General features: G+C 46.6%; 2 protein-coding genes and 1 pseudogene across 10 annotated transcripts; 1 reads left to right on the forward strand and 2 right to left on the reverse strand.

The window, feature by feature from the left end:
* Window positions 1–9,915: 9,915 nt before the first annotated feature.
* NEUROD2 (neuronal differentiation 2) lies at window positions 9,916–12,576 on the forward strand. Its single transcript, XM_036338794.1, has 2 exons — window positions 9,916–10,230; window positions 11,293–12,576. Exon 2 carries the CDS (start codon window positions 11,298–11,300, stop codon window positions 12,441–12,443), a length of 1,146 nt encoding a protein of 381 aa, XP_036194687.1. The 5' UTR covers window positions 9,916–10,230; window positions 11,293–11,297; the 3' UTR covers window positions 12,444–12,576.
* Window positions 12,577–26,021: 13,445 nt separating this feature from the next.
* Window positions 26,022–28,818, reverse strand: LOC118672423 (annotated as a pseudogene).
* Window positions 28,819–39,933: 11,115 nt separating this feature from the next.
* On the reverse strand, window positions 39,934–121,090 carry CDK12 (cyclin dependent kinase 12). 9 transcript variants are annotated; one of them, XM_036339119.1, is made up of 19 exons: window positions 119,456–121,090; window positions 112,845–113,729; window positions 103,843–104,019; window positions 102,889–103,028; window positions 102,178–102,348; window positions 97,618–97,807; window positions 92,489–92,545; window positions 92,069–92,170; window positions 86,109–86,186; window positions 84,757–84,873; window positions 83,690–83,821; window positions 81,800–82,011; window positions 79,651–80,103; window positions 74,653–75,486; window positions 62,167–62,275; window positions 55,214–55,373; window positions 44,802–44,896; window positions 42,951–43,066; window positions 39,934–39,990 (listed from the first exon to the last, which is right to left on the reverse strand). In XM_036339119.1, exons 1-14 carry the CDS (start codon window positions 120,502–120,504, stop codon window positions 74,744–74,746), a joined length of 4,506 nt encoding a protein of 1,501 aa, XP_036195012.1. In that variant the 5' UTR covers window positions 120,505–121,090; the 3' UTR covers window positions 39,934–39,990; window positions 42,951–43,066; window positions 44,802–44,896; window positions 55,214–55,373; window positions 62,167–62,275; window positions 74,653–74,743. The 9 variants fall into 9 exon arrangements, with proteins under 9 accessions (XP_036195012.1, XP_036195017.1, XP_036195021.1 ...); XM_036339124.1 differs by having other exon boundaries at window positions 75,039–75,486; window positions 119,456–121,089; XM_036339128.1 differs by lacking the exon at window positions 74,653–75,486 and adding an exon at window positions 58,275–58,406 and having other exon boundaries at window positions 39,950–39,990; window positions 119,456–120,575.
* Between the last annotated feature and the right edge of the window lie 806 nt (window positions 121,091–121,896).

Here is a 121,896-nt window from a genome sequence, read left to right on the forward strand (position 1 = left end):
GCCTCCTCCCTCTGCCCAGGTCCTGACTACCTCCTGGAAATAAAGCGGGGTCCCGGGGGCCCACTCAAGCCTAGGACTGCTCTGCCAGGGTGCCAGCTGGTGCCCATGGGGGCGGGGCGGCAGTTTGATCATGTGGAAAGGGAAAGCTGGAGGCACCCCGAGCCGTGGAGCACCCCCCCCCCGCCCCCCCCCCGAGACAGAAAGGACTGGGGCATCCAGGACACCTAGGAACTTCCTTCCCCTGCGGACGCACAGGGCGAGAGCGAAGCTGGGCCTGCCCAGCGCCCGGTTTCCCCGCCATCCTGCAGGTGGCGTCTTCCCTCTGTTCCCCTCCCCCTCTCCCTCGCCCCTGCCCCAAGGCCTTGGCTTTGGCCTCTCGCAGCTCCTTGCCCTCTTTCTTTTCTTAAAGAAACCGAGCTTAGCCTCCTCCTCCCCACCGGGTTCTCTCCTCGGAAGCCGCACAGAGGACACTAAGCCCAGGGGGGGCGGGGGAAAAGCTAACCCCTCGCTGGAGACCCGCCTCTGCCAGGTCTGGGGCCGCGTGCCCAGCCCGCCCAGGGCGCCGACCCCGGCGTCGCCCCGCGCCCCCGCCCCCGCCCCTTCCCGCCGCCACTGGCCCTTTAAGAGCCTCTCTGCGCGCCGCCGTCCCGGATCAGCCAGAGAGACCATTAAAATTTTATGCAGAATGAAAATGGGCCAGGTCTCCAGCTTCCTCGCTCCCATCCAATGATTTATTACTCGCAAATACCACAGAACTAATTAGTATAGTAATTAATTAATACGCATTTGCATATTTGCATGTGCAATTAGTGCAGTGGAGTGATTACTGGGAGAATGAGGGGCCCCGGATTGTCAGATGTGAGGGGGAAGTGGCCTGGAAAAGAGTTAGTGGGAATGAACTTTGTAGGGAGCGCGAGGGCGGGGAGGCGGGGGAGGCGGGCAGGCGCGGGGCGCGGGCTCGGGGCGCGGGGGCGCTGGGCCGGGCGCAGAGCCGCCCGCAGGGAGCGCCCGGTCGGGCCGGACCGGACCGGACCGCCCCGAGATGCCCGTCGGAGGTCGCGACCCCGGCGCCCCCGCCCCGCCCGCCCCGCGCGTGGCAAGGCTCCAAGCGAGCGCCTGATTGTTATGCATTGTGTTTCTCGTTGCGAGCGGAGCCGGCGGAACGGGGCTGGCACAAGCTGTTTCCCTGCCACGCGGCGGTGGCACCTTAAAGGGGCAGCGCTCCCTTCCCGCCGCCGCCGGCCCCCCGACCCCACCTCTGAGCCGTCCGCTGGGCCCGTTTCCGAGAGGCGACCCGGGGCTCAGGCCGGGCTCCGGGCGAGAGGGCGCGCGGCGGCCGGCCAGGAGGCGGCGTGGCCCCCGGGGCGCGGGGCACGTGCGGAGGGAGCCGGGCGGGCAGGAAGTCAGGCTGCGCGCTGGGCTCGGTGCCAGGCGCGCGGCGGGGGTGGGGAGGAGAGAACAGGGAGGCAGCCGGGAGGAGAAGGGGCGCGGGGCAGGGTCCCACTTGGTGCCAGGTGCTTCCTCACAGGACAACGACTCGCTTGGAATCCTCGCAACGATTCTGTGAGGCCCCAGGGCTCCTTCTGCCCATTCGACAGGCAGAGCAGAGCCGTGTGGCGGGCGGCTAGTGGTCAAGCGGTGAAGCTGGGGTTCCAGCTGGCCTGGCTTGGCCAGGCCAGCCCCGGGTGCTCAACATGGTGCCCAGGGCCAGAGGAGAAAGTGGCATTTCCTTAGGAGACACCAGGGAGGACTTCCTGGTGGAGGAAGCACCTCACTGAGCCTGCTAGGCAGAGGAGGACACCTGAAGAAGCGGAGGGAGGAGGGATGCAGAACAGAGAAACCCCATGTTTAGTGTGACCGCCCCTCCCTGTGAATACAGGGATCCCCCACCCATCCATCGATAGAACCGCAGAGACTGCGGGGCACTGGCTCCTGTGACGTGGGGACTGGTACAGACAGAGGACGGGCCTTATACACCAGTCCTTCCCAGGGCGCACTCCGTCCCTCTCTTTTGCGGAGTGTGCTGGTCCCACAGTGTAGACATCAGGGGGGTTTTGGAGGAAGGAGCACCATTTGTAATAAGGAATAAGAGCATATAGACTCAGAGTCAGAGCTTGGTTCAGGGCAGGCTCTGCCATTTACTAGCTGTGTGAGGTTGGCCTTAACCTTAACCTCACCCTCTCCCAGCTTCAATGTCCTTGTCTTTAGGTGGAGGAAATAGCAACCCCACCTTCAAGGTTGTGGTGAGACTGAAGTGAGGTGATGCCTGGCACAGATGATGCTCACCATTGTCATCATGGATTACAGACTACATTGGTACAGAGAGCTCTGCAGCCCCAGGGACAGCAAGACCCCAAAGTAGGACTCAGGTCCTAATTTCTAGTCCCAGCTCAGTTGTTGTGTGACCCCAGGCCAGTTGCCCGTCTCTGTGCTCTGGTTTCTCTAAAACGGGGCACCGGTCGCCGATGCTCCCGCCTGCCCCTAGACTGTTCCTTCCCTCCCCATACCCACCTTGGCCCCTGGTGAAGCAGGGAAGTGATGGCTAAGTCTCATTCACACTGTCCTGGGCTCCAACCTCCCAGGGGCTGAGCCAAGAGGTCTCTGGGTAAATTGTGACCTCCTGTCCTGATTGGTCACTTCCTGCATGACCCCCACTGGGGACGGAGCCCAGGCCTGTGTCCTGACTGGGAATCCAACTGTGATCTTCTGGTTCCTAGGTTGATGCTCAACCACTGAGCCACGCCGGCTGGGCCTGGCTGTCCTTTTGGTCCTCCTGTCAGTGCCGAGGGAGATGAGCAGGTGGGCAGGTGTCACTGTTCCCATTTTACAGATGAGGAAGCGTGGGATCACGTGATCAGACCCAGGTGGAGACCCTGCTAAGTCCAGAACTCCCTCTTGGTGTGACTGCCTTCTGGGGTGGACCCTGGGAGGGACAGGGGCAGCACATCCTGACTGCTCACTTGGAAAACTGCCAAGAAAGGCAGAACCAAGAGGTGGCAATGAACAGAACTCTGGCCACACATTTTAAAGCATAAAGCCAATCAGGAACATTGGGCGAAATCAGCCATATCTGGACAGGGCCGTGGGCTGAGGCAGCACCTTCACACCTGTTGGTTCCTTGAACACAATGGCCCATTTTACAGAAGGGAAGCCTGACTCCCACATCAGTGCTGGGATTGCGGGGGGGGGGGGGGGGGGGGTAGGGGAGGGAGGCTGAGGGCAGAGGAGGGGCTTGCTGTGGGTGGGTGTCCTGCCCTGGCTGCGGCCTCCCATTTCTGGGGTAGAACTGGCACCTCCTCACACAGTGGCAGGAGATGCCTTGGTCCCACAGCCACTTGTTGAAGATACTCTACGTGCCGGGCCCGGGCCTAGTTCCTGCCTTCCAGGAATAGGCTGTCAGGTTGGGTCAGATGTCATGACCTTTGCCTCTACAGAGGTGTGCAAAGGAGGGGCACCTAATCCAGAGAGACTTCCTAGAGGAGGTGATGCTTCAGCTTAAAAGGTGGGAAAAGGGGGGAGGCACAGCTCAGGCAGAGGGGACAACCTGAACAAAGGCTCACAGGCGTGAGGCTGTGGAAGTGGACGCAGTGTAGAGCAGCTGAGGGCAGAGTTCAAGACAGGGGTAACTGTCCAGGGACAGTCGGACAGCAGCCAGATCTGGGGTGCCCTAAGGAGCATGGCTTGATCCTAGGGGTTATGGGGAGCCTTTAAAGGTGCCTTTCCCCAGGAGGAGGGTGAGCTAGGCTCATAAGACGGGGGGTTCTGAGCTACTGGAGGGTAGCTTTGGGGAGAAGCATCAGCAAAGAAAAGCAGCTGGAGTGAGACTCAGCCTTGGACCTGGACCTCACCTCCCTACCCCGCAGGGAGTTCTCTTACCCCATGCAGGGTAGGAGCAGGGTGGGGTGGGGTAGGAAGGAGAGGGGCTCCAAGTCTACTGAGAGGTCTGGGCCCAAATGGTTCAGCAGAGGCGACCCCTGCCTCGCCCCCAGGCCCCCAGCTGGGCAGGAACCACCTGGTGAGGGAGACACCATGGTGCCTCATGTGGCCTCAGAACGAGAGCTTGAGCACTCTGGGCTCAGCCTCCATGCCCCAGCCCTTCCTCTGACGGCCACCTTGGGAGGAATCTGTGACCCACCCCCCATCCAAGTCCACCTCCCCAAACTGAAATTTATGCAAAAGACGGGGGGGGGGGGGGGCTCTGGGCCGTACTGCTGTAGGAGCTTCTCCAGAGGAGCAGCCCAAACCCTCTAAACCAGCCGGGCATGAACACAATAAGCATTTATTGAGCACCAACTCAATACGGCCTGTGCAACACTGGACTAGTGAGAGATATTCACCACCCTGGTCACGTCAGGGAGGCAGATGGGTGAATGGATCCTCTTCACACAGGGTGGCAGTGCTGGAGCTGCCCTGCCTGGGGCGGTCAGGGAAGGCTCCCAGGAGGCGGTGTCCATCCAGGAACCATTTGACAAAAGGGAGACTCCGGGACCAGCACCCATCAGGAAGGGAACTTCTAACAGAAAAAATAAGTCTCAGAAGCCAGAAGGCAAAGGTTTTGAGGCAAAGGTCACTCTGCTTTGGGAGCAAGGGAATAATCCTGAGGGGGCTGGCTTTGCCCAAACACCAGGAGGTCTACGCCGGCTCCCTTTGTCCTGGGTTGGGGGGAAGAAGGTCAAGGGTGCGGCAGGAGTTTGACCAGGAATCTCCCCGCCACACCTGACCCCATGGGCATGAGCCCACCCACCTTTGGGCGGGGCCTAGGCCCAGAGTGAGAACCCGAGAAAGGGCCCAGGAAGTCCAGGAGAGTCCTGGTCGAGGGCTGGAGGTCAGGACCGGAGGTCGCAGGGAGGAGGGGGACGGCACCTCGCTGGTCCTCCCCTCCCCCTCCCTCGTGGCACCACAAGGCACGCAGCCGCACATCGCTCGTGCCAGCCCTCACCTCCCGGCAACGTCGCCGCATTCTCAGCCACGCCATCTGGCATGCCCGCCGCTCCCAGAACACTGCAGCGGGCGGGGGAGGGGGCAGCGGGCAGGTGCCCACCCGGAGCCAGGGAGGAGCGGCAGGTCCCCCTCCCCCAAGGTCCTGGAGGACTGGAGGTGGGGCACGGGGCTGGGGGGGGGGGGCAGGTGCTCCTACCCCGCAGGAGGAAGCTTCGAGCATCCCCAGCGGATGGAGCAGGCACCAGCACCGTCTGGGTAGTGCCAGCCTGCTCCCCCCTCCCCCCACAGCACAGCTACTGCCAGGAGCACGGGCTCCGAGGGGCTCCCCATCCCCGTCCTGCCCCTCAAGTCGCCTCCGCCCGCATCACCTGCCCGCCCACCGCGCGGGAGGCCCGGGAGACGGGCTGGCGGCCGCGGCCAGGCCAGGGCACCTGGCGTCTCACCACCCGCCCCGCGTCGGGCGCTGGGGCGGGGGGCACCGAGGCTCCTTCCCGGCCCGCGGCCCGCATATCCTCTCCGGGGCGGCGGCAGCGAGGTGTCCCCTGGGCGCCGGTGGAGGAGCCGCTGCAGAGGTGGGCGGCGTGTGTGTATATTGATGGAGCCGGAGGGTCATGAGCGCGCTTTACCGAACATCAGCCCGTGCCCTGAGCGAGATTCCCCTGGACTGCGGAGGAATGCCGCCCTCCCGCCCCGCCCTCCCCCCAGCACCGGCCCCCCAGCACCCCGCCCCTCCCCCCAGCACCGGCCCCCCAGCACCCCGCTCCTCCCCCACAACCCTTACCCCCTGCACCCACCCCCTCCTGGCCCCTCCCCCAGCACTCCACCCCTCCCCCAACCCTTACTCCCTGCATCCACCCCCTCCTGGTCCCTCCCCCCAGCACTCCACCCCTCCCCCATCCCTTCCCCCCCTACACCCACCCCTCTATACCCCACCCCCTGCACCCGGCCCCTGCCCCTGCCCCAGCCCCGTCAAGCCTGAGCCTGCCCCACAACCCCTTAACCCCGCCCCTAACCCGCCCCGCCCCGCCCCAACCCGCCAAGCCCCGCCCCTAGCCCTCCAAAGCCCCGCCCCTAGCCCTCCCCCTCCAGGCCCTCCCCCAGCCCCGCCCCTAACCCTCCCCATCCCCTAACCCTCCCCGCCCCGCCCCTAACCCGCCCAGCCCCGCCCCTAGCCCTCCCAGGCCCCTGCCCTACCCCCCCAGGCTCTCCCCCACTCCCCGCCCCCTAACCCTCCAAGCCCCGCCCCTAGCCCTCCCCCTCCCAGGCCTCTGCCCTACCCCCCCAGGTCCGCCCCCAGCCCCGCCCCTAACCCTCCCAGCCCCTGCCCCGCCCCCAGGACCCGGCTGCACAAAATGGCCGCCGCCCCCCCAGGCGCCATCTTAGGTGCCCAGACTGTGGCCTCCCCAGGGACGCGCTGTGTCTCCATGGGAACCTCAGACCCTGGCTCCCAGCGCCCTCCTGGGGTCTCCCCGCCTGGCCCAGGTGCCCGCAGGCCCCCTTCCCTCCCCGAGGCCGGACAGGCCCAGGCCCCTCACCACTCCCCTCCCCGTGCGGGGGAGGAACAGATGGCCTCCGCCGCTGGGTGTCCCCCCGTCTCCCCTCCACCCCCGTCCCGTCCCGTCCCGTCCAGTCCCGTCCGTCTCGGGCGCAGAGGGCGCAGGTCCCGGCTCGCGGCGCACGTGCGCGCGTGTGCTGCCTCCTTCCCGCCCGTCTGAGCGCCTCCCACACGTCCCTCTGCCCCACTTTCCCGGGTTTTTATTGTCTCTCCCAAAAAAGAGTGGGAATGTGTGGAGTGAGAAACACTTGTTCCATTTTCCTGAAGGAAGAAAAGACAGGAAGCAGCCGGCAGGGACGAAGGTCCCCGGCACCCTGCCCACTGCCCCCTTCCCGCTGCCCCCTGCCCCCTGCCCGCTGCCCCCTTCCCGCTGCCCCCTGCCCGCTGCCCCTGCCCGCTGCCCCTGCCCACTGCCCCCTACCCGCTGCCCCTGCCCCCTGCCCGCTGCCCCTGCCCCCTGCCTGCTGCCCCTGCCTCCTGCCTGCTGCCCCTGCCTCCTTCCTGGAGCTGGGAGGGGCCTGGGAGGGAGACCCCACCTCAGTGTCCAGGGGCACTGGATATCTTTTTACCCCAAGAAAGCATTCATTCGCTTACTCATCCATTCATTCACCCATTAACTCAACAAGAACCCATTCCTATGTGGCCATTCTAAACGCATCCTATGAAAAAGCACCCTACAAAGCATTCCGTGGGGGGGGTGGGCAGGGGGGTATGTGCACGAAACTAACATTGTACAGCATTTACCGATTACAAGGTGCTCTAATAAACATGAGCGCGGGCACTTCCTGAAGGCTCACGGCATTGCTGGCCCTGTGCTAACCTCATTACGTGCATCATCCCATTTAATGCTAACCAAGCTCTAGCAGGTGTAGCATCATTAGCCCCATTTTATAGACGGGGAAATCAAGGCTGTGAGATGTTATGGAACTTGCTCAAGGCACTCAGCCTTCTTTAAAGCTGGGAAAAGTGGGGTTGGCCAGGAATCCGAGCCCAAAGCATGTGCAGGTAACCAAAATGCCATACAACTGTGCCCCCCCCCCCCCCCAAGGGCCACGTGTCAGGACTGGAGACTCCGCCCTCAGTAAAGGGGCCGGAAAGCTCTTGAGGCTGTTCCCAAACTTGGACAGGGTCCTGGCCAGCATACTGAGCCTCTGCCCCTCCTGAGGCCCGTCCTAGTTCCAGACCCACAACCCATGAACGGAGGAAGCTCACCATCAGCTTCTCACGCAGGAGACCACGGAGGCAGAGTGCGGGGATGTAGAAGGAGCAGGGCTGGGAGTCCAGCCCCCAGCTTCTCTCCACCTGTGTGCTCCTAGACAGGTCAGCTCCCCCTCGATGGGCCTCTGGAAGGAGGAGTTGGGACTTGTTTATTGTTATTATTCAATTGGGATTTAATTTTTTTTTTTTTATTGATTTCAGAAAGGAAGGGAGAGGAAGAGAAAGAGGAAACATCAATGATGGGCCCTAGCCAGTTTGGCTTGCGGACTGAAGGGTCCCAGGTTCGATTTCGGTCAAGGGCACATGTCCAGGTTGTGGGCTTGATTCCCAGTAGGGAGTGTGCAGGAGCATGTTTCTATCTCTCTCTCCCTCTCCCTTTCTCTCTGAAATCAATAAAAATATTAAAAAAAAAAAAAAAGAAACATCAATGATGGGAGAGAATCATTGATCGGCTGCCTCCTGTATGCCCCACACTGGGGATTAAGCCCACAGCCCGGACATGTGCCCTGATGGGGAACTGAACTGAATTGTGACCTCCTGGTTCATAGGTCAATGCTCAGCCACTGAGCCACACCAGCTGAGCAGGCTCCTTGTGGTTCCCACCAAGTGCCTAGAGAGCCTCGGACAGCACCCCCCCTCCTCCTTCTCCAAGGCCTCCTTCCCCAATGTGTGTGCCTCTTTTTAGAACCAAACTCATTCTACCAAACATCAGATCAGTGTCCTAGCAGCCCAAGAGCCCCTCCGGGGGCTCCTAGAGGGAGGAAATGAAATCTGTCCAATTGAGGGTGAAGTCCCATCTTTGCACCACACAGTGCCAGGCACATGGTTGCTTAATGTAGAACTGAAATCGCCTGGGAGTGTGTAGCCTGGAGGGTAGGGAGAGGGACAGGAAATGTGGGGCTGAAACACACAAATGCCTGAACCGAGCGTGGGCAAGGGCCTCTCCACACCTGGCTCTGATTGCCTGCTCACACACAGGGGTGTGTATCCATCTTCTGCACCACAGAGAGAGGAACAGGTGTGTGTGTGTGTGTGTGTGTGTGTGTGTGTGTGTGTGTGTGTGTCTAAAGTTCCCTCCCTCAACCCATGCCATTTGCATCTGTGTCTGGCCCAGTGCGAGCCAGTGAGAGGGTTGGGTGAAAGGTGAGCTGTAAGATAAAACAGCAATTTCCTACCTTTCTCATCAAGACACCTACCTGTCTGACCCACCTGTCCTTGGTCACTCAGAGCTGCTGGACTTGGCTTCTGTACTTGCAGTATGTTTTTATTTTTTACTTTCTGCAGGGGGAGGAGAAGGCCTGAGTCTCCTCCAAGAACTTTAGGCAATCCCCAGGCCAGCCCCCTCCCCCTCTCCAATGAGGGAGTCAGAAGGCCAGGAGAGGAAGAGCTGGTGGGATGGCGCTTGTCTAGCCGGGGGAGGGGCTGTTGGCGGGTGAGGAGGGAGGGGTTTCTGGGTTAGGAATCCAGACCGAGACCCTCTCCCCCACCCCCAGATGGTGGGTGCAGAGGCTCATCCAGGGAATCCTTGCTACTCCACCCCAACAGAATATGCCCCCAGACACACAAGGAAACCTCTCCATCAGCTGACTCCACAGCTATATACACATGTCCCCACAGACACACACGCCCATGCAGCGGCTCAGACATCCAGGCAAGTCTTCCCTTTTCTCTGTCTTTCCCTTGGTTTGAATTTCGTTCAGCCACATATGTTGTGTGTGCGTGAGGGTGGGTGGGGGAGGGGCAGACAGGGATGAGGGATGGCTTGGTGCCAACATCTACCTATGGGGCTTGGGCCAGGGACGCCCCCCACAGCCACCCTGGGAGGGGCCTCAGCTGTCCCTTTGTAGCCAAAGGGGTTCTCCTGGGGGTGGCGAGCACAGAAGTCCCTTCTCGGGACTTAGGGGTCTGGTCCCTGACCCACCTTTGGGGGCTGCAAGGGAAAAAATGGGCAGAGCTGGACCCCGGAGGGAGCATGGAATTTGGGGCGACCACAACCCCCCAATGTCCAGTCTTGCCACCCCATTGTTCCCATGTGGGGGCTCTATATGGGGGGGGGCAATTCCTCCCCCTCCCTCTCAATCCCTGCTTTCCCGGCTTTGGGCGGAGAGGGGAGGGCAGCAGAGATATTTATTTATTTCCTTTATTTATTTAATTTTTTTTTTTTTTTTTTTTTTTGGAGTAGAGAGTGACAGATGGCGGCGGGTCCCGGGGGAGCCGGCTCTCCCCCAATGCAGACGCATGCCAATCACCGTCTCTCATGTGATAGCTGCTGCCCGTGACGTGCCAAGCCCATATGGCCTGGCATAGAGGCTGGTACCCCGCCTGGTAGAGATGCCACACTCGCTCCGCGGCTCGCATGGCGCTCTGAAGACGCCGGTGCCCGCCGCCTGGAGGAGCCGCTGCCCCCGCTCCCTGAAGATGGGGGAACAATGAAATAGGCGAGAAGATCCCGGTCTCCCCCTCTCTCTCTTGCCCCCTCCCCCTCCCCTCCCCTCTCCCCCGGACTCCTCTCCGAGGTAAGTTGTCCGAAAGAGCTGGATGTGACCCGCCGGCGGAGGGGGGGCGGCCCCAGCCATCAGAGGGTCCCCAAATCCCCCTTCCTGGGGGTGCCCCCTCAGGGGGTGGGCCGCGGAGGCGCCCCGGGGTCCCGCGCCCCCAGGGCTGCAGCTGGGGGGCTTCGGAGGGAGGCGCCAGCCTGCGAGGGGCTGTGTGGGAGCAGGATCACCGAGCGGCCGTGCGGGGGCTGGGACGGGGCCACCCCGTGGTCGTCCCGGAGGAACCTGCGACCTTCCCCGTTAGAGAGAGAGAGCGCGAGAGCGAGAGAGAGAAACAAATTTGGATTTTCCCCCATCGATCCCGAAAATACAACGAGATCAGGACAGCGATGTGGGAGGGAGGCCGTCTGGCGGGGGGCAGGGGGTCCCCGACCGCAGGGGAGACGGCGGGCTGGTTTCCCGGTCTCCTCCCCACGCCGGGTCCCTGGGTCCTCGCCGCCCGGAGCTGGGGACGCGCGGCCCGAGGAGCCTGCGCTCCCGCCTCGGAGCCGGGGCTGCGGGGGTGGGGGCCCGGCTGGGGGCGGCGCGCGGCCAAGTCGCAAATTGGATTAGGGAGCCGAGGGGTGAGAGCCGCGGCGGCGGGGGGCCGCGGGGGCCGGGGCCGGAGCGGGCAGCTGGCCCCACCGGCGGCCGCCAGCCCTCCGCCCCGCCGGGAGCGAGGAGGCTTTCGGGGCCGGTGCGCCGCCTCCCCCGGCGAGACATCCCTTCCCCGGAGCCCCTGCCCGGCCCCCGGCCGGCCCCCGAGAAGACCCCGGCGCGGGGTGCGGCCCCGGTTCAGGCGCGGGGCGCAGCCGGGGCCCAGCGCCGGGAACCGGGCCTGAGCCGGGATCGGAGCGGGCGGGCGGGCGGCCGGGCCGGGGTTGGGCCGGCTCCGGGCGGGGCGGGCGGAGGAGGTGGGCGTCCTGGGCCCCGGAAGGAACCCGCACGGGACTGGGGGGCAGGGGGGCTGCGGGAAGGCGCTCTGACCCCGGCGTGCCCCTCACTTTGCGCTCTGTCTCCCCTTCGCCCGCGGGGCGCCCTCAGGCACCATGCTGACCCGCCTGTTCAGCGAACCCAGTCTCCTCTCGGACGTGCCCAAGTTCGCCAGCTGGGGCGACGGCGACGACGACGAGCCGAGGAGCGACAAGGGCGACGCGCCGCCGCCCCCGCCGCCGCCGGGGCCGGGGGCTCCGGGGCCCGCGCGAGCCGCCAAGCCGGTCCCTCTCCGAGCAGAAGAGGTGCCGGAAGCCGCGCTGGCCGAGGTCAAAGAGGAAGGCGAGCTGGGGGGCGAGGAGGAGGAGGAAGAGGAGGAGGAGGAAGGGCTGGAGGAGGCCGAGGGCGAGCGGCCCAAGAAGCGCGGGCCCAAGAAGCGCAAGATGACCAAGGCGCGCCTGGAGCGCTCCAAGCTGCGGCGGCAGAAGGCGAACGCGCGGGAGCGGAACCGCATGCACGACCTGAACGCGGCGCTGGACAACCTGCGGAAGGTGGTGCCCTGCTACTCCAAGACGCAGAAGCTGTCCAAGATCGAGACGCTGCGCCTCGCCAAGAACTACATCTGGGCGCTCTCGGAGATCCTGCGCTCGGGCAAGCGCCCCGACCTGGTGTCCTACGTGCAGACGCTGTGCAAGGGCCTGTCGCAGCCCACCACCAACCTGGTGGCCGGCTGCCTGCAGCTCAACTCGCGCAACTTCCTCACGGAGCAGGGCGCGGACGGCACGGGCCGCTTCCACGGCTCCGGGGGCCCGTTCGCCATGCACCCGTACCCGTACCCCTGCTCGCGCTTGGCCGGCGCGCAGTGCCAGGCGGCGGGCGGCCTGGGCGGCGGCGCGGCGCACGCCCTGCGGACCCACGGCTACTGCGCCGCCTACGAGACGCTGTACGCGGCGGCGGGCGGCGGCGGGGCGAGCCCGGACTACAACAGCTCCGAGTACGAGGGCCCGCTCAGCCCCCCGCTCTGTCTCAACGGCAACTTCTCGCTCAAGCAGGACTCGTCGCCCGACCACGAGAAGAGCTACCACTACTCTATGCACTACTCCGCGCTGCCCGGTTCGCGGCCCGCGGGCCACGGACTGGTCTTCGGCTCGTCCGCGGTGCGCGGGGGCGTCCACTCCGAGAATCTCTTGTCTTACGATATGCACCTTCACCACGACCGGGGCCCCATGTACGAGGAGCTCAACGCGTTTTTCCATAACTGAGACCTCGAGGCCGCCCCTTCCTTTTTCTTTTGCCTTTGCCCGCACCCCTGTCCCCAGCCCCTGAGCGCAGGGGCACCCCCGTGGCGCCGGGCGCGGGGTGCGGGCCTCCGGTCCCGCGGCTCTCTGGGCAGCACGGTCCTCTTAACAGTGGGGGGCCCTCCCAGGGGCCTCGCTTTCCCCAGGGGACTCGCCTTCTCTCTCCCCAAGGGGCTCCCTCCTCCTCTTACCCAGGGAGTCTTCGCCAAGGATCCCCTTAGGGCACTTCCCTGGAGACCCCCCCCCCTTACTCCTTACTCTTAGGTTTCCGTCTCCCTTTTCCCTGCAGACCCCAAGGGGTTCGTAAGGGGGCAGCTGAGCTGTGGGATAGTCCCCCCTCCCATTATTATTATTACGTTTAAAACAGACACAGAGCTGCCGAGGCAGGAAAGAGCCAGGCGCCCCTTCCTAACGAGGGCAGAAGCCAGGCTGCCCAGGCCTGAACCCCGATCGCCCTCACCCCAACCCTTAGTCTCAGCGTTTTGTGATTTTAATTTTGGCGGGAGGGAATGTGGACTGAGAGGAAAGAGCGAAGCCAAGACAATTTGTAACTAGAATCCATTTTCCCCTTTCCCTTTTTTAAAACAAACAAACAAACAAACATACAAAAAAAAAAAAAAAAAAAAAAAAAAAAGCTAAGAGGCGACGGAGGCCGAACGCAAAGTCCGGATCGGAGAGAAAACGCAGTAAGAACTTTTAGAAGCAATAAAAGGCAAAAAATACTACTACCAATAATAAAAAGACACAAATATCTATGCAAGGAGGTTCTGACTGAGCCTAGCGGCCCGGCCCGGCCCCGGGATGCCCCTCCCGGCCCGCGGGCTGCGCCGCCCCAGCGCGGATCTGTGCACTTTGGTGAAGTGGGGGCCGGCGCCCGCCAGCTCCTCCTCCCCAGGTTCTTACAATCAGTGACTCGGAGATTTGGGGCCCCAGTGCCACTGCCCTCCCCCCGCCCCGTCCCCGTCGTGCGTCATGCTGTTTTTTAAAAATCTGTTTCCAAATTTGTATGGAATGGCAAACTGTTGGGGGGGTCGGTTTGGGGAGGGAGGGTTTGCATGAGAGACGTACACACGCACACCACACCTCACGCACACACGGGCCGGGCGCGGGCGTCCGGGGGCAGGGGGAGGAGAGCTCCGTGGCGTCCCTCCCCTCAGGCACCTGTACCCCTTCCTGTGGTGAGAGTGGAGGCCAGGATCTGGGGGGCAGCCCCGCCCCGCCCGACTGTGCTCCGGTGGGCGCCAGCGCCCAGCGATTTCCGGTGGCTGGAGAAGGGGTTTTTGTCCGAGTTGTCCTCTCGGCTCAGGCTGGCAGGTGGGCAGGGAGAGGGCTGAGGGCTCCTTCTGGAGTCTCCCCCAAAAAAGGGGCTAAAGAAGACCCTCTCCCCACCGGAGGCAGGAGATGAGGCATCCAAACACACGGTGCAAAATGCAAACCCACAGGCGACACCCACTCATTCACCCATACACTCACACGCAATTTTACCTTCCTCTTGTAGCGAAGATTAAACTCCCGTCGGACACCCGAAGTGCATTGCGTGTTTCTGTTCAGTTTAATGACGATTAATAAATATTTATGTAAATGAGATGCAAAGCCGGATCCGTTTCTCACGGTGGCCTCGTTTCATTCCAGGGACTGAGCTGGGGCTCGGGGTGATGGCGACAGTCAAGTGACTGTGCAGAGGCCAGGGACAGGGACCCTGGCCATCCTGGGTAGGATTCCCACCCTCAAGATCCCTCACACCCATCCATCCACTGGGCACCCAAACGGCTACAGCCACTGTGCCTCCCAGACCTTACACAGACACACACGCCCCCAGCACAAAGCATCGCACTAATCTCCTGACACTCCTTCAGCTCCCAAACATGCACGCGCAACTCCATTGGAAACAAAATATCTTTTCATCACCGAAAAATGACCGAGTTGGGAGCAGCCAGTTATTTGACAGCCCTCTGCCCACTGTTGCAACAAAAACAAGCGTGCAGGGATACACAGACAACCATTTAAGCCAGACATGGCTATTCTTAATTTTAAAAAAATTATAAGGTCATGAGGATGGGATATTAATGGAGGGAATCTTTTCGGTCTTAAATTTGTGTTCCGTGGACTCCGGGGAATGGGTCATCTTTAGCCTCAGGAATGTTGAAATCTGTAGGGGTGCTGATGAGCTTGACGGAACACTCCAGAACTCTATGAGGATGCCTAAGCCTAGGCACCCACCAGGTAGAGTGGAGCTCGACCTAGCCCTGAGCTTCCCCGTGGCAGGGCAGTGGGAACCCCGCTGGTACACAGCCTCCTTCCTGCCTGAGGAGGCTCCTCACACTGGCAAGTCCTCAACCTAGGGAGGCGGAGGAGGGGCACCTCAGAGGAGGCTGTCCTGCCCACCGCTTCCCCATCCAGACAAGGTAGCCTTACGTTCTCTTTCTCTGAGCCTCAGGGGCTGAGGAATCTCTGAATTGACTTCCCTGAACGGATTCTCCACCCAAAACACACCAGTGCCCACTGGACCCCTGGGATATGTGGAAAGGGGGCTCAGTCCTAAAGACCTCATCCCAGAGCCTGAGTCCACTTAGGAGTACTGCACCCAGCTGTTTCTAACGCTGCTTACTTCAATTATCTTTAAAAAAAACAACACATCGTTTCTTGTTTTAGAACTGCAGTGGGGGCTGTAGTGTGTGTGGGTTTGGGGCTTGAGGTCAGGCGTGCTAAGGCTTTTAAAGGCTGGATCCCAGATCCCAAAATGACAGCGCCCTGACACAAGTGGGAAAAGGAAAGGTAGTTGGAGAAGAAAACCCTAAATGCAAACGGGTGGATCGTATTATACTGACCTTCAGCTGGGCGTCTCCCCTATGTGACCACCCCCAAACCCTCTCAGTAGAGACAGGCCCGCCCTCCTCCACCTCCAGGCGGTTGCTGAAGAAGCCGCGCCCCAACAGGGAGCTGTCCGATCTCCGGTGCTGACTGTCCTGCAGCCTCGTGCCTTCCCTCCGCAGTGGGAGGTCGCGCTGGCCGAACCCCAGGGAGCACCGAACCGGCAGAGGCCCTTCCCAACGATCTGCCGGAATTCTTCCCATTTTCCGGAGAATTTCACGGTCCTTTAAAAAATCCACTGCCTTCTCTGGAATTCTCATAAGATCCCCTCTCTGGAGTGAGAGTAAGAACTGGCCCTCATCTCCAGAATCTGCCCCTGTTGGTAGTCAGAGGGACTCTTATCGACCTCTGAGTCACCCCTATTATTGGGAGAAAGGAGTTGACCCACCTTCATTCTCCCCGACATTTTGCGTGGAATATGGAGCAAGGAGCACATCCTAGACCCAAATCTGCTCAGCTCATGGCTGGGGCAAGGCCTGGCAGGGGCAACTGGCGAAAAAAGCAACTCAGCATCCATCCCGAGCCCTGAGTCTTCACCTGCCCTGGGAGCAAGGTTAATGAGCTCCTCTCCCGCTCAGCCGGTTTCCCATAACCCTCCAGCACCCAGGTGGCTTGGGGCTGGAAGTAACGGTCCCTCCATGTGGTCCCCCTGGTCAGACCACAGACTCCTAAGCTTCGCTCTTCAGGCTACTCCACACAGCTCAGTTCCATGTCCAAAGCCCGATTCCAGCGCCTTTTCAAGAGATGTTGATGACTCTTGGGCCATTGTGTCTGTGGTCACCTCGGATGGGTGGGGGCGCCTGGACCCCTTTTGGGGTGGGGATCCTGAGTGCCCGGGCCTTTCCTCCAATTCCTGACCCTCCCCCACACTCCCTGCACTCTGGCTGCCCTCTACCCTCCCCTTGCCCTCCTCACCAGCGCCCAGCTTCCCTGGCGAGAGGGCGAGATGAGCACGAGAAGAAGATGTGTGCGGACACAAGGCCCCAAACTCCCCCTCGCAGGCCCTTTTCTCTTGCTTGCCTGTGCGCACACACAGGGAGAAGCTCCAGGAACAGAAGGGGAGGATGGTGAAAAGGGGCCGGCCGGAGTGGTGGAAGGGAGGGGACTCGGGGAGAAGTCGCAGCAAGGACGCCCTCCTGGCCCCAGCCCGAGCAGCAGGGGTCTCCAGGCGCACACCAACTGGTGCAGCTCCCACCCCTGGGCTGCCCAACTCGAAGGCTGGAGCCCAGATCCGCCAGGAGGGCCTCTGTCCTTGGTTTCCCCGCCCCCACCTAAAGCTCAGCATTTGGAAATGACAGGGAAACAGAGACATCTCTGAGTCCAAGCCATTTGTCCATCCAGAAGAAAGGGAGGAAGCGCCATACTGCTTCTCCCCTGTCCCCTTCACTCCTTTCCAGCGGTGAATACCACCACAGGCCCCTGACTCCCAACGAACCCCCCCCCCCTGGTTTCATCACCCAGAGGGACAGCCCAATCAATGACCCAGGTATCCTGAGCCCCATTGGAGTCAGCAGCACGGAGCCCTGGAACTCCCTATACTCTGCTGGGTTGTGTTTGCTTCTCTCTCTCTTATTTTTCCTTTTCCGGGAAAGCCCACAAGCCTGTGGGTGCAAGGTCAGAGATTTGGTTCTCTCTTGGGTGACCTTTGTTTTCTTCTTTCCCCCAGAATCTAAAAGTTGCCTGTTGATTTGAGGGGACATTGAAACTGAAGGCTAGTTCTAGATTCTGTGTTTAGTTCTCAAGGAAAGTGGGAAGACCGTGCAGGCCAGGCCTGACCAGCCTTGGCCTCGAGCTCCACTCCCAGGTTCTCTGTGTACCACAGCGGTCAGCCAGGCCTCCTCACCTGGCCTGCTCCTACCTGGCCAAAGGAGGAAGCTGCTTCTCCTCCCGGTGTGGGAAGGGGCATTGAGGCCTCGGCTGTCCTAACAGGCTTCCCAGATCACTGTAGCTTTTCTTTCTTTCTGCTGGGTCACCCAGGCACTGGCCACAGGCTCAGAGGGGAGGGGACCACCTGGGCTGTGAGAAATCTTAAAACCCTGCTCCCCTTCCAAATGCTGAAGCGGCTTCTTTAAAAATTCGGGACCGTTTTCCTGGGTGAGAAGTGGTCAGAAAGGGCGCAGGCACCCAGGGGGCTTGCTGCTCCTGTAAACTTTCTCCATCCTGAAGCGCTGGACGGATAGGAGCCCTGCCCACCTGGGAGCAGCAGGAGAAAACCCAGATAAGCCACGGTTTCTGGGGGTGGGGGTGGAGGTGGGGAGAAATGCCAAGGGCTGGGGCCTCAGCCCCCCCCAAAGTGTGGGCTGGGAAAACTGGGGAGCTGGTGGGAGAGGGTGAGGAAACCCCTAGTCACCAGTCGCCGGCTGTGCCACTGGAGCTGGGCATTGCACTGGGCGGAGAAGTGCCCAGATGCGCGCCCCGGTGTGGTCCTGGCGCTGCCAACTCCTCTGCCAGCGCCAGCAGAAGCGCAGCTCGGTCTCCCCGGACAGCCTGGGGCTTCGGGTTCAGACCGGGGCTGGGGGGAAGGATGCGCCTGGTGTCCGGTTAGTCGAACCTTTCTCTCGGCCTCTTTCTATCCCTGTGGGTGTCTCCTTCCTCTTTTGGGAATGAACTGAATTAGGGACGCGTCTTGCGAGACGAGGCGGCCTCCCGCCTGAGGCCGCGACTGCGAGGTCAGGTCCCGCCAGTGCCGGGAGCGCCCCAGTCCTTTTGGGGACCCGCATGCCAGTTCCTCCCCTTAGCCAAGTCTTCGCCAAGGGCACAGCTGGGCGGGGTCTGGGCAGCCCGCCCGGCTTGGGACATCTGTTCTCGCCAGAGTGGCATTAAAGGCGAGGGATGGGGGTGGGGGCTCAGAACCAGCCCCTCCATCCCCGGCGGGGCCGCCCTCCGGACCGGCGGCCAGGCGCCAGGACCGGCGGATTCGGACAGTTTTTCTCTCCCCTGGGGAACAGAGGGAAGAGGTGTGGGCCAGGGTGTTCTCTCTCGCCTTCATCCCTCTCGCTCCCCCGTCAGATGCCACCCGGGACGTCGCTCCTGGAGGGCAGCGGGCACCCCGCCCCGCGGGAGCGCCCCGGGCCCCGGAGGGAAGCGCCTGCCTCGCGGAGGCCGCGGGCCGCGGGGCGGAGGGACGGATCCCGCGTGCTGCGAACTCGCGCCGCTGGGCTCCGGAGCCGAGGCCTGGGCGCCGCGCAGGGGGAGGGTTAAAAACAACTCAATTAAAACATCGAAACCATTTGGGTTTACATTGGGGGGAGGGCGGTGCTTAAAAAAAAAATTCGAGAAGAGCCACAAAATCCCGAAGCAAAACCGAACCCAAACCCTTCTTCCTTGCTGATCATTTTGTTGGAAATCAGGAAAATCTCTCAGACAGTTCTCCCTGGGCGCCGCCGCCAAGCAGCTCCCCTGGCCGGCCCGGCCCGGACACCCCTTCCCCACCTCAGCGCCCTGGCGCCCAGCCCAGGTCGCCCTTCGCCCGTGCCTTGGTGCCAGTCTGTGCCACTCAGCCGGTGCCCGGTGCCCGGTGCCAGGCGCGGGGGGAGGCGGGGAGGAGCCGAAGCTCCAGCTTAAATTCCATGGCATCTGTTCATTATTATACAGTGAGGATTTTTATATGGACAGCTAAATTAAAGACAGATTTTTGCCAGAATTGCAGATCCCATAAAAATGATGACACAGGATGGGGGCTTTTTTCTTTAAAAAAAGAGAAAGATTTAAAAACTCAGCCCAGCCATCCACAACCCAAACCCCTCTGTGCCCTTCCCGCCGCCGTGAGCGAGTGAGCCTGCCCTTTGCCCGCCTCGCCTCTCCCACCAGCAGCGCTGCCCGGGGAGGACCCAGCCCGGCGGCTCTTCGTGCCCAGCGGCTCACAGATGCCCAGTGGCCAACCAGCTTGCTCCGCAGCCTGGGGCGGGCAGAGGCTGAAGGCGCGGTGGGGGGTGGGGGGAGGCTCAGGGTGGGAGCTGCAGCTGGGAGGAAGCGGAAAGGGCCAGGGGTCAGGCGGCGTGACCTCTTCGCATTCCGCATCCAAAGGGGGTGGCTGTGTTTTTGGCGGGTTGCCAGCCTGGGGCCGGCGGGTGAGGATCCGGCAGGTGGGGCGCTCCGTGCTGGGAACCCGACAGCACCCACTCTCCCCTCTAACGGAGAGGGCGCTGCAAGGATGGGCCCGGCGGGGCACCACTTGCTCAGGTGGGAGAGTGTGGAATTGGGGGATTCCAGAGCCAGGACCCCGCGCCTCGGCGGCACTGTGCAGGGACTTGGGGATGCAGACCCCCAGACTTGGGTCAGCCAGGACTCGCGCGGGAAGTTCAGGGGTGATGTTGTAGGGCTGCGGGGGAGACTGGAAAAGTCTGGGCAGGCAACCAGGGGGAGGTGGAAGCGCAAGGGCCACTCTTGGGGTGCAGACATGTCCCCCCAATTAGTGGCAGCCTTTCGTATTTTTCTTTACATTTTTTCCCCCGGGGAAGAAATATCCGTGTTTTGCGTCCTGCAGCCCATCGCCCTGTCGGTGTCAGTCTGTCTGCAGCTCGGTCTGTGTGGCTGTCTGCTCCTCGCCCTCAGACTCGGAGCTGACAGAATTCAGATCAGAAGCGCGAGCGCAGGGACATCTGTGCTGGGAATGACTGTGCCTACTCGAACCTGCCAATCGCTCCTGGCACGCCGGGTAGCAAATGCCTGTTACCTCGGAATGCGGGCGGGCGGGCGGGGCGGGGGAGGGCGCCTGGCACCGCCCCGCGGCCAGGCCTGCCAACCCCCCCCTCCCCCCCCGCCCAGCCCTCCTCCCCGGGCCGGGGGTCCGCGGGCTGGGATTGTTCATTAATTAGCAGCGATTAGGAAATGTGGGTGCCGCTCAGCCCGGGGGACCCGGTGTCCGCGGCCTCCCTAATCTCTCCCCTCCTGCCCCCCTCGTTTTCCGGATTAACTCGGGGCTTCTACACGCAGAGCGAAGGCAGGCGGCCAGGGTGGGGGCGGGGGCTCCCTGGATTCAGGAGACGGGTCTCTGGGGGGAAGATTCCGTCCAAGTTGCCAGGAGGAGTTTCCGCGGCGAAGCGCGAGGGTCGGCGCGGAGGGTTTGCGTAGACTCGGGCGGCGGGCCGGGCTGTGGGGTGGGGCAGGGCCGGGCTGTGGGGTGGGGCAGGGCCGGGGAGGGACCGGGACCCGAGATCCCGGACCCGGGCGCCAGGCAGAGGTGCGGGGAGGCGGCAGAAGGCAGGGGAGGAGAGCGGAGGCCGGCGGCCGGGCCGCGCCACCCGCTTCGCTGGGCACCGGAGCCTCCGGGACGGGACGCGGCCCCCCGCGCGGGCCTCCCCGCCTCGGCCCAGGCGCGCTCCCCGCTCCATCAGCCGGTCCGCTGCGGAGCTGGCGAGGGGAGGGCGCCGTGCCACCGCCAGTGCCAGCTGGGGGGGAGGGGGTTATGGCGAGGAGGGGCGGGGAGCACATCTAAAATTCCGAGACATCTGTTCACCCGGGGAGGAGATGCCGGGCGCAGGAAGGCTGGGCGCCCCCACCCCGCTGCTGCCCGCAGTTCCAGGGACGGGACTCCCGCCCCCGGCGCCCCCGCCCCCTTCCCCGCCGCCGAGGCTGGCGGCAGAGCCCGGAGGAGGGGACGCCCCGCGTGGGGTCGGGATGGGGTGTGGAATTCAGGAGAGAACCTGGGCTCAGGGGAGGGGTGTGTGGAGCAGAGACCCTAAAAGGAGGATGTGAGGGATGTGTGTCAGACTAGACCTTCCTGGGCACCACAGACAACCCCCTAGGTGCACACACACCGATCCACGGTCCCGCGCGCTCAGACACAAACCCTGCCAGTCCAGAGACCAGAACACAGACCTGGCCCTTTGGCACTCAGTCACTTCCTCATTCCCCGGCTTTACGGGCTGCTGGGCCTGTTCTGGGCCTGAGCTGTGTGGGGAGACTCTTCCCTGCCCACCAGGAGCCCCCAGCACATCCAGGGGCCCAAGCACAGGGCACTCAGCCTGCCTCAGGGCCACAGCCTCTGTCCTTAATGGGAGGGGGCCTCAGGGGGTGTCAGTAGCAGCACTCACCCCCCTCATCTGCAAGCAGCTTTCCCCCGGAAATGGACAGGGTCTAGGGGCCTCAACAGGGGGCCCTGACCCCACTGCCAGCCACTTGCCACCTTCTTACCTGTCCCCTATTGGCAGGAGCCCCCCTCCCGGGTTTGGCCAGAATAAGACCCAACGCTCGTTCCCACCAAGCCTTGATGACCATGTCTCTTTCCTGTGCCCTGGTTGGCACCTGCACCACCACCAGGGCTGCCCTAGCTGGGCCGGCAGAGGCCAGGTCTCTCAGCTGGGAAATGTCCATGTGGTTGCTACTTAAAACCTGATTTATGAGGCCGTGGCGGCTGCGGAGGCTTGGCCTGCGGTCCTGGTAGTAATCAGGGGCATATGCCCATCTCGCCTGGCACTGCCCAGCTTGTGAGCCCAGCCCTGGCCTCTGCTCTCCTGCTGGGAAGTGGGAGGCAGAAAAGGTACCAAGTCTTTCTCTTCAAGCCATTTTTCTCTTCCTCCACTGGCTTCCTTTTCCTCCTCCTCCTCTCTGTCCCTTTCCTCTCTCCCTCCTCCCTTCATTCCTCCTCCTTCCCTCCTCCCTCCCTTTCTCTTCCTTCTCTCCCAAGTGGCACGGACCAGCCTGTGTGCCGGGCTGGCGCTCACAGCTGCAGCCCATCTGCTATGATTGAATGGTGACAGTGATGAGACAGGAGCTGGGGGGAATGGGAGGACACGGGGGCTGCCCTGCACCCCTCACCTTCCTGTGCCAGCCCCCACATGCTTCCTTGACCTCCAGACTGAGACCATCCCTTATGCCTGTGCAGGGTGGGGCGGTCCCACCTCTAAGCAGTGAGGGAATTCCTTCCCTCCCAACTAGATTCCTGAGAAGGAAGAGGAGGAGAAAGGAGGACAGGTAGAAAGGGGGAAGGGACTGTGGTTGAGAGAACAGTCGAGAAGGAATGGACCACATGTCCACACCGCACTGACTAGGGTGGAGGAGTGAGGCTCCAGGCAGGCAGGGAGGCACGGGTGTAGGTCCAGGTCCAGCTTTTTCAGGAATCCAGGACAACACCCCCGGCAGCCCCTGGTGGGGACCTTGTTCTACTAGACCCTGTTGCATTCCTTAGCATGTGCTTCCCCTCTGCACTCCAGAAAAGGAGGTCTAGTTAAACATGAAGGAATAGTTCCTAACTAATTCCAGTCAAGACCAAGATACAACAACCTGGAAGCAAACATATCTTTGGAACTTACTATACATCGGTAACTGACGTAAGCATTTTACATAAGTTAATAATCATCTCGACCACCCTATGAAATTGGAACTTTCATTACACTACAGACAAGGACACTGGGATATATATACCCAGCTTGTATCCTAGGCTTGGCTTCTTCCCTCTTGGTAGAAAAAAAGAGCGAGAATAATTAGGAGGCCTCAGAATTTTTTTGAATTTTTATTTATTGATTGAGAGAAACATTGATTTGTTGTTCCACTTGTTTATGCACTCGTAGGTTGATTTTTGTTTGTGCCCTGACCGGGGAAACTTGCAACCTTGGCATATCGGGATGATGCTCTAACAACTGGGCTACCCAGCCAGGACAGAGCCAGTATTCTTTCTTTTGTACTTACTCCACTCCTTCTGCCTTTCTTCTTCCTATGCCTGCTCCTCACTCTCAGTCAACCCAATATCTACTCTCCATTGAACACCCACAGATGTGCCTTTCTCTTCCTGCCACTGCCCACATACAAGCAGGTGGAAACATCCCCAAAGGCACCCACTCTTCCCATCCCACCCAAGAGGAAAGCACATACACAGATTTGACTACATCTGACCACCCCCTTCTTTGCTAGGGCAGCTGCCGGCCCATAGGGTCTTTCTGTCCGAAGCTCTGGGTGGAGGGGGTGATTTTGAGCAGCTGCAGGACCAGGGTGGTCTTCCAGTCTCATCTGGGCCCCTAAAAATCAAGGGAAGCAATTTGCTCCACCTGGCATATTTCCCGACCTTTCCCTGGACACTGGAGTCTGTCTGGATCACTCATGCCCTCTCTTGCTCCTGCCATCTGCATCTCCACTCTCCTCCTTCCTCTTTCTCCAAATTTCCTCTTCCCTTCCTTCTTTCATCCATCTTCACAATTCTTTCTCCTCCCCTTTTGTCTTTTTGTCCCCCCTCATCTTCCTCTGTATCCCCTCTTGCCTAGTTAGATGATAAACCCTTTGGTCCTTGTTACCCACCCTTCCCCAAGTCAGGAATGTAGGCATTACTCATGTTCCATAAATATCACAACTAAGGGGCTGATGGTGGGAGAGCCATTCCTACTAGGCAACCCCACCTGAGGGAAGTTTAATCTCAAGAGAGGGAGATAGGAACCCATAATCCAATCTTGTGGATAAGCGTTAAGCAGTCACTAAATCCTTGCAATCCCCAGAACAAATCCAGATCAACATTGATGAACACTTGTCCAACACAAATTGGGATAAGAAATCAGATGGGGAGCGATTTGCAGGGTCATGACAGGGTTTTCTTGGTGTCTGTCTCCTTCCCCTACTATTGTAAGGCCCTCTAGGACAAGGAGGTACCTGAAAGGGATGACTGGAAGCCAACGAGAACCACACATCCAGGGTCCCTCACTTGCCATGGCACGCTTGCCAAACTCTTCCAATTTTTGGCCTTGAAGGGCAAAGATGGATAAATCCTTGAGCCTGTTCTTTGTTCAGGCATTCCTTAGTTCCCCTTGGTATCTTGGTATCCTCTTTCTCTCTCTCTCTCTCTCTCTCTCTCTCTCTCTCTCTCTCTCTCTCTCTCTCTCTCTCTCATTTGCCTATAAATTTCTCCCTCCCTTCTATTCTCTCTCCTCCATTCCTTCTTACTTATCCATCACCTGTCCCAGGTCTCAATCTTCTATAAGGAGTACAGTCTGGTTTCAGCACCATGAACAGGTACACATGGTGGGTTTGCCTAACCGACCGGTGGGAGCCTAACATCTCTACTTCTGCTGGGCTCTGTGCAAGTGGTGGCTGCCCCTGGCTTCCTTTGGGTGTGTAATATTTGGGTGAGTGTATGTGAGTGTACCAGAGCCTGCGTGAATGCCTATGTCTGTGTCTCTCTGGGGCACAGCCTGTGGGCGTCTCTGGTTGCATCTGTGTGTTTGTATCTGTCTGTGCCGTGTCCCTGCCTGCTCCCTGTGTCCCTGGCTGAGAAAGGGGACAGGATGGGGACGCTCCGTTCTGGAGGTGGGGGAGGCAGCGGGTGGCTTAGTGTCCCCGCCGGGCCTGGGGGCATCATCCTTGCCCAGACGCACCAGGCACCATGTGGCATGTGTGCCAGCCGGCACAGGCTGAGGGCATTCTGCCCGGCATGGGAGGAGGTGGGGGGATGCAGGGAGCTGGAGACAGGCAAGGAGAGGTGGGGAGCTGAGCTCAGAATTCAACTCTGGGGCCAGGCCCTTTCCATCCCGCGAGAGCTCCTCTTACAGGCACATGCGTGAAGAAATGTACAAGTCACTTGCCTTTGTGAGGCCCAGACAACCAAATAACCATCACCTCCTGAGGGAAACGCACGGAGGCAGGCCTGTTCTGGCTTGCACACGGGTACAAATCACCCTTTGCACACCAGTCCCTGCACAAATGCACACACATACACGCAAACACCTAAGGCATTCTTAGAGGATGGGGGAGGCAAGAATCGCCCCATTGTGTCACAGAACAGGACCCTCACTCATTCCGTGGGTGGGCACTTCCCTCCTGTGATACCAGGCAACCAGTCTGAGGGACTGGGAGCTTCTGTGACAACTGTTCCCTCCCCAGCAAGTGGGCAGGTTGCCCCAGCACTTGCAGGCCCTGCGGCTGCCATCAGGAGTCTGCCCTCCACACCCAGGGAAGTCTGGGAAGAGGACGCAGCCTCTGTGCTTCATCTGGGAAGGACCCGGTGAGGGGGAGGGGAAAGGCATCCGCATGGCTCCTCCCTCCAACACCCAGGCAGTCCTCTTCCCCCAGAGAGGCTCCTACTGGAGAAATCCTAGATTTCTCATCCCCCTCTCAATACCAACTGGCTCTGTGACCATGGGCAGGTTATTTCTCAGTGAGACTTAAACGTGACAATTTATGTAAAGGGCCTGGCTGAAGAGAGTGGTCACTATTAGTATTACTATTTTACTAACATGGAAAGAGCGATGGTCAGGATCTGATGAAATAACATCGCCAAAGTGTCTAGCACAGGGTCTGACCCATAGTGGGTGCTCAGTGAATGTGAGCACAGTCTGAATGCCGTGGTAGAATTTCAGGATTTAGACAGAATTCTCTCTCCAAATTCAAGAGGCACACACTCCTAAGTGCAGCAGGAGGAATGGAAGTCAGACATGTAAAAAAGCTCAAGGACAAACTGGGAAGCAAGAGTGGGGTGGTGAGAGGGCACCCTCTTGTGGCGGGACATCCAGATGGCCATCCTTCAGGGCCAGGGAAGCCCCTAGAGCAGCGGTTCTCAACCTTCCTAATGCTGCGACCCTTTAATACAGTTCCTCATGTTGTGGTGACCCCCAACCATAAAGTTATTTTCGTTGCTACTTCATAACTGTAATTTTGCTACTGTTATGAATCGTAATGTAAATATCTGATATGCAGGATGTATTTTCATTGTTACAAATTGAACATAATTAAAGTGTAGTGATTCATCACAACAACAATATGTAATTACATATGTGTTTCCCGATGGTCTTAGGCAACCCCTGTGAAAGGGTTGTTTGACCCCCAAAGGGGTCGCGACCCACAGGTTGAGAACCACTGCCCTATAGGGTCTCCATTCCAAGTCTGACCTCCTTTTATTTCAGCATCCAAACATTTTTAATAACAAGGTAGGATCTGGGATTGGTTTTTGTAGCCTTGGTTCACCCCCTGGCCTCTCACATGCTCGAAGTTCTGGCCCTTGGAACTTTCATAGGGTTTGGTGCGGCTGTGAGGGTTTCCAGGGACCTTGCCAAAATGCGTGTACCCCTCTCAGCCCTTTTGAGGACCAGCAAGCAGGACAGTGGCACAGCCCTTAGGGGAGTCCAGGGCCAGCTGGTCGAAGGTGAGGGCCCTGGCCTTGAGGATGCGGCTGGGGGTGGCTCCGGGACACGCACATCATCTGTTACAGTCCCTACAATCACAGCAGTTTTGCCTTCCCGGCCACGAAGCTTTGTTTTCTAGGAAAGGGACAGAGGCAGCCAGTTGGTGCCACTCATGAGCAACCTCTCCAGCACCACTTGGTTGAAGGTGGGGTTGGTTCCTTTGGCCAGAAACCTGTACAGCTTGGCCAACAGCCTCAGGTAGTCATCTGGCTCTTGGGCTCCTTGCGCTGAACCTTTTGGTCTTTCTTGTGTAGGATGTGGACTCCCATGATGGTGCCTCCTGGTCCACAAGTCCAGAAAGGGCCCAAGTCTGAACACCTTCTCCACATGTCTTCCCACCTATTTCTTCCCTTGGCTCCCCCCGTTTCAATAGATAGCAGCACCAGGTTAGCTTCTCATGCCCCAAAGCTGGGCATCGGCCTTCAGTTCTCCCTCTCTCTCCATAACGACTCGACTCTCTCACCAAGAACCACTGGTTCTCTCTCCAGTATGTACCCCAAGTCCAGGCCCTTCTCTCCTTTCTCAGTGCTTCCCCCCAAGCCAGGTCAAATCACCTCTCATCTGAGTCTCTGCTCTAACCTCCTGATTCATTCTCCCATAGCATCTAGGTAAGTTTTTAAATGTATAAGCCAAAAAAACAAAACAAAACAAAACAACCAAAAACGTATAAGCCAGGCCTTTCACTACCTGGTTTAAACTCTGTACTGGCTTCCTTAGCACATAGAATAAAACCCAAACTCCTTACCAGCTGGATCTGGTCCCTGACTCCCTCCTGCTGGTCTGTAAGCTCTCTGAGGGTGGGGAACGCAGTATTTGTTCGGTTCCCATAGAAAAGGCTGGGCCCAGGATGGAGCAGCTACTTCCTCCATGTGTTTGAATGGCTAATTGATGAGTGCTTTGACATCTTCCAAGGGGGGTGGGGTAAGCTGGTCCCGTAGCCTGGGCTCCAACCTGCCCCATTAGGGGTCTGTCTCATCTCTCTTTCTTCCTCTCAGGAGGCCTGTCTGCTGGCAGCCTCCTAATTATATTTTACTTGACTATAAATCTTTCCGTTAAATGTAATTGAAAAACATACCTTTCGAATCATCGCATTAACCTAGCATCCACTCTGAGGCAGTAATTAAAGACTTCCTAGAATCTCCCACTGGTTTGGGGAGGACTGGCTCAGAGACCATCCTCTGCTAACCCCAAATGTGGAGGCATCAGTCCTCCTGCCCCCAGAGAAGGTAGAGGCACAAACCCAGGCTGCCCACAGGTCAGGCTCGGGAGCTTAGCATGTCCCCGTCTTCTCCCCCCACTGCAGGTCTAAGACGCTGGGAGCAATGCCCAGCCCCAGCCCAGCACTCCTTCCACAACAGTCCCCTCTCCTGGGCTCCTGGCTCAGAGCCGCCTCAGGTGGAAGGTCAGGAAGGAAGAGGAAAGAGAAGGATCAAATGCTTTCCCAGCACCCAGCACCGTGAGTCAGGTCTGTTCCAATCAGTCTTCGCTCGCAGCTCCCCAGAGACAGGCTGAGGAGACCTACGCTGTGAGAAGTCTGCAACATGGGAGGGTTAGAATTCAAATCAAAAGGCCAATGTGTTAGAACCTGCAGAATAACAGCGCCTCCTTTCGGAGTCCCAGTGCTGCCTGTGGTGACAGGAGCCCTCAGGCCCGTGCCTCTCCCGCTCCAGGACTCCAGCCCCTCAACTCTACTGGTTTCCTAAGCCCAAAACTCGGGGTCATCCTTGGCAATGCTCTTGTACACCCCGCACCGGATTCAAAAGCAAAGCTACCTGCTCTGCCTTCAAAATGAATCCATCCTCATGGGTGCCTGGGTTTCTCTCTCTCTTTTCCCTCTTGGTCTTCTGTTCTTTCCTGCGTAAGACACATGGTTCACTCACCTCTATCTCTTGGGCACCCTCATCACCATCTCCCTAACCTGTACACTTATCCCTCCTCCTTCTCTCCTGCTTTGCCCTGACCAGCCCCTGACTCTTCCCCACTCTTAGTTTTCACACTCAACCCTGGAGAATATCAAATGGATGGTCTTTGCAGGCTCCTGGAAGAATAATCAGTCTCACCACCTGTCTTCCAAGAACGATGGTGTTCACTTACGGTACGACTTGGGCCAGGCTCTGAGTTGAGTGCTTTAGACCAGCAGTCACCAACTGGTGGTCCGTGAGGTCCAAAAGGTTGGCGACCGCTGCTTTAGACCAACACTGTCAGAACTTTCTACAATGACAGAAATGTTCTAGTTCTGTCCTCATCAATATGGAGTCACTAGCCAATGTGAGGGGTTTTTTTTTATTTCTTTATTGTTTAAAGTATTACATATGTCTTCTTTTTCCCCCATTGACATCTCCCCGGCCGTTTCTACCCCCCAGCACATGCCCTCACTCTCCCCCCACACACAGTTGGCGTCCATGGGTTATACTTATATGCATGCATACAAGTCCTTTGGTTGCTCTCTTACCCCCACTCTCACCCCTGCCTTCCCTTAGAGGTTGGACTGTCTGTTTGATGCTTCTATGTCTCTGGATCTATTTTTGTTCATCTGTTTATGTTGTTCATTATATTCCATAAATGAGTGAGATCATGTGATATTTATCTTTCTCCGACTGGCTTATTTCACTTAGCATAATGCTCTCCAGGTCCATCCATGCTGTTGCAAATGGTAAGAGTTCCTTCTTTTTTACAGTAGTTTAGTATTCCATTGTGTAAGATGTACCCAATGTGAGGTTATTAAGCATTTAAAAGGTGGCTAAAAGTGACTGAGGAAATGGATTTTAAATTTAAATTAATTTAAATGTGGCTAGTAGCTTCCACTTTGTTGGGGGGAGTGCAGGTTTAGACACATTATTTAATCTTTATAATTCTCTTGGGAGTAGGTATGACTATCCCCATTTTACAGGTGAAGAAGAGTAGCTAACCAGAATGGTCCTTGAAGGCAAGGATCTTTGAATATCCCAGTGCCTGGCACATAGTAGGATATCAATGAAAATACGTGGAATAAAGGAACAAACCTGCCCCAGGTACTTCTGCCTTTGCTACAGAGGGCTCAGATTCTAATTTGAGTGTTTGCTTCCAGAGCCCAACTTCATCCCATCCAAGGTATTTTCTCTTAAATATTCTCTCCAGTCCTTCCCCCAAGTTCTCTCCCTTAGGGTGACCCTGGGCTGACCCAGGAGTTCCCTATCCCTGAAATGTTTAGCTCAGGCAGGGATATGGGTTCCTTTATATACCCTCAGCTCTGATGCCAAAGACTTTAACCAAAACTCCGATCCTCCTCCCTTCAAGGCAGGAGCCCTGTGGCCCAGTTAGGTCTCCTCCCTCCCCCTCCCTGCTCATGGCTATTCCTCTTCCTCTGCTGGGGAGGGGCTGGGCTGAGGAGCCTGGTTATTTCCTCCTTTCAGTGGAATAGTCTGGAAACCGCCCCCCTTTCCCCGCACTTCTGGGTGTGCAGTGACTTAAAGGCAAGTAGGTGGGATACCACCCCCCCCCCCCCACACACACACCTCATCACCTGAGGAAGGAGACTGAGATATATCCTGTTGGTGGGATGCAAGGGCAGGGGCTCTTCCTTGAAACTGGCAACTGGGTTGTTCATGACTAGACTAGGAGGGATGGGAGTTAGCTAGCAGGAAGGACTTCCCAAAAGTCAGGAAATAAAGTAAAGGTATGAGGCCTCTTCCCCACTTAAGGGCTAAGAGTTAAATTCACTCACCTTCCTGAATGCCTTGTCCTGGACACCTTCTTGAATGGTCTAAGTAACATGTAAAAGTGACTGCTGGCTCAGAACTCCAGAGCTCATCCCTCTCCAACTTCTCCTCTCTTCCTCCTCACCCCCTTTTCCACCTCCTTCAGTTCAAGGCCCCGTGCTGGGGTCCAAACGGGGACCAGCTCCATAATACGTAGGCCAGGCGATATTAAGCCATGTCAAGAGGGAAGAGCTGACCTCTGATGGGTGGTCCAACCGCCTTCTGGCTATGAGGTGAGAGAAAAGGTTAGGGCTTCAGTCCAGTCCCAGCTCTGCTGGATCACAGCTGTGTAGTCCAGAGAAGTTGATCAACCTTTCTGAACCTCAGCTTTCTCATCTGTAAAATGGGGCTAACAACATCTGCCCTACAGCATTGTATAATTTGGAGATGGCTCAGGGGAAGTTCCTGACACAGGGTAGGCACTTAATAGTTTGTACTATTGCCCTAGCCAGTTTGGCTCAGTGGATAGAGCATCGGCTTGTGGGCTGAAGGCTCCTGAGTTCAATTCTAGTCAAGGGCACGTGCCTGGGTTGCAGGCTCGGTTCCCAGAATGGGGCGTGTGGGAGGCAGCTGATCAATGAGTCTCTCTCATCATTGATGTTTCTCTCTCTCTCTCTCTTACTACCTCTCTGAAATCAATATATACAAAAATATATGTAAGTAGTTTGTATTATTCTGACGATTATTTATTATTATTATTTTGCTAATCCTCACCAGAGGATATTTTTTCCATTGAATTATTTTTTCTTTTAGAGAGAGAGTGGGAGGGTGGGAAAGAGAGAGAGAAACACTGATGTGAGAGAGACACATTGGTTGGTTGCCTTCCACACACACCTGCAACCCAGGTGCAGGTCCTAGACCAGGAATCGAACCCATGACCCCTTGGTGTGCCAGCAAATGATTTAACCACTGAGCAACACTGGCCAGGAGTTATTATGACTATTATTGCTTAGGCTCCTGGAGGCCCTTTCTTTCATCCCCATGGATAAGAGGGGGCCTTCCCCTATTATTCTCCAGTTGGAACTTTCATCTGGACCAGAGCAATGGTTTCCTTACTGGCTTCCCTGCCTCCAGCCTCACTCTGCTCTGACCTCTACACCCTGTCAAAATTATTTTCCTAAAACTCAATCCAAACCCACCACCTCCTGCTGAAAATTCCTCCAAAATTCCTCCACTTCGTACCAGGACACAGCAAGCATAGTGATTAAGAGTTTGGGCACTGCCCAGCCAGAGTGGCTCAGTGGTAGACCTATGAATGGTTTGATTCCCTGTCAGGGCACATGCCCAGGTTTTGGGCTCCATCTCCAGTATGGGGCATGCAGGAGGCAGCCAATCAGATTCTCACTCATCACTGATGTTTCTCTCTCTCTCCCCCTCTCCCTTCTTCTCTGAAATCAATAAATATATTTTTAAAAAAGAGTTTGGGCTCTGGGGTCAGACATGGGTTTGATGCTCAACTGTCACTTTCTAGCTGAGTCTTTCTGGCAAGTTCCTTAATATTCCTGAGCCTCCGTTTACTCATCTGAAAAATAGGATAATAGTACCTTCTTTGTGTGGTTATTATAATGAAGAAAGAAGGCAATAGCCCTACCTATTAATATGAGCATAGCAAGCAAGGCTGTCTGTAGGAGTTAGACTTCACAATTTTTAGAGCAGGATTGTCCGAATGAAGCACCTGGCCTGCCCATCCAACCTTGTTTTCTGTCATCCTCCACATGAAACCCATGTTTTGGTTGTAGCAGTGTATCACTCACTATCCCCTATGCTAAGACATTTTTAAAAAATATGTTTTTATTGATTTTTAGAGAGAGAGGAAGGGAGAGGGAGAGAGAGGGAGAGAGAGGAACATTGATGATGGATCAGCTACTTTCTGCACGCCCCCTACTGGGGCTGGAGCCTACAACCTGGGTATGTGCCCTGACAGGGAATCAAACCCATAACCTTTTTGGTGCATGGGATGACACCCAATCAATTGAGTCAAACAGGCCAGGGCCTGAGATTTCTTGATGCCTTTGCACATGCTGTCCTCATGGCCTAGAACAGTGATGGCGAACCTTTTGAGCTCGGCGTGTCAGCATTTTGAAAAACCCTAACTTAACTCTGGTGCTGTGTCACATATAGACATTTTTTGATATTTGCAACCATAGTAAAACAAAGACTTATATTTTTGATGTTTATTTTATATATTTAAATGCCATTTAACAAAGAAAAATCAACCAAAAAAATGAGTTCGCGTGTCACCTCTGACACATGTCATAGGTTCGCCATCACTGGCCTAGAACAGCGGCTGCCAACCTTTCGGACCTCACGGACCACCAGGGGTCCGCGGACCACCGGTTGGCGACCACTGCTCTAAAGTTTCCTAGAATGCTCTTTCTCTCCTTGCCCAGTGAAATGGTAAACTCCTCATTCAAGCCTGGCCGTGGCGAAGCCTTCCCAGACCCCAGAGCAGGTCGATCATATCCTGATGTTCCACCATCCCAGCCTTTACCTCTGCTCAGCCCCGGGTTAAAAGCCACAGGCCGCCGAAACCGGTTTGGTTCAGTGGATAGAGCATCGGCCTGCGGACTGAAAGGTCCCAGGTTCGATTCCGGTCAATGGCATGTACCTGGGTTGCGGGCACATCCCCACTGGGGGATGTGCAGGAGGCGGCTGATCGATGTTTCTCTCTCATCGATGTTTCTGACTATCTCTCTCCCTTCCTCTCTGTAAAAAATCAATAAAATATATTAAAAAAAAAAAAGCCACAGGCCCAGGCTGCCTGGGCTGGAATTTAAACTCTGCCACTCCCTGCTCAGCTGGGTGACCTCAGGCAAGGTACTTCATCTGTTTGTGCCTCCGTTTCCTGATGTGGAAAGTGGGGGTGAAAATAATAGTATCTGTCTGAAAAAGGTGTGAGGAGTAAATGAGTTACTATATGTAAGGAATCTGTTCCCACACTTGGCGCAGGGTAGATGCCCAGGAAGGGGAAGCTGCCATGACTATTGTTCCAGCTTCTCTTCCTTCCAGGGCAGGGCTCAGTTTACCTTTGTCTCTCCAACAGGCTGTGAGCTTGGAGAGTAGAGGCTGGTGCAGCGTGGACATTTGGCACCTCTGCCCAGACGAACAGTCATGGAGATTCTCCTTTCTCAAGAGCTTTCTCATTTGTATCTTGTATTAATGTTCTTCCCATTTTATAGATGAAAACACTGAGACCTGTAGGTAAATTCCCGTGGTCGGCAAACTGCGGCTCGCGAGCCACATGCGGCTCTTTGGCCCCTTGAGTGTGGCTCTTCCACAAAATACCACGTGCGGGCGCGCACATACAGTGCGATTGAAACTTCGTGGCCCATGTGCAGAAGTCAGTTATTTTGTGGAAGAGCCACACTCAAGGGGCCAAAGAGCCGCATGTGGCTCTGAGCCGCAGTTTGCCAACCACTGCTTAGGGCCCTGGTAAGCAAGAAAGTAGCAGAGCCAAGCACCCAGCTGACTCCAGTCAACCCCCTTGAGCCTCAATTTCCTCATCTATAAAATGGACTGGTAGCTGTTCTTCCTCGCAGGTTTGCTGTGTGAATATATGTAAATGTAAAAGGAGGGGTGTAGTCCCCCTTATGAATTAGGGAATGCTTTGTCTAAGAACAAGAACTACTCTGGGGGTGATACTGATGAGTAGCTGAGACTCAAACAGCCCCAAAGCCCCAATCAATTCACCCCTCTCCCTAGGGTTTGTCTGGAGCCTGGGGCCAATTCGGCAACCTCCCCCATTCCCTGGGCCCACTGCCAGCCCCTCCGCCCCTTCCCCCACCCATTGCCACTGGAAGACAATGGTGGGCAGGCCCAGCCTTTGTGACGGGGGTCAGGCCAGTTAATCTTGGGCTGAGTTGAGGAGGAGCATGTAGGGGGACCAGGGAAGGGAGAGGGGGCTGCATGTAGGAGACAGAGAACAGAGGGCTTGGGAGGGTCAGGAGGACGTTGGAGGCCAGGGGCCTGAGGAGTAAAAGCTTGAAACACGCTTTGGGGAGCATTTCCTCTGAATGTAGATTTGAGCTCCTATTAAACTTGCCAAAAATTTGTGTTAGCTAATGGATTCTTAATTCTGTCTAAAATGAGAGAGGGAAAATTATGCCATTCATCTTGTATTGGTTTGAAATTACATCTGACACCTAATCGATCATACTGTGGAACATTAACTCTTTGGAAGAGACCCAACTTTTCCTCTCTCCCTCGCTTTCCAGAGCTCTCGAGCCACCCCCACCCCCTGATTCCTTCTTTTGTATTTCATTAACTAAGCAAAGCTCTGGCTGTCTCTGGGGATGAGGGGTGGGAGTTAGGAAAGGGTTCATTTGAACTGAAGGAGATAACCAGGACCCCCAATCTTTTGTGGAAGACCAGAGCCTCTGCTTCCAACCTTCAAGTGACCTCCTCTCTCTTCCTGCTTTTTCCTATGCTTTCCGTGACCTGGAAATGCAGAATTAAAGGCACTGGGGTGTGGGGTGACCTCAGAGCCACCTTGGGGGCACCAGGGAGGGGCGGGGAGCCAGGCAAGCGGAGCTAGCACCTGGGGCTGGGGCAGGGGCCTTGGCAGGGGGCTCACCTGCGACTTGCCTGGCAGATGGGTGAGGAGGAGGAGGGCAGATGACAATAGATTTGCCTCTGGGGAGCCTGATGAGTTCTGACTGAAAACCCCAACTCCAGACCTGCTTTTTCAGGAGGACGACTTTCTGGCAGCAGAGAGAACCCACTGGAGGCAGACAGACCTGGGCCGGGATCCTGGCTTCGCTCCTGACGGGCTGTGTGACCTTGGGCAGTTACATAACGCCTGAGTCTCAGTTTCCTTCTCTGTCAGAACAGAAGAGATAACAACACTGGCACAGGCTGGGGTGAGAACTGGATGAGACAATCCAGGTAAAGCTGGGACAGAGCCTATAGTGTCCGCCTGCCACACAGTCGGTGCCCGAGAAGGTGACAGTCACTCCCCTCCCCACTTCTGCAGCTCCCCCCCCCTTCACCTTCTCTCCCACCTCCAACTCACTGGCCTGTCTCCCAGGAACAGACCTAGGGCTGAGAAGCCACAAGGTCAAATCAGGCCATGAGGGCTAGTCCACGTCTCCTCCTGAAGGACACCTGAAAGGTTGGACCTCCAGGGTTTCTGCAGCGCGACCCTCCCTCTCCCCCGCTTCCTTCCTGGAGCTCCTATATCTCCTCCAAAAATTGTGGGGTTGTTTCCTACATGGAAAGCTCTCTCAGCAAACTTCACTCTGCCTGGAAGGTGGGGTCTCTTGAGAAAGGGGGGGTCTAGGAAGTGAGGTCAGGACGTGCACTGCAGCTGGGAGGGAGCCACTTGCTTTCACTCATGCGGCCAGTATTTTACAGGGGAAAGGTGGGTTAAACGGCTGGCAGTGGGGGCTTGGTCCCTCATCAGCAAGGGAGAGCAAAGGGAACCAGGTGGATGTGTGAGGGGAGGAGGCAGGGACCCCACTTCTATTCCCCAGGAGGCACAATGGCTTCTCTCATAGGTTGGCTTTGGATACTATGGGAAGAGAAGGTTCCAGGGCCCTCCAGTTTCATGTGAAAGGGGTCATCATGGAAGGAAGGTGGATGCAGCTGGCCTCTGGCACAGGACAGCATGGGGAGGGCTTTCATGGAAAGCTGGGCAGTCTCTGGGCCCTCCAAGTGTAGATTTCACTCTCCATAAGCACCTGCGAATACCTGAGTGGATGTGCAGGTGAGGACTGAGGCTGTTTTAGTGACCAGTCAAGGTCACACAAGGAATCATTAGCTCCTACCAGGGATCTGCTCCAAGTGCCAAAAATAACCTAAAGCGGCCCCACTGTATTCTTGGACCTGTGGAGGAACCCCTCTGTGCTAAGAGCAACGGGGAAATCTCAGCCAGTCTCCTCATTTTACAGAGTAGGAACCCAGGACTCAGAGAGGGCGAGGCAGGGCAGCCAGGGACACTGGCCTCTGGCTCTCAGTCCAGTGCTCTCCTCCACCTGCATAAATCTGAAGGGATATTACCCAGTCCCAGCAGAGCCTATGCTGCTTCTGGGGAGGAGGCTGGAGTTTTGGGAGGGAGAAGAGCTGCTGAGAGGTTTTCCCTGAAGAGACAAGAGCAGAGGGGGCTGGGGAGGTTTCTTAACTCCCTCTCCCGCCCCAACACACATACAAACACACAGTGGCAGGAATTTCATTTCCAAATGTCCCTTCTCTGGGGAGCTCACTGTTTCCCAGGAGATGTCTGGTGGAGATGCCCCTTCCTGCCAGCTTCCCTGGCAGCCACTAGGCGGCTGTGGCTCCCTCTTCTGCCTAAAGCAGCCACAGCGAGGGTCCCATGTGATCTGTATAAATAGGAAGTGGAGCCCAGGCCTACAGGTGCTGACGATGGAGCAGGTCAACCAGGGGTGGGTGGGCAGCCAGGCCAGTAGGTAGGCTGAGAAAGCCACTCACAGGGTCACATTAATCAAGGGCATGACATGCCTCGATACATGTGCTGACCTCCCTTTGCCCACCAGAGAAAAAAATTCCTCCCTGACATTCCCTCCCCGCTCCCCCCCCCCCGTTCCCCCCTCCGCCTCAACTGGTAATTTTTTTTTACTGTGTTTTTACATTGAATATAAAAATAATGCATAATTGTATTAAAAATAAATAATTCTATCAAAATGAAATGAACAAAAGCTCCAGACTAAAATTTATAATCTGTCTTTTCCCCCAGGAAAGCAATTAGCCTCAGGCTGAAGAGTCCAGGGCAAGAGTCTACTATGTTCAAGAAAAAAGGGGAAAGCAACATAACACTGTGGAATGTTCTAGAATCTGGAAGGTCCTCCAGCAAAAATATCCTTGTATTGAAGAGGCTGACATGTGTGTCTATTCCTCACCCGCCCCCTCCCCCCCACCCCCAGGATCTGCGGTTTCAGAGTGCAGTTCTTCCCACCCACTCTGGCTCCTGCACTCCCACCTGCTGGGTGCACTGTGCTGCCCCAGTGCGGCCACCCAGGAATACGAACTGGAAAAATAAATTAATTAACTCATAGATGAGGAAAAAGACCTAGAAATAGACACTTAGTTGCCTGAGTGGCCCAGATCATGTTCACAGACAAGATTGCCACAGGTCTGGAAAAACTGGCCTCAAATTCTCCACCAGCTCCCTTTCCCAGAACTGACAGGAGCTAAAGGTTGGAGTTAGCCAAAAGGGCCAAGTTTGTGTATCTGACCTTTGAACAGGACAGGACAGAGGTACTAGAGGGAGACTGTCAGGCCTTACAGAAAAGAAGGCCTCACAGAGACCCTGATGTGAACTGAGAAATTAAATCCATGCCATGCCAATGAGGTGGGCAGCAGGTTTGCCCCTCTACCCTGACAAGGAAGCAGCTGTGGCTGGAAGGTTCTATGTCATCTTCTACTCAAAGGGATTTAGGCATATGGAGGAAAGTTACCTCCTTCAAGGAGAGAGGAGGGTACCCAACACAGCAGCAGAGATAAAAGCCTGCTTCTCACCCCCCTCTCTCCTTATTGCCAGATAACTTAGGTAGGGCCCTGCCATCATTATCCCATTTAGCCATTGACAACTGTCAGAGAGGTCTTAACCCCATTTTACAAATGAGTAAACCAAGGCTAAGAATAGTAAAGTGACTTGTCCAGGTCAGAAATCAAGTGGCAGAACTAGGAAGATGATCCCAGGTTCCCAAATTCTCTTTCCACTGAGGTCTCACCTCAGTATTTGGTTTCCTGGGGGACCACGATTTTGTGGCCAGACCACCCCCTGTTAGATCTGGGACCAGGTTCTTAAACTGGCCTTCCTTTAAGCTCAGCTCCTTGCTGTGTCCTGCTGTCTGGCAGACCCTGTCCCTGCTTCCCCTGAGAACTGTACGTAAGGCAACCTGGGAGGCATGTGATAAGACATGTGCCATAGGGCCTTGGCCCACGTGGTCAATGTTCCTCAAAGATGTCACCTTTCCCGTTTGGCAAAGGCTTATTCTCCCGAAGTTCGAAGTTCTCAGTCTATCACTGTGCTCCCTTCACAAGCCTCCCATATCCTCCTGGGAAAGGCCCAGAGCATTTGCAGAGCGCAGGCCGGGAGACAGAAACCCACGCTGCGTTTGTGGCCCAGGGCTGGCACCTTGGTCCCCAACACCAAGCCCCAGACAGTTCCGCTCCTTCTTGGCGCTCTCCCTGCCCATCGGGTTTATGGGGTGGGATGGTGGGAGCAAAGATCGGCCTGGCCCTCGCTACTTGCCCGGCCTGGACACCAGCAGAACACCGAGGGCCGGCAGCCCGAAGAACAAGAGCGGCTGGGAGCGAGGGCCCAGAAAGGGGCCCGCAGATGCCGCCTCTTCCCCCCTTCCTTGGCCGGGGCCCCCACGGTGTCCGGGAGCAGGAGGAATCAATCAGGATAATGAAGCCGCAGCCTGCCACGCACTGCGGGGGCACTGAGGAGTCGGGGCCGGTGCCAAGTCCGCCAGACGGTTCGGAAGAGCAGAGCCGGCGCGGCCCGGCGGCGGCGGGCTGCAGTGGCGGAAGCGAGGAGCTGGTGCGCCGAAGCCGAAGCCGAAGCCCGACGCAGCTCAGCGCAGGCCCCTGACAACCGCGCCTTGGCAACCGGGACGCCCAAGAGAAATCTTAAAGCTGCAGAACATCCTTTCCTCGCGCTAACTCCTGGAGCCCAGGGGAAAGGAGTCGTGCCCAAAAGGGGGTGGGTGGGTGGGAGGGAGTCAGGCTCTGTGCCTCCTGGGACTTGCGGATCCGACTGATATCCTCACTTGTTTATTTGTCAAGTGTAGATCGAGCCTACAATCCTACGTGCCCAAGTGCGGGTTACATTAAACAATGGGGAGAAGGAGCGGTGATTAAAAAATGAACAAGGTCCTGCCAAGAGGAGTTCACAGTCTAGCGCGCAAGGCAGACCAGACGGCTGAGGTGAGCAAAGCCCTGTTACCCAGGATAAAGGGGCTTCGGCTGGAGGGCTGAGGGGCTGTTACAAAATATCCCCGCAGCACCTCCCTTGCTCCAGGTGAGTCAGACGCTTCTTTCCTGGGCTGTGTTATTATCCCAACAGCCCTGTGAGATGGATATTATAATTATCATCGTTATCGATCCCATTTTAAAGATGAAGAATTAGAAGCCCAGAGAGGTGAAGGTACTTAGCCAAAATCTCGTTTTATGGTTTGGACAGTCTTGGACAATCTGATTCTGGCCAGCTTCCATTACAACATGATGTCTGGAAGGTCAGCCCTCAGTGAGGACTTCCCAACACAAACAGTGTCAGAAGCGAGGAGAAAGGGTAGCTAAAGGAAGAGATGGCTAATTTTCCCTTCTGCTGCCACTACCCTGACCCTGTCTGCCCTGTCCTGTGGGCCTCTATATGGACAGAGGGGTAAAAGAGGTGACCCCAGAGGTCCCTCTGGTTCTGTGATATATCTTTTGCCTGAAGTCCAGGCACTGTGCCACCCTCAGGGCAGCAGTAGTTGGCATGGAGCTGCAAACTGGGGGAGATTCCAGGCTCCTTAAACAAGGGGTCAGAGGTGGTGGGGGAGGTTTAGGGGTGGTGGTAAGAGGGCTTTGGCAAAAGAAAGTGAGTCAATACCAGTAGGAAGGCTGGGCCTCATCTTTCCTTCCCTTGTCCACTTCTCTTTCTGTTTCTGCACATTCACTCAGGTCAGAAATTTGAGCCAGAGCCTGGGGTAGGCTTGAAGGCTTTTGGTGAGGCAAAAATCATGCTGGCTTTGGAGTCAAGCCCATCTGGTTTCAAATCCTAGCTCTGTCACTTACCAGCTATGTGAGCTTGAACAGGTGACTCAGTCTCTCAGCCTCATTCAGTTTCCTCATCTGTAAAGTGGAGGCATTATTATCTACCTTTCAGGGTTACTGGAAGACTTAAATGCAGTGAGAAAAATATAAAATATATGTATGGTGTCTGGCACATGGTAGATGCTTATCAAGTGGTAGATGCTTAACAAATTTAAAAGTGCCTTTGCTTATTTTGGTAGTCTAATAATGGCTCCCAAAGGTGTGTCTACATCCTAATCCCCAGAACCTGTGAATGTTCCCTTATCTTGGAAAAGGGTTTTTGCAGATGTGATTAAGCTAAGAATCTTGGGATGAGAGATTACTTTGCCTGGATCATCTGGCTGGGCTGTAAATGCCACCACAAGTGTCCTTGTAAGAGAGATGCAGAGGAACATTATACACACACAGAAGAGTAGCAGGAGGAGTGAAGACAGAGGCAGAAATTGGGGTGATGCAACTGCAAGCAAAGGAATGCCAGCAGCCCCTAGAAGCTGAAAGAACAGATTCTCCCTTACAGCCTCCAGAGAGAGCACACAGAGTCCTGACAAACTCTTGATTTTGATGAAGTGAAATTGATGTTGAACTACCTTCCTCCAGAAATGTGAGAAGAGATTTGTTGTTTTAAGACACCAAGGTTGTGGTAATTTATTACAGCAGCCTTGGGAAATTGGAGATTTTGTCTCTTTATTATTATTATTATTGATTTGAGAGAGAGGGAAGAAGCAAGGGAAGGAGAGGGGAGAGAGAGAGAGAAAGAGGGAAAGGGAGGGAGATTTGTTGTTCCACTTATTTATGCATTCATTGGTTAACTCTTGTATGTGCCCTAACTGGGGATCAAACCCGCAACCTTGGTGTATCAGGATGATGTTCTAACCAACGGAACTACCAGGCCAGGGTGGAGAGTCCATCTTGAACAAAACCTAGTACCTGCTCTTTAGGAATTCACAGTCTAGTGGGAAATAATACAAGGAAATAACACATAGGGATGTCCAAAAGGTGGAAGGATAAGGTAGGTAAGGCTGTTGGAGTTAGAGAAGGAGTTAGCCAGGTAAGGGACTAAAGTGGGAAGGATATTCCTAGCAGAGGAAACAGTGGGGTAAAGGCATTGAATAGGGGAGCACATTGCCTTCAGGAAAATGTTCACATGTTCGGAATGGCAGGTGCATGGGGATGTGGGGGGTACCATGACAGAACTGCCAAGATGGACAGCAGGGGCAAGAGAGTTAAGTAGTTTCCACCCCAGAATGGCATTAATTCCCCTGGCTGGGCCTCTGATCAGAGAACCCCAGACTGTCAGTACTAGATAGAAGCCTTGGAGTCCATCCAGTCCATCTCACACATAGGGAAACTGAGGCCTACAGAAACTGAGTCCATCCAGGGAATAAGCTACAACCCGATGGTTGCACCATGGCGTCTATGTTGAGCCTGAGTACCCATGTCTGAGGAGCTCAGAAATACTGCTTGGTGGATCCTCTGTAGCCACTTCCAAAAAGCACAGACCCTGTGGTCTCTAAACAAAGAGGGGGTTATTTGCATATTATTTACATGTTGCTAATTAGATGAGAGGCAGATTCACTCAGCCCCTTTACTTCATGTCTCCACCCCCACCTGCCATCTTATCTCACTGCCATTGAGTTCTTCCTCATCCATCTCTTGACCTCAGGAACTTCTCCCATAATTCTAGCCCCTGTCTCACTCCTCAAGGCCCCTTACCTAGTCCCAGCCCAACCCTACTGTATTAACTTTTTGGTCCTGCCTGGGAGAAGTACCTGTGTGGAGGATCTTGAAACAGGTTACAGTGGAAATGAAGATGATGGGCTTTCTAGCTTGAGGTTTACTCTGGAAATGGGGAGCAGGGAGCTCTTACCTCCCTGCCGCCCAGGGGCCATCTGAATGGGGCGATGGAGTGGGGGAGGAAGGTGTTCCTTGGGGATCTGGTGGGCAGCTGCCAGCTGCATGCCCCAGGCCTGCCCCAAGCCTCTTGGCTGGCAGCCACACCAACCCATAAAGGAACTGGCTCCTTCTTTGAGGGAGGAGGAATCCTGGGGAAGGTCAAGGAGCATTCTTTGGCAGCTTACATTGGTGAGGTTGAGGTTGCCATGCAAGTTATTGTGGATTGTCCGATGGAGATAGCACATCCAGATTCTTAGGGCTGTCATCGACCCAGCCCAGAAAATTGTGAGGCACTGTGCTAAACTAAGCACATTGTCTCCTTGAGGGTAGGCACTCAATATATATTTTCTTCTTTTTTTTTAATCCTTACCAGAGGATATTTTCTTCCATTGATTTTTAGAGAGAGAGGAAGGGAAAAAGGAGGGGAGGAGAGGGAAGAAGGGAGGCAGAGAGAGAGAGAGACATCGATTGCTTGCCTCCTGCATGTGCCCTGACAGGGCCAGGAATCAAAACTGCAGCCAAGGTACGTGCCCTTGACAAGGAATCAAACCCTCGACCCCTCAGTCCACATGATGACGCTCTAACCACTGAGCAACCGGCCAGGGCACAATATATGTTTTTTTATAATGAGGGGCCATCTGTTTCCTGGAGACAGGTAAAGAGGAAAGGGGGTAACAGACAGGTACAGCTTCTGCCTCTCTCACCTCCCATTAGCCCATTCTTCCCTCTGAAAGCAAGGCTACCTCTCCCAGATGAGAGGTCAGAGCTTGTCATCTGATGGCCATTTGAGAAGGCACCATACTGTAGCCACAACAATGCAAAAAATGAGTTTAAGTGCCCCAGAGTTGCTGTGGGGCTCTGTCACCACCATGGCTGACTCAAGGTAGGTGCCAGGAGCTGGGAATGTTAGTGCATTAGGATTTATGGGAAAACCTGGAGCACAGCTCAAGCTAGCAACTTATAGAAACCAGCTTGCTCTGGTTAGGACAGGGGCCTGGATATGGGAAGAAAGACTGCCCTGCATATATGAATAATTTCTCTCCATACATAGTGATGTGTGGGCTGTGTACACATGTGCTACAGGGCGTCTCAGCAAACATCCTGACCTGCATGCACAGCTGTGTGCACATATCCCAGTCCACACAACTGCATGTTGCACATGAGTGTCTTCTTGGAATTCCACCTTCCCTCTTCTCTGCTCTGGGCCTTCTCTTCTTGTTTCCTGGTAAAATGGGAAGTGGGGTAGGCACATCAGTTTTACCATCCCCAGCTCTACTCCCTTGTGTAGAGCGTTCCTGCCTCCATTTTCACATGATAGCAGGCAGTGGATCCCTCCTTGGTCCTGAGTCGGGAAATCTCAGCCATTACTGGCCTAGATGACTCCATCTTGTACCAATTCCTTCTTTCCCTAGTGTGTCCCATGCCACTCCCTCATCTAATGTCCAAGTTAAGGGGAGCAGAGGGGAGAAAGTAGGGTGATTCTATGGGAGTGGGAATAGGAAGGGTGGATCAGATACTGTTCAATTTTGCCTGGGTCCCTCAGGAGCACTGCTGCTCATTTAAAATTCCGATTTAAAACTGAGCGGCTCTTTAAATTTCCACATTAGCATGCCGCCCTGATGCCAGGCCAAGATGTTGGGATGGATTTGGCAGGAACGCCTCTAACAGCAGCAAGCAGCAGCATTTGCCAGCAATAAAACAACGCATGAATAAAAGAAGGCTGGCTTGGCGGCAGCAGCAGCAGCAGCACAGGTAGCTGGGTGAGCCCAGGAGGGGCCCACATATTTGGGGGCTCAGAGGCATGAAGGCCTGTGCAGGGGCATGTATGAGTGTAGGCCTCTGTGGCTGTCTTGGCCCTCACCCTCAATCTGTGCCTGCAGTGGAATCTGGGGTGAGGGCCCGGGCAGGATGGAGGTTTCTCTCCTGTGCCTGTCTCATCTCCTTCCGCAGAATTATCATCTTTGAGGAGACAGATGTTGTCTTTGATGAGGACACAAGCACTTGGCCCACAGCCTGAGTTGACCTACTTCATTAGGGGCCCAGAGAACAGGTAGGGTGAGAGAGAGCAACACTGTCTGGAGTGGATTCCAGATCTATGACCCCAATACCTGAGTGCTGAGAGGCACTGTCAGGATAAGGGGACTGTATGAGAGGCAGCTGTGAGAACTAGATATTGGTGCTCAGCTGGGTGGAAGAGATGCTCTGGGCTGGGCATTGGCTAAAATAGGGAGTGGCCAGGGAGAGCAAGGAGCTGGCCTCACTTTAATTTTGAGGTCAGATGGCAAGGGCAGCAGAAAGGCGCAGATGAAGGTCTGGGCTGAAGGCTGGCCACTTCCCAGACAAATCCACTCCCTGCTTCCGAGGGTCTAGAGAGTGTAGTCCCAAAGGACTTGAGGCTGCTGGGTCCTGTGTTCCTCTGCTCCAATCACCTGGCGGAGGCTTGTCACCAGCGCTGTCAATGAACAAGCAGCTTGTCCAGCTTTACCTTTTATCTATCCCTCCCACTTGTTCAAACCAACCCCTTCCCTGAAGTCCAGGGAAAGAGGACAGAAACAGAGGGGTGGCAGAGGGGGTCTCTGCAATCTCAGCTAAGGTAGAAAAGAGGGACACCCTTCTCCATAGAACTCCTCCTTTCCAGCTCACGAGGGATTTCAGGCCCCAATATGGGGAGAAGTTGTTGGGATTTTGAATTCTCTCAATCCCTGGAGAAGCTGGAGAACAAGTGGGCAGAGCCAGATATTAGGAGGGCAGAGGCCCCATACCATGCCCTGGAACTGGGACTAGTCCTGTTCTGATGGCTTTTTACCAGGAGAATGAGATGACCTTCCAGGCACCCTGTTCCCTGGTGCACACATTGGGGGTGAGTTAGTTCTGGAGTGAGGGAGTGGCTAAGAAGTTGAGTTTAGGACAGAGAGATAGCATTTTGTCATTTATTCATTCATTCAACAAATATTTACCAAACAGCTGCTTTATGCCAGGCACTGTGCTGGGCAATGGGAGCACACCGGTGAACACAAACAGACGTGGTCATTGTCCTCGTGGAACTTTCCATCTGGTGGGGGAAATAGGATCATTATTCAAATGGCTACACAAATAAGTGTGAAATAACTGTGCTAAGTGCTCTGAAAGGATATGTAGTACCATCAAAGTATATAGTTGGGGGACTTGGCTGAGTCTAAGGAATTAAGGATGAGCTTGCAAAGGAGACAGAGAAAGAGCAGCCAGAGTGGTAGGAGAATTGGCAGTGACATCATAGAATCAGCGGAGGAGGTGGTCAACTCTGCCGAGAGATGCTGAGAGCTCATGAGACACCTATTCATCCTGACTCCTCACCTGCTAGTTGTGACTACAGGTATGGAAAGGCTCTGGCATCATGCCTGGCTCACAGTTGGTGCTCTGTAATGTTAGTTCTCTTTCTCCCCCTCCCCAAGCTAAGCCTCCTTTCAGGGACCCCAGATTTCTGGAACAAAGGAGCTGCTGAGGTTCAGCCTTCTCTGTCAACTCAGGCCCCAAACCACAGCCATCAGTCCTCAGTGAGGGACCCTGGGCCTTTCCCTCCTCTCCACATTAGCCCCTTCACATGGAGCCCTACCATTCCCAAACCTAATTCCTCCTTTGCATTGGTTTTCCACAAAGAGGGGCTGGAGTCTAGGATTGGAAAGATTTCATTCTGGTTTGCTTCTGGGGCTGAGTCTGAGAGGTAAGAGAGTTGGAATCCTTAGCAGCTCCCAAAGTTGCCCGGGGTGAATCTGAGTGTCTTAGGTAGGGAGAGGGGGAGTAGTGGGGAGATGGGGAGGCAGGCTGCCCACCCAAGGCGGCATAGAGCCCAGAGCCTTTTCCATCCCAGACACCCCATCTGTCTCCCACAGAAGGCCGGGTTGGAGGAAGTGCTGAGAAGGGGGGAATGAAGGGTGAAACTGTACAGTCTGTGAGCTAGCATGAATGCAGTGAAGGTGCCGACCCAGAAGGATGGAAGGTTCAGGGTGGGGTATCGGCAGGGCTACTGAAGACTAGTGGTCAGAGTTTGGGACTGGAGGGGGGGAAGATGATGGTGACACTGTGTGCTACTCTCCCTAGACAGCTTTGTGTTTGATTTTGATATATAGCTCCCCATTCTACCAACCAGAGGGCAAAGAATCATACCCCTCTGGCCAAAAAACTAATGGCATTCCTAAGCCTAGGGCTAGGCTGGATTCATAATGCCTTCCTCTTCCCAGCAGTCAAACCTTTTTCAGACCTTAAAATAATATTTTAGTTAAATCTGACAGTTTTCAGAGTGTTTCCTTTTACATATTACTTTAAACTTATCCCACTAAAGTCCACTATTATAATTTATTACTATTTTTGTTGTTGTTAATCCTCACCTGAGGATATTTTTTTCCATTGATTTTTAAAAAAATATATATTTTTATTGATCTCAGAGAGAGGAAGGGAAAAGGAGAGAGATAAAAACATCGATGAGAAACATCACATCAATCAGCTGCACGCCCCCTACTGGGGATCTAGCTGGCAACCCAGGCATCTGCCCTGACTGGGAATCAAACCAGCAACCTCCTGGTGCCTGGGACAATGCTCAACCAAATGAGCCACACCAGCTGGGCTCCACTGATTTTTAGAGAGAGAAACATCAATGTGAGAGAGTCATGTCGACTGGGGATCAAACCTGCAACTGAGGTGCATGCCCTTGACCAGGAATCGAACCCAAGGCCCTCTGTCCACGGGCCAATATTCTAATGACTGAGCATACTGGCCAGGGCTATTATTATTATTGCTCTGCTGATGAATCAACAAAGGATAGAGTAAGTGAATAACCAGGATCACAGGAGAATAAGAAGAGGGGGCTCAGACCCAGGTTTCCTGACTGACTGGAAAACTTTGAGAGATACCCAGGCCTTGTTGGACATACACTGACACAGCCCCCTTCCTGGATACCAACATACAAACATTAGGAAACTAGACATTCCCAGAGGGACAGGCCTCCCACATACAGAAATATGAGAGGGCTCTAGACTGGAAGTTTAGGAAGGAGGGGCCGGATAGGGTATGGGGAGTGGAAAATGCCAACTAGGAAGCAGCTGATAGGGTCCACTCCAGGTCCTGAACAGGCCCTTGGGAATCCCGGTGGACATTCTCTCCCCACATCCCAAGTTCTAAATCCCCCCCCGCCCCCCCCCAACCTACACTTAAAAAAAAAAAAGATTCCACAGCTTCCCTATCTACTCCTGTCTTTTCTCCCACTCTTCCCTGTTTGGAAGTTCTTCCTCAGGTATAACTTCAGGATGCAGCTTACTCCCTCTAAAACAGGTGCCAAGGGAACCCAAGACAGGGCTTTGGTTATTAAATATAAATAGACAGGGAAGGGAAACTGAATATAGAGACATATTATATCTCTCAGTCCCTGCAAGTTATTAGGAAGAAGGCACTAGTGGTTGCTAAGCAACAGGTCTCCATAGAGGACAAGGCACTGAGGAAAAGCCTCCTTTGACTGAATTTTGGGGTGAAAGGGTAGGGAAGGTGGTAGTCAAAGGGCTGTGGTCTGGCAGTCAGGCTGCTGGGAACTGTTGGTCTGTCCTCCAAGATGCCCCAGGCCTTAGCAAACTCCGCTTTTACAGCCTTCAGGATTGGTGGAAGGAGGAAGGCCTCAGGCAGCCCTCCCTTCCTGTCAGGAGGAGGGAACCTGGTTTCCATAGCAACCCAGAAACAATCCTGGCCTTGTTTGCTTATGACTTCTCTGTAGCCCTCTCATGGAGCACTATCATGGACCCCTTTCACTGACCTTCAACTTCTGATTTGAGGTGGAGAGCAATAGAAAGGTTAGAGCAGGGGGTGCCATCAGGCTGGTCTTACTTTGCCCTAATGTTACCTATTAAGACTAAAGGGGCAGTGACTTTTCAGAGAAAGGGCTTCCAGGTGTCCTCTGACCTCTCAACTTCCCAGGGGCTGCAAAAAGCAGGGCCAAATGGTGGCATAGGATGCAAATTCTGGTCCTGGCTTGCTTTCTAAAGGGCTAGTACAGACTGGGGTTGGAGGTCAGGAGAGAATGAGAGGGTAGAATCCTTTGTGACCCTTGGCCAGCCAGACCCCCATTCTCCTTGACCTGAAGTCCATTGTTGTCAAGACCGGAGAATGGAGATATAGAACATTAACGTATGTCAAGTATGAGTGGCACCGAGGGGCATAATCTGTTTTTCTAATATGACCACAAGCAGAGTGTTAGAAGAATTAGGCCGACAGCTGCTGGTCTCCCCACCACCACCACCACCCCGCCCTTTCTACACCCCCCTCCTCGCTCTCCCTCTCCCTTCCTCCTCGGCATTTGCACACACCAATGGCAGCGGAGCCCTGCTCGAGATTTCTCTTAATCTTCCTCCGCCATCCTGCGCTCTTTCCGCAGGCGGTGCTGCGAAGCCGGCAGAGCCCCGCGTCACACCTTACTGCTCTCTGAGATTGCTCCACAGAGAGCTCAAGGAGATGGCAATTCGGTGCTGATGCCGGCTGGCAGCAGTTGCAAGAAGGGAAGGAGGAGAGAGAGGGAGGAGGGGAGGGGAGAAAAAGTTGGCACAGATACCAAGTTTTTCCCTAGAGAGATTGGGGGGCGGGGGGCGCAAGAGAAGAAAATGACACAGGGGAAAGGAAACAAGGAAAAAGAGGCAGAGAGAGAGAGAGAGAGAGAGAGAAGAGAGAGAATATGAATGAATTTGTTTTCTTAAATCCACATATGGACATCACTACCCCACCTCACTCATGACCCTCTAAAGATCATACCACCGAGCAGTCGGGGTTCCTACACACACACACACACACACACACACACACTCACACACACACACACTCACTCACAGCCAACCTGGAAAGCAAAGCGGCCCAAGCATGTTGTGTGTATTTGTGCAAGTGTGTGTGTGTATACGCCTGTATGTTGTCTCTGTTTTGGATCGCAGTAGAATGCAGTATGTAAATGAGATGGTTATTACCGCAATGTTCATCAAGCTGAGCCGAGAAGACATTAATAGCCTGATGAATATGCATGTGAATTTGTTAATTAAGTTAATTATTCTGCTGAAAATGCATTCGTCTTCCAAGGACATTTTCCCAATGATTTTTACATGCTCTAGCCATTAGTCATGCTATATTTTATCAGGGAAATGAGTTTGCTTAAGTTGTAAAGAGAGAGAGAGAGAAGAGAAGAGAAATAGAGGGGGGAAAAGGAAGAGAAAAAAATGAAAGAGGAAGAAGGAAAATGTGTTGAAGTTGGGAGTGGGAAGGCATCTGAGGCCAGCCTGAAGTTTGAGGCCCAGCTGGGCTTTTGAAGCCTGCCCTCAATTTTTATGGGTACCTTACTCTACAATTTTTTGCCCTTATTTTGATGACAAACTTTTTTTTTCCAGTGCCAAATTTCCAACACATTAATTAATTGTTGTAGCCAATTAACTGTAGTTGTGCAAATGAGTTTAGCACTAATTACCATGCAGTGCCTGTAATCACATAAAAAACTTGCTGAGAGAGAGAGGAGAAAGGAGGAATGGGAAGGGAGTGGTGACAGGAGAGAAGGGGACCTGGAGTAGAGAGGCAGCCAAAGAAAGAGAGTAAGCAGGGGTCCTGAGATTTCCTGGTTAGGAGCCATCTTGGCTGCAAGGGAAGAGAGCTGTCTCCCAGCCACGTCAGGACCTCTGACAGTCAGGAAATCTCAGTGGGGATAAGAGCTGGTAAGAGTGGTCTCCCTTGTGTCTAAGAACTTCCAACCAACAGGCAGATGCAGAATGGATATCTCTGGTTGTTTCAATGCAGTATAGTCCCCATAAATCCTGAAGGCCTCCCATGGCTGGAATTATTGGTAAGGATGGCGGGCGCCACTGTAAGAACATGTGCCATTTTTGATGGGCCAAGGGAGATGGAGAAGAGTACTATGTGCAGTCAGCCTGGTTCTGGAGCCAGAAGTAGATAGGGAAAATTATTATGAGTCCACAATCACTGGACTAGGCCAAGGGAGCAATAGTAACATCAACTACAAAAGAGCCAGTTCCAGCAAGAAGTGGGAGGAGGCAGCCTTTGGCCAGATACAGCTCCTAAGAGAGGAGCCAAACCTTTCCTCCTACAAGTTGGCATCTCTACCATCCATCATGTCTGGGCCAACTCAGGTTTCTACCTGTCAGCTTCAACCAGTGACCAGAGGCTCAGGGACAGACTAAATGATTTCTACAACTCCTGACTTAGTTGGAGGAGAAGAGCAGTGGTGAAGTCAGGACTAAATACTGGACTGGCATTTTAGCTCCCACTCTGTTTGCCCCCTGTACCTTGTTCCAGACACTGAGACTGTCCAAGATGTAGTACATGTGGAAATGAACTGTAGTTCCCCTCACCGCAACCAACTAAAAAGGTGCTACATCTCCCTTACTCCTCCAGAATAGAGAGCTCACTTGTTGTCATAGGCCTCATTTTCCTTGGACCTGACAAGAGACACATACAACTTCATATTTCCAAGCAGTATCTTGCCTCCTCATTCTCTGATAGACAACGAAAGGGTGGATCCTCCCTTTCCCATTCCAGGTCTCAGGTCTGTGGGCAGATGGCCTGTGGGCTCCATCCACTTCAGCCTTGTTCTTCCCTGGCAAAGGGAAAACAATTTCAAGGACACATGCCTCGTTGTCCCTGCTCAATGACACTACTGTTCTTCTAACCTATGAAACAAAGTTAGCTGTGATGGCCCAAGATGCTCCAGTGTTCTTCGTGCCTCCAACTTTTCTCTTCCAACAAACCCTTTTCCCAGCAACCTTAGTCAAGGTCTGAGAAAGCCTGGTGTAATGAAAGAGCCCTATTATCTTGGGTTCCAAGATATCTTCCTTGCCATTTAATATAATGTGATAGTGGGAAAATCATTTACTATGAGCCTCATTTTTCCTAGTCTATGAAATGGAAATAATAGTGCCATGCCTGAAAGATTAAGAAGCTTAATAATTGTGAAGATAAAACACTCAGCGCACCAAGTAAAATGAGCTACTTCATTAATTCCTAATGAGTACAAAGCATTCTTTTTTTTTTTAATTCTCACCTTCGGATATGCTGAGGGAGAGGGAGAGGGAGAGGGAGAAAAAAAGAGGCATCGATGTGAGAGAGAAACAGTGATCAGTTGCCTTCCTTACATACCCCAACCGGAATTGAATCAGACACCCAGGTGTGTGTCCTGACCAAGAATTGAACTGGCAACCTTTTGGTGCACAGGCTGATGCCCCAATTGAGCCACTCCTGCTGGGCTAAAGTATTCTTTAACAGGTGAATGGTTAAACTGTGGTACATCCACATCATGAAATAAAAAAGGGACCAAGCTATTGATACATATAAAAACATAAATGGATTCATGCTGAGTGAAAAAAGCGAATCCTAAAAAGTTGCATAGTATATAACTCCATTTTTGAAGTGACAAAATTTTAGAAGTGGAGGATAAGATTAGTGTTTCCTAGGGATTGAGGAGGGGTAAGGAGGGCATAATTATAAAAGGGCAACATGAGAAATATTTGTGGTATTGAAACTGTTCAGTATCGTGATGTAGTGATAGATATTCAAATTTATACAGGTAATAAAACTGCATAGCAAACACACACAAACATAAGTGGAACTGGGAAAATCTAAATAAGATTGGTGGATTGTATCAATGTCAATATTTTGGTTGTGATATACTGTAGTCTTGCAAAGTGTTACTATTGGATGAAAGTAGGAAAAATGTATAAGGGATCTCTTAAAAATGTATTGTTTCTTACAACTGCATGTGAATTTACAATTACCTCAATTAAAAAAAAAAGCCGAACCAGTTTGGCTCAGTGGATAGAGCGTCGGCCTGCGGACTGAAGGGTCCCAGGTTTGATTCCGGTCAAGGGCATGTATCTTGGTTGCGGGCACATTCCCACTGGGGGGCGTGCAGGAGGCAGCTGATTGATCTCTCTCATCAATGTTTCTAACTCTCTATCTCTCTCCCTTCTTCTCTGTAAAAAATCAATAAAAAAAAAAAAAAAAAATATATATATATATATATATATACACACATATATATTTTAAAAAGCTACGATAGATTATATTAATGTCTCTGCTGGGTATAGAAGGAAGAGGAGGCTGCCTTTGTGTTTCCATTGCAGGATTCCAAAGAGAAAGATTAAAAAATATTATTCTCATTAGAGTACATCAATAAAATGATCATAACCATGGGGGGATATTTATATCTGTTGACCCAATAATTCCATTACTTGGAATTTACTATTAAAAAATGCATGAAGTTTTGTGTTAGAATGTTTGTTGTGGTATTATTTAACACAGTAAAAATAGCTAAAGGATTAAAAATAGGAGCTGAGCCTTATAAATTGTGGCATATCAAGGTAATGAACTATTCTATAGACTTGAAACATCATTTAAAAATACACACCCAGCACAACGTAGGCACTCAATAAATGGTAGTTCACTTTACTGCGATGTTCTGGGTATCAAAAGAGCTCATGTGGGTAAATGTACTCACACTATAAGGTGCCTGGCAAACACTAGGTGTTGCCAGCTACCCTGATGGCTGTCTCTCCCAGTCTACCCGAGTCAAAGATGTGCTTCCAGGCAGAACACTGTCTTGAGAGGAATGGGAATGGGGGAACTCACTTACTGGGGAATCTGAATCAAGGGATTGGGACTTTCCTTTCCAGAAGACTGCCAACCCTGGTTCCACACCATGAAGAAAACTATGGACATTCTCCCCAGAATATGCATTTACACATATTGGGCTATAATCATGGAGTCTTTGAAGCAATATTAGTCCTGCTAACTTGATAAAAGTAATAGACACTATTGCATCAACCCTTGTTGAATGAGCAGCTACTGAGTATCAGGCACTGTCCTAGGTGCTTTACACACATTATTTTACTATATTCTCTCCACAACCTTAAGAGGTTGTTCATCCGCACGTCAGACAAGGAAAGTAGGGCTCAAAGAGGTTAAGTGACTCACCAAGGTGGCACAGCTGATAAACGGCAGCACTAGCACTGAAACCCAACGCTGTCTGCTTAACGCATACTACATTTATTTTATTTTTTGAAATATATTTTTATTGATTTCAGAGAGGAAGGGAGAGAGAGATAGAAACATCAATGATGAGAGAGAACCACCGATCAGCTGCTTCCTGCATGCCCCCAACTGGGGATCGAGCCTACAACCCAGGCATGTGACCCTGACCGGAATCGAACCCGGGACCCCTGAGTCCACAGGCCAACGCTCTATCCACTGAGCCAAACCAGCCAGGGCAATACATACTACATTTAGAAGGACTGAAAAGGGGTATATTGTGTGAAGATTGCACTGAGACATCTGGAGGAGCCCCAGAAAAGTAACCCTGTTCTTCCAATGTCCGTTGGATTGTAGACAAAGACTTAAATCCATCCAGGCAGAAGCAAAATCTCTGAAGAGAAGTAGACCCATTCTGAAGTCTTACACCCCATAAGTTTTTCCAGGTATCTAACCTCAAACCTTTCTGCTAAAATCTGATCCTTTTCCCTCTTGTTTGCAGTGGAGATGGTGAATACCTGACATGGTGCCCCTCCATGAAAGGTCCTAGGTCAGGAGGAGATAGAGGAGCTTCTCCTTCCCCAGTTCTGTTGAGGCCATGACTAACACACTTCAGTCCCTTTGGTCTCTTGGGTCTGCCCCGAAGTATCAAACCAAAGATAAGCAAGAGAAAATGGGCCAGGAAGAAAAGCAGAAAGAAATAGCCTAACCAGACCAAGGAGACCAGCGTGGAGGATGACCTGGGAGTCCCTCAGGATCTTAGTGCCAGGAACAGGGGAAGTTAAGGTGGGCAGTTTTACCCACCAGGCTCAGCAGCCAGCTTTGCGTTTGACATCTACCTAGCTGTGGAGGTCTGGCCAGCATTCCTCATGCCGGAGCCTCTTGTCTATCTTGACATGACATCTCTATAGAAAGGAGGGGGCTGGGTTCTGCCACTCAGTATTTATTCCTTCCATTTCAGTACTACCTCGATGAACTTGCTCAGAGCGAGGCAGTCCAACTGGGGACCTTAGAGATGCCCAGAGAAGAGAATAATCATGTGAGAAGGATGTTGGGATCCCAAGGCTAGGTCTAAAGCTCTTTCTCTCAACATGAGAGCCAGGAGGGCAACTGAAGCCTGAATTTGGATGCAGACTGGGGAAGGGAAGTCTTACCCTCCCTCTCTCCATCCTTCCCTCCTCCATACACTATTCTATCCTTCTGGGGCCAAGCATACCCACTGTTCACTTTGGTTTCCCCACCACTTATCCTATGGATAGGAGAGGGTTAAAGGCATGGTATGGGCAAGCTATAAATTTCCCATCGGTGTGGGGAGAATAGGACGGTTGGCAGGGAGGGGGCTGGGCTTGGGGGGAGGGGAAGCTGGGAAAAAGCCAGGAGGTTGTCTCTAGGTAACAATAAACACTGCAAGCAAGGAGCAGCTGTTACACTTACTCTCTCTGCATCACAATGCTGAAATAACACTAATAAACCAGTGTGCCCAATGCACAGGCATACACACATTTAGGGCCGGGCTCCACAGTTCCCCTAGGGCTGCCCTCTGCTTTGGGTCAGGGCCCTTGGTATCAGTGGACATACCAGTCTTGGCCTGGCTATCCTTGTGGGGAGGATGAGTGTTTATGGGTCAGTTTCAGAGTGGCAGCCTCAGAGTCAGGGGAGTAGCAGAGACTGGGGACTCTGGGTTCAGATCCTGGTGGAAAGAGTTCAAATAGGATAACTCTTGAGTGGGTGCTGGGAGGAGAGAAGGAGAGCAAGAGGGAGAAAAGTATAGGGAACAGGCAACTACTTACCACGTCCTTAGATTGGAGGGGATGAAATGGCCAGGAGTGGAGTTGAATGAAGGGAGGTGGATGATAAGGAGGGCTAAGGAGAGGTTTGAGAAAGAGGAGAAGCATATGGTATTGAGGAGTGATTCTTATATTTCTCTCACTCACTCTCTCACTCACTCCTTCTTACTAGTAAATCTCACCGCACCTGGTGCAGCCCCTCACAGCACCACTATTATACCAGAGCCAGGTGAGCTTTATTTTGGGTGTCCCAGTAGGGACCTGAGCTCCTGATGCTGTCAGGGAGAGCTGGGGAGTGGACCTAGTCCCCTGTTCCTACATAAAGGGCAGTTGGTCTCTTCCTTTCTCCAATCAAATCCATCTCTGGAGCTTCAGGAGCATCCCAGCAGAGAGCCCCTCTCCCCAGTTAGCGAGCAGGGTCACCAGCAAAGAAAGCAATAGAAATAGGCAGATGAGTATTTGGACTCTATCAGAGAAGTCCCCTCCTCTTAGCCCATCCTTCTCTGAGTTTAGAGGGAGGATAATAATTATTATGCATTTGGATCCTTGCTTACCTTTGCTGAAACAAGGAGGCCTCTGGCACTGTGCTCAAAGGCATGGCTGGTTCTCTTGGTCCATCTTCTGGCCCCTTCCTGCTGTTGTGATCTCAAATACAGCACCCTATCATTCCCCTGATTCAGAAAGGATGGCGAAGATGCACACTGCCAAGCTGGCCTGTAAGAGAGAGAGAGAATCAGAACCTTTGAGGATCATGGTGCCTATTTCCAGGGAAGAGAGTACAGAGACAAGTGGTCTTACAGTAATGATTTTAAAAAACATAAATTCTTAAGTCATGCGGTGTCAGCTGGGTACCAAGAGCTCTGAGCAGGCAAGTGAGGGCTGGAAGAAGGAGCTTTGTCTGCCTGGGAGGCCCCTTTTCTGGATGATGCCCAGGAGCCCTGAGCTGTCCAGCACATGCGGATGCCCAGTACCTTCTGTGCAGCCAATGGTTACAAAAGAGCAAGAATAATTGGCCCCTCCTATCCTTGCCTCACTGAAGCCTCTCACTGGGATGCTCAGCTTCTCTTGTTCTCTTTCCTATTTCCCTCTCTTCCTTCAGAGCTAGGGCCTCTCCGAGCCCCCACAATCCAGATAAGAGACCTTTATTTATCCACAGAGCTCACTGTAGGGGAGAAACGGGCAAAAGAGAGCTCTAACAGGCCTGGGTCCTCCTCCTTCCCCCTGTTGTTTTCATGAGCCTCCCCACCCCCCCCCCCCCCATGAGTCACCAAAACCTTGAGCTCAGCTGAGCTGACAGCAGCCTTCTCCCTCCCCCTACTCCAGCCAAGCAGATATGCCCCCAAAGGGTCCCAGAGCCCATCATCTTCCTGCTTGAAGGGCCAGAGCCTCCTCCTTTATCACTAGGAACCTGCAACACACGTACATTGAGGTGAGTGAGCAAAGGAGTGCAAGAGACCTCAGCATGTGCTCTGTGCTGAAGCAGAGAGCCTGCTGCCGGGACGGAGAGCAGGGCTGCCAGCCAGGAGGTCTGGCCCACTTGGCCATACAGTCTTGAGGGCATGTGAGAGGGGGCGCAGGAAAGAATGGGGTAAGGAGGTTGTTTCAGAAGCAGGAAGCTCCTCTTGGATCCCTCTCTAGTCAGTCTCTTCTGGTGCTGATGGACATCATAGCACTGTCACCTGTGAGATGCCTTCCTTCCCCTCCCCTCCTCCATGGCTTTGGGAGCTAAAGAGGGGAATCTGGTGATGGACACCATGGGACTGTCACCTCTGAGAAGCCATCCTCTCCCTCCTTCACTGCAAGCTCTTCCCCACTGCTCTGTGTTTCAGAGGAGAAACAGAGGCTCTGTAAACAGGAGCCACCCTAATAAATCCCCTGAAAAATATTCAATATGAACAGCCTGCCATACATTAGGCAGTCAGCTTCACAGGATGGACTAGAGGCCTCTTAGTTCCTAAATTTTCCCTATCTTCTCCCCATTTTCAGGCTTCTTCCTGATCTCCCCAAGAAAATCTTCCTTTTCAACTCCCTGGCACAGTTCTCCTACTCTACCCCTACCCCGTGCAGGCCCTCAGAAGCAGTGGAGGAGCTGTAAGGGTTCTTTCCAGACTGTTTAGGGGGATTTGAGGGGGCCCTTCTTAACTTGTTGGCAGGAGAGAAGGCAGAGAATCAAACAGCCAAGAAGGTGATCCTGAGGGTCTAAGGACAGGGCAGGGTGAGGCTGGGGACACTTAGAAAGGAATATCTTGCTCTTGCCCACGGCCTTTGAGGATATAAAATGGGGACTAAGATAGAGGAAAAGATAATTCTGGGAGTGGGGAAGGTGTTGGGGGTTGTGACCAAGTTTCTACCCACACTGCTTTCCAAGCTCTCTGCCCATTCTTGCCCTAATCCCAACTTAGTCTCATGAAGCACAGAACAAAGAATGTTAAATGTTTTGAGGAAGGAAGAAGACACCGAGAAAAGCCACCTTTGGTAACCTGCAGGAAGTCCTTTTTCACCTTCCTGCTCTCGCTTCCCAACCCCAGTGTCTGGATAGTGAAGGAAGCAGGAGGTGGGGATGGGACACTAGGAAAGGTGCCCTTTTCTCCAGTGTGGGCCAACACCACACAGAGCCAGACGGGCCTGGCTGAGAGCTCTGGGGCCATGGCACCACATGAATACAGGGCAGGGGCATTTCTGACTCAGCCTTCAGAGCCGGTAGTTTCATTTCCATCTCTGTTCTCAGCTTAGACATGGACAACAGGTGTAAGACCACTCCTCAGTACTTTTTCTTGGGTGGCGGGGAGGGGCTTAATTCTCTCTAGCAGCTTATATTGAAGCAGGGAAACTTGTGATAAAAATCTCAAAAAAAGCTCAATATTTAGTCATCATTGAGGGATTTATTTCTAGGTCAAGAAACTGAGGTAGTTGGTGCATTTCCTTCTCTGTGGACCTTATAAAATATGGTACAATCCCATGGAAGTGGGGGTGGAGTGGGATCTGTCTGCCTGGAAGCAAGGGGATACATAAAATAATCTTTGGAATAGGCTGTTTAAGGGAAATGTCCCCGAGTAGTGCACCTGCCTTACTCCCCTGAGTTGCTTCCAAGACTCAGGGGCCAGAGACAAGAGACTACAAGCAGTAGAGAGTAATATCCTGCCGACACTCTTCCCTTGACTTTCCACCCCACACCCTACCTATGTACCTTTCCCTGTGCTCCCAGGAACTCTCCAAATCCAGGAACACAAAACAACACCAGGACAGGATTCAGCTATTTCCCATCTCTGGCCCTCTGTTTCCACAACTATAAAATGAAGAGTTCAGCAAGATGAGCTCCACGTTCTCTTCCTTGCAACAGTAAGGTTCTATGATTCATACCCCAAAGGCACAGTCCTCATTTGCATGCTGTTTTGCATGTAATTTCCATGGCACTTATTTCATGTCTAAACGTACAGAAATATCTCTGAACCCTGCCCTTATCCTTTCTCTCACCACAGTCTCTGGTTCTATGGTCCCTAGCTCTTGTCCTCTCTCTTCAAAGCTCTGTCCCCACCTTCCTTTCACTTCACGTTATAGCACTCACTGGGACAAGCCCAACTGGACAAAATCCTGGGAGCAAGAAAACAGCCTTACCTAATATTCTGGCTGCAATTTTGGGCCCCAGGCCTGAGTCAACCGGTACAGTTCCATCCTTTTTGAAGCTCCTGGCAGTTGGGGGTAAATCCTGGCACTTCTCCTCAGTGCCTCCCCTCTTCCTCCACCTCACTATTCTCCATGCCAGAACGCAAAGTGGCCAGTGATTGATGGGCCTGGGTACCCGGTAACCGCACCCAGTGGCCCAATCCTCCTCCCTTACCCGATCCCTCCCCTGTCCCTATTCAGAGATCAGATTGTCTCATGTTGGTCCCTGAGGTCCCATTAATTAAAAATACATCCAATTAAATGGCAGGTGAAAACGTGCTATTGGAGCTCTCCACCCCCCTTGCCCCAGCTTGGTCCTCCCGCCCCCCTTAAGGCTCAGCTGTGCTTTGAGCTGAGAAAAAAAAAAGGGAAAGAGAGAGAGGAAGAACGAGGGAGAGAGAAGAGGAAGACATAGCGGTGGGGGTATGGCAGTGGGGGGGGGGGGGTTACTATTTGAACCTCTGCCAGGGTAGCATGTGCCAGCCTGGGAGGGTGGCACTGTGCCCTGGTGTCTAATTTCTGGAGGTGTGAGTAGGTTCAGTCAGCTGGGTACCCACTTCCATTTCCCTTAAAGGGGCAGAGGAAGTCAAAGGGCACGGCTAGCTGTGCTGCCCTCCTGGGCTTCGTGGGTGAAGGGCAGAAGTGTAAATGGTAGAGGGCCCTTAGGTGGTGGTGGTGGGGGGGGGGGGTGATGTTCAGGGGTTGGGAGAGTCTGAGGCCTCCATTCTTGGCATATCACTGCTCTTCCTGACATTGCAAAGAAAATAAAGAAGAGGCGGCTGGGACCCAGGTGGCAGGGCATGGCAATGTTCCCAAGCCAGGCTGTGCCTACCCCTGCCCACAGGAAAACTGAGAAAAGAATGGAGGGAGGGAGGGAGGGAGGGAGGGAGGAGCCATAATTTGGGTGGGAGCAAATGGGTCAGATAGGATAAAATATACAAGGATGAACAACTGTGTTGGCACTACATCCCCCAGCACCTTATAGGTAAGAGGGTCTGAAAAGACTTGTTCTGTTTGCCCTTTCTCTAGGCAAAAAGAAAGAGCAGTATTGTGAAGGCACCTTGACCTGGCTACCTTGCAGGCTGTGATTAGGGTATCTCCCTTGACGAGCACTGATAACTCTCATTCTCTTCCACACTTACTATGTCCCCAGCATTTTGTCAGCATGTACCCCTTCTCCACTCCTGGTAAAGTCCTCTGGCCCCAGGCAATGCCAAGCTACCGGGCACCAAGAGCTATTGGGAGAGGAGCTAGGAAAGAAGGGATGACTAAGGGTGGCACTCAGAACCCAGGCAGGAATGGGGGTGGTTTGCCGACTCAGGGCCCCCGCCTGGCCTCCTTGGCAGCCTCAGTACCTCCTCACTTCACTTTAACGCTAATTGGAGATTTTAATCTGCGCTGCTGCTCTGCTCGGGGTGCTGGGGGGAACGCCAGCTGTGCAGTAATTCCAGCAGCACCGACTGTTTAATCAAGCTGTCCTCCTGGGGAGGGGCCCTCGGGCAGGGGGTAGGAGGGAGGAGCAGAACCTCTGTCATCTCCCTTAGTCTGTTCAGCCTGGAAGGGCTCATGGAAACTGAGGAGCAATTGTGTGGTGTCTCATCCCCATAAGGGCTCCATGGCCACTTGAATTCCCTAGCAGAGCCATTACATGGTGTGAGGTCAGTATGAGGCTCATGGGCCAAAGCAGCCTCCCTTCCCCCTCCTGCTTTTTGATACCTTTTTTGGCCCAGAGTCCTGGGGTGTCCTGGGGTATCCTCCACCCACTCAGGCTGCAAATAACTATCAGACCATCTTGAGCTCTGCAGGTTTGTGCTGGGGGCACAGAAGGCTGAACTTTCCCACACTCTGTCTTCTAGGTCCTCTCTCCAACACTCTCTCACTAACAAAGCTACTTCTCTTAAAACAACTGTAAGATTTTTTTTTTCTCTGAAAAGCACAGGTAGCCCCATGCTCTGGGCTAAAAAGTGACTGTCTTAGAAGCAGGGAGACAGTGGAGTGGACAGCTGGAGGATGCTACACCCTGAGGGAGAGAAGCACCTATGCAAGTTGTTTAGTGCCTATAGCTAGGGGAGGCTTCCCAAGTTCAGCTGAGAACATAGTGAGAATCAGGTCACTAGGGCAAAGTGTTCAAGGTCTCAGGCCATTTTTAAGGAAGAACAAGTGGTACTTAGAATTTTTTTGGCTTCTTAGGTTCTATTCTCAGGCCCTCTTGGGGTCTTTCTGACCTCTATCTTGAGGAAAGGGTACCCCAGTTGCCCAAATCCTATCTGCTAAGGGGCAGGAGATTTAATTGGTCAGCAGCACCCTCGTGTGGCAGAAACCAAGACTGCAGCTGCCCAAGTGGCCCAAACAGCTTTGGGGCATCAGCTAGGAAGACAGGTGGACAGTGTTATGTTAGTGCTCTCTGTGCCATCAAGGTATCCCACGCATATTTACTGCTTGACCACTTCCGGGAGCATTTCCTGCTTTCTAACACCTGCCCTATTCCTCCATCCACCCATCCTAATTCCAACTCAAGGGGAGGGAGCACCTTACCCAGAGCTGGCACTTGTTTAAGCCTGCTGCCTGTGTTGTCTGGATTGCAAGTGTGAAAGAGGCACTGCTGAGAGAGGAGGCCTAAGGTCAAAAGGGTAAGCTGATGTTACCTCCAATGGCAGGAGAGGCTCTGGCACCTGTCAACTCTCTACAGGCGCCAGATAAGAGCTGCCACCTGAGCTCAAGACAGTATCACCTAGTGGTGGGTTCTGCCCTACAGCAATCCATTCTCCACTCCCTGGGGAGGCGTGGGGATGAATAGGGACAGACTCTTCAGAGTCTGAGATCCTTGGCCTCTGGAATGAACACCAGATAAAACACCTTTCCTCAAAAAGACCCGATACTCTCTAAGAATGCCAGGCCACTGGGCAGAATACACATCTGGGGCTTCAGACTTCTAACCCCAAGAGAAAAGCTGCCTGTCAGTAGATCTTTCCCTTCCAGTGTCAAATACTATGTTTACTGGTCACTTCTTCCCATACCCACTAACTGGGAAAAATGGTTCTGAACTACAGAAAGGGGATGGAGACTTAACAGGAAGTTCTCACTAAAGATTAGGGCAAGAAGTCACCAAGGCAGAGAACTGAGTCACTAAGGGCTTCCTCTCGTTGAAGATATTTAACAATAGAGAGAAATACTCCCACAGAGAAACATGATCCTGTTTGGGGTTGGTGGGCAGGGAGAGGAGCACACCTACCTGGCAGCAGGAAGGTGGAGGTGAGTACTGGAAGCTGGTGACCTGCCCAGTTCTGGGCCTTGAGGATGGAGAGAAGCAGCCTGTAGGCCTCTCCTTCTAGTGTCTAGCACAGTGTTTGGATAGGTGATCTCCCATCTAACCTGGAAGGAGGTAGAGAAGCTGATAGGATGCAGTAAGAGTGGACAGCACTGCCCTATCCTGACTTAGAATAAAGGGAGAGAAAATAGCTTATCGGGAAAGAGAAGGCAGGGCTATGTGTGTGCATGAGGTGGTGGGTGAGAGGAGCAGGTGTTACAGAGAGGCTGAGAGTAACAGACATCAGCATCCCACCATAGAGGAATATCCATTAGCACAGCTGGCCAAGAGGAAAGAATGGGAATGAAATAACTGCTGATGCTAATAAAGGGGGTTACCTACTCTAGCCAGGAGGGAGAAATTGTTAATCAGAAGGTAGGATACCATAATAGGGTCAAACAAAAAGCTAAGGAAAGACCTCCGGAGATTTTTGGGAATAAGAAAGTGTGTGTGTGTGTGTGTGTGTGTGTGTGTGTGTGTGTCCCTTACAAAAGCAGGCCTGTGGCCTCTGATTGACCTTAGATCCCAGATCCCTACCTGGCTTGAGCCTGTGAAAGACACTGAATTTGCCAGGGCTCCGGTTATCAGGTGACTGATGGACTTCGCCAAATTCCTCAGGGGCCATCCCTCCTGCTGCTACAGCCACCTGTAAAAGAAAATGACAGGTTATATTAGACATGAGACAAGGGACTAGATACCAAACAGGGACTCTGGTCTTTTACCCAGGAGCATGGCCTTAGTAGGTAACAGTGATGGTGACAGTCACCATTATCCTAATTCCCTCCAACCTAAACATGAAGCCCAGAAGGATTCATGAACCGTAAGTATGCTCCCAGAGTTTTAACGGTTCTAAGAGTCCTACCTCCAGGGAACTAGTGCCCAGTCTGATAAAATAAATACTATGGTTCCTATATTTAAGAGGTAAGTTAAGAATTCAATAGAAATAGAAGCCTTGAAACTCAGAATTATAAAAGACAATGAAGGTTCAAGGTGAAAGCAAAGTTAATGCAAGGTGACGGGAGGAGGCCATTTAGTTTTAGATCATATCATCAGCTTGAACTCAAGGCTCTTTTTGTCCAAAACAGCTTCTTCAAGAAGGGCCCAGAGGCAAAAAAAGAAAAAGTCCTGTGAGACATAAAAGATGTTTGCAGGACAGCAGACATGATGGAATGTGAGCACATAGGTCCATCATACATTCCCTAGGTCAGCGATTTTTATGTCTTTTCATCTTCTGGCACACATAAACTAATTACTAAAATTCTGCGCATACCAAAAAATATATATTTTGCCAATCTGACCCCCCACCCAAAAAAAAGATATAATTTTGATTCATTCACACCAAATGGCTATTGTTGTCATTTTTTTTTAATTTTACAATCTAAGAGCAAAGAGGTCAGTGTCCCTGATTAAACAGTCAGGCATTGCATGTTTGAAACATTCTTGCAGCACACCAGTTGAAAATCACTGCCCTAGGTAAAGGTCAATTTGCATGGGGACCAACTCCATATTCCTCCTATGCTGTCAGTTAGGGTGAGATAGAGAAAAATATAAAGGCTTTGTACTAGGATCTATTTCTTCAGCAGACAATGTTCATCTTGCAGATCCGCTGCCCCTCTGACCTGAACCTGTAACTCTATCTCTAAGCAGCTGAGTGGTGCCTTTCTCCCTCCAGGATTCTGCTTCCAGCTTAGGGACTCTTCAGCATTCCCCTCTCTGATCATCAGTGGCTCCCAGGCTCCTATGCATAAGCATCGGAAGCTCCTTGTAGCTACATCACGGGGAGGTCCAAAAAGGGGAAGGGAGTCTCAGCACCAGAGTAAGATGACTTCAGAACCTGCTGTGTCTCCCTAACCGGCTTGGCTCAGTGGATAGAGCGTCAGCCTACGGACTGAAAGGTCCCAGGTTCGATTCCGGCCAAGGGCATGTACCTTGGTTGCGGGCACATCCCCAGTAGAAGGTGTGCAAGAGGCAACTGATCGATGTTTCTAACTCTCTATCCCTCTCCCTTCCTCTCTAAAAAATCAATAAAATATATATTTTTTTAAAAAAGAAAAAGAACCTGCTGTGCCGGTCAGCCCACTGGGTACACTGTTAAGGGCTTAGGTCACTGTGGAGCACCACTTCACCTTCCTTCTGCCCCATCAAAGGAGAAAACCAACAACTCAAAACTACCCAAAAAGCAGGGGGGTTGGGGGAAGTAGAGTTCCCCACCCCCAATTTCCCTTTACTCTCAGAGAATATCCCATTTTACTTGCAGTTCTATAATCCCTCCTTCTCATTCAGTGACTCCCCTTAGTTTTCCAGCAGGTGAGATGTGTTTTGCTCCTTCCTTCCTTCTGAACTCTCTTTTTAATACAGCTGCATTGTATAATACAAAGAAGCCTGAACTGAGATGTAGGGTGAATTCCTCACATTGCCTCTGAGGGTCTTCTGACTATCCCACCCCCAGAGATGGTGGCAAAGTGCTCCTTGAACTTTGGAGTAACTCTGACAGCATTAGATCTTCAGCCACGACTGTCACATGCTTTCCAATGAATCAGAACCCTTGACTTTAAATAAAAATTACACTTGTATAATATGGAGGTCATTGAAAAGTTAGTCTTTGAGGTGAACATATATAAAGCCTTTTCTCAGTTTTTCTACCAATTTTTTTCCTATTTACCTTTTCCCCTCAATCTGTCCCTCCCCTCTCAAAATCTCACAGCCCTACCTTCCTTTCCTAAGGAAGCTCATGGCTCTCAGGAATTGGTGATCTTAAAGTTGGGGGCTCTATACGCAGACTAAAATTCTGGTTAACATTCTGGCCTCTTGGATTCCAGTCTTGGCTGGATGCCACTAACTACCTCACTATGAAACTGTGGGCAAGGTGCTTCCCTCTCTAGGAACTGTTTCCTGCTCTGTAAACTGAGAGGTGATCTCTAGAGGTCCCTTTCTAGCCCTGGCCATTTATAATTCTATAAGGGAGAAGACACTAGTGTCTTTCCATCAGGAAGTGAGACATTCCTGCCCTTAGCACCTTCTCTCTCCAGTGGTCGGCAAACCGCGGCTCGCGAGCCACATGAGGCTCTTTGGCCACTTGACTGTGACTCTTTCACAAAATACCGGCTCTTCCACAAAATACTGACTCCTGCGCATGGGCCATGAAGTTTCAATCCCACTGTACGTGTGCACCCGCACGTGGTATTTTGTGGAAGAGCCACAGTCAAGGGGCCAAAGAGCCATGTGTGGCTCGCGAGCCGCGGTTTGCAGACCCCGGCTCTGGGCCAATGCAGTAAGAAGCTTTCCTGCAGATTCCTGTCTTTCTCATGCTGGCTTAACTAAGGGACAAACAAGTGAGTTGGGAGGCCTTCCTTTAAGCCAAACTCCTATTACGAAGAAAATATATTAAGATGGTGATCTAACTCTAACCACGAATCTTGATAAAGCAGATAGGAGGCAAGGCAGGTAATGGGCAGGAAAGAGTATAATAAGCATGCCCTCTCACAACACACACCCTGAACTATTTAAGAGTCTGAGCACACATTTGGCTTTGCCCTAGAGAGCCCCTATAAGTAGTGGCTGCTTATCCAATACAACCACGTGTGGACACGTGTAAACACATTCAGAGCATCGACATAAATGTCCAATCAACGCACACACACTCCTGTCTTCTCCTACTCTAGGCCACATATGCCTTGTAAGAAGCTATGGTGGGAGGAAACACAACCCACTCTTCCCTCTCCCCAAAGTCAGAAAGGAAGAGAGTGAGACAGGAGCTACTTGGCTTCCTATAAATTGTTTTGTCCTTCCTCACAGCTGCAATCAGAAGCTAAGGGCTCCCGCAGGCCTTGTTCTGATCTGCTGCAGGCGATGGAGGGTTTTTGAAACGAAGAGGACTTGGCTGCAGCCCCATTTCAGCTGCCATTGGGGCTGGCTAATGGGCTCATTCGGGAAGACCCCCGCCTGCCGCACTAAAGAGTCCCCCGCCGCCCCCCTCCCCAGTCCCAACCCAATTAATAAATGGGGGCTCCCACTTTATGGCTCTGGGAGCAGGAACCAGAGATACAAATGACCCCCAGGGAGGGACAGAAAAAGGCCTTCCAAGAATCAAGCCAGAGAACTGTGCATCCACAGGCACATGCTGCCATAGGCTATCATATCCCATTTCCAAAGCATGAAAGGGAAAGAAACTGGAAAAAACTGTTATTTTCTTCCCCAGATGCGGAGTGGGATAGCACTCTTCAAGTCTAGGACACATCCCAGCAACTCTCTTCTACCTGATTTCCAATCTGAAAAGGGCAGAGTGAGGGTGAACCTCTGGGCACACATCACATGCACACCTATTTTCCAGGGGTGGGGGTGCCTCTCCCAGACTCTGCAATACTGAACATAGACACATCCCATCAAGAGGTTAGTAAACATGTCCTGCTTCTTAATAACAAAGCAGCTACCACTTGCCAAGCTCTCATCAAGCTCTCATCACCATCAAGAGCATAAATATGTCCTGGGGTCACCTTCAGGCTTTTATCCCCACCCTCACATCCAAATTATCAAGCCTTGCTCATTGCTATGGACTCTCTTCCTTTTTTCTCATTCCAGTCTTACTCTAGTGCAGGCCTTCAGGGCTTCACATCTGAACCAGAAAATGATATCCTAGGCAAGCTTTCCTGCTTCCTTCACCCAGTGCAGCTGCAAAAGTCTTCAACACCATATTCATCTTACCATGCTCTGCTGTTACTGCTTACCACATCAAATTTAAATTCTTCATTCGGCCAACAAGATTGTTCCTCTGACTTCATTCCCTAATATTCCTTCCTGTGCCACTCTGACTAGTCCATTCACAGCCCTCTGCACAAAACACACATAAACCTTCTTCCATAAATTTCCCCTCTCTAATCACCTTCTTCTCTTCTGTTCCATGTTCCCTAGCTTCATTACCTTCAAAGAATCTTCTCTGGTTAACTCAAAAATTTTCTGATTATTCCTTTACTTTGGCTCCCGTTACTAACTTATTTTATAACCTGACTTAATAAATACCAATTCCCTACTTCCCAGGTATGAGACTTATTCTAGACCCGAAAGTTCCTAAAGATGGGGCCCTCCCCTAATTTCCCCCCAGAAGTTGCACTGTACTCCAGACATAACTCAGCTAATGAATTATTGCTCCCCACTGAAACAGCCCCCCTGGTATAACTCTTGGGGGTATATATCAAACAACTACAAGGAATACAATCTTATTCTCAACGTCAATTTTCAGGCTGTCATCTTCCCCTACCAATACCGAACTTGGCACTGAGTCTTTCCAGAATTACAAATTGTTTCATGACTTCAAAGTGTATTGCAAAACAAAAAAGCATAGCCACCAGAAGAATTTGGTTACCTCCTTGATTCACAGTACATAAACACTACTTTCTTTGAAGTCCCCTTAATTACGATGAGAAGCACCATTTTGTTTCCTATTCCTAAGATTAATCCTATATTCTCAGGTCATGACCTAATTTTTTAGAATGCAAATCAATCCAAGAGCCAATAGTAATCTTCTAGCCCTGCCTCAAGTCTACTTCTTTTTTTTTTTTTTTAAATATATTTTATTGATTTTTTAGAGAGGAAGGGAGAGAGATAGAGAGTCAGAAACATCGATGAGAGAGAAACATCGATCAGCTGCCTCCTGCACATCCCCCACTGGGGAAGTGCCCGCAACCCAGGCACATGCCCCTGACCGGAATCGAACCTGGGACCCTTCAGTCCGCAGGCCGACGCTCTATCCACTGAGCCAAACCGGTTATGGCAAGTCTACTTCTGACCATTACATTTTTTGGATGGCCTCTAGGAATAGAGAAGTTACTCAAGAGTCTCTTTCAACTATTCAGTGAATAATTCCTTAAATTAACCTCACTCTTAAACCTGATTCTTCACTTCCTCTAGTTTAGCCTCGTGGGAAGAAGTGATCTGCCATTCCTGTGTATCTCCTACCTATGTTCGGGTTAATAAGATTAATTTGCCATTTAATCTTTCCATTCCTTAGCTTCAGCTGCTTAAGAATCAAGGTAATAAAAGCAAAGCTCTTAGCACAGTACCTGACACATAGTAGTTTCCTGACAATGTTAGTTCCGGTTGGCCTTCCAATACCTTAGGGTTCTTCTTTCTGGGCCTGTTTTTCCCCCCTCTGGCTAAAGATGGCAGTGAACTAAACAAACTAATGTCCTTTAGCTCTAACATTCTGGTTAGTTTGCTGAGCTATGTACTGCCTTCACTTGGATCTAAAATGAAGGGGAGAGGAATAATACTAGTGTCCAGGTTGACCTAAAAATACAAACAAACAAAAAACACTTGCAGTTTTAAAACTCCAAAAATACAAACAACTTTTTAATGTGATGCATCCATATCATTCCTTCCTTATTCCTGAATTTCTCTCTTGAACTATGTAGATAGCAGTGCTAAGCAAAATGTCCCTATATAAGTTATTTGCTTAATATAATCTAGCTTCCCTAGTGAAAATGTCTTCATAACATCTCCCAGACCAAGAGTTCTAGGCCCAACCTCCACCCATAAAGGTAAAACTACTGTTGCTCACAGTGATGCTTTAATGAGGCCTCCCTGAAACTGTGCACCTTTAAGGCATTATCCCCAAACTTTCACTAGCCCAACCATAATTTTTCCTCCCACCTATAGCCCTATTTTTCTTTATAAGCAATTATACCCTAAGTCTCTTTCTACAGCTCAGCCAGGAGATTGGTCTAGTTCTCTCCTTCTCTCCATCTCCTCATACTGTTTCTCCTTATATGAAACCTTTGGTCCCTAAACAGAAATTGCAAACACTGGTACAAGGCCAAACTCAGAAGTTTCTGAATTTATAAAAGGGATCAGATTCCTAAGCTCTCTGTCTTTGAATTCAGGCTCTTTTCCCCAGGGCCAAAAGCATTCAAAATTGCATTAAACTTGAGGTGGTTGTCTGCCTACAAGCTGATCCTCACCAAGGGTACCCTCATTAGGCAGTGTTGTAGTTCTGAGACACAGAAGGGAGAAGGATCCTCTTGAGACAGCCCATCTGATAGGCTCCTTAAAGCAGAGGTCGCCAATCGGTGGTCTGTGGACCACTGGTGGTCTATGAGGTCCAAAAGGTTGGGGACCGCTGCCTTAAAGGAGAAAGGCACCCTCCTCCAAGACCCAGGCTTCCTTCTTCACTTAGCTATGACTGTTAAGTGGTAGCCTTTTTAAGGTCTCTCTATGCTTCCTCCTCAGGGATGGTTTGGTTTGGATAAAACGGCCTTTATTCCTTTAGGGCTATCAACATTATCTCCAGTTTACAGCCATGACAGAACAAAACATCCAAAAATCCATCTATTCTAGTTCCTAGGGAACCTATGTCTAAGTTAATGTACTTCATGGCTATACCCTCTTATTCCAGAGAAGTATGCTATAGCTGAAGACTGTATCTTCAGAAAACTTCGCTAACTAATCATCTCTAGAGAGTATTCAAGACTAACTTTTCATCAGCCTCTTTCTCTTAACCTTGTACTACTAATTTTTTAAATAGAGATATAATGAGACAATCCAATGGCCAAAGCGTTTTGCCACCATAATGATTATCATCAGGGCATCCAGGCAGCCCTCATCTGCTTTCTCACGGATAGCAGGGCCCTCTTCTCACCAAGCCTTACTTCCCACAGACACCATCTGCAACTTGAGCGTAGAAATGTCATCAGTAAAAGCAAGTCTCCGGCTATGAGGGGAGAGGATAAGTGAAGGTTGAGATTCCCTCTTTCCTAGTAAAAAATAAAAAACCTCTTGTACCCCACACAACGTAAGTTAAAAGCTCCTTTCACAGCTAACAATAAAAAAGCATGGTTATTTTGCGTTCTCCCTCATTTTTCACCCCAAAAGTTGAGGATCTGGAAGAGACATCTGTCTTCTGAATTGCCTCTCCTTATCCTTCAAAACTGTGAAGTGGCCATCACTCTAAATACTCTGCCAAGTTAAGCAATCAATACCTCTGGTAAGGCCTGACACATGTGAGTTGGGTAGTGAGTAGGGAAAAGAGAGAAAAATAGTACATCAGAAGAAGTAGGTGGACTGGAGATGGAGAGACAGCTGCAGATGGTGAGTAGTAGTAGAGTATCACTAGTAATTCCTTCAGGTGTCATACTTCCCCCAATGTCTCAACCCTGGCTTGGAGTAAACTAACGTGAAAGTATTCCTAAGGCTGTGAGAAATGCTACACCTGGACAGTAAAATTAATCCAAATGTTCCAGGAATGTTCACCTTGTCCCTCAGGACAACCAGAGACGTAGCAGTTCCATCTCTGCCTTGGAATGGTTAAGTATTTTCTTGAGGAACTCTACTTCCACTCCACACACTTCAGGTGACTAAGTTGTGAATAGAGAAGTAACTCAATATCCCCAAACAGTCAACCTGTGGGGCAATCTTAAATAACGATGGAAATCCCAGTTCAGCACCAAAAATATTAACTTCCTTAAGGCATTAACCTTACCATACAATTAAGGATGCCTGTCTGGGAAAAAATAGTGCCGAACAAATTTAGGTACTGAACTGTATGGTTTCTAGTTAGAAACAGCCTTGGATGTGATAGGAATTAAAAAAGTCCAGTTACTAGTAGGTCCTCAGCCTTTAGGCCCAAAATTGAAAAAGTAGCCATTGCTATGAGTGGAAACAATATACTCTACTAGAGTATATTCTAAGTTGAAGTTCACACTCCTAGTCATGAATTTGAAACATATAAAGACTGAAAAAAGAGTTCTTTTTCTTTGGAGCGTAACCAGGAACACAGGATTCCAGGAACTGGAACCACCTTGAGCTCTCCATTCTCCTTCTGGATAAACATGGGACAACCCACAGGTAAGGGAACAATCTTAGACTTTAGGGATTCAAAAGCAAGCTGACAACCCTCATTACCACCAGCTTTTGAAAATTCAATTTCTTCCTAATTTCTGGTGTACCCTGTAATTTTGTATAATTGCTAACCCCATTCATAATTTCCTGATACCTATATCTCCCCTCTTCCTGTCTCTTGATGGGTTTTATCTGCTCTCTGCCTACTTGTACACAACTAGCAGGAATGCAACACATACTACAAGAAAAAAATTAGTTCTGTGTCCTAAACCATGAAAGAGAAGGGAGAGCAATTATCTCCTCAGTTGGAGATAGTTAAGACTTTGGAGACGACAGGAATTTTAGCCTTACAAATAACTTTCTGAATTGGCAATGTATCCAGAAATCTCAACAGTGCTAGAAGACTAATTACCATGCTGACCTTACTCATGGTAACACAGGACTGGTCAGGGGTGGTGGTGGTGATCCTGGTTTAAGAGACTATTCTTCAATCGAAACACCCTCTTACCAACTTCCCTGGATGACAGTTGAGCTCAAACCCACTTACCTCTCCCTTCAGGAGGAGTCAGGGTACATGAAGCTCAACTTTTTTGATGGCCTAGTACTACCATTATTTGTGTAACTGTTTTCTACTTTTTAAAAAATGACATCTTACAGTTTTCCCCAACTTTTAAAATTTTCTTGTTCCTAGTCTTGTGTTTTGAAACACCTCTTTAAACCGTGAGGACTTTTATTTTGGTAGTTTATGAATCTGCAGTGATTCTGCGACAAAGAACTCCTAAGATAAAGTGGAGGGGGAAAAATGCCTTCCATACCTAATTGGGTTTGCTCAGAGGTAACAGATTAAGAAGTAAATGCAATGGAGCAAGTGATATAGTAACAGGAAATATTTAATTTTCCAATCTCCACTTTCCATTTTTATAAACTCAAAGAAAAAAATTAATATATTACAAAATATCTGTACACAGACAAGGTACACCCGATGGGGGGCAAAATCAAGAGAGAAAGGAATACAGTGTCAGGAACCTAAATCAGGGAGAATGAGGCGGCAACTGACACTTTTCTGATATAGCACTCTCTCTCAAAACCTGCTAGTAACCATTTTAGTACTGTAACTATATATGCATATTATATATATATATGTATATATATATATATACACACACACACACACGTATATACATATATATATACACACACACACACACACACACACACAAGTGGTTGGATGATGTCTATGGCATAAGCTAACAGAAGTTCTACTTACAAATTTGTGCTAACTGCCCTGCTTTTAAACATATAGATCTGATGTCATTTTCAAATCCTTATCATTCCTATAGAAAGTTGAAAAAACTAAGGAAACTGGATCAAGCAAATTTGTTTTCAAAACCAAAAAAATAACTATGGTCAAACAAGTTTTGTCTCATTCATGAACAGAATCAGGTTTCTCATCTGTTCAAAATAATGTATTTAATGGACTTAATACCTCCCATGGTACAATACTTAAACTGCTTTTGAATGTAATTTATAGTTTTCTAATAGTCAAGTTGAAATTCTGCCAAACCTTTACTTCCATTATGTTTATAGATAACACAGCTGAAAAATTAACAAATACCTTTTCTTCCTCCACAGATTCCAGGATATTTAAGTGAGTTCCTTTTTTCCTCTGCTTTTAGAAATAGTCAAAATTACCAAACTTTCCCCGCCCCCCCGTCCCCCCCCATTTTAAAGGTTAGACTCCCAAAATGGGGGTCTGGGGTTGAGATGGGATCATACATACACATACACACACACACACATACACTCACCCCCTTCCCTAGTAGCAGGGAATGATGGAGACATAAGCATATCATTTAGAATATTTGGCATAATTAAAAATAAGGTGTGATAAGGGGAAGAAGTATTATTGATGACTGCTGATAATCAAAATATAATTAAAATGTATAGAAAATTTTATTCATATTTGATGGGAAACCAATTTTTTTCCCCATTGAATATGTACTTCTGAGTTCTTTAATCAAAACTGGGAAAGTGGGGCTCAATGCCTCAAATTCAAATATTCTAAAATACAAAGGTCCATGTCTGAGGACTAAGAAGTCAACAGACAAAAGGTTCAGATTCCATGGCCGGTGTGGCTCAGTTGGTTGGGCATTGTCCTGTGCACTAAAAGGTTGCCCGTTCGATTCCCAGTCAGGGCACATGCCCAGGTTGTGGACTTGATCCCCAGTTGGGGGTTGTGAAAGAGGCAGCCAATTGATGTTTCTCTTTCTCCCTCTCCCTTCCTCTCTAAACATCAATACAAAATATTGAAGAAAAAAAAAAGTTTAGATGAACTTTAATGCAACATACCAATACCATGTCAGTGAACCTAGCAAATCTAATTGGACATATTGGTATAAAAAGCCATCAAAGCCAAAATGGCTAGTAGGTTCTTTCTCATCAACGTTTGGCCCTGAGGGCAAGGCCAGACCAAAACCCAAAGAATAAAGAAATACACACACCAGGAATCTACCTATTTCGGTGACAGGGAAAAATAATCTTCATGTAAGTATCTGAAGAGGGTTCTTCTTTCATTTCTCTAAAGTTTTTTATTAGTGCATCTTTCTCTTACAAGTAGTCTTTAATTTTTTAATGTAAGAACTTGGCATTGAAACATGAAACTTCACTTGAGTTCTGAAAACTATTCAAGATGCTGAAGCACATTTGCCTTTTCTTTGTAAAAAAAGGAGCTAACCTATTTTTCACAAATGTCTAAGTCTGTGCAGATAATTTATATAAATGTGTATGTTCCTAGAACACATTATATGCTGGTACTCACATAGAAACAAAAGCCAGAATGAGAAGCCTCCCGTTATCCCACCCTGAAAGCCTTTCCCTTTTCCATTTCCTCTTTATAATAAGGAAAAATACTTGCCATGAGATCATAATTTCACCCCTTTTACCAAAACCCAATCTCTCCAGAGGAAAATCCCTAAAAGAATTGGCAGGATATACATGCAGAGATGTGTATATGTCAATACTGTTCGTTCTTATGTTCTGCTCTTTCAAAAGTATTTTCTTAAAAGGTCTCAGGTATTGAAATATCTTCAGAAAAATATCTACCCTAAACTAATTACATTTCCATGTATTTTCAGGATGTTTATTTTCTCTTTGACAATATTAAAATGCTCTGTTTCAAAGGTTTGGGTTTATTTTTTTACATAAAAATATATGTGTAAACAGTATGCTAACTGCTCTTTCTAGTCCTCTAGGTCTGAAGGCATCATCTCTAGTCCCAACTCAGCAGCAATGGCCTAGGCTGTCTGCACTTATAAATCAACTTCACCATCAGAACATGGTTTTAAAAAAAAACGAAAAACATTTTAGAATTGAAGAGTTACAGAGAACAAAAAAGGAGTTTGAATTTCCTTTCCTTTATTTCAAAAAAGGTAAAGAATTATCCCAGGTTCTTGGGCATCTCAACGATTAATTTTTTTCCAAACAAATGCCTCAAAAAGAGACAAAGAAAACCTCTATGAAGATGGGGTAAAAAAGGAAAAAGATGGGATAAAGTCTACCTACTTGCCCAAGAATGCCACTTTCTACAACCTGCTTCATATACAGGAAAAGGGGTCATGTCTTTTGCCAAAACAGAGCAAACTTTAAGGATGAGTAATTTATTTGGAAAAAAGGAATGTTAAAGATGCTCAATGGGGGAAAAAGAAGAGTTTACTTGAAAGCAAAATGTGAGGTGGTGGAGAGGAAGGAAACATTTATTTAAATCAGTCAGTCACTCTTTGCCCCTTACAGCAAAAGCCTAAGAGCAGCTCAAATTTTGTGAACACTATTCTTTCTTTAAAAAACAAAACAAAAAATCCAAAAAACTAAATTCAAAAGAACAAAACATAAAAAAATAATCCTCAAAACCTAAAGAGCCTCTTCCTGGGCCATTTCAAAAAACTGAAACTGTTCTCTTTTTCTTCTGCTCAAGATGTGCGGGCAATGAACTAATAAAGCGTTTACTTTTCCATTTAATGACCCTCTCCAAATTCTCTACTTATATTTACTAGGTAGAGCTGAACTAAATGTTCTGACTATAACCAACCCATCCAGGGGGAAATGCTGCCAACATCATTATTTTATGTCTCGTGCTTAGTAGCAAGTGAGCAAGGAATACAATGAATAGCTTTGAAATAGCCAAATGCAGAAGATTACCTCGCTCTGGCAAATGATTTCATTAAAGGTTCAGAGGACTGGATGGAGGATGGACAGGGAAGGACTCTTTCAGGACACTGAAGTCTCTGGGTTAGTAAGGAACTCCTCTCCCTCTTCCCCCTCTTGGCGGGACTCTTGTAGGCCCCCGATAGAGTTTTCCATAAGCAGAAGACTGAGCTGGGCCCCCCCAGTTAAGGCCTGCTCCTGAGCTGCTGGCTCCACTGGTTCCTGGCCCCAGCTCCCCAAAGTTTTGCAATTTGGTCTCTGCATGTGCCACAGAGTTGCTGCTTCCCTCGGCCTTCAGGAATGGTTGCCCGACCACTGAGTGTAATGCTAAGGGGACCCTGGCAAAACGGAGGTCCTGGTCCCCTGGAAACTGCACTGACCCTGTACCCTGGTAACTGCTGGACTCCCCAAGGTGGCTCACAGAGCCTGAGAAGGTCCTGTTCTTCACCAGGGTCTGGGCCAAGGATTCTGTCAAGGCTGGACCAGAGTTGCGTTCATCAGTGTCAGTGGCACTGAACCCTGTTTCAGGCCCATCAGTGTTTCCGTAAGTCCTGTTGGGATGGGGTCGGGTAGAGTATTCCATTGGTCTCAAGGCCTGGTGCTCATGTGGCAGGTGGCCAGGAGGCTCTGCTTCAGGCTGGGATAAAAGTTGCAGCAAGGCGGCTGTCACGGCTGGGTTCAACTCCTGGGGGACGCTGGAAAGATCGCCTTCAACCAGAGGGGGTGGAGGTGGCGGCGGTGGAGGTCCGGGGGGCTCAGGGGGCCTCTTCTCTGGTGGAAGAATGTGAGGAGGACATGCTGTGGAAGGGTTACTTCTTTTAACACCATCTTAAAAATCACATGTGATTATAAACACATACATACATACACACACACACACACACACACACACAAATACTACCCAACATAAACATATATCAATACAAGTAACCAAATATATATAAAAGAATAAAATCTCGGGATCAGGAAATTTCAATTTATAAATAAAATCAAGTGATTAAAAGCAAAACAGTTGCATTCTGGATCTAACAGCTGTTGTAAAAAGATCATATGTTTCAAATATTTTTCTGATTTTTGTCTGAGATTTCCTCCATTTCCTTCTTTAAGGAACTGTTCTAATAATGTAGGCTGTTGGCAGCCTTCCTGACCCTTTTTGCTGTTGAATCAAAACATTAATGAAAATAAAGTAGAAAGAAGGAAGATGAGAGGGAACAATATACATGCTGTGGTCACATTTCTAAGACATAATATTTGCTGTACAATGGAGACCTTGCATGGACTTAGCTAACACATTTTACAGAATGCTTAATAATAATAATGTTAACACCTGAAATAGAACTTAAGGAACATACAAGAGAGATGAAATAAAGTAAAAAACCTTTCATTATCATCATGTATAAATATACACTTGATTCTCCAAACTTCAGTCCCTCTCCCCATAACCACATTTTGAAGAATGGAATATTAACCACCATACTGTCATTCAGCTTCCTATGTTATAGTAATTATAAAGACCAAAGTAATCTATAATAACTTTTTTTGTTTCCCAACCTGCTGCATTTTTTCCATGCTATAAGAAAAATTACTATAGCAATGTCATGCAGAATGGGCTGTTGATAAACATCTGTTTATCTCGGAGACAGTGACAAGAACTGAGTATTTAGAAATGTATTAAACTAATATTATACTCTGTCTTTCCAAAGATCTTTGTCTTTCTAAACTCCCCAGACTTTTTCCCCCACTGCTGGCTAAATTTGCCCAAGCATGCCAATCACTGTCTGAAAATGAACTCTTGCCAAGACAGCAGGGTAGAGATATAAAATGGCATGAGTTTGAGAACATAAAAAAACCAAGTACAGTCAAAACAGTACATTTAGAGAGTTGGAAGTTACCCTGCTGAAAAAAGGCGTAATGTTTTGGGATATCTTCCAAATGATTGATTTTCCGTTCCCTATATTTTGAAATATACATATAGTCAATTCTTATTATCTGAGCTAGTAATATAATGTCATTCCTCAGACAAGGAAAAAGTAGTTTTTAGTTATAATTAGATATTTTGGTAGCATATTTACTACAATTATATTTTGCAAAGATAAAAAAGTAAGTATGAGCATGCAGATGAAAACACTACAAAATTGTGAAGTTATGCAGTGGAAGGATGAGGTCAGATGCTCTATGTAACATACAAATAAGGGCGACCAACAATCCCAATTTACCGAGAACTGAGAGGGTTCCCAAATTGCCAACTTTCACTTTTAAAATCAGGATTGCACAGAGACAAGCTGGTCACCCTATATACAGTACCTGCTCAAGTAACTTGTTGACACACTGGCTGGTTGACTAGGTGGTAGGAAAAATGAATTTAAGGACAAAAAAATTAGCTATGGAAAGTTAGACATCCTAAAAAAGTAGACATCCTAAAAAAGGAGAGCTAACTGAACATACAAACATCTATAGACTTCAGAGATTTTTGCTGCCAATGCTACATATCTCACTACATAAAAACATCACAGTACTGATTAGTTTTTAAAGTATTTTTTGGACAATACATGAAATAGACACCAGGTTGTTGTTGGTGGTTTCTTTTTTGTGTGTGTGTATGTGTTTATTTTTAATGCTGAGAAAAAATGACTTTAAAAATACCCAACTGCAAAAGTGAGCAAAACTAAACTTAAACTTTTCCAGATATACTACTATTCACATTTAAAGTTTGTCTTTTATGTAATTAGCCTAGTTGTTTCAGTAATATAAAGTCATATTTTGAGCTCAAATTTTTTACATGTATGAGGATGAAAACTATTTCAAAGTAGCAAAAGCAGATGGATTGTAAAAAACTATTAAAGTAAGGTTAATAAAACTTTTGTTTTTAATCCTCACCTGAGGACACGCTTTCATTGACTTAAGAGAGAGAAGGAAGAGAGAGAGAGAGAGAGAGAGAGAGAGAGAGAGAGAGAGAGAGAGAAGGGAAGAAAAGAGAAATATCGATTGGTTGCCTCCCATATGAACCTGTAACCTAGGCGCGTGCCCTGACCAGGAATCGAACCCACGACTTTTTGGTGTACAGGATGACACTCCAACCAACTGAGCCACCCAGCCAGGACTAATAAAACTTCTTAAAGGAATTAAAAATAAAGATCACATTTAAAATATCATACTGTTGTAAAATTTAGTGTTAACAATATTGCCAATCTTTAACAGTCTGTACTAATGGAAGGAGGTGTTAATGAAAGGTACAAATAACTTTAAAACTTTATTTGACTCATCAGTTTTCAACCATAACCCTTTCCCAACAAGTATAGAGACGCTAAACAGTAGCCAAAGTGATAGATTTTCACCTTCTGCAGCTTATTTAGTCTGCCCTCTGGTGGAAGTACTAATGAACAGTAAAATGGCCGAAAGAGGCAGCAGGGGACAAACAACAGGAGACACAGGAGACACTAGCTGGTTAATCCAGGGGTGACTAATAATTAGGAGCGGCATTTTTATTCTCCTCTGAAAAGTCAAACCAACAATTGTTTTTACCATAGGCTAGGCCTTAATTTTGGTTCAATTTCATCATTTAGCTGATAGCTTGTTGGCTCAATTATTGAGTGAATTTCTTTCAATCATTATGCTATTAATTTGAACCACTTCTTTCAGGTATTTTGATTATAGCTAATTTTTTTTTTTTTTTTGCGGGGGTATGAGAGATGATACAAAGAGGCCTCCTTTAATTCTAGATTAGCTTTCTCTGTTATTCCATGTCCTGGAGTCAACTGAAATCAGATGACAGAATAGCAAAGTGAATTAAGAAACACATTAAAAGGGTACACAATGCTAAATTCTGGCTCTGCCAATAATATGGTTCCAGCAGTGGGACCATCGACAGGCTTTTTTTTTTTCCTTTTCTTTTTTTTAAATAAGCAGGCTAATTTAAATTTGCTGGATTGCAGTTTCCCTATCTGTAAAATATAAGGGCTAATTTTATTTATGTTATCTTCCAGTTTTAAAAAGCTTTACATATGAAAAGTAGCTTCTATATTTGACTCTATACCAGTGGAAATAAGGCATATACTTTCTGCACCATCCTATATGAAATGTGAATGCAGGACCCTGAAGTTGAAGGTTAGTGAATCTCTTCAACCCTTGTACCGCTTCTCATTCCCCAATTCATGGGCTCTTCATGGACAGCAAAAATTTCCAAGGAGTTGAAAACACTTTTAGATAAATAAAGATTTTGCAAACCGACTGAATCAAAATTGATCAGAACTTCTTTTCCTTCTAATAAAGTGCATGCTGTGGTCATGTGCGATCAAGGTATAACAAACGTATTTCCTTTTGTAAGTTTTTTTTTCTTTATATAATGCTCATTTCCTAAGCTAAAATCCATTCAATTGCCTCTTTCAGAAACACATATTTTGAAGGAATCACTTTTATATGCTATTAATTTTTGAAAAATAAATGTACGGTGTTATCTATTTAGAAATATCCCAAAAAATAAATGTATGGTGTTAGCTATTTAGAAATATTCCCAAATTATTCTTCATGAGATAACAATGAGGTTTTATTAGGGTTTTCTTGAATAAATCTTCCAAGCAAGACTCTGGTATCCAGCATCCACTACACTAGAGTATCACTGCCTATTTGCACAATCTGATGGTTTGTTTGGAAGGCAGATTTTCAAGAGTTAGTTGGCCACCATACACACAGTAGTTCAAATACATCACTAGCTATGGTTGTGGTTTCTGTGGGTTAGAACACAGGGGCTTTACTTACCTACCTCCTAAGAAATGGAAAAACAATCAGTATATGAAAAGGTGCTTTGAAAAGCTTTGAGACTTAAATAAAAGAAGCCAGACAAGAAATACATCACTTGTTGGTATGTTCTCCTGTAGACTAGGTTACAGAAAAACTGAAACCGATGCCATTGATGTGAAAAAGAAAATGTTAAAGAGATTTTTAAGAGGATCAACAGCACCTGAGCTCAATGAGATTCATGACCGGTCTGTTTACCTGCTGCCTCCTCCTGTGGCATTGTGGGAGTTCTTCGGGGCCCCTGTAGCCCACTGTTCTTGTCACTGTTGTTTTCCTCCAGGTTGCCTGCTGGCTCCTGGGTTTTCATCAGCTGACTCAAGATAACTGCCAACATATTCTGCATGTCAGCTGGTGTGCTTGAAGCTTCAGGGGTCTTCTGTTCTGCTGAAGGCTGGACCACTGAAGCTGGGGGTGCCTCCTTCACAGATTCCTCTGGGGCCATGGGTTCTGAGTCCTGCTGCTGGGAAGTGGCTTCTGTTAGGGCACTGATAGATTGGTTCAGGGCCTCCAGCTGCTGCTGTATCTCAGGGTTGGAGTGGATGTTAAGCAGCTGTACCATTTGAGGGATGCTCAGGTCAGTTTGGCTCTGCAGCAGATTTAATAATACTGCCAATTCACTTTGATTCAATTGTTGTGTGATGTCACCAAGGCCTGTGGAGAGAGTGAAGCCAATATAAGAGGATGAGGCAGGACAAAGACCTCTGCATTCTTCAGTTGGGAATAGCAACTTATAATATCCAGTGAATGAAATTTCATGAAAAATGTCTCATTTTTCATGCCTCAAATCGTCATGACACAATTTGCTATTCTTTTATTTTAATTTACTGACTTTAGAGAGAGGGAATAGGAGGAAGAGGAAGAGGGGGGAGAGGGAGAGAGAAACATGGATCTGCTACTCTACCCATCTATGCATTCATTGGTTGCATGAGCCCCATCTAGGAATGGAACCCACAACCTTGGGATGATACTCCAACTGAACTACCCAGCCAGGGCCACATTCTGTTATTCTTTATATTATTGCTTAAAAATGCATGGACTCGCCCGGCTGGTGTGGCTCAGTTGGTTGAGCGTCCCATGCACCAAGAGGTCACTAGTTCGATTCCCAGTCAGGGGACATGCCCGGGTTGCAGACTCAATCCCCAGTAGAAGGTGTGCAGGAGGCAGCTGATCAATGTTTCTATCTCTCCCTTCCCCTCTCTCTAAAAATCAATAAAAGCATTTTTTTTTAAAGTTCTAAAAATAAATAAAAATTCATGGACTAACTCAAATATCTCTGTATTGTAAGTAAAAGTTATTTCTTTAGCCCTAACCGGTTTAGCTCAGTGGATAGAGCGTCGGCCTGCGGACTGAAGGGTCCCAGGTTTGATTCCGGTCAAGGGCATATACCTTGGTTGTGGGCACATCCCCAGTGGGAGATGTGCAGGAGGCAGCTGACAGATGTTTCGCTCTCATCGATGTTTCTAACTCTCTATCCCTCTCCCTACCTCTCTGTAAAAAAATCAATAAAATATATATATATATATTTTTAAAAAGTTATTTCATTTAACCTTTATTTATCCCTAGAAATCTGGCAATTATTCAGGGGTGTTTATTTTTAAAGCTTCCTGGATGATTCTAATGTGTAGCCAGCACTGAAAATTACTGTTGTAGGTGGACAGGGAAGGGAAAGTGAGCCAAGGAAAAAATATCTATAGTTCAGAAAAACTCATAGAAGCATAACCAGTGGACATAAGACATTGGGGGATAGGGGAGGCTAGGGGATTGTCTAGGGCGGGGGGATAAAATGGACACATATGTAATACCCTTTGTAATACTTTAAGCAATAAAAAAAAAAAAAAAAAAAAAAAAAAAAAAAAAAAAAAAGAAAAACTATTGTTCCCGCAGAAGAACTACTTTGTTATAATAGTTCATTATTATACAATTTTATATATATTTAAATCAGATAACAGTCTACAGAACTAACTACATTTAGCAATTGTGATTTAACATCATTGGTTTCTAAGGTATTATCAAACCAAAATATACAGGACTTCAAATTATGTTTTAGAGATCCATGGTGAAGTAACCTTAAATTAAACTTGGCTCACCTAATTCACTGATTTATACCATACATCTAACTGAGATATAGTATTCCTTACTTCAGGAATAGAAAATACATCTATTGTAGTTCTAGACCACAGGTACAAAACTTGGTTTATCTCCTTTTCCCTATAATCAGACCACCAACCTCTTTATTAATGCTTCACTGACTAAAAATTAAAACACACACACACATCCTTGCATTTAACCTTTAAAACCTGCCAAAATGTGCTTAAAAGAAGCACAAAGTCTCTATCCCAACACTGACCTATTGTATCCCCAGCCACAGGCTCCACCTTGACAGGAGCAGGCTGTGGTGGTGCTGGGCTATTGTTCTTCACAGGCTCAGCACCTGTCCCTGAGGTAGTTTCTTTTCGAGAGGCTTTGGATGGAGGTGGCTCTTCTACCACAACACCACTTTGTCGCTGCCGTCGCCGTTTCTTACTCCATAATTCATGACAATCCTGCCAGTGGGGGAGGCTGAAAAAAGACAAAGCAAAGGGGAAATGTGTGTGGGAATTTGGCAGTGAGTAAACAGAAGAAAGAGGGATTAAAATGGGAAGGCAAAGAGCAGTGGGAAAGGTAAAGAATAAGGAAACCATAAAAATAACAAGAGAAGTTAGTAAATAAATAGTAATAGTGTAAAACGAATCATGGCATATAATAGTCTGAGGAAGTAGAAGTCCAAAAGCCTAAAAGACTTCTACAGTGAGAAATGAGGATTTTGCTAATATCAGAGACACACCTGCTATAAAAATGCTCATACTCCTGCCAAGTAGTTAAGTCTTATAGTTCTTGCTTGATATAACAAGAATAAAAGAGAACTTTATTGGTCAAGTTTCAGGTGGGAATAAATAGCACGGAGATGACTGGCTTGTTAATAGCTACAAAGAGTCCAGGCAAAGTGGTGATTTAAATTTTGGAATAACATAAGCATATCATGATGAAATCCCCTCTGTGTAAAATCAATTTATGTATTACTTGGTCTGTGAAGATAAAAACAAAACAAAACTGGTTCATTCTTCTTTCTGCCCACTGAATTTCCATTACTGGATATTTTAATTTATAGGGTTTATTAACATATTTTAATATATTTTCAGACTTTCCCATGATAATGCAAACAGTCCTAGTAGATCAAATCTTACTACAATAAGGATTACCATAACCAAAAATCTCTCTATTGCAAGAGTCCCCAAATTTCAGTAAAATGCTTTATGTATTTCAATCAATATTTATGTATCAAAATTTTAGTGCAGTAAATTTCTTTGGAACAATCAGATTTGTAGTTAGTACCTACTCATGTACTAACATCCCATTCATTTCTTTAAGGTAGTCTTTCTGTAAAGAAGAAATGTCCAAAAATGCTGTCAGTGATAAATGTGAAGAGACTTATTTGCCAGAATGTGAGATGTGACTGTAGAACTCTGAGGATTTTGGAGAATAAGGAAATTCATAAAAGTCTAATGAAAGAGCCAAAACCGGTTTGGCTCAGTGGATAGAGTGTCGGCCTGCGGACTGAAAGGTCCCGGGTTCGATTCCGGTCAAGGGCATGTACCTTGGTTGCGGGCACATCCCCAGTGGGGAGTGTGCAGGAGGCAGCTGATCGATGTTTCTCTCTCATCGATGTTTCTAGCTCTCTATCTCTCTCCCTTCCTCTCTGTAAAAAATCAATAAAATATATTTAAAAAAAAAAAAGTCTAATGAAAGAGAGACACCTTCAAAGACCGCATTTTCTAAACTCAGGACATCTGACCTGACAGTGATGCAAACTTAAAATTAGCACTGTCCTTGTAAGTGTGGAATATACATGGTCACCATAGACATAGGGGATTCAAGCAGATGGAATAGTTAATAGCAAAAACTAGGAAGAAATATGTTCAAAGAGGCTCTATATGAAAATATGCTGGGATCCAGGAACACAAGATAGCTTGAGTCAAATTAGAATAAATATATCTAAATCTATGCCTTGTTTTTAAAAAAACACACAACATAGAGCAATAAAAGCTCTTATCAGTCATAACCCTATTTGAGGATACCGCTCCATTTGGCATAGGACCATTTGCAGTTCCTCTTAAATGTCTATTACTTTGAGTTTCTCATCTCCTAGGGTTGGGAAGGAGGTTTAAGGTCACTACATGGAGGATCCATCAGCACTTACTCTGGAGGATCCATTTTGCTGGGGTCGACATCTTTAAGGAAGTCACTCTGTAGGGTCTGCTCAGCTGTGCAACGTTTGCTAGGATCTAGTGTCAGCATGTGGTCCAGTAAATCAAGTGCTGCTGAAGGAATGCTGTGGGAAGGAAGAGAGAAAGGACAAGTTCACAACAACCACATAATTCTTGAGCCTATAACCTTGTGTCAAAGGCTCTGAATTTCCAGTTTCACATAAAACTGTGGAAAGGGAGTTGGAAGGAGGCTAGACAAGCAAGCAGGTTTTCTTCCACACAGGATTTTTTTTTTTTTTTTTTACATATTTTTATTGATTTCAGAGAGAAAGGGAGGAGAGAGAGGAAGGGAGAGGGAGAGAGAGATAGAAACATCAACGAAACATCAATGATGTAGCTGCCTTCTACAGGCCCTACAATGGGGATCAAGCATGTGCCCTTGACTGGAATCGAACCTGGGACCCTTCAGTCCGCAGGTCGACGCTTTATCCACTGAGCCAAACCGGCTAGGGCTCCACACAGGATTTAAGTACTATAACAGGCTAGAAAACATGAAGCCAGCAATTACATTCTCTTTTTGTCTTGGTAAGATCAAAAAGACTGAAAAAATATATATAATGTTCAAAATAAAATGGTTTTCTATCATCTAAAGCAGTGGGCCTCAACCTTCCTAATGCTGCAACCCTTTAATACAGTTCCTCATGTTGTGGTGATCTCCAATTTCATTGTTACAAATTGAACCTAATTAAAGCATAGTGATTAATCACAAAACAATATGTAATTAGATATGTGTTTTCTGATGGTCTTAGGCGACCCCTGTGAAAGGGTCGTTAGACCTCCAAAGGCATCACAACCCACAGGTTGAGAACCGCTGAAAAGCCTTCAAAAGAGAAAATTACCAAAAGGCAGTGACAGAACTTCGTTAAAAATAAAATGCTTTCTTATGATGTGTTGCCATAATAAATTGGGACAACACTAACTTCCTAGGCCAGGAAAAAGCAAGTCCAAACCAAACACCAATCAAACATAGAAAACAGATGCACATTTTTGCCAAACTCACAAAGAGAATTCTTCTCGTAGACGCCTTCTATATTGCTTCTTCGGTTTCATGGTATTGAAGTAAGGCAGCTTGATAACATCAGGCCACACAGCTGGACAAGGGCTACCACAGAGTCGACTGAAAACAAAGCAGAAAGCAAGAACAAGGAAGTAAGTGCGTCAGCATCATGAATTCTGGAGATTCTAGAAGCAGAAACGATTACCTCCCAAGAGCTTATTAAATTAGAGGGCATGCAGAAAGAAAAACCTGGCCTTACTGCTTTAAGGACAAAAGGAATAGGACAGAAAGAATTGGTTACAAGATAATGAAGAGAAAATACTGGTACAACTATCTAAAGCAGGGATGGGCAAACTTTTTGACTCGAGGGCCACAATGGGTTCTTAAACTGGACCGGAGGGCCGGAACAAAAGCATGGATGGAGTGTTTGTGTGAACTAATATAAATTCAAAGTAAACATCATTACATAAAAGGGTACGGTCTTTTTTTTTCAATAGTTTTATTCATTTCAAACGGGCCGCAGTTTGCCCACGGCGGATCTAAAATAATCCACAACATATTTGGTTTCATAAACATGTTTTTAATCCTCCACAGAGGTTTTCAGTATCAATTTTGTCCAGTTCAGTTAGTGTTAATTACAAAGGGCTGAGCTGGTCCTAAAATGTCCATATAAGAAAAACTGGCAGAAGAGAGCCCAAGACTGAACATTTTAATGGAAAATTGAGTTTACTTCATAACAAATAATAAGTTATATGCCACCTTTTAAAAAGTTTACATTAGCCTGCTATATTCTTTCCTTTAATTTTATTGAATAAAACAATCCAAATTCTATCCCAATCCCAGGTCTTCCTGAAACCCTCTATTACAGGTTCTATTTCATAATTATCTGTTTACATGTTTTATCACTTATTAAACTCTGAGCTTTTTGAAGGCAGGGACCTATCTTATTTATCTCTGAATCCTAAAGTTTAACAGAGAAAGGAAATTATTACAAAACAGATTCAATAAAATGTGTGCTAAATAAATTTGATCTTAATTAACCTAAGAATGAAATAACTATCCTGAAAATGGCATGCTTTTACATGAAGAATAAAAAACATGCAAAGTAAGACCTAAAGAGTAGGTGGTAAAAAATCAATAAAATATTAAAAAAAAAAAAAAAGAGTAGGTGGAATACAACTTCTTTACATATAGAGCACATGACAAAATATATGGTAAATCTGACTGAGGGAAGAGAAACTTACTTGGACATAAGGAGCATAAAATCATTTAGTAAAATAACTGAAAAGTGTTAGGAATTAGAGGATGTGATCACCTATCACACCTGGACACTCAGAGCACATGCACAGCTGTACCTGATCAGTTCTAGCTGCGCCAGCTCCAGATTAGCTTGAAAAATAGGCTTCTTTGTGAACAGTTCCCCAAGGATGCATCTAGAAAGAGTAAAACTGAGAGGTCAGAAGAGAAATCCCTAGAAGCTATTTATAGTGTGTCTCAATAAACTTTTATGGTATATATACCAGGTTGTAAATTAGCCCTACACTGCAGTGTCTGAGTTGCATAAAAGAAAGTATTTCTTGCACTAAAACTAGACAGTATAAAGGATTTAAATTTACCAGCAGGTAAAAAAAACCCTTGCCACCTATAAAGGACAGCCTATATATTAGCAGAAAAAGGGAGTCGAGTCCTTTCCTTAAAAAAAAAAAAAAAAGAGTCCCTTTATAACACTTCCATTGTAAATTAAGAAAAATAAGACTAAAAACCCCACACTTCAATTTTACAAGGATGCCCAGCAGTTCCTATAAAGAGAATATGTATTAGCGTTGTTCATTTATCTGTTCTATGCAATGTGCCCTATACCAGCGGTTGCCAACCGGTGGTCCATGGACCACTGGTGGTCTGTGAGGTCCGAAAGGTTGGTGACCAGTGCCCTGTACCATAGTCCTCTTAGCACTATTTGTTTTGTTTTTTTTTAAAAAAAGGTTATTGTCATAAGCCAAGATCAGTTTCAATAAGACTCTTAGATACAATATGCTTAAATACCTTTATCATTTTGAAAAAGCCTTTCAAAACTAGATTGACATATTTACAATCTCCAGATCTCTCTCCAAAAATTACTTTTTATTTATATAATATATATTATATATAGATATATTATATATAAGTATATTATGTATAATATATAATAAATATTTATTACTAATAACTAGAAAAATTAAACATAATAAAAATTATTATTTATTACAACATGAAAACTAGTAGCTATTTTGTGGTGGAAGGCAGACAACACCTTAACCAAATGATTCAATAAAATGTGTGCTAAATAAATTTGATCTTAATTAACCTAAGAATGAAATAACTATCCTGAAAATGGCATGCTTTTACATGAAGAATAAAAAACATGCAAAGTAAGACCTAAAGAGTAGGTGGAATACAACTTCTTTACATATAGAGCACATGACAAAATATATGGTAAATCTGATTGAGTGAAGAGAAACTTACTTGGACATAAGGAGCATAAAATCATTTAGTAAAATAACTGAAAAGTGTTAGGAATTAGAGGATGTGACCAAAATTAACATCACTAATAAGAAGCAAACAAATGTGATACTTGAAAAGAACACGTATGGAGTATTCCTGCCAAAAATTCATAACCTGAACCTATTGAGTAACTAGTCTTGTATTCTTAAAAAATGTAAATGTCATGAAGGACAAAGAAATATTAAAGAATTGTTCCAGATTAAATAATGGCAACTAAATGTAATGCATGATACTGGATTGGATCCTCTTATCAGGTAAGGTATTGTTTCCAGAACATTGTTGACAAAATGAGGATATGAAATGTAAGCTAAAGCACTCTATTAAATATAGTGTATCTAACAATGTTAAATTCTCTGAATTTGATAATTGTACTGTGATTATCCTATATAACAGCGGTTCTCAACCTGTGGGTCGTGACCCCTTTGGGGGGTCGAATGACCCTTTCACAGGGGTCACTAAGACCATCGGAAAACACATATATAATTGCATATTGTTTTTGTGATTAATCACTATGCTTTAATTATGTTCAATTTGTAACAATGAAAATACATCCTGCATATCAGATATTTACATTACAATTCATAACAGTAGCAAAATTACAGTTATGAAGTAGCAACAAAAATAATTTTATGGTTGTGGGTCACCACAACATGAGGAACTGTATTAGAGTCGTGGCATTAGGAAGGTTGAGAACCACTGCTATATAATAAAAGGGTTAGATGCAAATTGACCCCAATGGCAGAATGACCAGGAACGACCAGTCGCTATGATGAGCACTGACCACCAGGGGGCAGATGCTCAATGCAGGAGCTGCCCCCTGGTGGTCAGTGCACTTCCACAAGGGGAGTGCCTCTCAGCCAGCAGCTGGCTCATGGCTGGCCAGCGCAGTGGTGGCGGCGGGAGCCTCTCCTGCCTCCGCGGCTGTGCTAAGGAAGTCCAACTAATGGTGGGGAGCGGGCCTAAGCTGTTAGTCAGACATCCCCCGAGGGTTCCTGGGCTGCCAGAGGGATGTCTGACTGCCAAATAGGCCCTGATCCCCCGGGAGCAGGCCTAAGCGGGCAGGTGGACATCCCCCAAGGGGTCCCGGAGTGCGAGAGGGCGCAGGCCAGGATGAGAGACCACCCCCTTCCCGAGTGCACGAATTTTTGTGTACTGGGCCTCTAGTTTAAGAGAAAATCTTTGTTCTTAGGAAATGTACATTAAATATTAAGAGGGAAAGGAGCATGATATATACAACTATTTTCAAATAGTTCTGGAAAAAAAATGCAGTATATTTATAAACACATTTTATTCTATGTACATATTATATATATGTATGTACATCATACATGCAAATGTGGCAAGATATTAAAAATTAGTGACTCTAATATGAATGAATCTCAATATAATTATGCTGAGTAAAAGATGCAAGAGGAAAAAAGAGCATACACTGTATGATTCCATTTGTATAAAATTCTAGAAATGGAAATCAATCAATAGTGATAGAAAGCAGAACAGTGATTGCCTAGGAATGGGATGGTGGGGACAGGAGAGAGATTACATGGAAACTTTTGGAGGTGATATAAACTTTTGATGGTTTCACTGGTATACAATATGTCTAATTTAAATATATACATTTTATTATACACTTCAATTAAAAGGTGAAAAAATTTTAACAAATCTAAATAAAGGCTATAGTAAAGTTCTTTGTACTGTTCTAGTAACTTTTCTGTACATTTGAAATTATTTCAAAATAAACTTAAAAACAAATGGAAAAATTTATATAAATACTTTATATTTTTTTGTATGTGTGAAATACTTCATTTTTTAAAAAGTGGGAGCCCTGGCCAGGTGGGTCAGTTGGTTGAGCAACCATGTATCAAAAGGTCGCAGTTTCAATTCCCGGTCAAGGCACATGCCCAGGGCTCAATTCCCAGTAGGGTGCATGCAGGAGGCAGCTGATCCATGTTTCCCTCTCCCTTCCTCTCTCTGAATCAATAAATACATATTTTAAAAAAGAATCTTTTCTCTAGTATGTGCGTTGAAATGAGATTTATTCAAAAATACTCACAAAACCAATGTTTACATAGTTTCACTTTAAAATTATCTGGCTTGATTAAATTTGAGAAGGCAAAACAAACCTAGCTCTTAAAGTTATTAGTACCTTTCTATTTGTATTTGTTAACCTCAAATGACAAATTCTTACGAACCTTATCAAGAGATAAAAAAGTAAAATAAAATTTAATTCTGTTTCTAACATTAATTGCCAAATCAAATTCCAAATACAGTGCTGTCACAACTGATAAAAAAGGCTGAAGGAAAAAACAAACAAACAAACCCAGCTGTGTTTTTAGACTCTAGGTATAATTTGTTGTACTAGTCTTTCTAGTTTCTCCCCAGAATTTCAAATTGAACTGCTCTAGCGAGTCTCTGAAAAGAGCATTCTACAAAAGTATCTTCAGAGAAGACTACCATGGATCACCAAAGTAGTAAGCGCACATCAAAAGTCAAATAAAATCTCAGTTCAATGAGTCACTGGGCTTTAAAGAAAGTCTAATTTTCTATAATTTTAATTTCAAATTTTGTTTCTGTGGCTTTTTAAATTTCAGTTTCCAGTTCTTTGGTGGGGAAAACATCACTATGTATCCAACACTTTGCTACTGCACTAACATGGCAGGTTGCAGAGACTAAAATAATAGTACCAAAAGAGCTATGAACTGTGTCCGCCCCCCCCCCCCCCCCCGCAACCTGCATCTTAATGGAATGGGACGTTACCTTTAGAGTCTAGTTGTGACAATTTAAATGCTAATACTGTTAAAGCAAATAGTCTAGAACACAGACACATCCAGCTTGAATCAGTTTATTTAACTAAAGCTTCATTTGATCTGAGTAAGCTACCACAGAAATTATATTCTCTTTCTCCCTCACCCTTTTGAATTTTGAAATAAAACCCTTGCAATGCTCCTTTTAAAGAATGAAATAAAAGGAAAAAATGGGGAAAAGTGTTATGGTCCACTGTAAGTATATGTATGTCAAAATCCTAAAGCATTCAGGTCAAGGACAGTGGTATGTATGCATAAATCATACAGCATAAGAAACAATTAATGAACATGGGCCATGTAAAATGTCTATTCCTCTCAGAAACAAACTGTAAATATTATTTTCAATGAAAAGGAACTAAGACTCTTTAGAGAAATGGCTGATACAAGGTCTGGGGAAGGAATCAATAGGATGAGCCTGGGACCAGAAAACAAGGAAGGCTAGACTACTATGAATGTATCAAAAAGACTCAAGAATTAACCTGAATAAACTCTCTAAAGACTGGACAGTTTGAACAGGAATAAGGATGATAACTATAATGGATTAACACATATCAAATATGTTTAATCCCATGAGTTCGTAATGAAACTAAAAAACAAGCCCTCAAGCCTTCTCTTTGGTTATCTTTAGAGAATGCTAGAAAAACCACCTCTTTATCTTGAAAATGGTAAATAAAAGAATTAAACCTTTATCCCTACCTTTTCCATATCATTTGTACCTAAGGTTAGCCAAATAGATATGTTATCTTTATTCCAGAAAGGAATGATATAATTAGAATATCACCATCACAAAACAACCACAAATGAATTAATGGATGTGGATCATTAACAGCTGATAACATTTCAAAAAGAGAAAATTATATGTTATGTAAAGTGGTGTATATATGTGTGTAAATCTACCCTAGTAGGAATAAATATTTTACCAGAATTGCCTATATAAGGTGATAATAAAAAGGAGACTAGCCCTAGCTGGTTTGGCTAAGTGGATAGAGCATCGGCCTGCAGGCTGAAGGGTCCCAGGTTCAATTCCAGTCAAGGGCACATGCCCAGGTTGCAGGCTCAATCCACAGTAGGGGGCGTGCAGGAGAAAGCCAATCAATGATCCTCTCTCATCATTGACATGTCTATCTCTCTCCCTCTCCCTTCCTCTCTGAAATCAATTAAAAAAAATTGTTTTTTTTTTAAAAAAGGGCAGACTAATCTGTAGTGGATTATTTTGCTGTTTTCAAATTTTTACAGATAACGTAGTTACTGCCTGTCCTCTGGGCAGAGGCTCTCACTGCCCCCTCTCCCCCCACTGCAACTCTCATGTACCATTTTGATAATCTGTCAAAACCACCTGTAAAGTAGTTTCAAGGTCAGTGGGTGATTGGGAATCAAACCTAAATTTACTACAATATACAGAAAATGAAAGGAATAGAGAACCATGTCAAAAACAAACAAACAACAACACAAGAATGCAATCAGTAAAATCCAGACTGTGGGAAACTGTACAGAATAAGTGACCCAGTTTCTTCTAAGGAAATTGTCAAGGAGATAAGGGGACTCAAGATAGATAGAGGGAGAATCTATAATTAAAAGACTTGAGATAAGCAATTGCAATCTATGAATCTGATTTGACTGTATATGGATCCCAATTCAAACTAAGTTAAAAGAAATAAAAAGACAATTGAAATGTTTAAAAAGTATCTCTGAGCCAACCATCTTTTTTGCGCTACTGTCCAATGAACGACTAGTGAGGGCAGTACAAAAAAATAAAATAAAATAAATAAATAAATGAAAAGTAGCTCTGATATTAAGAAATATTCAACAACAGATTTCTCCGAAATTTGGCTAAAAGTTTATCCCCATCCTTTTAAACTAAAAAAAAAAAAAAAAAAAAAAAAAAGCTACAAAAATCAATGTAGAGAGAGAACAAGATACAAGTTCAACAATACGTGAGTTACAAAGAAAAGAAAAAGTAAAGGGATCCTTACCCACAGCTCCAAACATCTATGGCTGGTGTGTAACGCTCCTCCCCCAGCAGAAGTTCTGGAGGTCGGTACCACAGAGTAATGACTTTGTTTGTATAAGGGCGACTGAAATGTAAAAAACAATCATGACATAAATTTACAATAGCTTCTGATATAAAATACTTAAACAATTAAATGCAAATAGAAATAGCTGCCAATTGAAGTTGGGACTATCAAAACAACTCCACAGCAACCTAATAGTTCAGAAGTAGAAGTTGGGTTGATTTATTTTAGTTTAAGGCTGATCCAAGAACTTAAGATAGAATTTACTTTCTATAACCTAGGTAGTAATACATTTAGAAAATTACTGCAACTTGTAGGATACTAGAATATCCAAGAATAAAAAGCATTATTTCCCACATGTAATTTTGATAAATGTCTCACCTCTCTTCAGAGTTATAGAGCCGAGCAAGTCCAAAATCTGCTAGCTTGATTTGCCCACTGTAAAACAAAATCAATTATTTTCATAACGAACAGCAATAATCTCCAAATTATACCTAAAAAGTTAACTGTTAATTTAGGAGTTAGAGGATTTACAAAAATTGATTTTAATCTCTGCTTTTAACCTTCTTTCCCAGGTTAAGTCTCTCTTGATTACTCCAGTAACCTTAGGGTTACTAAGCCTTAGGGCTTTTTTGGGGGGAAAACTACTAATTTTTGGATTTGACTCAACTAAATATTTCCTTCATGTCTTGGCAAACAGTGGCTAGACCCTCATGATTAAATACTTATTACAGGGGGGAGAAATGGCTGTTCTAGATTAAGAGAGAATTAAGAGGCCTAACAATTAAATCCAACTCAAAATCCAAACTAAGTATACAAAAGATATTTTTGACATAACTGAAAAAATGTATGGATTGAGTGTTAGAAAATAATCTATATATATAAAAAAGCCTAAGTGACCGTTATGACCGTTATGACGACACAACTGAATGAACGGCTGGTAGCTATGATGCGCACTGAACATCAGGGGGCAGATGCTCAACACAGAAGCTGCCCCCTCGTGGTCAGTGCACTCCCACCCCCAACCTCCCATGGTTCCCCCCACCCCGCCCGCTGGTCGGCCCTGATTGGCCCCGATAGCCAGCCAGGTCCAGGGACCCCACCCGTGCACAAATTCGTGCAACGGGCCTCTAGTAGGTAATAATTAATTTTGTATTTGGGGTCAAATGTAATGATGTCTGTAATTAAAATAACTCAAACAGAGCCCAGCCTGCATGGCTCAGTGGTTGAGCATCGACCTATGAACCAGGAGGTCAGGGTTCAATTCCCAGTCAGGGTGCATGCCTGGGTTTTGGGGCTCGACCCCCACTGTGGGGCATGTGCAGGAGGCAGCCGACCAATGATTCTCTCTCATCATTGATGTTTCTCTCTCTCTCTCCCTCTCCCTTCGTCTCTAAAATCAATAAAAATATATTTTAAAACAAAATAAATAACTCAAGCAGAAAAATAAAAGCAACTATAATAAAATGTTAATTGTATATGTAATTAATTATATTAGTCTCAACTTTTTCTTGTAATTTGACTTTTTCTCATAATAAAAAGTAAACACTGTGGCTATCACAGATTTTTTTCAAACAGGGACAATAGCTTTGATCTGAGCTAACAATTTTTATGATGAATGAGGCCTTCTATCAACATATTAACATCACTTCCTACAACAGGGGTCCTCAAACTACGGCCCGCGGGCCACATGCGGCCCGCTGAAAACATTTATCCGGCCCACCGGGTGTTTTTGCCGCCACTGTGTGCATAGGAATTTGTTCATAGTTTTTTTTAAACTATAGTCTGGCCCTCCAACAGTCTGAGGGACAGTGAACTGGCCCCTTGTTTAAAAAGTTTGAGGACCCCTGTCCTAGAACATCTATATATATAAAAGGCTAATATGCAAAGTGTCCCCTCAGGAGTTCGACCGAGAGACTGGGAGTTCGATCACTTGCTATGATGTGCGCTGACCACGAGGGTACAGCAGGGAACGAAGGAAGGCCCCAGTCAGCAGCCAGAAGGCCCCAATCAGTCCTGATCACCAGCCAGGCCTAGGGATCCTACCTGTGCATGAATTTCGTGCACCGGCCTCTAGTAATGATATACAACTATGACCTTAGAGGGTTTTTCAAACTGTAATATGAAATAAAAATCACTTGGAAAGCTTATTAAAAGTATCCTGAGCCCTACTGCCAGAGAAGCTGATTCAGTAGGTCATAGCCCCAAAATTAGAATTTCTAGCAAGTTCACAGTTATATGTAAGTACTGTGGGCTTAGACTTTCCATCAGCAAAAAAATTAGGACTCACTAAAGGCTCAATTGATGGTTAGCATTTTTTAGCAACAAAGTATTTTTAAAATTCAGTTATGTACATTTTTTTGACATAATGCTGTTGTACTCTCAACAGACTATAGTGTAAACATAACTTTTATATGCACTGGGAAACTAAAAAATTTGTATGATTCACTTTACTGTGATATTTGCTTTATTGTGGTGATCTGGTACCAAACTAGCAAAATCTCCAAAGTATGCCTGTAACAACAAAATTTTACATTAAATCAACTCTAATCATTTCTAGTAAAGATTATGGGCATCTTACATACTTGCTCCAAACATCATTACATTTTAAAGGTCAATTTATAACCAAATTCTGAGAAAAGCAAAAAGGAAGGGAATAGCTGACATGAGTTTTATAATGGGACAAAAAGGGTTCCTCAAATTTCTTGGCATCTTACTCTGAGAGCCTGAGATGGTCCACGACTCAAGGCACATAGTAGAATAAAAGTTAAAATGGCAATTGACATAGTTATGGAAAAATAGGTCAGACCTAAATATCACCAGCACCTAATCCACCCCTTCCCACTACTCTCAGTAAATGACCTGCATTGAAAACAGAAGCCATCATGTTACCTATAAACTTTTTGCACCTATAACCTTCTTCCCCTTCCTTTAACTACAGAACAAGTTTGGCAATCTCTTCGCCTGTTCAAGGCTAATCAACACCTACATTTGTGGCTACTACCACCTGTGGCTTTGATCCCAACTCCTCTAGACCCTCCCTCCTTTAAATTGTTCTGAATCTTTCCTGAATCTTCAACTTTTATTGATTTTCTATTCCATTAGCATTTAAATATACTCAAACCTCTGTATCCTTAAATATAAAATTAAAGACACATCTACCATCACCTTCCTATTAATTGTCTTACCCATCCACTTACCCCACAGTCACCACTGACCTTTTAATTTTCAAATTCTTGTAAGTCTTATAATCTGTCTACATCATTGGACATCTATGGCCACTCACTTCTTAAACTTGCCTATTTTGCATTCATGATATACTTTATTTTCTTCCTCTTTCTCTACCCATTCCCTTGAGTTCTATCTTCTGACATTTTTTCTATGCTTGATAATTCCTGAATCCATGTATACTGCTAGCTTGGAACTCCCACATGACTTACTACCCCTGCTCTCCTCCCTCTCTTATCAACTGCTTTCTTTTTCTTCTCCAGCTGAGGTCTCCTTACCATTCTCTCCAGGTACTATCACCCAGAAGTCTCTGTGTAGACAGAATTAAATGGGAAGAGCAAAAGCTACATATAGCTAGACTATGTGACTCCTACATCCCACCTAGCTTCCTGAATTTCCTGATTGTGGGAAATCAGGAACACGGAGGGGCCTGACCCACCAACCAGAAAAGACACCGAGCAGGATTGTAGTTATTCCCTTGCCTGAAACATCCCCCATGGAGGAGCAAAAGGAACAGAAGAAAGTATGATAACACTATAGTACAGAAAGCTGCAAGCCGATAACCATCAAGTTCTTGAAACATTACGACTATAGATGTAAATTAACTACGCCCAGCTTTAATGAGAATTCTGGGTCATAGAGATAGCAACAGAAAGAAATAAATCTCAACACCATGTTTTGTCTCAAAAAGATATTTAAGTACAAATATATGCAGTTTATATATTTTTTAACTTAAAATAATGCATTAGTTTTATAATTTAAAAACAAAGAATTAACTGAACCAACATCCTTCAGTGGCTGTCACTTATGAAGTTTAACCTCCTTAGCGACTTATACTAGATCCTTAAATTGGTTCTTGCAACTGTCCAGCTTTACCCTAGCAATACTGATTTTTTCATTTTCCAGACATGCTATGTTATTTTCACATTTATGTGCTTTTGTCAATGCAATTTATTTTGCCTAGAAACTCGGCCCTCTGTTGCCAGTCTCCCTGATAAATTCCTATTCATTCCTCTATACTGCATCTCCCCAGGCGCTCCCAAATTCAAGGAATAAAATGGCTTAATAAAAAGTTTATTGAATTGAGCAATTTATTTGTTTAGCTCCCCTACTAAACGTGGAGCTCTCCAGTGACCAACCAACCACCCGATGTAGGACTTTCAGCACAGAAACCAGAACAGTCCTGGGTAACCCTGCATGGTTGGTCACCCCACTCCACAAAGACCAAAAAATATGTCAGAATCATTTCATATTGTTATTTATGTTTGTCCAATTTTTAAACAGAAATGTTGAAAACAATGAGTGAATCTGCCCGACCAGTGTGGCTCAGTGGTTGAGCATAGACCTATGAACCTGAAGGCCACGGGTCCAATTCCCAGTCAGGGCACATGCCCAGGCTGTGGGCTTGAACTCCAGTATGGCGTGTGCAGGAGACAGCAGATCAATGATTCTCTCTCATCATTGATGTTTCCATCTTTCTCTCCCTCTCCATTCCTCTCTGAAATAAAAATATTTTTAAAAAACAAACAAAAAAACAATGAGTGAATCAGACAAAGGTGGCTGTAAACAGCCCAATTTCCTAAAGAAACAAATACTGGCCTGATTTTAATAGTGTCAAACTTGCTTTTTATTCCTCAATAGATAGGACTATCACCAATGACAACTGTGCATAACACATCTGATATTACCAATGGAATTTAGGCAAACAGTCAGAGAGGAAGAAAGTAGATGATAAAAACTTCTGAAGAGACCAGCCAGAGTGGCTCAGTTCATCAACCTATGAACCAGTAAGTAATGGTTAGATTCCCAGTCAGGGCACATGCCCGGATTGCTGGCTCGATCTCCAGGAGGTGGCATGCAGGAGGCAGCCAATCAATGATTCTCTCTCTTAATTGATTTCTATCTCCTCCTCCATTCCCTTCCTCTCTAAAGTCAATTAAAAAATATTTTTTTAAATTAAAAAAAGAAAGAACTCAATGTATGTTTGAATATTATTTACTAACTATGGCAAAAACTCTCTGAATAGTCCTGTAGGATATGATTTGATTCCCTTAAATGTTTGCAAGTTACAATCCTACCTCTGTTAATTCCTTATCAACACTGAGTCTGGAGACTGCAGATCAGGATACCCCTATTATAAGTTGTTCCTAAGGTACAAACACCAGATGTGTATGTAAACGCAAAAAACTGTATGACTGGCTCTACCTATAACCCCAACTAATTGAAACTAAGGGGCTCAGAAGGGAAAAAATGCTTAACCTCATTTAGTTTTACTATATTACCTGTTGTTCAGCAAAATGTTAGAACATTTAATATCCCGATGCAGGAAATTCTTTTTGTGACAGTAATCCAATCCTTCCATTAGTTGTTTCATGAATGACTTGATATGATCCTCAGAAAAGTGCACCAAACCAGATTCTAGCAGTCCCATTAAGTCATGGTCCATATACTCAAATACAAGATAAAAGGCACCTACATAGGATAAAAGAAAAATTAAAAACAATAGAAAAAGGATTATTAAATTACAATGCTTCAAATTTTAACATAATTTTGGAGTTGACCATAAGGCCCTCTGGAACAATTGCTTAATTTTATAGATGAAGAAACTGAAATTCAGAGTAGTTGAATAACTTGCCCTTTCTAATAACAAGTAGCAAAACTATTTGAATTAATCTTCTGACTCCTAGTCCAGAACTCTTTAGACTACTATGCCTTGAGGAGGATAACTGCCCCAATCATGTTGCATTATTACGAGTCTTTTATGATCTAAGTCAACTGGCTAATGATAGACCTTGGGCAAATCCAGTCTGCTTGTCTGTTGTAAATACAGTTTTATTTGTAACACACAACCATGCCCATTTTGTTACATACTGCCTATGACTACTTTTGTAGAAATCTTTATATTCATTAATAGGACTCACATAATATGCTGGAGGGGAGGGGGGGAAGCACAGTCTATTTAGTATAAATTGTTAGTAAATTTCATAGTATTTAGTAACGAAAGAAAGATGAATCATCTATTTAAACTCCCTAAATTTAGAAGCAGATATAAAAAGTACTTTTAGAGAACTGTAAAAGATTTGAAATCCATACCATAATGCCACTTTCAACAGGGTTCATAATAGAGACAAATACCAAACATAAGAAATACTAGACCTAGTTAGAAAATGATTTATCCGGTCTAAACGTCTGTCTCCTGGTAACATAAAGGCAAGGATTCAGAATCTAGGGGGTAGGCTTGAAGGACTCTTCGAACTCTCTGAAACAGTATGCAACATTTTAAAGATATATGTATGCAACATAGTAAACATATTTTTTTGAAAAATGGATCCATGTTTAAAGAGGTCATGACCCCAAAAAGTTAAGAACCACTACATTAAAGGAATGTCTTAGAGAGATTTAGCTACCACCTCATACAAATTAATAAGAAAAGCACAAAACTGTAAAAGATAAGGAGACAAAGGACAACTCAAAAAGAGAAAATATGTAAAACTAATAAACATGGAAAAAACTCAGATGAAATATAAGAAATGCAATTCAAAACAATATACTTCACCTATCAAGATGACCATTTTTTAAAAATATGTACTCAATGTTAGGGAAGATAAAATGGAATGGACACTCACTGGTGGGACATAAATTATTACTCTCTTTCTTAAAAGCAATCTAACAATAAATATGAAAATCCCTTTGACCAAATAATTCTACGTCTCAGAAACTATATTAAGAAATAAATCTAAATGTAAAGATTTATGTACAAAGATGTTCAATACACTGTTATAATATATATTTTTAAACTGGCAATTAATTGCTCAACAGTGACTGATGAAGTAAATTTGGATTCATCTACCTTTATGCAGTCATTAAAACATGTTAATGGCCGAAACCGGTTTGGCTCAGTGGATAGAGCGTCGGCCTGCGGACTGAAAGGTCCCAGGTTCAATTCCGGTCAGGGGCATGTACCTGGGTTGCAGGCATATCCCCAGTGGGAGATGTGCAGGAGGCAGCTGATCGATGTTTCTCTCTCATTGATGTTTCTAACTCTCTCTCTCCCTTCCTCTCTGTAAAAAATCAATAAAATATATTTTAAAAAAAAACAAAAAAAACCCATGTTAATGATATGAGAAATTGCTTATGACAAGCTATAAAACACTAACTATATTTGATCCCAGTAATGTTAAGATAAATATATATATAATATAAAGTACTAGAAAGAAATATGCCAAAATGCTAATACTATAGTGAGTGGTTCTATGGTATACTGGATTGGAGTGAGAGAAAAGTGATTGCTATTTTCTTTTTCTTATTCTTCTACTAGTGTCCTGGTGCACGAATTCGTGCACGTTGAAAGGTAATTAATTAGAAAATGGCCAGTGGGGTGGGACTGCGCGAGATGGGCCGGACATGCCCTGGAGCCAACCTCCCACAGTCTCTTCCCAGCCAGCCACATCTGGGGTGGCGCCGCGGCTTGAAGGGCATCTGCAGAGTGAGCGGGGTCCCTCTGCCTGGCCTGCAGGGATTGGGTCAAAACCGGCTCTCGCCGAAACCGGTTTGGCTCAGTGGATAGAGCGTCGGCCTGCGAACTGAAAGGTCCCAGGTTCGATTCCGGTCAAGGGCATGTACCTGGGTTGCGGGCATATCCCCAGTAGGAGATGTGCAGGAGGCAGTTGATCGATGTTTCTCTCTCATAGATGTTTCTAACTCTCTATCTCTCTCCCTTCCTCTCTGTAAAAAAATCAATAAAATATATTTAAAAAAAAAACAAAAAAACCCCCGGCTCTCAGACATCCCTTAAGGGGTCCCAGAGTGCAAGAGGGCATTCTACAAAGTTGCTGTCATACAGGGTGTGGAACACAAATGCAAGCGTGTAGTAAACCAGATTCAGGGCCAATAGTGCCCCAGCAATAACATAACCCACGGCCAAAGGTGAAATCACACAGCCCCACAAGGAATCGGGTTCCCTCCTCTCTGGTTTCGGGTGTGTCACCTGAGAACCGCTGCTGCCAAGTCACTGCAGCTCGGCAGCTCCTGCATTGAACATCTGCCCCGATGGTCAGTGTGTGTCATAGCGACCCATCAAACGAGCAGAGGAACACTTTGCATATTAGCCTTTTATAGATATTTTCAATTTTTCCACAATGGGCATGCATCACATACATCATTTTATTATTTAAAATATAATTAATTTAGCCCAGCCTGTGTGGTTTGGTGGTTGAGCGTCTATCCATACCAGTTCAATTCCTGGTCAAGGCACATGCCCGAGTTTCAGGCTCAATCCCCAGTGGGGGGCGTGCAGAGGACAGCCAATCAATGATGTTTCTCTCTCATTGATGTTTCTATCTCTCTATACCTCTCCCTTCCTCTCTCTCTAACATGGAATATTCAGAGTATTATTCCCCAAAATAAACCCAGTATCAGATCTAACTTCCATAAATTTATCTAAATACTATTACATAAGCAGAATTCCCTTTTATTTTTTTTATTTTTTTATTTTTTTAAATATATTTTATTGATTTCAGTGCCCGGTTCAGGGAGGAGCCTGCAACCAAGGTATGTGCCCTTGACGGGAATCGAACCTGGCACCCTTTGGTCCACAGGCCAACGCTCTATCCACTGAGCCAAACCACCTAGGGCAAAGTTTATACATTCTTTTCTTCCCAATCATATTTATTCTCTTGTAACATTCTAGATTATATTCACACATGCCATGTCTTCACAGCTGCCCATCTCTAAACCTTCAGACTTATTTCAATAAAAGTATATTAGATGTCATATATAGACTACTTCAAACATAAGTACGGGAACAAAAAAAACAATTTTATCGCCCAAATAGACAAAAATTAAAAATCTAGGAAAACAAACATGAAGATTTAGAAATATCTGCACTGAATTCTAAACTGTATCAGTGAAAAACTATGTAAAAATATGGATGCACATAAACAATAACCAGAAGGGATGATGTAAAAATGAGAGTAAGAAACAAACTCATAGATACAGAGGACAAACTGATGGCTGCCAGATAGGTGAGGCATTAGGATATAAGCAAAAAAGGTGAAAGGAATTAAGTATAAGTTGCTAATTATAAAATTAGTCACCAGGATATAATGTACAGCATAGGGGATATAGCCAATAATCCTATCCTATATAATAAAGATGTAATATGCAAATGGTCGTTACCTAACAACGGACCGCGTAACGACTGGATCACGGATCAGCAGGAGGGTGGGGCAGTGAGCTACAAGCGGGCGGCAGAGAGCTACAGGAGGGGGCAGGGCAGCAAGCTATGGGGGGGGGGGGCAGTGGGCAGAGAGCTATAGGAGGGCGGCAGCAAGCTACTGGCGCATTGATTGGTGCTTAGGGCTACTAGTAATGTAATAACTGCATGGTGACAGACAGTTGCTAAACTTGTGGTGATCACTTCATAAGGGATATGAATGTCTAATCACTATGTTGTACACCTGAAAGCAATATAATATTGCTTGTAAACTATAATTAAAATAATTAAAAATTTTAAGAAATGAAAGTAATTGATAAATCTGGATTTTACTTTCCATAATTGTTATTATAATTTAAAAAAAATGACTTTAAGTGGTACAGAAACACTAATTTTAATAATTAACAATAATTTCTAAAAGTATATGAGTACACTGAAAAATGGACATTTTATAAAATAAGCATTATTCAACACAAAAGCAATATGCTAACTGACATCTTAATTCTGGTATAGGTTCAAGTAAAAAGTTGGAGTTTAGTAAAAACTATAAACAATGCAAACAGGCAATATGCTAAGAAAGAAAAATAAGATGTACTAATCTACCCTGTACATAGTTCTTTGCTTGTACCTTTGTCCTTCTTGAAATCCAGTGCATCTTGTTTATCTGTGACAATTTCCTTCATGTTAACAACACTTCGGTGGATTAGCTGCCGAAGGATTTTGATCTCACGAATGGCTGTGATTGGGAAGCCTTCTTTCTCATTGTCTAGTCTCACCTTCTTCAGGGCCACTAGCTCTCCTGTCACAATAAATTCAAATTATTATAGTATCAACTAGCATTTTTTTGGCTACCATCTAGTCAATATATGCCCTTGCTCTGAAAGACTGACTTAATGCCTATTTTAATGCTTTTATATCTTAAAAAACAAGTCCCTAAGTTCCCTTTCTTATCTTTGATTTCTTTAAGACTTGAATTTTTATAAATCCCATAATCAGTCAGGCTTAAGCATTTTGGTTATTAAAATACACCAATAATTCAACTACATTATTTTATCTTCAAGGACTAAGCCCCTTATCAAACAAAGAGCAATGTACACATTTTATTTTTACCCTCTCTTAAATTCCAAGCAAGCTTATTATAAAACATTTACAAAAGACAACGAAAAAGAGGAGGGTTTTTAAACTGTAATAATTATACTATTCTTTTGGAAAATTTTAGTCTATTTAGTAACTTTTAGAGACCAAATTAAAACCCAAAACTTACTTTTGATAAGTCCACTTAAGACATCAGTATTGCTAACTTTTTAACCTGACATCTAAATTTCGTGGCAATATTTACCTGTGTCTTTGTCCTTGGCTTTATATACTTGGCCATAGGTTCCCTCTCCAATAATCCCAATAATGTCAAACTTGTCCACACAGCGTTTCCCCCAATCACTTTCTGTCTGTCTTCTTTCTCCATAACGAGGACAACAAATTCTAAAAATGGCAAAACAAAAAGTTTTTTAAAATTAAGTCTACTAAAAAAAAAAAATTCTTTTATGATTTCTCTAACTCCCGAGTCTTCTATGAATTTCTTTATTATAAAGACAGGAATTAAATAATATGAAATAAATAGTTTAAGCCGACTCTCACGATGGCTAAAACACAGATTTTTTTTTTTTACTTCAGGAAGACACAAGATAAAGTAGATTTGCTGCTTAGTTTCTGACCTCTATTAAGTATTTGCTTATTCACCTATAGAATGGGAAAAGAATCCCTACATCATAGGGTTACAATAAAAATAGAAAACTTTGGCAATAATAAGTACTCAAGAAAAGTAACTTTTTTTTAAGAGAGGAATGCTAACAATCAGAAGATCAAACCCAGATTCTACTACATTTATGGTGTGGCAATTTATGTGATTAAAGAAAATAAATCCCATATCTATTAATTTCATTAATATGTACATGGCTTACACACTCTGAGTATAAGGGCTTTTTTTTTTCCTTCAATACTCTAAATATTATGAACTCAAAAGATACAATGGGATCAATGTTCGTGATATATTTGGATTGGGGAAATTATTGCTTTTCTAAAAAAAATAACAACAGCTACGTATCTGTGAATGTAGATGAATGGATCTCCTAAGTAGTAGGTTTTTATCCATTAAAATAAAATAATAGATATACATTAGGCTCAATCTTTTATGATCCTACTAGTGTGGGTTGTAGAAGAAAGTGTGAGATTTAAGCTCCAAAGTTCTTCACTGTAATAAAAGCTGTACTTAAGGTAGGTCCCTACAAAAACTCACTTTGGTCTCTTTTTATATGGTTGCTGAGGTGGTGTGATTGCCTTTGGTTCTGGAGAGTCAGGTGGAGATGGATCCCCACCAGGGAGTTCTGGAGGGAGAGGGAGGTCCGTGAGTAAGTGACGTGGCCTTTGTTCCTTCTCTTTCTTTACGGGTTTTGAAGGCAGAGTTTCTTTTGGACTATACAATAAAGAAGAGAAGAAAAGATCACAATTACTTAAAGGATATGCAAATAAAACGATCAAGATTATAATGTCTGGCTATTAAAAGATTACAAAGATTTTACTTTTAAAGGAAAAAATCCATAATACAAAATCAGAAAAAGGAGTTTATCAAAGTTAAAAAGACTTGGATTTTACAAAAAGAAACCTATAATATATTAAAGAAATAATAGCCCTGGCCGGTGTGGCTCAGTTGGTTGAGTATCTTCCTGTGCAACAAAAAGGTCCCTGGGCCCTTAGCTGGTTTGGCACAGTGGATAGAGAGTGGGCTTGTGGACTGAAGAGTCCCAGATTTGATTCCGGTCAAGGGCACATGCCAGGGTTTTGGGGTCAATCCGCAGTAGGGGACATGTAGGAGGCAATGATTCTCTCTCTCCCTCTCCCTTCCTCTCTGAAATAAAAAAATATACATATTTAAAAAAATAAAAGTATATTTTAAAATAAATTTTAAAAAAAGAAAGGTCACTGGTCCAATTCCTGGTCAGGACACATGCCCAGGTTGTGGTGAGTATGGGAGGTAATCAACCAATGTTTCTATCTAAAAATCAATAAAAATATATTTTAAAAAATGAAGAAATAATAACAATTTTTGAATATTATTTGTAGGTCCTTTAACAAACTCTTCCTTTAATATCCTTCCCAAGATTCTATTTAGGTGGTTTTTTTTAAAGATTTTTAAATTGATTTTTATAGAAAGTAGAAGGGAGAGGGAGAGTGGAATAGAAACATTGATGAGAGGGAAACATCAATCAGCTGCTTCCTGCATGCCCCCACCGGAATCAAGCCTGTAACCCAGGCATATGCCCTGACTGGGAATCGAACCAGCAATCTCTTGGTGCATGGGGCAACACTCAAACACTGAGCCACATGGGCCAGATTCTATTTGGACTTTTACTGAGATGAAATAAAATGCAGAAAGTAATCATCTTAAATTTGCAAAATTCACTACAACTCATGGCATCATCAAACCTACTCTATATTTTAACCAGCAAAGATTTAAACAACAAATGAAAGCTCAACAATGTAACATTACGGTATTGTTAAAGATGTGGAGAGAACTTGGACAAAGGGAATAGTATTTTAGAACTCAGAAAAAGAAATAAAGCTAAGCTGGAAATCAAAACTAGTGAAAAGTATACTGACTTATTCTATTGGTTTGGAAGCAAAAGGCAACCATACCTGACCTGCCAAGATGGATAAATAAACCTCAAACTAAAAAATCTAAGGAGAAGTCCAAGCAACTATTACAGAATCATTAAAAGCAGGTGAAGCAGATCTCTCATGATAATCAACAAATTATAGTCAGTGGGGGGAAAAGGATGGCTTTTCTGGAATAGATTGGAAATCTCAGTTTTGAGATCCAAATTTTAACTATATCAATTTAATTTAATTTAAGTAGGTGAAGGATTTTGTGCCATGCATGTCCTCAGAAAAGACAGTGCAGTATATTAATTCATTCCTACAAATAAAACCATGTTAGATAGTAAGCCTTTTCTATTCCATCACAGTATTAGAAGGTTGAAAATGATCTGAGAATCGTAACCACAGTAGGAGCCTCCTCCACTTTTTTTGAAAAGGGGTTATAAAAAACCATATTCTTCTTTTTCTTTTTAAAGCAGATTGTAACTTGAGAATTACATTTCCAATTCAAAGCTTGATCTGAATTACTTTTGAACAGCTTTACAACATGCTTAGACAGGCTTATAATTTTGCTATTCTAAGCAATACTTTTCTTTGGTAAACAAGCCCTATAGATAGTTACTCCTATAAGCTGGTTCAGTTTAACATACTAATTTCTAAAGGCCAGGTAGGTACAAGCAGTTGATAACTACAGGGAACGGAAGTCTTAAAAGCAGATCTTAGAAGATGAAACATATTCTTTCATGAATATGTTTCATAAAGACTAACTCTACCCTTGCAATGTACCTTTTTGAAGCATACTGCTGCCCTTTGTGTATGAAACAATCTCAAAAGCTACTTCCTCCTACCAATTTTCATCATTTTAAGCTCTTGTCAATCAGACAGAATAGAATCTAGATTAGTTTGCAAAATGATCATCTGAGCTTTCTGTTAAATTACTGATAGAGATAACTTATGACATTACAATTTGCACGATTTTTCTACCCTGGGAACAAAGCATATTACCAGAAAACTCTCAAGTCAGGATACAATATACATTCTTAAAATTTCCCCAATTTTCAAGATATTCAGGGAAAGAAAATTCCTCACTTCTCAACTAATGTCAGATATTGTTTTGTATTCCTGAGAAACTATTTTTAAATTTTTATTTTTCAATTACAGTTAACATTCAATATTATTTTGTATTAATTTCAGGTGTACAGCAGAGTGGTTAGCAAAATGTTCTTTGTAAATTTCAACTACTCATGATTCAGAAATACATTAGTTCTTGGTTCTGCTTCACCAGAATCAAAGTATCTGAATTCTATCATCATTATTTCATGTAAGTTCAGTCTATGTTTTATAGTTAGGTTTTGTTTTCATCCAAGGTTTACTTTATGGATTCAAATATAATTTGCTACTGTGAAAATGTACATTGCTTCTGGAAAAAAAAACTACATTAGTAGCATGTTTTTTTCAAGAAAGAATGAGTGTTTGACAGGTTTGACAGGATGTGTACATCCTACTAATTCAGGACATACATGTTGAATATGGATCAAATGCTACTTCAACAAATTCCAAACCCCCCCGCCCCCAAACCACAAATTCCAATGTTCCAAAAAACCTTGGAATGATGGCCCATAAAATTGCAATGCTTAACAACATTATGGTCTTTAGCCTTTAGTGTAGGGCACTCAGTAAAATATAGCTCTATATAGTTCTGAGGACATACAGATGTCGAGATGTTCTAACATAGGGAAGCAGACATTGACTCTTAAGTCATTACTTAAAAATCCAGTACCAAGAAATACTGAACTACCTTAATATCAGTACTTCCTGGTTCCCCATTTATACCTATAGACAACTCACATATGGTGAGTAGATTGAATAATACTCATGTATAATAATTTTTTTTAAACCTCACCAGGATTATTTTTTCCATCACTTTTCTGTTTTTAGAGAGAGTGTGGAAGGAGAAAGAGAGAAAACATCAATGTGAAAGAGACATATCGATTGGTTGCGTCCTGCATGCACCCCAACCAGGGCTGGGGGATCAAACCTGCAACTGAGGTACGGGCCCTTGACCAGGAGTCAAACCCACAACCACTCAATGCACAGGCCAATGCTTTAACCACTGAGAACACTGGCCAGAGCTCATGTATAAAAGTTATCAAGCCAAAACCGGTTTGGCTCAGTGGATAGAGCGTCGGCCTGCGGACTGAAAGGTCCCAGGTTCGATTCCGGTCAAGGGCATGTACCTGGGTTGCGGGCACATCCCCAGCAGGAGATGTGCAGGAGGCAGCTGATCGATGTTTCTCTCCCATCGATGTTTCTAACTCTCTCTCTCTCTCCCTTCCTCTCTGTAAAAAATCAATAAAATATATTTTAAAAATAAATAAATAAAAATAAAATAAAATAAAAGTTGTCAAGATCCAGGAATGCCTGAAGTTTAAGAGTCTCTCTTTATTGTTTAAAGTATTAAATAAGTCTCCTTTTCCCCCCACTGGCCTCTCCCCAGCCGCCCCCACTCCCCAAGAGTCTCTTGAAATTTATAATGAGATTTAATCTGTATAATGTAAACACCTCTAATAAGAAGTCTTTATTGTTAAAAAAGAAAGTATAATTCCTTTTGAACTATTTAAAAAGAAAATTTCTTCATAATGTTAAAAATTCAATAGCATAAACTTTAAATATGATAATTTATCCTCTTCCACTTAAAGCAGATTATTTAAAAAGTGATTTATTCTTACAAACTTCAATTAAAAATTCGAGTTGAGCTCTGGTTGGGTAGCTCAGCTGGTTAGAGCATTGTCCTGAAACGCCAAGGTTGCAGGTTCGAACCCTGGTCAGGAATCAACCACTGAATGAATCGATAGGTGGAACAAATCAGTCTCTGTCTCTGTCTCTGTCTCTGTCTCTCTCTCTATCACACACACACACACACACACACACACACACACACACACAATTCTTGTGTGATACATTAAAAATTGGAAAGAGCACAGCCAGTGTCGCTCAGTGGTTGAGCGTTGACCTAGTCATGGTTCAATTCCCAGTCAGGGCACATGCCTAGATTATGAGCTTGATCCCCAGTGTGAAGCATGCAGGAAGCAGTCAATCAATGATTCTATTATCACTGATGTTTCTCTCTCTCTCTCCCTCTCCCTTCCTCTCTGAAATAATAAAAAAATATATTTTTAAAAAATTAAAACTAAGCATTCTATTAGCAAAATCCTAAATCAAATGTGAATGCTCATACAGATCCCTTCTTTTTCTCTAAGAGCTCAATACTTTAAATAAACAGCCATTAAGAATAGTGTAGGCCAGCCAGTGTAGCTCAGTGGTTGAGCGTTGACCCATGAACCAGGAGATCATGGATCGTTTCCCGGTCTGGGCACATGCCCAGATTGTGGGCCCAATCCCCAGTGTGGGGCATGCTGGAGGCAGCCGATCAATGATTCTCTCTCATCGTTGATGTTTCTATCTCTCTCCCTCTGCCTTCCTCTCTGTAATCAATAAATATATGTTTTTAAAAAAGAATAGTGTAGACTCTACAGAAGTCTAATAAACTCCAAATAAACCAGGCTACCAAAAAAAAAAAAAAAGAAAAGAAAAAGATTTATAAACCCTATATGGTTGGTTAACTGAAAGTTTCATACAGATGATCTCTTTCAAAGTAAGAGATCCTCATGAACTATGTTCATGAAGAAAATACTATATTGAAGTGGGTGTTTGGCAGTCTTTGTTTTGTTTTTGTTTTTTTATATCTTCACCTGAGTACATTCTTAAGAGAGAGGAAGGGGAGAAGAGAGGAAGAGAGAGAAATTGATGTGAGAGAGAAACATCAATTGGTTGCCTTCCCTATGTGCCCTGACCCAACCTCCAACCAGACTAGGGATCAAACCCGCAACCCAGGCACGTGCCCTGATAGGATATCAAACTGGCAACCTTTCGATGCACAGGACAACACTCAACCACCTGAGCCACTCCGGCCAGGCAGCCTTTGTTTATTGGAACCAAGAAATATAAACCATGAATCCGAAAGGCTTTTGCAATACCATTAATTAAATTCCTGCATTTGATACCTGGGTTAATATACTCCTGCACAATCTATATGCCTGAAAGAAAAGTTTCATTCTTTTTCCAAAGGATTTTAACTAAAAGAAGTCAAATCCTCTAATACAAGTTTTATGTCATCCATGTGCCAAATGATTTAACTACATGCCCAGTGTCATTTCACACAGACTCTGACTCCTTCAGCAGTTTTACTTATTCATTCACATAACCAATATTTACTGATTGCATTCTGTGTTCCTTGTTTAAAGCACTGCAGGCAATAAAAAGCTGTATATTATATTCTTAACATTTAAGCTGCTGCAATTTCACATAAGATAAGAATATAAGTGAGGTCCATATGCAACTTCTAGATTTCTTACTGAAAAGTTTTCTTAAATAAAAATTATTTTTCATGTGAAAAATAGATATAAATGGCACATGGATAGAGAGTATATATACATATGAACAAATTGATATTGAAAAAAATCTTCATTTCCATTTTTGTCCCTTTAATAATTTGCTTAAAAGTGAAAAACAACTGGTAATAACCATACATTTTAAAATAATTACATTGAACTATGAAATAAAGTATCGTTACACTTTCAGAATCAGAATTGATCTATAACAAAAATAGTTTGCTCACTTCATCCTCTCTCATACACATTCTTAAAGATAGCCACACATACTTACATAAGCACTGTATGGTCTTACTTTAGCCTTCATCTCTAATCTGAAATATAGAAACCCCTATGTGCCATCTATCAACATTATTCCACCTGAAAACGTGCACTCCACATGACCCATGGTAGGTTGATTCAATAATTATTTGGCTAGCTAAATAAAATTTCAAAATAAAGATTCTTAGCCATACTGATATTGCTCTAACCACTACATAAAACTATATTTAAATGTGGTTCTAGCCACAACTGGTTTGGCTCAGTGGATAGAGCGTCGGCCTGCAGACTGAAGGGTCCCAGGTTCGATTCTGGTCAGAGGCATATACCTTGGTTGCGGGCACATCCCCAGTACGGAGTGTGCAGGAGGCAGCTGAATTGATGTTTCTCTCTCATCAATGTTTCTAACTCTCTATCCTTCTCCCTTCCTCTCTGTAAAAAATCAATAAAATATATATTTTTTAAAAATGTGGTTCTTGTGGGTAAGATAATGGCCTATGGTCCCTTTGGATGACGTTAAACTGACTATGTTCCTTTTCCAACAAAAACTGTAAAAACATATAGCTTTTGTATCTGTAAGTATTTCTACATAAATTTCAGGCTCTGTTACTCGTCTTTGTAGTTCTCAGTATGTGGCAGAATTCATAAATACCTATTAATATTAGAAAAGAATGTGGAATTTTTCTTTAAAATCAGATTTACTACCATTCTTTTAAAAAGTTTTAGAGAGCCCTAACTGGTTTGGCTCAGTGGATGGAGCGTCGGTCTGTGGACTCAAGGGTCCTGGGTTCGATTCCGGTCTAGGGCATGTATCTTGGTTGCGGGCACATCCCCAGTGGGGAGTGTGCAGGAGGCGGCTGATTGATGTTTCTCTCTCATCAATATTTCTAGCTCTCTGCCCCTCTCCCTTCCTCTCTGTAAAAAATCAATAAAATATATTAAAAAAAAAAGTTTTAGAGGGAGGGTTTTTTCCCCATTTATTGCACTTGCACCTTCCTAAAAGGTACAGAGGGTAGTCTGGAAAAATACAGATCTAAATGGCTGAAATGTATCACTGTTCAAAATTACCTATGTCACCTGGAAAGTAATAAAGGGTTGAGAATTGGTATAGGATGCAAGATCAGTGGTACTTATTTTTGTGCTTACAATGAAAAATTGGTGCAGTAAACTAAACTTATATCCTAGAGAACAAAAGGGAATCTCAGTAAAAAAGAGTAACATAGCCCTAACTGGTTTGGCTCAGTGGATAGAGTGTCGGCTTGAGGACTGAAAGGTCCCAGGTTCGATTCCGGTCAAGGGCATGGACCTTGGTTGCAGGCACATCCCCAGTAGAAGGTGTGCAGGAGGCAGCTGGTCTATGTTTCTCTTTCATCGATGTTTCTAACTCTATCCCCCTCCCTTCCTTTCTGTAAAAAAAATCAATAATATATATATATTTTTAAAAACAAAACAGTAACATAAATACTGTCATGGTATATGTCATTGCTAAATTGTGTTTGGTGGCAATTGCCTAGCTGGTTCTGTCAAGAAATTAAAAATATTTCCTAATGTCTTCTATAAAATTAGACTCATGCTTCATAATCATTTAATCAATTCTCAATACTCAGAGAACTTATTAAAATTAGTTTTTCTCATCATCCCATTGTGAATTGTATTCTAAATAATAAAGATTCTACATACTGTTTTTCTGCTTCTTATAGAATAACTGGTTTTTGTGTGTTTTTTAAAGCAGAACCTTTTGAAATAAATAAACCTGGCTTATTTTTCTGCTGGGCCAGGAAGAAAAAACAAAACAAAACAAAACAAAACAAAAGCCATAAGACATTTTAGGGACCACTGAGGATATTCACTATTATTACTACTACTACTACTACTACTACTACTAGAGGCTCAGTGCACGAATTCGTGCACGGGTGGGGTCCCTAGGCCTGGCTGGCAATCGAGGCCTATGGGGGGTCAGCCAGCTGGGGGGAGGGACCATGAGAGGTTGGCGCCACCCCCCATGGGGCTATTGTGGGGGGGCTGGCATGCGGGAGGGCGGGGGGTTCCCCCCCCCCCCCCCCCCCCCCCCCCCCCCCCCCCCCCCCCCCCCCCCCCCCCCGATTGTGGGAGTGCCCTGACCTCCAGGGGGCAGTTCCTGCATTGAGCGTCTGCCCCCTGGTGGTCAGTGCACGTCATAGCGACTGGCCGACCGGTTGTTCCAGTCATTCAGTGGTAATGGTCGCTTAGGCTTTTACATATATAGGTTATTATTTATACTATGTTGTTGTTATTAGAGACATATTGAAGTACTCAGAAGTATCAAATATTTGCAGTTAAAGCAAATGTGACTGAAAGTTAACCACTGGTGGATCTAGGTCAGTGGTTCTCAACCTGTGGGTCGCGACCCCTTTGGCAGTCGAACGACCCTTTCACAGGGGTTGCCTAAGACCATCCTGCATATCAGATATTTACATTACGATTCATAACAGTAGCAACATTACAGTTATGAAGTAGCAACGAAAATAATTTTATGGTTGGGGTCACAACATGAGGAACTGTATTTAAAGGGCCAGAAGGTTGAAAACCACTGATCTAGGTGAAGAGTATAAGGGTGTTAATTGTATCATTTAAAAAAATTTTCTATAGCTACTAAAATTTTCAACACAAAGGTTTGAAAAGAAAGTGCTATTGATTTTTTAAAATTTGAATCCAAAGTAGCCTTATCAATAAATAGACTCATGAGAAAAAGGGTTACTGGGCCTCAAATTGTAATTCTTCCTAAGTATCATCATAAATAAAGACTTTTCCACTGAAAACTGAACATCAAAGGCATTTCCTATTCATAAAAACATTCTAAATAGCAATGCATTAGAGCAGTTTTACCAAAGTTTGAGAAAAATGTATTACACTTAGATCAAGAGGTTAAGTTTTCTCAGTTAACTATGGGACTTACCTATCCATGTCATCTTCTCCAAGTAGTAAGGGTGGAAGGGGCAGAGGAGGCAACGTTGAAGTTTTTAGGTGTGGAATAGCAGCTGTTACAGACACTTGAGTCTTCATAGAAACCTGTACAGAGGGCTGAGAATTTGCCTGAGAGGACAGAGTAAACGTCCTTGAGTGGGCAGAAGGGAGTAAAGTTGAAGGACTAGAAGCAGGAACCTGACTAAATGCTGGCTGGGGAGGAGGCAGAGGTGGTTGCTGTGGAATAGCTGGTAGTGGAGGCAAAGGTGGCAAAGGGGGGGTTTGAGGTGGAGGGGTAGTAGTTGGTAAAGGAGGTGGAGGAGAAGTAACTGTGGGGAGAGGTGGAAGGGTCTCCTTTTCTGTTGTCTCTGTCTCTTTTGGAGTAACAATCTCCTCCTTCAATGCCATGGGTTTAGTGTCTCTTGATCCCTGTACTTTCAAATCTTTAAGAACAGGATGCTTTTCAGAGTTCTCATCCACCTTTACTTTCCCTGTATCTAAAGAATTTTTGGCTTCTATGTTTAGATGTGTTACATTCACTAGTTCAGTATCTGGGGCAGATTTTTCCAATTTTAAAACTCTGGGTAACTTTTTAGACTCCAAACCTGAATCCTTAGCTTCTACTGAACTGTTTTCTTTTCTAGTCAAAATAATAGGTGAACCCTTGGATTCCTTTCCATCCATTTTTGCTGCTGCTGCAGCAGCTGCTCTTTCCTTCTTTTTCCTACTGAGTTCAGCTCCCAAGCTGGAGTTCAATGGAAGTCGGACAGGTGAGATACTGGAATGTCGACTACGTGACCCGGATCTCTTCTTTTTACTATGAGAAGATGAATGTCTTGAATATGCAGGACTTCTACTTCTAGACTTCATGGACTTCCTAATGGAAAAAGAAAAAGACAGTTCAATGGATAGGCTATAACAAAATAAAGGAAAATAGATCAGTTAAACTATGGAGAACTATAACTTAAAAAAAAAAACACTTTAAGTTAGCAATCTTAAAATAGTTGTCAAACAATAATAAATCAACATTGGTTCATTAATTGGTTTAATTGTAACAAATGTATCATACTAATATAAGATGTTAATGGGGAAACTGGGTTTCAGGACATATAAGAACTCTGCACTATCTTCACAATTTTTCTGTAAATCTAAAACTATTCTAAAAAAAGTTTAATAGGAACTAAATCCTGTATGACAATACATTTCTATCATATAACACTAAAAATTATTTAACCAAAGGAAGATCGATATTTTTTCCCCATGTTAGGAAATACCAATATTCACAATGTTTACTTTTAGAATTTTGGTTTAAATTTCTGATAAAGTGAAAACATGATTTAAAAAGTCATACTTTATACCAAAGGGGGTTATATCAATCAAGAAATTAAAAGTAACAAGCATGCTTCACCAAAATATAAAATTTTTTGTGTTTTTATTTATTTTAGAGAGGAAGAGAGAGGGGGAGAGAGATAAAAACATAGATGAGATAGAATCATCAACACTGATTGGCTGCCTCCTGCATGCCCCATGCTGGGGATCGAGCCTGCATCCCAGGTATGTGCCCTGACCAGGAACAGACCTGGTGGCCTATTGGTGCATGGGTCGATGACGCTCAATAATTGAGCCACATCAGCCAGGCCCAAAATCTAAGTTTTTAACTAGAGAACTACTTAATTGACAGATCCCAAGAAAAAAGTTTTGTTCCTTGTATCCTCAATTTATAATTAAGTTGTGCCTAAACAAACCCCCAAGATGCAAGAACTGTCTTACCAAAATAATTTATTAAAAGTTCTCAAAACCATAATGGCTTCTGGTACTTTCAAATATAAAATAATTTCTAATCAACTTTTTAGGAACTCATAAAGCGAGGTATTATTGCACTTTCATTTTATTTTTATTAAGAAAGGGTCGGGGAAGTAAAACTTTAGAAGCTATGAGGCAGATTATTCTAAATTGAAACCCAACCCTCATTCTTTCCTCTTTTAAAAAAATGTTTTTATTGATTTCAGAGAGGAAGAGAGAGGGAGAGAGAGCTAGAACATCAAGGATGAGCCCTAACCGGTTTGGCTCAGTGGATAGAGCGTCAGCCTGCGGATTGAAAGGTCCCAGGTTCGATTCCGGTCAAGGACATGTACCTTGGTTGTGGGCACATCCCCAGTAGGAGGTGTGCAGGAGGCAGCTGATCGATGTTTCTCTCTCATCGATGTTTCTAACTCTCTATCCCTCTCCCTTCCTCTCTGTAAAAAATCAATAAAATATATTAAAAAAAAAAAAGGAACATCAAGGATGAGAGATTCTTGATCAGCTGCCTCCTGATCCAGCCCACAACCCAGGCATGTGACCTGACGGGGAATCCAACTGTAACCTCCTGGTTCATAGGTTGAATGCTTAACCACTGAGCCATGCTGGCTGCACTCTTTTTGCTTTATTTATATTTTTATTGATTTCAGAGAGGATGGCAGAGAGAGAGAGAGATAGAAACATCAATGATGAGAATCACCAATTGGCCGCCTCCTACATGCACCCCACTGGGGATCGAGCCGGCAACCCAGGCACATGCCCCTGACCGGAATCAAACCCAGGGTCCACAGGCCAATGCTCTATCCACTGAGCCAAACCAGTGAGGGCCCTTTTGCTTTTTGAAAAACCCTAATGTGCTTAGGCTTCAAGGTGTGTGAGTGTGTATGGGGGAAATTAGCACTAAAATGTAATTAGACAAAATATAATTTGCTCAGCAGTGTAAAACAAATTGTTCCCATTCCAGATCTTCAGTACCTCCCTTTATCTTTGATCACTGGTAAGACTGACATGAATCAAAACATTCCAAAACAAATAGCATATATGTGTAGTGAAAACAACTCACATGGTGTTAGCCATGATTTTCTTATACCTATACTGCTCTTTGGAAATTTGCCCCCAAAACTTAGTTAAAATATAAAGTCATTATTAGAATCAAAGTACCCAAAACAACAACATGTATGTATGTATGTATGTATGTATGTATGTAAACTACCGAGAGTAGTTAAGTGGATTTATCAAATACCCACTTATCCTTAAGCAAATTAATACTTCACTTGTAAAAAACTGGCTGAAACAAGAGGTTTTCTCAGTTTGAATTATAGCTGGTATAAAATTAACACCTCTATCCCAAGAAAAACTTCTAAAATCCCAAACACTAAGTAATGTCAGAGACCACGCTATACAAAGCATTGTTTCTATAATCTTTCAGCATGACTAAATCTTTCTAAGGAACTTTGCTTTAAAAGCCCTTGAATTTCTGAATAGAAGCCTACTGTTAATGGGACATTTGGATGGCCATATACTTAAGGTATTTTTTCTGATATACATGTTGTATTTGAGATCCAGACCCAGTCTTCAAGGAAAAAAAAGGGGGGAGAGACAGGCCCTGCCAGCATGGTTCAGTGGTGGAGCTTCAACATGTGAACCAGGAGGTCACGGATGGATTTCCCGTCAGGTCACATGCCCAGGTTGTGGGCTGAATCCCCAGTGGGAGGCAGCCAATCAATGAATCTCTCTCATCATTGATGTTTCTGTCTCTCCCTCTCCCTTCCTCTCAGAAATCAATAAAAATATTTTTAAAGGGGGGAGACAGCAAATAGGTAAAGTCAGATAATAAAAAAAAATTGCCGCCCTGACCGGCTTGGCTCAGTGGATAGAGCGTCAGCCTGCGGACTCAAGGGTCCCAGGTTCGATTCCGGGCAGGGGCATGTACCTTGGTTGCAGGCACATCCCCAGTGGGGAGTGTGCAGGAGGCAGCTGATCGATGTTTCTCTCTCTTCGATGTTTCTAAATCTTTATCCCTCTCCCTTCCTCTCTGTAAAAAATCAATAAAATATATTTTAAAAAAATAAATAAAAAAAAATTGTCTTCAAAACTAAATATACTTTTCCCCTGAATTAAGTTAGGTTCCATCCATCTGAAATGAAATTGCTACTATTCATCACTACTAATTTGGTAAATACAAAGACCTTGCATTTCTGCCAATGCATTTTGTCTTTTAAAACAACGCTGCTTGTTTAATTTTGACTCTCTCCCAAGGAAAAAACACAGAGAATACCATAGAAGGATCTGTATGTTCCTTTACTCTGACTCTAAGAAAGTTTTATACTTACTGTTTGGAATTCCAACAAATGAGGAAAAATATATAATGCACAATTCAAACATATGATGCTCTCTACAAACCAACTAAAAATGTGCATTTGACTCTAAGGTTATAATGAGGTACTTATATTTATTTCCTATACTATCATAATGTGTCTCCAATTCTTTCTTGATTTATTTTAACCATTTCTGCACTAGTTCCAATTAACTGAGAAGAAAACTTAAGCTATGAATCCAAAAGGAATCACTGCAAAGCCACAGTTCTTACTGAAACTCATTTTAGTGTTTTAGCCCTAATGCACTTACTTCTGTATTCCCAAACCCCACAATAAAAATTCTCAGAACAGCTTTATTAAACTACTCCCTCAAGAAAACAAGTATTTGGTTACTGTCTGTGGAATAGCCACTTTCTGTGTACTGCTTCACTAATAAACTCTTTCACTTAAACAAAAGAAAAACTTTGAAAATATTTCATTTCTTAGTGTTCCTTAAAAAACTAAACTTTCAAATGGTACACTTAAGATGTCCACTTCCCTGTATATAAATTTTACTCCTCATTAGCTTATGACCTCTAGCTAATGATACACAGCCTAAATAAAGGGTTTATAGTGAAGTATACTGATGTCAGCAATTTACTTTAAATCACAACAAAAGGTGAATCGATGGACAGATATAAAATATATAGCAAATATTAATTGTAGAATGTAGGTGGTATATGTATGGGTCCTTACTACAATTCTTTAAACTTTCTGTTTTTGAAAAATTATTATGAAATGGAGTGAAAAACTAAGGAACTTCGAACCTTGACAACTAGGAACTCGGCAGGCTTGATCAATTCAAACTAGTTTATGAATAATTATAAATGTAAGTTGACAAAAATTACTCACATTGACATATAAAAGATATGCATGGGTTTTTTCAAGTTAGAGTAATTTCTCTGTAAGTATTCAACAACATTTTCCTTACTCATATAATTTACTGACTGGCTTCAGGTTCCAGGCACTGTACTATGCACTTCATATTTACTAATTTAATCCTCAAAACAGCTCTAGAAGTTGGTCGTTATTATTCCCATTTTACACAAGAAAAAACTTGGGCATGGAGAAATTATTTGCCAAAGGACACACAGCAAGATTAGGACCCCACTCAGGTATAACTCCAAAGCCCATGTTCTGCTTTTGTGGACAAAGGTGAGTCCACAAAGAGAGAGGTACAATTTCATCATCTACGAACAAGAACACTCTAACAATTAAATTTCATGCCGAAACCGGTTTGGCTCAGTGGATAGAGCGTCGGCCTGCGGACTGAAAGGTCCCAGGTTCGATTCCGGTCAAGGGCATGTACCTGGGTTGCGGGCACAACCCCAGTGGGAGATGTACAGGAGGCAGCTGATCGATGTTTCTCTCTCATCGATGTTTCTAACTCTCTATCTCTCTCCCTTCCTCTCTGTAAAAAAATCAATAAAATATATATTTAAAAAATAAAAATAAAAATAAAATAAATTTCAAACTAACGTCTTTCTTGCAAAAGTAACACAGTAAAGCACTATTACCATTTTTTCAGAAACATTTTTAAAATTGCCAGTGGTCACAGAATACAGCAAATCTTAATAGGTCAATGGTGGTGCTATAAAGAAAATCAAATTATTATTGGAACCAATTTCTGGAAAATAGGCTCTACCATCAAAAGGAAAAAGCACGAATCAGCTGAATTTCCACTAGAAATATCTGTGAAAAGACAGGAGCCTTTTGTAAGTTACCAAAACATTGTCTACTAGGAAATAAGTAAATTTAACAAGTTTGAAGACAGTGGGCAGAACAAATGGTAGATGACCCCTAGGGCTAGGGGGTATGGGCTTTCTCCAGAGGGCAGTGGCAGCTCTGCAGGGGTTGCAGTTGAAAAGCAACTTGCTCTAATTTGTTTTCTTACATCACCATGGGAACAGGAGGGGCTGGACTGGAAGTGGGGGAGGCCCCAGGCAGGAGGCAGGAGGCAGGAGTCTCCCACTGAGGCCAAACTCTAAAGCCCAAAGCCTAGTACCCAAATGGGTAATTCACTAGGGCTAGGCAAATAGCTTCAAGATAATTCAAATGAAAATCTGTAATTTTTTACATCTCTAATCAGGTTCAATGAGGTCTCAAGCACTAATACCAATGTGATTTTTAAAAAATTTAAAACAAAGGAACAGAAAAAACCAGATAAGCTTTGGAAAGCAGTATCAACTCCGTGCATAATTTTTCTTACACAGGAGCTTACAGCTGAAGACCCTGTCACTGGAAGTACCTACCTTTAGCAGTTTTAGGCATGTAACTCTCCACTTTTCAAATTCTGGGTTAAGAGGAGACCAGATTCACTCGAGTGACTAGCCAATAGTAAAGTGTTCTAGTCAATGAATAATGGGAACATCAACCTAACATTACTAATTGCCAGTTTCTCATAACCCACCCTAAGAAAGAAAGGACTGTTAGACAAACAGCTCACCTGGGGAGCGGACTCCGACTCAGAGACCGTTTGCTGGTGAAAGGGCTGCTGGATCGCCGTCGACCATAGGGACTGGGTGATCTCCCACTGTAAGAGCCACTCCTTTCATAGCTTGAGGAACGTCTCCGGCTATAGGGACTCACAGATCTCTGCCGTCTACTGTAGGGACTGGGTGACCGGGTGCTGGACTGGTAGGCCGAAGGCTCCTTGTAAGGTGGACTAATAGACTGCCTTCTTGAGGTGCTTCCAGGACTCTTCTTGTAAGAGTCATAATTGCTGGAGGTGTGAGATCTTGGAGGACTAAGGTCATAATCTTGGCCATAAGAAGCTCCTGAGGGGCTATCATCTTGCTTAGGGCTGTCAGACCATTTCCTGTGGGGACTCCTGGATCTCCGTTTGGGGCTGTCCACTGTCTTGTAACTTTTGGGTGTTTCCCTTTTCCGATGACTTTTACTCCGGTCTTTGTGCCCAGACTTCAATTCACGTTCTTTTCGAGTCTTCTCCTTGTGGAGTTTGGATGACCTGGATTCCTTGTTGCTGCTGCTTTTTGAGATCTGTGCCTTCCCATAGTCATCATTCTCCTCATTTGAACGCTTTGAACTTCCTGATATCCGGTCCTTCATTGATCCCGACTTACTGGAAACTTCCTGTTTCTTTTCTTTTTCTGTCTGTTTACTTTTTAGTAAGTCCCGGGAACGTCTGTGCTGGTGGTGACGATGTCTGTGCAAGCGGTCACTCCGATCAGTTCCACGACGTTCATCGTTCTCCCTCCTATCTAATTTGAAGGCCATGTCGTCAGAGAAGGTATCTGAATCAGAGCTGATGTCATCATACTCCACCAAAGGTTTGATAACTGTCCCCAAAGGTGCTGCTTCGGGGGTCACCAAACCCATGTCTTTGGAGTGCTTGGACTTGTGCCGCTTGTGCTTCGCCGCCAAGCGGTGACGCTCTCTGCTGTTGGAGCTGCCACCTCCCGATGACGGCTGCAAAGTTCCAGAAGCTCCTCCGCTCCCGTCCTTCTTGCCCCCATGTCTCTCTGGATTGGGCATCCCCTTTCCCCTGGCTTCAACAGGGGGGAAAGTTCCCCAGCACTCCAAAAAGTAACCCCCACCCTCCCCCCAATCCCAACCCCACGCCTACCACAGCACCCCTAGTAGGGGGTGGGGAGGGAAGGGACCGCGGCGCAGGCCCCTCCTCCCTCCCGACTCCTCGGCACCCTCCTACATGAGGTAGGGGTGAAGGAGCCAGGGAAGAAACGAGAGTTCCTCAGCAGTGGGGTTGCGAGACAACGAGCAGCCGCTCAAGTCCGTTTGCCCTCCTCCTCACGCGGCGCCAATCCTCAGGCACAGGGGCCGGCGAGGTCGAGGAAGTAGGAAGCCGACGGCCCAGGGCTGCGGGGCCGACTCCGGCTCGGGAGCCCAATGAGGACCGCACGGGCCTTTCCCCTACCCGGTAGCCCGACTCGGAGTGGCTTCCTGTCGCTCAGGTCCCGCGGCCTAGGTGCCTCACACAGCCTTTGTCCCTCGCTCCTGAGGGAGTTCCTTTTCTTGCCTCCGCCTCACCTCAGTACCTCACACACTCAATCGCTCCCTCACAGACTCAATCCCACACTAGGTTAAACCGAAACGGCACTCGGAGGAGGGGGAGGGGGCAAGCCCAGGAAATATCGCGAGAATACTAAGCTCGCGGTATTTCGTGCTTTCCCTTTACTTCTTTCTACTGCTTGATCAAACAACGCGAGAACAGGCCCCAAGCACAAACGCGATCTTCCATATTCTCGCGATAAACTCTTCGTTTCCCCATTTGAGCTAAGCTTTATGCAAACGGAGGTAGGAGAATTTTTTTATTCAAAACTTTATTGATAATTCTTTGAACAAACACTCTCAGGTACCTCAGGCACCCGCGCACCTAATATTTTCAACTACAGCTTATTAGATAGGACACGGGCCTCGAGGTCTGGGTGGTTTGTACTAAATGCTATTCTTTCTTGTTATTTTGTTTTTATTTCAGAGAGGAAGGGAGAGAGAAAGAAACATCAATGATTAGAGAGAATCAGTGATCCGCTGCCTCCGGCACACCCCCCACTGGCGATGGAGCCCACAATCCTGGCTTGTGCCCTTGACCGGAATCAAACGGAGGACCCATAGCTAGGGCAATGCTATTCTTGCTGTTAAAACGTAGCCCAGAGCCCTAGCCAGTTTGCCTCAGTGGATAGAGCCTCAGTCTGAGGACCAAAGGGTCCTGGGTTCGATTTTGGTCAAGGGCACATACCCGAGTTGCAGGCTTGATCCCCAGTAGGGAGTGTGCAGAAGGCAGCCAAAAAATGGTTCTCTCTCATCATTGGTGTTTCCTTCCCTCCTCTCTCTTCCTCTCTAAAATCAATAAAAATATATTTTAAAAAAAAGAAAATATTGGCAACAGGGCAAAGGTGGGGACATTTC

This window comes from Myotis myotis, unplaced genomic scaffold (genome assembly GCF_014108235.1).
Source record: "Myotis myotis isolate mMyoMyo1 unplaced genomic scaffold, mMyoMyo1.p scaffold_m19_p_17, whole genome shotgun sequence".
Classification (NCBI taxonomy): Eukaryota; Metazoa; Chordata; class Mammalia; order Chiroptera; family Vespertilionidae; genus Myotis; species Myotis myotis.

Bases quoted from the DNA above. Each gene is read 5' to 3' on its own strand.
- NEUROD2 (XM_036338794.1), top strand. From the start codon at position 11,298: ATGCTGACCCGCCTGTTCAGCGAACCCAGTCTCCTCTCGGACGTGCCC.
- CDK12 (XM_036339119.1), bottom strand. From the start codon at position 120,504: ATGCCCAATCCAGAGAGACATGGGGGCAAGAAGGACGGGAGCGGAGGA. The intron at 113,730-119,455 runs GTGAGCTGTTTG...TTTTTCCATTAG, and splicing joins AGTCGGAGTCCGCTCCCCAG to GAAGTCCATGAAGTCTAGAA. The intron at 92,171-92,488 runs GTGAGACATTTA...TTTACATTTCAG, and splicing joins CTCTATAACTCTGAAGAGAG to TCGCCCTTATACAAACAAAG.